The sequence below is a fragment of the Musca autumnalis genome, unplaced genomic scaffold (genome assembly GCF_047663935.1).
Source record: "Musca autumnalis isolate F117 unplaced genomic scaffold, ASM4766393v1 scaffold_1, whole genome shotgun sequence".
NCBI lineage: Eukaryota > Metazoa > Arthropoda > Insecta > Diptera > Muscidae > Musca > Musca autumnalis.
In genome coordinates, this window is record NW_027411644.1 from 274,624,436 (window position 1) to 274,768,614 (window position 144,179).

General features: G+C 37.9%; 1 long non-coding RNA gene across 1 annotated transcript; it reads left to right on the forward strand.

Annotated features, from left to right (window-relative positions):
• The first annotated feature begins 4,354 nt into the window (after positions 1-4,354).
• Positions 4,355-111,541, forward strand: LOC141391509 (uncharacterized). The gene is made up of 3 exons (XR_012409666.1): positions 4,355-4,469; positions 111,289-111,448; positions 111,517-111,541. It is a non-coding gene; the product is annotated as an uncharacterized lncRNA (long non-coding RNA).
• Positions 111,542-144,179: the final 32,638 nt, after the last annotated feature.

Below are 144,179 nucleotides of genomic sequence, written 5' to 3' on the forward strand. Positions count from 1 at the left end.
AAAACCTTCTGCGCCAAAAATTGTGGTCTTAGGTCCAGGTCTCGGTATAGCCCTCAAATTACGGTACCTCCCTATTTCTGTTATTTTGAGGTTTTTATCTACATTTGCGGTTCGAATTGGTTGTAATTTGCTATTTGGAGTCCTTAGTGGTCAAAAAACATCTCCGACTGGTATCGTGGACAGGAAAGCAAACAAATTATTCCATTTGAGGTCAGAATATTTCTAGGTAGGGGATATAATAAAGTTCGATGCGGCCGAACTTTACATTCCTACTTTTTTTCATATTATATGTAGCATCATACATATATCAAAAAAAAAAATATATTATAATATAATGTAAAAAACACACTCATAGGTAGATTCCGAAACAAAAATGTATAAATCTTTAAAGAAAAAAAAAAACAAACGATTAACACACAAAACAAAGAAGAAACTGAGAGTACAGTAATACGGCATATTCACTGAAACGACCAGAGGTACCATCAGTATTTTTGATGTCACGCACGGAAGCGCAAATATATGCAGCTGGAATCAATTTTGTTGTAAACTTGACACTATTTCGAACATTCTCCAAAAAAAATTGAGAGTGGCGAAGGATGGCGAAGTTAGTAAAACTCAACTTCAATTTTTAAGACTTGGAAAAAAATGCACAAAAAAAGTATTATAAAAAATATAATTTCCAGCACGTTTTATTCGAGCAATAAGAAAAAATTTTTATGTAAAAGTAATTAGAATACCTTGAACTAAAACTTCCATTTCAAACACAAAATTTTTATCTTTTCAATTTTGAGTTATTTGCCTTGTAAAAAGTCACAACCTTACTGATGATTTTAAAGTTTTTGAATGATCATACGTAAATGTCATCTTCTTCTGCTTTGCTTTGTTAAATACCGTTATAAAGTACAAAATCAACAACTATGATATGTTTAGAGATAATTTGCTGAATTGGCGCTAACATTTGATGATATCGATTTTTCGATTTTTGTCGCAGGTTGCGACCAGTGTGCATTGGTCTACGTGTTGATATTGTATTAGGATTTTGTCTACATTTTCAGACCAAATAACCTGAATTTTGGGATGGGAGGTTCTCGTTGGTTATACATCTTATCCACCAAAAATTGCGAACATAGGTCTATATCGTACCGAAAGATTTTGGGTATTTTGAGGATTAAAGCTATTTTTCAAGACCATTTATCAGCAAGATTTGCAGCTATTTGCAGCTAAATTGTGGTTATTCGGAATCTAGGAAGTAAAAATTTATTAGTAACAAAAAAATTGGACTGGACCTTAGAGAAACTTGCACTAAAAACATAAAAAAGTATAATTTTTAAAAATTTATTGTTATATAACTATGTAACTTCAGGCTCCAAAATTTTTTTTAAATTTAACTTACACGCTCCCCTATCAACAAAAAATAAACTTTGTTTAGTTTTATTACGAATTTATTTAACAATTAAACAAATATGAAATCAGGTTTTTAGCAACAATTTTGTTAAAATCTGATGCATCAAAATTTCTTGCACTTGACAGTGAATAACTGAGAAAATATTTACAACAAAAAAAAAGTAAAAAAAAATTTAGTCAGCAGAGTGTCTGTAATCGGAACAATGGAAACATTTCGCAATTTTATAGCATTGGTTTCAGAGATATAGCCCCGAATTCCTTAAAAAAGTCAATATTTAACTGAGGCCAAAAAATCCAAGCTGGATCAGACACAACAAAACCAAGTTTGGGTTTTTGTCGTTTGGGTCTGTACACCTGTACAAGATCACCTTTAAAATGTTGCACAGTGTTTATCTCGCCAAGATATGAGTTTTTCTATACCATTTTCGGGAAAACAAACTCATAATACCCTTTCCACATTGTGGCGTAGGATATAATAATAATGGAAAGTTTGAATTGATAAAGACTTTTGCGATATCTTCGTTGTTTGACCACGTGCACCAACCACGTACTTTATATCATCGCAAAGGTCAGATTTTCTACTTTCATTACAGTCTTTGCGTTTGCAATACCCCCATGGAAGCGGAGATATTCACATAAGAATATTATCTGATCAATAGGTAGCCAAAACAAACTTATAATACCTTCCCCACATGTAGGGTATAAATATTACGATGTTCAAAACTCGAACCAAATCGGTTAAACCCTTCAGGTGTTATCGTGTTGAACAGCCTCTCAGACAGACGCACTTTGGGGCAAGATTGACAAAAACGGGTCTTAATTGAAAAATTAAAACACACATTTTTGATAACACTGTGCAACAAAATGGAGCTCGAGGTCTGGGGGTGGAAAACTCCATTTGGGGGTGATAGCCCTTGATGGGTATATACAGAACCCCAAAGGGCAGATCCGCCGTGAGTCGAACTTTTGAGTTATGGCGTGATGAATTTTTCACTGGAGACCCTATAAGCCATCAGAAATTAGCGTTCTATCTTTGTTCGCTGTTGCTTTGCCTTATTTTTGATATGACATGTCTTCAGTCAAATCTAAGGGGGAACTTTTTCGTAGAACATTTCGACTTTCTAACTCGCTTCCTTCCATGTCCTTTTCGTCCTTTCTTTCAAGAACCGCAATAAAAGTACCAGAAGATGACATTTTTCAGCTTCGACATATTCTGCAAAAATGTTGCTCAGAAAATTTAAGGTACGGCTCTCATTGATAACTAATCGATATTGTCGCGTTTTCATGGTCCTTTTTGCATTTACCCTGTTTTTGTTCAGAAAAAAACTATATTTTGTTTTTCTGTTGGTTGTTGGAATATGTATACAGAATAAACAAAAACACAAATCATAGTTTTTTCTGAACAAAAACAAGGTAAATGCAAAACGGACCATGAAAACGCGACAATATTGATTAGTTGTCAATGAGAGCTGTACCTAAAATTTTCTAAGCGACATTTTTGCAGAATATGTCGAAGCTGAAAAATGTCATCTTCTGGTATTTTTATTGCGGTTCTTGAAATAAAGGATGAAAAGGACATGGAAGGAAGCTAGTTAGAAAGTCGAAATGTTCTACGAAAAAGTTCCTCATTAGATTTGACTGAAGACATGTCATATCAAAAATAAGGCAAAGCAACAGCGAACAAAGATAGAACGCTAATTTCTGTTGGCTTATAGGGTCTCCAGTGAAAAATTCATCACGCCATAACTCAAAAGTTCGACTCACGGCGGATCTGCCCTTTGGGGTTCTGTATATACTCACCAAGGGCTTTCACCCCCAAAAGAAATTTTCCACCCCCCAAAATTTCGGTTCACAGTGTAATCTGTCTTGACAGGGTTATCGAGTACAAAATTTTACCTCACTAGCCAAAATAGCAAGGTCGTATGTTGTTTACTTTTCGTGTAGCACAGTGTTAAAGTTGAACATATTTTTAAAATTTAAGAAACAGGCGAAAAGTATTAATTTTTGCTGCTTAAATCCCCATAACGTAGTTTTTGCTAAATAAACTTGGCATTTTCAAAATGGATATTTCAAACAGAAATAATTCATAATATTTTAGGAAAAATTTGATCTGAAAAAGTCTTGTAGAAATGTGTTTAAAAATTTCGTCAAAATGGAGTATAACAAAAAAGAGTGTCGTGAGAATTTTTTTTATTTTTCTTTTGATTGTTGTCTTTGATATTGCGCAAACAAAACTTGCGTCTTTCTTCTGCATTTTGAGTTATGTCAAAAATGGTGGAAATAGCCTTGGGTCAAAATTTAGCATTTTGGGGTTTTTCTCTTCATTTTCCCTGTTATTGTTGAACAGTATGTCGTGTTTTGGTTTAATGTACATAAGACAATGAGTGCAGGTCTACCATTATGCTATAGTTACTACGAGGGCAGTTCGGAAACTTCTTAGCCTAGCACAAAAAGCGCGGTATAAACAGAAAAAAGTTAAGTGTTTTGAAAACTTCCGTCTCTGTTTTGAACAAATGTTAAATTCTGTTTCGATCTGGCAACTCCTTCATATAGAAACAGGTGTTCAAAAAAGACGCATCCGCAATTTTTTTACAATGGAAAAATTAGAAATGCTTGCTGTCATTAAATCTATATATATAAAAAAGGATGATGTTAGTTACTACGCTTATAACTTAAGAACGGCTGAACAGATTTTGACAATTCGCGCCAATTCGGAATCGTCTCATGGCAGAAAAGGATAAAACCTAAAAAAATCGCGAAACATATATTTTTTTAAGAAAATTAATTGTCTCCACACATTTCTTTGGATCTTTTATTGTTGATATGTATGTGTTTTTGTATTTCTTTTACACACAAATATTTTATGCTTCAGTTTTGTCAATATTTGAAAGTTAAAAAAATATTTTATTTACAAAAATCAATTTAAGTTGCATTGAAATAATTTAAAAGAAATTGAATATATACAAATTTCGAAAGAATATTAGTGGTTTAGGCTAATGCAACGATTTTTGTTGGTTTATTGGGAAACTAAAATCATGTTGGTGTTAATTTCATATGTTGTAACCGTAAGTAATGACAAAATTGTCTTTTATGTTGTTCCATATTCCAGTCCAGTCTGAATAAAAGGTTTGCGAAGAACAAATACAAAATTTTTGGCATCTTTATCCATACAACTACAGAATATCGGACAATGTCCTTTTATTTATCCAAGCGAGGAGCTTTGGCCAAAAATGTATGCAAGAAAGGTTTTTACCTCCACAAAAGAATAAGTAGCATCAACATCCCAAAATATTTCCGTGTCGTTCTAAAGGCTATTTTAAAACATGGATATAATCCATCTTCTCTAGGAGTTACATAGTTATTAAGTCCTAAGAGTTATATAATGTTCTTTGAAAGCTTCATCTCAAATGTTGTGAGCTTTATATTTATTTCAACAGACGGACGAACTGATGGACGTCGTTATGTTATTAATTGAACTAATCGAGCTAACATGACCTAAGGAGTTTTGTATTGAAAAATTGAATTCTAGCAAAGTCCCACACACCCAACCAATGTGCTACCATCGTTTCGCTGGTGGTTTTATTCAGCTCATCATGCATATCGGATGTGAATGGCTAGAAGACAAAGGCTGATTTTGATAACTTCTATTTGTAAAAATATTATTGCAAATTTGTACAAATCGATGGGGATTTCCTTCATGAATTCGAATGCCTTCCATTTCGAAAGTTTGATATGATAGATTGACAGTGGCTTAGAACGCTAAGACCTCGACAACATTGTCGGTCTGTTGGAGAGGACCCAGGTTCAAACCTCAGGCGGGCAGCCGGGCTCTGCTGTGAATTTTTACTAGGACGAAGGTCATTATTTCTGAAAGTTTTTAATTTATAGAATTAATCGAACTCACATGACCTAAAGAGTTTTGTATTGAAAAAGTGAATTCGAGCAAATTCCTACCAATATGATAAGATCGTTTCGCTGGTGGTTTAGTTCAGCTCATGAGGCATATCGGATGTGAATGGCTAGAAGACAAAGGCTGATTTTGATAACTTCTATTTGTACAAACATTATGTAATGTCGATTTAGCATTTTATGCTGATTATGAATATGTAGGGTCATGGTATTTTGTGCAAACATAAAAATACCACCACATAGAGCATGGAAAATTATTAAGAAATTTGGTTTCACTTTTCCCTGTGTTAAAAAAGTTCCCGCACCTATTGCATGGAAATTTTCCATAGCAGTTAATTAACCCTATTTTGTATAGAACCATAATTCGCTTATTCGCCATTGAAATTCAAATATTCGGTATTCGTATTCAATTGTTTGACTGAAATATCACGTTCAGTGGTGAAAACTAGGATTTCAGGAAACCATGAATTATGAAACGAATATGGACATTATGATATTACTTTGCTTCAACGGTGTCACGGAATATTCTTATTTACATCGCGAAATGTGTTATTTGCTTAAAAATATATTTTAGTACCGATTTACCGTTTCCCAATTTTCTCGCGGCGATTGTCATTTTATAGGAGAGAGAGTGGAGGAATATAGAAACACTTTGCCTTTTAGTACGCTCTCCCTTCGACAAACTGACAATTGTCGAAAATACAATTGTCTAATGTGCATCTGCTTCAAAGATCGTCCTAAACAGTTCAAAACAAAGAAATATTTGCAATTGAGGTGATAGCAATAATAGTATTATAGGTTTGAACCAAAGCCATCAAGTTCACATACCCAACAGACTGCGAGACGAAGTTCGCCGGGCCCACTAGTATTTACATAAAAAATGTTTATCGGGACAAGAAATTCATAATGATATGGTGAATGTGTTAGGTGAAAGTGCTCCTTCATATGCAACAGTAAAAAATTGGGTTGCTGAATTTAAACGTGATTGTACAAGCATTGAAGATGAACCACGTAGTGGACGTCCAAAAACAGCAACAACAACAGAAATTGTAGCCAAAGTGCATGATATGCTATTAAATGATCGACGAATAAAAGTGCGTGAAATTGCTAATATCATGGGCATCTCAAATGATCGAGTCCATTTAATATTGCATGAAGAACTACACATGAAAAAGCTTTCTGCAAGATGGGTGCCGCATTTGTTAACAGTCGATCAAAAACGCATAAGAATGAACATTTCTCAAGCTTGTTTGGATCGTTTTAAGCGAAATAAAATGGATTTTAAGCGTCGTTTCATAACTGTTGATGAGACATGGATCCACCACTATACTCCAGAGACAAAAGAACAATCCAAACTATGGACTGAAGCTGGAGGAAGTGCCCCAAAGAAGGCAAAAACAATTCAATCGGCTGGTAAGGTTATGGCAACGGGTTTTTGGGACTTCAAAGGTATTTTATTGATTGACTATCTGCAAAAGGGTAAAACAATAAATTCAGAGTACTATTGCAACCTTTTGGATCAATTAAATGTACAAATTCGAGAAAAACGTCCTGGCTTACAACACAAAAAAATAATTTTTCATCAAGACAACGCACCAGCACACAAGAGTGTTTTAACAATGGCTAAAATCAACGAATTAAAGTACGAGTTGCTTGACCACCCACCTTATTCTCCTGGTTTAGCTCCCAGTGACTTTTACTTGTTCCCAAATCTAAAAAAATTCCTTGCTGGCAAGCGTTTTACCTCAAATTAAGATGCAATTACAGTTGTAAACCACTATTTTGAAGATCTTGAGGAAAACTTTTTTAATCAAGGGATAGAATTGCTAGAAAAGCGTTGGACTAAGTGTATTGAAGTTTCAGGAGATTATATTGAAAAATAAAAATATTTTTGAAAAACTAACTATTCTCTTTCATTGATAGGCTAAGAAGTTTCCGAACCGCCCTCGTATATATAATGATTTTTGTGAAATGATGGCGATGCACAAGGGGCAAAATCGCAAAAATGGAGATTAATTAAAAAAAATAAATTCGGTTTTTGGTATAACTGTCGTTACATGGTAATATGGTACAACATTCTAAGTCTTTAACCAAAATGTCAAGATCATATATTGTTTACTTCTACAGTTGCACTGTGATAAAGCTAAAGAATTTTTAATAATTTGAAGAGCACCATAAAAAATTAAATTTTTTGGTGTATAACATTTTTTACGCATCAAAAGTGGCCATTTTAGAATGGAATCCTCAACTTCAGGTAGATATCTGAAAATTAGAAAAATATATTTATGGCAAAAGAAGTTTAGAAACTCCAGACTCTTAAACAATCAGTTTAGAAACATATTAAAAATTAATTTAAAATGTACCCATTTTCCCTATTTTTAAAAAGTATTTAGAGTTAAAAAAAGTAGCGTAATATTTAATATGGAGGTTATTCCAAAACGAGAATATATAGAGATAATGTTTGATAGAAATATTTTCAATCGCTTCAAAATGTACAATTCACAATTTGAGCCAGTTTAGTTCCAATATGTGCATAAAATATTCGAAAACCTCTAAATTTGACTAAATCTCTATATGGGGGCTATACCAAAACATTGACCTATATTGACAAATTTTCACAGTATGAATCCTAATTTACAGATAAATGTACTAAAAAATTTGATTGCTTGAGTTGGAGTATTCCCCCAATGGCTCAACTTCATTTATTACCCTCTATTACAGAGAGTAATGTTTTTCAAAACGAACTGATAGTGTTGCAAAATTTTACTGATCGCTACCAATATCAAGATTTCATCCCGGCGAAGGGAATTATCAATTGGCTTCTCAGTTTTTGAAATAATGCCTTTTTAGCGAAAACCCGAACTCTTTAACTGTCTAGTATTCCCATATGAATGAGAATCACACGCACTTTTCGGCTTTTCCAAAGAAACACCAAAATCAAAATATTCTGCAACATGTCAGCACTTATCAACTAAGAATCCATCGAATTCTGTGAGTTGAAAAGAACATCAACACAGTTGCCTGTGAGGTTGTTGTTGGAATTTTGTTTTTTTAACAAAGTACTAAAAAAGTACGAAAAAAATGTGGTCAAGTCCCTCGAAATACATAAAATCGGGAGATACCCTTGTATGGGAGCTACACTAAAATATTGACCTAACTTAATAATTTTTTGCCAAATATTAGCTTATCCAATAATTTATCATATTAGAAGATTTTAGATTCATTAAATAAGAAATGTAGGCAAAACCGTAAAAACACTTCATAGTTTTTATGGTACCAATTAATGAGGGCTTCGAATATACCTCTCCAATCCCTCAGTTTGCACCAAAACTGTGTTCCGTTATATTCATTGAAGTGTAAACATTCGGAAAATATTAACATTAGATCACTCAAATGCTTCCCTTAATTAATCTCCGTTTTTTTGAATCTTGCCCAAATGTGAGACGGATGGACGGATTGTCTGAAACGGATGGATTTCGTCTTAAATAATGGTTTGTAACCAGTTATTCAATGAGTCAGATTTCCGATAGTAACAAAGTGAATATACTCTCTGTACTCGTAGGTATAAAGATGTGGGTATAAACAAGAAGCTGACATAGGTTTAATCACAAAAATTTGATTTGAGACCTTTGTGTGATACCAAGCTTTCGTTTTATTTCAGATCGCACTTTTTGCTCTACGTTAAATTTGCCACCAACTTTTTACTGCAACAACTACTACAAATAATAGCTCTGTTCCTTTACGTTCAAGAATCTTCAAGTTTTACCACTTTTTACTCGAAAAGCGTTCCTTTACTTCAGACACAATACAATTCATATTGGAGCATTTTACTAGTTTTGCTATTTTTGCCGTTTTACCATTTTTAAAAGTAAAGGAACAAACCAAATGTTGTAGAAAACATTATTTACTTTAGTGCCATGTGGTAGGTCTCCTGGCTAATAAATGAATCATTAATCTCAAAAATATATTAAAATATATTAATTTATTGTCATCTCTCGTGGTGAGTGTTGTTGTTTTTGTTATTATTTGATTAAAATGTAAATGTTGTTAATAATTACAAGACTGAACGAACGACATAATTTATTCTTCAAAGAAGTTTCAATAACAAGTGCTGGCGTGGTCGCGGCAAACAAACAAACAGCATAAAACATAACCGCGGATAAAGGAAGGAACTGCTGAATGGCAAAACAACTTTAACCTTAGCAGCAAACAAACGAAACAAACAATAAATTAATGAAATAAAAACGCTGCAAGGCAAGTTGTTGGCTAATCTAATTCCAGTTATTTTCTTTTTTGTTTCTTCGTGGAAGTTTTTCCTTCCTCTTTTATGTGAAGGGTATGCTACAGTTGGCATTATTAGATGAGGAGTATGTAAAGAAAGCCATTCGAATAATGGGAAAAAGGAAACGTCTACTTTGCTGAGGTAAAATAGACTTTCAATTGAAGAGCTATACGAAATCCTTTTAACCAAAGGAAGCGATACTGCTTCTTATTCGGTGGGTCTGAACGTTACTAAAATTCAACGTGTCTAACATCCAAGCAGGCAGGGTTAAACCATTGTTGAAAGATGTAATGTTGTTTTGATTGAGACTAGAGCTCAAGACTATGTACACAAAAAAACTATTTCCTGAAAATAATCCTTTAAACATTTTCAATTATGATTTTGAATTCCAACAATGCACTTCCAGATTATTTATTGTGGCGCTTTATGCTGAGGGGCTTTTGTGAAGGGCATTTAAAATTCGACTTTTTTCCATATATAACACAATTTTCACTTGTTTTCTTTCTTTTGGAATGAACGAATGAAAATTAAAACGACAATTTCAGCAATGGGTACAAATGAATGTATCACCTGAAGCCAGACAAGGAGGTAGGCTGGCAGGCAGCCAGCCAGCCAACTCCCAGGGCCCCCTCAACAATTTGGAAATGAGAAAAGCAAGTATGAACTAAAATTCATAAAATGGAAAAAACCCAACGTACAAGTTCGTTATTTTCCAAATGAGAAAATGTGTCAAATTGTTGTGTGGAATTCAATCCTCGCCATTCAAATCAGCATCTAAAAGAATGAACAATTGGTTTTTCCTTTGTTGAAAACGGGGCAAACTACCACTACAAATGCATAAATACTAACCATGATTTGCTTGTTGCTGCTGCTGATAGACAGACGTTTGGTCGTAAACAATTTTCATTTCACTGTTTTCCCTTACAATAGTCCACAGTTTGCTTGGGGGGACTTGTTGTTACTCAGAAGGGAAACAGTGAGTTAAACATCTCAATGGACGTGGTTCATAGCTTGAAGCGTTTATTTTTGTGTTTTTCGTGTAATTTGCATATAACGACAATAAACAACAATTCTCATCGGTAGCCGTTTCAATATTTTTAAATAAACATAATTTAAAATAATAACACTATAACAACAACATTAACAACAATTGTTAGATCTTATAAACAAAAATTGTAATAAGGTAGACCACATATCAAGTCATGGATTCTTTCACTAATTAGGTTATATATCGCCTGAAATGCCGAAAGACGTTACTAAAAAAACGATAAGTTTACTCGAGAACGAAAAACGTTCTAAAATGAAAACTGTTCTATAAATAACACTCTTATGAGGACGAGCATTTTGGGTATTAACAATCATGTACAAATGGGAGTAAGGAATGAAACCAAAACCGCAGAAACGCTTGGCTTTGATATCCTTCATTACAACAACATCTGTAACGTTAATACATTTTCCGAAATGCCATTTCTTGAATAGGATCGTTAGTTTTAAATTAAGAAGCGTGAAATTTTCCAAAAGCATGTATTTTAGCTTTATAAACGAGATAAAAAAAAAAACGAATTACTATACTTTTGAGCTACATCTTTGGGCATTTCAGGTGACTATATGTATTTTTTATACCCTCAGCCTTTTGGATAACGAGGTTGTATAGATCAAATAACTCTCCAACGGATAAAGCGATATAGTCTAAACTTTGCAACTTCTAATATTTTATCCAAAATTGGACAAAGGCATTAGTCCACTCCTTCGCGTACCTTCCCCACAAAAGTCATTGACGACCTACTCCTATGGGTACCACATACACAATGGTTGTTGCAAAAGCGCAACATTTGTCTCGAATCATTTTGACATGCGTCCCCCGTACGACGGTACAGCTTAATCGGGGGCAAGTTCATATTTCCAGAAATAATAACCGAAAAGCGGTAACTACTCCATCATGTACATAAAATGCCAATAAGGTTTAAATAGGACAACAACTTCGTGTACCTCGTTCATAAAAGTTCAGTAATTTCACCCATGCGCAGTTTAAGAGCTGTTCGAAGATCATTTTGAAAATACCGAGGGCGCCGCTACATGTGGTCCTGTTTACGGAGATATAAAGTTTTTCTTTGCCAAATCCATGCTTCTGCATATAACTTGTTTTTGTACAGGAACGTCTTGTTCCATAAGCTGAACTAAGAATAGAATTCTAAACGCACCAATCTACTGCTTTACTTCTTCAAATTTGGATGTCATGTTTAGAGACATCATCTTCAACTTTGGTCTTTCCACAGGAGTTTTGGCATCCCTTGGGGCGTATACCGTCAAATTACTGGTATTCAAATGCCTTCTAGTGGGGGCATCTTTATCCAGCCTGCTGACATGCCCCAGCCAACGCAATCGTTGTAGCTCGATACGTTTTAATATATCGAGGTGGGCCGGCTGGCACAGCTCGTGGTTCATACAACGCACAGTGTTGCCGCTTCCGTACAAAAGTCGACAAGAATAGAAAGAGTTGGCTTAGGTCGATGACTTTTAGCACAAGTATAAGAATGAAAAATTTAATTTTGGTCCATATCGGTTCGGATTTGGATATAGCCCCCATATACATATATCATTCTACGATTTTACTATAACTCTCTCAAATTTTTAATTAATTTCTCGTTGGAATCGAGCTTAATGACCAATTATGCAATTGAAAAAGGAAAGCCGAAGATTCGAACCCACACAACCACCACTATGTGCATTCATGTTTCGCCTTTGGCAGAGGCTCTTCAGACATATCGGCTGTGGAGCGGTTTCTCTGTCATTGAACTTTTCTTCTTTCAAATCCATTTTTTTTCGTTTTTTACAACAACAATCGGTATTTGTCCCTTTTTGTTGTGCTTTCATGACAAACGCTTAGCGCTGCCTTTGAAAGTAATGAGTTTGGCTCTGAACGCTAACACTCCGTGACAACACCTTTTTTAATGTACATACATATTTCTATGGGTCCCGATATATATGAATTTACGATTGGTCATTACATACTCTGCAATCTTCATAAAATTCCATCAGTTCATAATATGCATGGCAGCGGATTTATTCGCTTCCTTTTGCTTACCACATAAGTATTTCGATTTTCGACACCAGAGTTCGTGAAGTGTTAGAGTTAGACCGAGGATACTCGAAGTTGACGTGTGGAAGTGTCCGCAGTCCACCTGGTACCCAACATTGCCGAAACCTCCTGTGATTCGTTCGCTTCTCGTGTATACACTACGATTCGTTCGCTTCCGCGATTTGTTCGCTCCCGCTACTCGTTCGCTTCCCCGCTCATACGATCGTCTTCTTGTTTCAGGCTGAATAAACAAAAGGGCATCAACGAGAATCACAAACCCGACAACTACACCCAAATATATAACGGCCGACGTTCGCAACACGTACAAGCCTACGACACCTAGCCGAGTGTCATCAACCCAAGCCGAGGGTGACAGCACGAACACACCAAGCCGAGTATATTCTACCCGAATACAACAAGCCGAGTCGCTTCAACACAACTACACCACGCCGAGTACTATCACCACGAATACGACAAGGCGAGTCGCTTTAAGACGATTACACCAAGTCGAGTACTATCAACACGAATACTACAAACCGAGTCGCTTCAATACGACTACACTAAGCCGAGTATCATCAACACGAATACAACAAGCCGAGTCGCTTCAACACGACTACACCAAGCCGCGTATCATCAACCCGAATACAACCAGACATGTCGCTTCGTACGAGTACTACAGCCGAGTACCAACACATCAACCACTACCACAGTGTACGAGCATCGCCGAACCACTACCACAACTTTATCAACATCCCTCTTTCTCCTGTCACCCGAAGACAATTGACTGCGAGCCCACAATAAGATTCCACCCAACTGAGACGGACAATCAACATATCGTCGGTGTCATGCTTAAGTGGTCCATACGCCATTTTTGACATTTTGAGATAAAGGTACCTTACAAGGTTTTGAACCATGCTCTTTCAGATCTTTTGGTCAGTTTTTCTCTATCTCTTATAGTTTCTGAGATATTCAGATGCCAGTATGTTCCATATCCGCTTTGTGACGAAAAAATCTTGTCGTTTTGTTCCATATCCATAAAGCCTGGCGTATGGAACAAAACAACTTTGAACTTTTTAGTTCCATATCCATGTCGTTTGGCGTATGGAACAAAAAGAGACAAAAACGAATTGTTCCGCACCAAAAATGATGGCGTTTGGAACAAAAAATTGCCCATTTTTGCCAAGTTACGGAAAAGTGTGGCGTATGGAACAAATTATTTTAAAGGACTTGGTTTAAAAACTGAAGAATAATAGTTTCTAAATCCAAATATTGTTGAATATTGTATTGTTAAATGAAAACGAGAATGTATGAATCGTTTAAACAAAAAATCCATAGTTTAAAGACAAAATTTTGATGTAAGTCCACAAAAATATACGCAAAAACGTCCATTCGACTTAAAGCTAACCGACTACAAAAATGGTATTATAAGAAAATCGCGTTTAAATGTTTTATGTTACCTTAGAAATGCAAAATATATATCCGTTTAGTCCGATCGAAATTTTTACCACAAAAAATAGTGATAAGTGGGGGAAATTCCTTAAATAAATGTTTTAATAAACCTGTAATAATGGACCTTATTGTATTTATATGAGAAAAATAAATGTTTCATTTAAAGTCCTGATTTTTAAACTCCACAGTAGCACTTCATATAAGGGAGGTGGAACACGATTGATAAAAAGTGTTTTGGTTGAAATTTGACAAAACGTGTTCCATGTGACACAAACTGCCAAAAACATGAAAAAAGATTCCATGGAACAATTCAGCAACTTTTTGCAATTATAAAAACTTGCCATAACTTCTAGACTATCACAGATATCTGACTAAAATAAACTACTGAAATATTCTATGAGTTTAGTTAAGTAGAACTGAGCTCTTAAAGTATTGGATTATTGCACCATTTTTATCCTGTATGGCCTTAAACATTAACTTGAGTTTTTCTCGAATCAGGCAAATGGCGTATGGAACACTTAAGCATGACACCGACGATATTTAAATGTTGTTAAGCACCAAGAGTTGATAATAAAGAATTGAATTGTCATCACTCTTGTTGACCCTGGCTGCGATTGAACTTAGATCGTTATAGGATTTTTACAAAAACCGGATTGGATTTGGATATAGCTCTCATATATATATTCGAACGATTTTAACACGCAATGTATGTGAAATATTTATGAAATGTTGGATTTTCACAAAATCGGTACAACTGGTCAGAAATATATCGCGTTTTAAATTTAAAGGCTATTAAAATAAAATTGAACGAGTTATAGCAAAATCGGTGAAAGATATATATGGGGGCTATACTGAACTGATGTGGCCAACATTTGCATTTTTCATTTCTATATTCATCACCATGACCAAATTCCTTCTATTTTAAAATGAAGATGCAATACCGTCATTAAATAAAAGAAACAGTATAGTTTTTCATTAATATCAAATTGACCATTCACTAACATATTGATATATCTCAGATGGTTGCAGGGATGGGCAGACAGTATTTGCGCATTTCGCTTCGCAAAACATGTCCAATTAACGGAAACCAAGAGCCAAGGTGGCAATAGGTGGCAATTAAAAGATTTACTCTACGAAATATTAAGAATTTATATTTTTTATCAAATTTAAATTGTTAATTCTTGATAACGGTACTTTGCCCGTGCCCAGTTTATTTCAACTTTTTGTACTAAAATTTTATATTTATAGCCCATCCATCAAATTCCCATCCAAAAATTATAATATTATCAACAAAATTTTCGGAAATAGTTACATAAAAAGTCGCTTAATTTTCATATGATTATCGCTTTAGAGTACTTGGGAAATATTTTTCATATTTCAAGAGATAAAACTTCATTATGGATGCCAATATCTACAAAATTCTTTCAGATTTGACGTTTCTGATTTGTTTACTGCAAGAAAGAAACGGAAACATATATACAAGTTAACATCACATTTTTTAATTTTTGCCCAATGCGGTAACCCTGTTCGACGTCGGTATTCGCCGTCAACGCATATCGGTCAATAAATCTTTTAAATAATGTTTCTCCCAAACACACCAAGTTCTGCCTCATCGGCTTGCGCAATTACCCATGCTCTGATTACAAAACTTTATGGCGGTGCCGAGGTAAGTAATACTACCTCAAAATTGTAATTATCAACAGCCACAGTTGCTTCTGGATATCTTGCGTGTTGATAGCATAAACTTCGTCTTATCACCGTTGACTGCTCACCTCTTTGGCAGACTCTGTTTCAATTTTTGCAAAGGTGGCTTTAGGGTTAGCTTTGATCGACCTTTTATGTCAATATCATCAGCGTAGGCCAGTAACATTATATCTTTATTGCATATATTCGCATCTCATATGACCTTTTCCAATAGAATGTTAAATAGGTCACACGATAGACTGTCACATTGTCGGACACCTCGTTTTGTTTTAAAAGGCTCGGAGAAGATCTTGTGTCAACCAATGTCAAGCATGTATAATCGTATTAGTTTTGCAGCGATGCCAAACTCGGATCTAATTAGGTTGTCGAAGACAGACTTATATTCAACGAACTGGTGGTATGTATCGATCTGTCTTTCGTGGGTCTTCTCCATTATTTGGCGCAATGTGAAGATTTGGTCAATTGTTGATTTATTTATGACCCGATTATTTTATTGACCATAGGTTTTAGACGTTGCTCGATAGCACTTTGTATGCGATGGGTATGCCTCTGTAATTTGCACAAACCGCCTTGTATTCTTTATTGTGTACGGGACATAGTAGGCTGAAGTTCCAATTGTTGGGTATTCTTTCTTCCTGCCAAATTTCGCTAATTAACTGATGCATATTCCTTATCAGCATTTCGCCACCGGTCTTGAACAGTTCAACGGGTAGCCCATCAGCTCCAGCAGCTTTATTGTTTTTCAGCCAATTAATTGCTATCATGACCTCGCTTTGGCTAGGTGGTGGAAGTACAACGTCGTCGTTTGCGATTGGTTCATTGAAGCCCATATTTCAAAATACTAACCATGATTTGCTTGTTGCTGCTGTTGTTGCTGTCGGAAAGACGTTTGGTCGTAAACAATTTTTTATTTCACTGTTTTCTCTTACATAGTCCACACATTCCTTGGGGGGGTTTGTTGTTACTCAGAAAGGGAACAGTGAGGTAAACATCTCAATGGACGTGGTTCACAGCCTGAAGCGTTTATTTCTGTGTTTTTCGTGTAATTTGCATACAACGACTATAAACAACAATTCTCATCGGTCGCAGTTTCAATATTTTTAAATAAACATAATTTAAAATAATAACACAATAACAACAATTGTTAGATCTTTCAAATAAAAATTGTAATAAGGTGGGCCACATATCAAATTATGGATTATTTCTCAAATTAGGTTATATATGTGTGTTTTATATCCACAGAATTTTGGCTAACGAGGTTGTATACACTTTGTTAGACCAACAAGTACAAAAACATTTAGGAGATTGTCAGATTTTGTTGGCCCTTTTTGGACGTACGAACTTGCCGACAAAAATTATATTTGGATTCTAGCGCACAGACCAACATTGTAATAATTTTCATATTAATCCGATGCTACTCCTTTTCCAAAGGATCTGATGCTACTCCTTTTCCAAAGGACCTTCGCACTTAAACAAACATGAATACCGAAATGGACCATTTGCGAACATAAACTAAGTTTGGAATCCAATCGGCTTATCCATTCGATAGTTATAGTGCATTCTTTCCAGCCACTGTATGTGGTGCCATGGCATTTTTATAGGTTTCGGGACATTTTCTCAGGAAGTACCCCAGGAAAAACTTTTAGCGTCTTAATGTGGGCAGCGAATAGAAGTTGTTGCAAAAAACTTTAAACATCGTCATATTTCTTCCAGACTTATTAGGTTCGAATATACATTATATTTAGAGTTGGGTAGTTTAGTTCCTAGTTCACTATACTAGTTCCAAAACGTCATCAAATCTGACGTGTGATATTACGTATACACAATTTGTATATGATGTGGGCCATTGGAACTGCGTAGTGAACTTGATAGTTCCATATAGTTCATTTGGCACAAGTCTAATTATATTGGGCCACTCCTTCGGGTACCTCCTACACAAAATTGTATTTTTTCACAAACTCATTTTGGGTTCGTTGCCCATATTATATCGGCCCCAACTATTGGCACATACGCACCAACACCACGACAACGGATTCTCTCGTACCGGATTGACCCCACACAACATCAGCGTTTCGGCCAGCGGTTGCCATCTCATTGTACAAATGTTTGTATTTGTTTCGTTCTTTTGTGTTGGGATCAGCATATCCTAATTCTCCAGATTCTTTTGGTCAGTGCCGGGACGGAGGAAAACCCAGGACCAATATATTTGCGCTCGGTTAGCCACATCCGCATCTTCACCCATATACAGCCTTCGGTGAGATGCAATAGATGTTAGGAGTGGGTGTGCCTGAGGGGTTGCTCTGGACTTGTCCACGTGAGGGACTACGACAAGACAGTCCCCAGTGAGTGGTCATCAGATTACGAAACTCCCTCCTCGTCAGATTACGAAACTCCCCCGCAGTCCCCTCGACATCATCGGCACACACAGCATATAACACCAGTCGTTCTTGTCCCAATCCCAGAAAATCATCCTTTTTGCAATTTAATTGCAATGGACTCTGAGGTAAGATCGAGGAAATAGTGGACTTCATGAGTCGAAAGAATATCAAGGTCGCGTCGATGCAAGAAACCAAGCTCAACAACAACTGTAGGTTACTGCGTTGTGATGTTTACAAGGAGCTAAGGAACGATCGCAGCAGAAGTGGAGGTGAGGGATTAGCTTTCCTATTGCATTTGTCTGTTCATTACAGACTTATCTCGCTTGAGCCTAACTCTAATGACAAGTACATGGAATATATAGGGGTAGCAGTCAGGTGTGGAACTGCCGAGATAGAGTTGCTGAACGTATATGTACATCCTGCCGAGAAATAGCTACATCTCAGATTAGGAGCCTGACATTAGCCTGCTTTTGGAAGGTCATAATCGTCTGGTCCTTGTGGACTTTAATGCGCATCACGAGATGTGGCATTCGGGCCTCGAAACGACCGGAGGGTACAGCGCTGGGTGAGCAGATTGATAGCTCTACGTTTTGCACGGTCAATGAGGACGCCACTACCAGAAGTAGAGTGTCACAGTTCACCAGAAATAACCATCGTGTCAATTGGTCTGACAAATGACGTTACCTGGCAATCTGTCATTTCCCTTAGATCAGAGCATCTCCCCATAATTGCCTGCATTAGCAGAACACCCCATTTTGTCACATCTGAGCGGCGCACATTCGTCAATCATGGGAAAGCTGATCAGCCGAATTTCAGAGATTTCACCAATCACCGCTTCAGAGACATCAACACTGCTGCAGCCGCTCGGCTAATACCTACTGGTCGAATACCCGAAGTAGGACCAAACTTCCCAACAGAGGCGACGGGATTAGCAGAATAGGAGAGCTGACACTGGAAGTTAACAGGCTGCTCAGCAAGTATAAGCGGAACAAATGGTTAAATCATCTGGAGAGTTGCAACATTGGAGCCTGTATAAGTTAATTGTGGGCAACGTTTATGTCACTCTCGAACCCTGGAAGGAGGGAAGATAGGAACTCAGTCACGTTCGGCGACGTTACGTTGACTGACCCGAAGAGGTGCGTAAGTTATTTCAATCGACAGTTTGTCGAGCACCCCGAGAGTGACAGGGCAAAGAGAAGAGTAGTATGTCGCATCAGATCTCTTCCTGCGGAGGATGAACCACCACAGTTTACAATGGATGATGTTGCGAATGCCATCGGGAACGCTAAATCATCCAAAGTGTTGGGACCTGATGAAATCTCCATGTTAATGATGAAGCGGCTGAATGATCGTAACATATGCGGATGATTGCACGATCCTATCCGTTCGTCAGGTACCTTCCCTGTTGACATCTGTGAGAGACTGAACTTATATTTAACCGACCTTACCACCTTTTTGCACGCGAGTAATATGCAGACTTCCGCCACAAAATCTACAGCCACTCTGTTCACTACATGGACAACTCAGTTTGGAAGAGAGTTGAATGTTGTGGTCGATGGTAGACGAATTCCGACCACAAACTGCCCCAAAATTCTAGGGGTCACATTCGACACCACTTTCACGTCGTCCGCGCATGCCACAGCTATCTGCGATAAACTGAAATGTAGGAACAAGGTCCTCAAGTCCCTAGCCGGCAGCACTTGGGGGGCAGATGAAGAAACCTTGTTGACCACGTGTAAAGCGATAGGTCGGTCTGTGGTAAGCTATGCGGCGCCAGTTTGGTACCCGAATTTATGTGACACGCAGTGGACTTGTCAAACTTGTCAGATTGCCGCCCTAAAAACAGTAACAGGGTGCCTTCTCATGTCTTCAGTAGACCATCAACATGAGGAGGCAAAGATTCTTCCAGTACAGCAACACGGCGTTCAGAGGTGATGAAATTAGACGGTCTGCTAATGGAGACAATTATGGGGTGATGGTCTGATCCAAGGGAAATGACGGGTTGCCAGGTGATGTCTTTTGTCAGACTAGGTGACACGATGTTTATGTCTGGCAAACTGTGACCCTCTCCTCTAATTTTGGTAGGGGCGTCCTCATAGACCGAGCAAAACGTAGAGCTATCAATCTTCTCAGCCAGCGCTGTACCCCTCTGGTTGTTTCCAAGGACCGAATGCCACAGTTCATGATGCGTATTAAAATCCCCCAAGACCAGACGTTTAATACATTTCAAAAGCTGGCTAATATCAAGCTAGTACCCTGAGATAAAGTTATTTTCTGGCGGAATGTATACGTTCAGCAACTCTATCTCGGCAGTTCCACACCTGACTGTTACCCCCATACATTTCATCTACGGGACATTAGAGTTAGGCTCAATCGAGATGGGTCTGCAAAAAGAAAGCGATCTTTCCTCACTACGTTGTAACCACCACAACGCTGTAATCTACATTTTTTGTTGAGCTTGGTTTCCTGCACTGTCGCGACCTTGATAGTCTTCCTATTCATGAAGTCCACTATTTCCTCAATCTTACCTCGGAGTCTATTGCAATTAAATTGCAAAAAGGATGTACTTTCTGGGATTGGAACAACAACGGCTGGTGTTAATTGTTGCGTGTGCGGTTGATGTTTGGGGGACTGCGGAGGAAATTCGTATTCTGACGACGACTCACGGGGGGCTGTGTTCACGCATCATAGCAGCATGCAGCGACATAGTCCCTGTCGTAGTCCCTCACGTGGACAAATCCAGAGCAACCCCTTAGACGCATCCACTCCTTACATCTATTGCATCTCACCGAAGGTGGGATGTGGATGAAGATGGTGATGTGACCAACCGAAAACAAATATGTTGGTCCTGGATTTTCCTCTGTTCCGGCATAGACCAAAAAAAAAATCCGGACCAGGCATTCTGGGATATGCTGCTCCCAACACTGAAGAACGAAACAAACACAAACATATGTACACTGAGATGCCCGGAACAGGGATGTTGTGTGTTTCCGGGTCGAACCGGCACGAGAGAACCCGCTCCCGTGAGAGGGTTCTCTCGTGCCGGTTCGGAATGCCTGCTCCGGATTATTTTGGTCCGTGCCGGAACAGAGGAAAACCCAATACAATCCTTCACCTTTATGTATTGTGACGTTTTTCCAAATCTGTCGTATTTGTTTTATGGTAGTAATATCGCACTGTTACTTTGCTAGAACATCTGTCAATGCGCAAACTGCACCTTCCTTACAAAAGAGTTTGAACATTAAAAGGTTAGCGGGGATCGTCATTCTTAGAGGTGTTAGTTTCTTCTTATTTTTTTGTAGGGATGGGTTACTAATCCGACGCCCAACCCACCAAGTTTTTATGTTAACTTTTTAACGTGTGACAGTTCCCAGGTGACACCAGGAGTAAGTAAGTGTCTTTTTGAGATGAAAGAGGGTCCAAGATAAGTTGTGGGAATTGTCATGTTAAAGCTGGGAAGACGGCTTCTTCACATCTTTTAAATATTTAACATTTCACTTTGGTGATTGGCATCTTCTTTGAACATTTTTACATATTGCGAACCTACACCTCATAAATTTAAAACCTGAAGGACTTTTAACTTACCAATGAGTTAAACTACTCGCACAACTAAATTTGACATCAAATTTCCTACATCTTCTCTTCATTATTAAAATAGATAATTCCATATTTAATTATTACGAAAGACAATACCATCAACCATTAGCTCACACATTCGTTGTTCAATATCTCATATTTCAAACTTTTAATTAATGGTGGGTGATGTGCACAACATACGAATATATGGATGATGAAGCTGACGACAGCGTGGCTTGCGATGGCGAACTCCAATAATAAACTTCTCGGAATAGTTAGATAAGTTTTGCGTGTGTGTGGCTGTACACACATGAGTGTGGGCCCAGGCAAATACACTATTAGATGTACATTATCCTACAAATTGTACCTGCACTTAGGCAAATCAAACATTAAGAAGATCGAAGATATTATGGTCGAATTTTCATCTTGAAACCAACAAGTACCTTAATGGACTTTGTGGCTTTAAGGCGACCACAAATTTGTTTGCTTGCCCAGCTAATAGGGTGTCCAAAACGGAGGACGACATTAGGGATCATTTAGGTATTTACATGCAAACCGGAGTGTGTGTGTTTGTGGCGTGTGTTTGAATACATATAAAGTCGGGAAAAGCATATCCGTAACCAATTCATCTAGGCATAATAACTATAGATGTACTATTTTGGATAATTACAACAATTTCCAAAGATTGTAAGTTGATTTTGATGGACGCGGCAGAAGTCATTTAGTAATGATGCACATTCATTATGTGTAAATAAACTGAATGATGGATTTCAAAATTATGTAGTGTAGTAATGTTGTTGGCAACTGAAGACATTATAATTTGTTATTTGTATAATTAATATGTATGTTTGCATATATAAGAAAATAAAATGCTTGTAATAGCTTGATTGCAGATTCATATGTACATCAGCAGAGTGCAGAGGGGTGCCAACCCAAAATCGAAAAAATCAATATATTGTTAGTTACATCAATAAGTCCCCGGTTGCATGGATAACACGATAGACGATTGAGCTTGCTTAGGAGTAGTCAATGTGATGTCCGTACGTTCGTCCGTCTGGCTAACCTGTTACCACGATAACTTTTGAAACAATTTGGAAAAAAACCTTTAGGCGTGGATTTTTAAAGAACATTTTAAAGCAACATCGTACATTTAGGCTTGTATTTCTTAAGAATACTATTTTAAGCAACATCGTAGCTTTAGATATGGTGTTGTGGTGTTTTAAAGAATATTTTGTAAGCAACATCAGACCTTCAGGCGTGGATTTTTAAAGAATACTTTTTTAAGCAACATCGGAGCTTTAGATGCAGTGTTTTAAAGGGTATTATTTAAGTAACATCGAACCTTCAGGCGTGGATTTTTAAAGAATACTTTTTTAAGCAACATCGGAGCTTTAGATGCAGTGTTTTAAAAGGTATTATTTAAGTAACATCGAACCTTCAGGCGTGGATTTAAGGAATACTTTCTTAAACAACATTGGACCTTTAGGCATTGGTTTTTAAGAATATTTTTAAGCAACTTCGGACTTTTAGTCGTTCGCTTTGAAAGAATATTTTTTAAGCAACATTGGACCTTCGGGCTTGGGTTTTTAAGAGTATTTGTTAAGCAACATCGGAACTTTAGGTGTGGGTTTTTAAGAATATTTTTTAAGCAACATCGGACCTTTGGTCGTGGCTTTTTAGGAATATTTTTTAAGCTACATCGGAACTTTGGGCTTGGATTTTTAGGAATATTTTTTTAAGCAACATCGGACTTTTAGGCGTTGGTTTTGAAAGAATATTTTTTTAAGAGACATCAAACCTTTAAGCGTTGATTTTTAACAAATATTTTTTAAGCGACATCGTACCTTTAGGCTTTGGTTTTTAACGAACATTTTTTAAGCGACAGCGGATCTTTCGGATTGGAATTTTAAAGGATATTTTCAGGCAGTATTGGACCTTCAGGTTTTTGAAGAATATTTTTAAGCACCTTCGGACCTTTAAGAGTGGATTTTGATAGAATATATTTTTTTGGATTGGAGTTTTAATGGATATTTAAAGAATATCGTTAATGCAACATCGGATCTTTAGACGTGGGTTTTTAAGAATATTTTTTTAAGCAACATCAGACCTTTGGGCGTTGATTTTTATGAATATTTTTTTAAGCAACATCGGACTTTTAGGCATTGGTTTTGAATAAAGCAACATCGGAGTTTTAGGCGTTGGTTTTGAAAGAACATTTTTTAAGTGACATCGGAACTTTACGATTGGACTTTAAAGGATATTTTCAGGCAGTATTGGACCTTTAGGTTTTTTAAGAATATTTTTAAGCAGCTTCGGATCTTTAAGAGTGGATTTTGAAAGAATATATGTTTTATTTAAAGAATATCGTTTATGCAACATCGGACCTTAAGGCGTGGGTTTTAATGAACATTTCTTAAGCAACATCGGACTTTTCGGCGTTGGTTTTTAACGCCTATTTTTTTAGGCAACGTCGGATCTTTTGGTGTGGGCTTTTAAGAATATTTTTTAAGCAACATCGGACCTTTGGGCATGGATTTTTAAGAAAATTTTTTTTAAGCAATATCGGCCCTTTGGGCGTGGATTTTTAAGAATATTTTTTTAAGCAACATCGGACTTTTAGGCTTTGGTTTTGAAAGAACATTTTTTAAGAGACATCAGACCTTTAGGCGTTGATTTTTAACAAATATTTTTTAGGCTTTGGTTTTTAACGAATATTTTTTTAAGCGACATCGGATCATTAATAATAATAATGTTCCACAAACATCCCATGCGGGACAAGGGAGACTTCTCTCATATCAATAAGTGCACCCCGATTCATATTAGCTCAATGATATGGGATCTACTGTTTATCGCCGAGTCCGAACGGCGTATCTTACGACACCACTTGTAGAGAAGTTTTACATGGCTGAAATACTCAGGAAATGTCGCCAACATTACTGAGGGGTATTTTGCCACCTTTGGAAATTTTATGTTGCCTGGTCTGGGAATCGAACCGCAGACCTTCTGAGTGCAAGGCGGGTGTGCCTGCCGTTGCACCACGGTGGCACCCACATCGGATCATTAGGATTGGAAATTTAAGGGATATTTTCAGGCAGCATTGGACCTTTAGGTTTTTTAAGAATATTTTTAAGCAGCTTCGGACCTTCAAGAGCGGATTTTGAAAGAATATATTTTTTTTTGGGATTGGAGTTTTAAAGAATATCGTTTGTGCAACATCGGACCTTAAGGCGTGGGTTTTTAATGAACATTTTTTAGGCAACATCGGACCTTGGGCTTGGGGTCTTAAATCATATTTTTTTAAGCAACATCGGACCTCTGGATTTTGATTTTTAAAAATATTTTTTAGCGGCATCGGACAACATCGGAAAAATTGTCATAGATAATGGTACAATGGATCTAAAACCTTTACTTTTAAGTGAGTCCGATTTTGCCGAAACTTATCTTTATTGCTACTTAAGACAGTTTAAGAATTGTTCGGAATTAGTTATGAAAAGAACCCTAATTATTGCGATATATGTAGTTCATGAGAAAGTTCACGCGTCACGACATAATAGCCCGAAAGCTTCAATCCTACGGTGACCAACTAAAATGGTGTCACAGGGAATGAATATACCAAGGAAGAGTCCTGACCGACAAAGCCTAGGTGTTCCCTAGAAAATTGTAATTAACAACCGTTACAGGTTGTGAGTTAACTTGTGTGCGGCACCCCTAAGAACAATAAAAACTTGCCTTGGACGTCGGGTTAATAACCAACCACTATAAAAAACATTGTACAATGCAAAAAAGAACAAGCAAAAAGTCCCTCTTTGTTGACCCCATAACGTTTTAACGACTGTGATCTACTAATCTGCACATGGAATGATCGCACTCTTTATACAGTAGGTGCAGTTTACGCATTGACAAATGTACTTGAAAAATACAAGGCCGATATTACTGCCATACAGGAAATACGGGAATATTGAGAAGAGGGGAATATTGACTCACTGTATTATAGCTACCATGACATAAAGCACGAGTTTGGCTGCCGAATTGGTCTCCAGATTCACCCCAGTGAATGAAATACTTGCTGCAATACGAATAAAAGCCAAATTCTTCAACATCAGCTTAATTTGCGCTCATGCTCCCACTGAAGACAAGGACGAACAGACCAAAGATATATTTTACGAGCGCTTAGAAGAAAAATATGACCGTTGTCCTGTCCATTAAAATTACTGTAGGCGATTTTAATGCCAAAATTGGCCCAACAGTGGAGACATTTGGTAATGGAATGAGACTAGTAGACTTCGCAGCGGCAAAAAACATGGTAGTTTAAAGCAGCAAATTTAAGCATCTCGACATTCATAAGGGCATCTGACTGTCTTCAGACCAAACAACAAGAAATCAAATTGATCACTTTGTGATAGATAAAAGACATTTATCGAGTGTGATGGATGTACGCTTGATCCCAGGAGCAAAGATCGATTGGGATCATTAAACGTAGCAAATAAATAACATACGTACATACACAACGCGCAAGGTGGACATTTGGAAAGCTGCAATCACAACAAATAGCCACAGTATATTCCACTCAACTTGCCCAATTGCTTATTGAATGCACTCATCGTTCTGATATCAGTACAAAGTATTTCCCACTCCATGCAAACATCAGCAAAGTCCATACTTGGATACCAGAGGCTTCTACCAAGGAACCCACGTTATGACCAAGAGTGCTGTGCTGCTACCAAGAAGAATCTTGTATATAGGACTACTCTGCAATCAGTAGAAACGCTCGAGATAACATCTTTTCAATTTGTTGGTATACAATACTTACGAAGACGACAAAGATACCAATGCACAGTGGATCCACTTGTATGGAGAAAGTGGCCAAAAATATTTAGAGTGTAAAAATTAAGCAAATGCGCCGGTTACAGCTTTGTGCTGCTGCGAAGAGTATTTTAAGAAACCACGACCGTAACATTCTCCCCCCTTTCCCCTCTGGAGGGGGTATATGGTAAGAATTGTTTTATGCTCTTAATACAAAATGACATAAACAAAGGTCCCGATTATCTTATGATGCAAAATAGGCTTGGGGAAACAAAACAATCTCCAAAACAACGTAAAATCCAACCAATTTAGCGAATTAAAAAAATTAACATTTTTGTCTGAAAATTGGTAAAATTTTTAATATAGATTTTATAGCGTTCTTCCTGGAAGGCACGTACGGCCAACGTAAGACAAATTTGGAAGAAGATTTCATCATCGTGCCACTGATACCTATTATGTTAATGTACGTGGTCAGATAACAGGGTTATACGCTAATATATCCATAGAAACCCTATTCTAGGGCAGCTTTAGTCAGCGGCCCACCATTTTAATACTGAATAATCTTATACCCATGAACTACTTCGGAAAATTATTCACGAGGTGGGCACTGGTGGGCATCATGACTAAAACCTTAGGTCAAATTTAAATATATAATCGAATTGGCATTACAAAACACACTAAGAAAATATGCAGCTAACTAGAATTCCACAACACGCTAAAACACAATTTTTGTAAAGAAAATTAAGCTATTACCTTCAAAATCCACTATAATATTTTGCTATACGTATTAGTTTCGCGATATTTTGAATATATTTACTTGCACTTAAAATATAGGTTGTACTCACAACAAAATAAATTAGTCAAATGTTCCGCTTTTGAAGCTATTCTTAAGAAGATCGCGTTCGAATGAAACAAAAACTATTATGTTTTTGAAAAGCTCCATGTCATAGCTGTCAGATTTGCCAGATGTTGTACCAAAATTTTGACACTAATTTTTTTATTTTTGGCCAATGGGTGGATCCACTGTGCATAGTTCCTTTCGGGGATATACATATAATCACTTTCTGAGTCGATTTATGCATGTCCGTCCGTCTGTCCATGTATTTTCGTTCGCAACGTACAGGTCGCAATTTTTGTCCGATTCAGCTGAAAATTGAGGAATATATTTTTTTAGCCATAGGAAGAACGCTATTGCTTTTGGTGAAAATAGGTTCAAATTTGGATATAGCTCTTATATATATTTTCGGCTGATTTGGCGTATTTGCTGCACCAAACGCGCTATATACGTCCGATTTTGATGAAATTTGGAATATGTGACTGAATTTGGTCTGAAAATAAATGTGCAAAATACATCAAAATCGGTTCAGATTTGGATATAGCTCCCTTATATATTTTCGGCCGATTTGACGTATTTGCTGCACCAAACACGCTATATATGTTTGATTTCGATGAAATATGGAATGTGTGACTGAATTCGGTCTAAAAATAAATGTGCCGAATTACATCGAAATCGGTTCTGATATAACTCCCATTTATATTTCGCGGCCGACGTCCGCTATAGACGTCCGTTTTTGATGAAATTTGGAATGTGTGACTGAACTCCGTCTAGAAAAAAGTGTGTCAAATTATATCGAAATCGGTTCAGATTTGGATATAGCTCCCATATATATTTTCGCCCGATTTCACGTATTTGGTGCACCAAACACGCTATATATGTTTGATTTCGATTAAATATGGAATGTGTGACTGAGTGCGGTCTTAAAATAAATGCGCCAAATTACATCGAAATCGGTTCAGATTTAGATGTAGCTCCCATATATATTTTCGGCCGATTTGACGTATTTACTGCACCAAACACGCTGTATACGTCCAATTTTGATGAAATTTGGAATGTGTGACGGAATTTTGTCTAGTAATAAGTCATATTATATAGAAATCAGTTCAAATTGATATATATATATCCTGTATATATTTTACATATTCACAGTTTTGTAGGGCATCATATAGTCGGTCCCGCCCGACTATGATCCTTTCCTTACTGGTTTCAGCTATATCAGACCTTAAGCATGGAAAATGGCCGTAGATAATGGTCCGATGGATCTAAAAACTTTACTTGCAAGTGAGTTTCCGATTTAACCGAAGCTTATCTTTATTGCTACTTAAGTCAGTTTAAGAATTGTTTGGATTTTTTTAAGAAACACCGGACGTTAGGGAGTGGATTTTTAAAGAATATCTTTCTAAGCAACATCGGACCTTGGGTGTGTGTTTTTAAGAGTATTTTGTAAGCATCAACGGACCTTTGGTCGTGGATTTTTAAGAATTTTTTTTTGAGGAACATCGAACCATTTTGCGTTGATTTTGCAAGAAGAACAGGACGAACCTTTACCGAGCCCCCTAAAGGTATGTCTTCGACCAAGGCCGCTAAATAACAGCCTACCAAGAATACTAACCAAAGATGGTATCCAAATCCTCCGAGACGGTTTCGCGTGGCTCCTAATCGGCCTCAATTCCAAAACGCCGCAAACGGGTAATGGGGGTGAGTAAGTTGATGAACAGAGGTATACCATCCGGCTCAGGTGCACACTGGTTGCGCCCGTGGACAAAAATCGAAAAATTGATGGCGACAAATTTGATTGCGATTGAAATAAATATTGTCTAAACATATCAAATTTTTAACATCCAGCATTATTTTTGTAAATTTACAGCGGTTATATGCCAAGTTATGTCGAAGATTTTGTGATTTGTATGTGAGGCCTTAAAAACGAAAAATACATCCGCAAATCATTCCTAGGCTATGAGTAAAATTATAAAAAAATGGAGAAGTGAATGTGCAATTTTGAAAATGAAACTTATAGGTGGTGACATTGACAATGTTTTAAGGAAAAAACAAATTCATAATTCGTTTTCTAACTTCATTAAAAATAATTTCTTTATAAATGACTTTTCTGCTATTTTTAATATAATTACTATTAATTTATGTTGAGTTTTACTAATGTTGTGAGCATTTGTGAGTCTCGATTTTTTTTTTAAATACAGGGGATAGTCTCTAGTTTACGATTAAAAAAAAGTCCAGCTGCCCCCATCTGCCACCTGCTAAGTTATTCCTCTTATACCACGCCTGTGAAATCGTCAAAATTCCGAAAATCGGGAGGTACGTTTATATGGGAGCTATACCTAAACATGGACCTATACTGAACATTTTTGCAACTCAAAAATGCAAAATTACAGCCAAATCGGTTGGAAAATGTGGGTAAAATCGTCAACATTTCGAAAATCGGGAGGTACGTTTATATGGGGGCTATACCTAAACTTAGGCCGAAATTGACCATTTTTTGCATGGAGGTATTTGGTTCACTCAGAACTCAAAATTATACCAAATTACAGCGAAATCAGTTGGAAAATTTCGCTAAAATTGTCAAAATACCGAAAATTTGAGGGTACATTTATATAGGGGCTATACCTAAACGTGGACCTATATTGAATATTTTTTGCAAGGAGGTAGTTTATTCACTTAGAACTCAAATAACATCCAAATTGGTTGGTAAATTTGGCCAAAATCGTCAAAATACCAAAAATCGGGCGGTACCTTTCTATGGGTTCTATACCCAAATATGGACCTACATCCACTAAAAATAGTTTTCTACCTTTTTGGCTTGTTATAAACCTACCTCTAAAATTTGGAGGCGGTGGCTCGATTAGAACTATTTTTGGAACTCTTTTCCATACAAGTGGGACCACCGTGAGGTGGTGCAAACACGAGTAGACGGAACATTGATGGCTACACTTTAGTTGACCCATCCAAAATCACAATCAATGGTTATGAAGAGGATGAAATCATCTGGGGAACAGATTTTAGCGAAGGAAGTGGTAGATTTTAATGGGTATTAATGGTATGGGAAGGCGGTAGCTTGACGATTTTATCTGATATTCCGTGTGGGATGATGTCGTCATGGATACCTTCCTCCTTTAATGGAACTGGGCAGAATACTGAAGTTAGTCGAGAATAAATAAATAAATATATATATATATATATATATATATATATATATATATATATATATATATATATATAAATCTTCCGCAAACATCCCAGATGCGACAAGGGAGGGAGAGATAAATAAATAAAAGATTAATAAACAAATAAAATAAATAAAGCAACAAATGTATGGGGAAAATGTAATGTTCTTAAGGAAGACTTACTTACTTACTTAGTTGCCCCATTACAGAACATTTGTTCCATAGACCGACTTGACTTTTTGGAATACCGCGCCTTTTCATTTCTTCATCCACTTGTATGCTCCATCGAAGCTTAGGCCTGCCGATTCTGCGTGCACCGCCATGTGGCATGTATTCATACGCCTTTTTAGCGGGTTCATCATCGCTCATTCTCATGATATGCCCTAGCCAACGCAATCGTTGCATCTCGATACGTTTAACTATATGCATGTCTTTGTATAGCTTATATAGCTCGTGGTTCATACGACGTCGATATTCACCGTCAACGCAAATCGGCCCGTAGATCTTTCGAAGAATTTTCCTCTCAAACACACCAAGCACTGCCTTATCTGCTTGCACAAGTACCCATGCTTCGGAGCCATACATTAGCACTGGTAGTATCAGCGTTTTGTATAGTGTTATTTTTGTTTGAAGAGATGTGGCTTTGTTTTTAAATTGCTTACTTAGACCATAGTAGCATCTGTTGGCCAATACAATTCTTCTTCTTATTTCACAACTGATGTTGTTTGTTGTGTTTATGGCAGTGCCGAGGTAGACGAAGTCTTTAACTACCTCAAATTTGTAAGTACCAACTTCCACAGTTGGTCGAGCTCTATGGACGTTTTGCGCGTCGACACCATCAATTTGGTCTTTTCGCTGTTTACCGCCAGACCCACTTTCGCAAATTCTACTTCGACCTTCATAAAGGTATCAGTTACTTCCTTTACTGATCGCCCCATGATATCTATGTCATCAGCATAGGCAAGTAACATGTGGCTATTGGTGTAAATTGTGCCATTTCTTTTGACATTTGCATCTCGTATTACTTTTCCAGCAAAATGTTGAATAGGTCACACGAAAGGCTGTCTCCTTGTCTGAAACCTCTTTTGGTACAAAATTCTTCGAAGAGGTTCTTTCCAATTTTAACTGAGGACCTAGTATCAGTTAAAGTCATCTTACAAAGCCGGATGAGCTTTGCGGGGATACCAAATTCAGACATTGCATGGAATACCTTTGATCGGAGGGGACTGTCGAATGCTGCTTTATAATCGACAAAAATGTGAAATGTGTCGATCTGCATCTCTTGGGTCTTCTCTAGGATTTGCCGCAGGGTAAATATCTGGTCAATTGTGGACTTGCCAGGTCTAAAGCCACATTGGTAAGGTCCAATTATTTCGTTGACCATTGGCTTTAGACGGTTCGAACAATATCGCTGACAGCATCTTATATGCAATATGGAGAAGACTTATCCCCCTATAGTTGGAGCATACAGTCTTATCTCCTTTCTTGTGGACGGGACATAGGATGCTCAGGTTCCAATCGTCGGGTACGCGTTCTTCCTGCCAAATGGTGCTAACTAGCTGATGCTTATCAGCGCGTAGCCTCCGGTTTTAAACAGCTCGGCTGGTAAGCCATCGGCTCCTGCAGTTTTATTATTCTTCAGCCGGTTGATTGCTGTTTTTACCTCATCTTGGCCGGGTGGTATACATTCTATACCATCTTCTGGGATTGGATCTGTGGTATCATCGTCTTCGCTACTATTGGATACCAGCAGATTGGAGAAATGTTCCTTCCATATCCTGAGCACGCTATCTATATCTGTTACCAGATTACCTTGCTGGTCTCTACAGGAGGATGCGCCTGTACCAAAGCCATCTGTTTGATGTATCACTCTTTGGTAGAATTTTCGGACTTCATTCTGGCTCCTGTACATCTCGATTTTTTCACACTCCCGCTTTTCCATTTCTCTCTTTTTCTTGCGGAAAAGACGTTTCGCTTCTCTCCTTTTCTCCCGATATCTCTCTCGTGCGCTACGCGTTGCTACTGATTGTAAAGTAGCTCTATATGCCGCATTTTGCTCTTCGGTAGCAGCACGACACTCCTGGTCATACCATGAATTCCTTTGTGGAGGTTTCTGGAATCCAAGTATGGATTTTGCGGCTGTTTGCATGGAGTGGGCAATATTTTGCCATTGTGTTGTTATGTTATCGGGACAAGGAGTGCTCGCGTTAAGCAATTGGGCTAGTTGAGTGGAATATGCTGTGGCTATCTGTTGTGTTTGCAGACTATCGATGTCCAACTTCCGCGTTGTGTCTGTTCGTGCTTTATTTGCAACGTTTAGACGGGTACGTACCTTTGCTGCAACAAGGTAGTGGTCCGAATCAATGTTTGCGGCTCGGAACGATCGTACATTCAACACGCTGGATGAATGTGTTCCATCTATCACAACATGATCAATTTGATTACTTGTTCTTTGATCTGGAGACAGCCAGGTGCCCTTATAAATATCGAGATTATTAAATCTGGTACTGCTAACTACCATGTTTTTTGCAGCTGCAAAGTCTATCAGCCTCATACCATTGTCAGATGTTTCACTGTGAAGACTGAATTTCCCGACTGTTGGGCCAATGATATTCTCCTTTCCAATTTTGGCATTAAAATCGCCTAGAATGATTTTAATGTCATGGGCAGGGCAACGGTCATATGTTTCTTCTAAGCGCTCGTAAAATATATCTTTGGTCTGTTCGTCCTTTTCTTCAGTGGGAGCATGAGCGCAAATAAAGCTGATGTTGAAGAATTTAGCTTTTATTCGAATTGCAGCAAGTCTTTCATTCACTGGGGTGAAGCTGGATACCAGATGTTTTAGTCTCCGACTAACTACGAATCCGCAACCAAACTCATGCTTTACATCATGACAGCTATAATACAGTGCGTCACCTTTAGGTGTTGTTGTGACGCCTTTCCCAATCCATCGTATTTCCTGTATAGCAGTAATATCGGCCTTGTACTTTTCAAGTACGTCTGCCAATGCGAAGACTGCACCTTCTCTGTAAAGAGTGCGAATATTCCAGGTGCAAATTCGCAGATCATGGTCCTTAAAACGTTTGCGGGGTTCGTCAACTTTAGAGGGGTTTGTTTTTCTTTTCTTTCTTTTTTTTTTTGGTAGGCTGCTTTTTCTAGGGGAGGGTTACTAGCCCGACGCCCAAACCCAAGTTTTTAACGTTCTTATGGGTGAATGCGCGGCATATGTTAGCTCACTACCTTTAACGGGTGTTAAAGGCAGTTCCCCAGGTGACACCACGGGGAGGTCAGTGTCCACTTGAGATGAAAGAGGGACCAAGATAAATCCTGGGCTTTGCCATGTTAAAACCTGTCAGGACCGTTCCTTGGTATCTTCCATCCCCTACATCACCCAGGGAAGACTAAGTACGAAATTTCGGTACGATAATGAGTCTACAACCTAGAAAATACCGAAAATTAGGATGTACTGTTTATGACGGCTATGCCAGAAAGTGGACCGATATCAAACAATTTCTGGGGGAATGTTTAATGCTCTCAACGAAGTTTAAATAGGAAATTTCAGCCACTTTGTTGTTTAATGTGGCTAAAAGCTTGATTCGGGAGGTATAGTTTTATGTAGCTATCTAAAAACGTCGACCCATAACAGCGAATTTCTGGGGAAAGTTTAAGGTTCCCAACGAAGACTAAATACGAAATATTGGTGTAATAATAAAGCTAAAACTTCGAGCTGTATCTTGATTCCAACAGACATACAGACGGACAGTCGGACATCGTTATTTTGACTTCGAATTTTAATGCTTATGAAGAATGACAAATATAATTCTACCCTCCACCTTATGGTGGAGGATATAATAACCAGTAAGACTCTCTCATCATCTTCAAATCTATTCAGGATGAGCATCATGAACCAATGGTCTCCGATTGCAGCAGCCACTACACTGTTAGCCACTACATTATTAGATGGCTGCGCATCTGTAAACTTAACCTTACCTATATCGATTACATACGCGATGATGAACCACCTAAAAAGGCCTATAAACTACGGCCGCATGGCGGTACCCGCATGGGAAGGCCGAGGATGATGGCGATATCTTGTGGAAGCCCTTTGCTCCCAAAGAAGAGTAGCAGGAAAAAATTATTTTTTGTCCCCAAAGAGGAGTAGCACGAAAAAAACTATTCTTTGTTCGGCTTAAAAGACAAATGTTCTGCAGTAGGTACCCAAGTAAGTAATTACAATTACAAGTGGAATTCTCGAATTAAATTGAAAATGTGTTTCAATTACATCAGTCTTTAACCCAGATAAAGCCACTGGCCGTTTAAACGCCACAAAAAATGGTTGCAAAAATTGACGTAAAACTCTGTTTTTTTTTTGAATATTTTTGTGGGGTTTTTTTGCATTTTGTTATAGTATTGTCTGTTATCTGTCATTTCACGCTCATAACGCTTCATTTGACCTACCCATTTCCACGCAATTGACCTAAAACCCAAGCTATTCAAAAAAATCGACTTTTTTGTAATTTTCGACTTTTGATGAAAAATTTAAATATGCGATAAAAATTTAATCATAAATGTTAGAATCATATAGGGTCAGGGATTTGTTAGGAATATAGTAAGAGTATTTTCTCAATCAAAAACCAAGGGATTGGCATGTAAGGATACACCAATATTACCCTCCAAAGTTTTTGGCACTTTTAAAAGAAGGCCCGATTGCAGGAAAACTATACGTTTTAGAGAAAAAACTTATTTTTTAAAAAATGCTTAAAAAGTCTCAAAAATAAAATATTCATAAACAATTTTAAGTTTTCTCGCAAAAAAAATCTCGGCGCTAAGTGGGTTAAATACAACAAATCGCCTTAGGACGGATATAAAACTAAATGAGACATATTTTAGTTTTTTTTATTTTCTTTCTTCATTTCATTTCCTTAATTAGCAATTCCTCCATTTTTGGACTCATAAAACATTTATAAATATTGTTTTAATATGAATTTCAATTTGACAGTGTAAACACTTGGTATTACCCTCTTTACGCCTTGAGTGCAGTCGGTACGTCTTCCTTGGAAGATGACATAACCATTTTTGTGCTAATCATTGCTCTGTGTCATGAGAATGCGAAACAAAATTGGCTATCATCCACTTGAAGTTTTGCTTAAAGGTGTCACATTTAATTAAAATGTCAAAAAGAGAAAGACAGAAAAAGGGTCACTGAGGAGGAAGGGAGAAAACTTAAAATAATGGCAAATGCTGTGACATATCCCCCGCGTGTTGTCATTAACGCTAAAGTTAAGTGCTTTTTATAAATCAAATTCGCACAAAAAGGAAACATTTTTGCAAGTGTCGCAAGCTGACGTCAAGAAAAATAAACACACGGAACTAAGGCAAACATCAATGAATGAACGAAAGAGAAAAAGCAAGCAAATTACCGAAATGAATGAATGAATTAGAATTTTGCATTAGTCTCTTAAAACGCTAACACGCAGCATGTGAAGACTTTGTCTTAGTTTTAAAACAAACAAACAAAAAATCTAAATCAAAATAAAACATTTCATTCAATAAATACTCCACGAGGATTTGCCGGATGTCTGTAGAATTTACTTGAGATACAAGTCAACATCTACACATTCACACACTCCACCACCACCACCACTACTTCTTAAATGGAAGTGACATTCTACAAACTTTACAGGTAATGACAAAGTTCTAAAAACATTACATTATGCAGCCACTTTAGGTGAGTGGTTGTTGCCGCGCGGGGCTTAATCGAGGGGTAGGTGGCATTTTGGGTGTTTGTTTTTTAATGAGCCACATTAGCATAAAACCTTTTAATCGCAAATTGAAGTTGTCAAAATTTATTAGAGACATTTGCATTTTTTTTTTTTTGGTTCGTACAGGTGCAAATTGATTGAAAGACATCATCTCAGTTGAGAAAGGAAAATCACATCAAAAAGTTACAAATGAAAAAGTCACAGATTTTTTTTGAATTGGAATGAGCGAAAAAAAAAATAGCTGTGACACTTTTTAGGTCCAATCTCATTTGTTTGCCTCTTTTTTGATGGTTATATTTTATTTGAAACATCATGTATATTTATGAACAATTAATTTAATAGGTTTTTTATTTCTAACAAGCTTTTGTTAAAAAAGGACAATCATATAATCACCCATTAGTACACAACCTTATGCCAAATGCTAATTGCACGGTGGTGTAGTATCTGCGATAATCTTTTTAAAAAAATCAAATGTCGTTCTGTGGTAATTGTACCGTCGCAATGGGAGCCGCAAGGACAACTTACTGAAAAAAAATCAGAACGATCCGAGAGGAGCTCTAAAACTTCACTTTATCCGAATTTTGTGTGGGAGGTACCCGAAGGAGTAGACCGATATAGTCCATATTCGAACTCGATATATATCTGGAAGGAATAATATGATGTGCGAAGATTGGACCAAATCAATTGCTCCCTCCGAGAGTTTTCGGTCACACCATTTTACAGGAAATTTTGAACTTTTGTGGGGGAGGTACCGGAAGGAGTGGACCGATATGGACCATCTTCGAACTTAAACTTACTTTGGAATATTTCCATACACAAAATTTGGCTCAAATCAGTTCATCCGTTCTTGAGTTATCGTGCACACAAGCCAGACAGACGAACGGACGTGGCTATATCGACTCCAAATTGTCTGAAACGAATTTCGTCCAAACATACTTGGGGTCTAAAACCGTTATTTCGAACCTTTCTAGCCTAAAGGCTGAGGGTACAATTAACCACGCCCACTTTTCAAAATATATTATATCTACAAAAAATCGGTTCAGTAGATTTTCCTGAAATTTTTAGGAAATGTACAGGGATGACACCCCGTGATATCTCCCCTCCCCGGCGGGGTATCTCCCCTATGCCATATTAAAAAACGATATATTTGCAATAATAACGTATGTATCGGATTGAAAATGTTTGAGACAATGGTTGACCGCGACCACTTTTTTAAATATGATGGAGTCAGATGAGGGATCGGTCGGTGCAGCGAACCAGTGGCATTAGCAATTGCGCGAGTTCGAGTGGGGTTTTGTCTAAGACTTTAGCAGCCACTCGCGCTTTACCCTCTGAGGCGCCCGTAGCCTTTGGATCCCCCACCTAGATTTCCACTACTTGCGCTTTACCTTCTGAGGCGTCCGTAGCCCTTGGGTCCTCCACCTAGAACTCCGGCCTTCGCACTTTACCCTCTGAGGCGTCCATAGCCCTTGGGCCCCCTAACACTTCGTCCCTCGTCCTTTACCCTTGGGTCCTCGGCTTAAAGTTGCGACACGTGTTAAACCCTCTGAGGTGTCCGTAATTCTTAGAAAGCGAACCAGTGGCATAGACAAGTGTGCGAAGTAAACCCGTATCCCATCATGTGAAGAACTAAGTACCCCAAGTGAGTTCGAGTGGGGTTTTGTCTAAGACTTTAGTAGTCCCTCGCGCTTTACCCTCTGAGGCGTCCGTAGCCTGTGGGTCGCCCACCTACATTTCCGCTCCTCGCACTTTACATTCTGGGGCGTCCGTAGCCCTTGGGTCCTCCACCTAGAACTCCGCCCCTCGAGCTTTACCCTCCGAGGCGTCCGTAGCCCTTGGGTCCTCCACCTAGAACTCCGCCCCTCGCGCATTACCCTCTGAGCGTCCGAAACCCTAGTGTCCCCCACCTAGAACTCCCCCCCTAGCGCTTTACTCTCTGAGGCGTTCGTCCCTAGAACTCCGCCGCTCGCGCTTTACCCTCTGAGGCTTTCGTAGCCCTTGGGTCATCCACCTAGAACTCCGCTTCTCGCGCTTTACCCTCTGAGGCGTCCTCCACCTAGAACTCCGGCCCTCCCGCTTTACCCTCTGAGGCGTCCGTAGCCCTTGGGCCCCCTACCTAAAACTTCGCCCTCTTGCTTTACTCTCTGATGTGTTCGTAACCCTTGGGTCTTCGGCTTAAAATTGAGTTTCGTGTTTAACCCTCTGAGGTGTCCGTAAACCTTGAGCCCTCGGCTTAAAACTGTGTCTTGCGTTTAACCCTCTGAGGTGTTCGTAGCCTGTGGGTCCTCGGCGTAAGGTTGTGTCACGTGTTAATCCCTCTGAGGTGTCCGTAACCCTTGGGTCCTCGGCTTAGAATTGCGTTTCTTGTTAAGCTCTCTGAGGTGTCAATAGCCGTCGGGTCCCCAGATTAAATCTGCTTCTCGCGGTTAACCCTCTGAGGTGTCCGCAGCCCTTGGGTCCCCAGCGTAGTATTGCCTCTCGCGTTTAAGCCTCTGAGGTGTCCGTAGCCCTTGGGTCCCCAGCATAGCCTCTTCGACAACGTTATGCAGAGTATTTTAGATGTCCGTACTTAACTATATAATATAGTTAGAGGTGTAACAAATAATACATGTAAAACGTTTGGGCCAAATTTCTCCCTTGGAGGGTTCGTAAAAGGGTCAGCAGGAAGAACTTTTCGAAAAAAAAAATCAAAACGAGCCGAGACGAGCTGTTAAACAGCAGTTTTCCCAAATTTTGTGTGGGAGGTAAACGAAGGACGGGGCAAATATAGTCCTTATTCCAACCTGACACTAAAAAAAACCTTTATGTCAAAAACCCAGAAGTATTGTGTTTAATTATTTTCTTTAGGTCAGAGGCTGAGGGTATACTTATACTTTCTTACTTGTTGATTCATCGGTTGGTAGATCTGTCGACTAAGAGCCATCTTTAAGGTAACTATAAGCGTAACATTGATTTTCTCCAAATACCCACTGTGCCACAGCATTAAAAAATGGGTTTGCAAGTATTGAACTGGAGCTAACATTTGAATGCGATGAAAAGTTATGATTTGATTAAGCCGCGAGCTGAGCCCTTTTTTGTTAACAAAAAAGACAATTTTCCAAATGCCAACTACACACACACACATTCTCAGGCGTCCATGAAAAGCATATGTAGGATCTCTGAATTGTTTGGTGATAAACCCACTTTTCCATACAAAAAAGGAAAACGTATGAATGACCATGTGTGTGTGATTATGTGTTAGTGACGACTAAAGGAGTTTGGGGGTTGTTACAAAGCGATTTGTAAAACCCTTATCAAAATATTTGAATGCGATTTTTTAATACGAACTCACACAAAAGATCAACAACAAGCGAAACAAACCTGAATTTTTAATGTTACTTTAGCTGGAAAATGGGGTTTGAGCAAGTATGTGTGAGAGTGTGTGGCACACACACACACACACACTCATCCATCCACATATTAAAAAGTATAAAAGGTAATGGGTCGTAATCAGCTTAACTTTTTTGGTCTTCACTGCTGCCATTATTATTATTTTCCTCACGCCCAAAAAAAGAATTGAAAGATTTAATACCGGATGGCAAAAGGGTATTGCGGTGGAGCATTAGGCATTTCCAGTTGGCCAGCCGACCGACAAAAAAAAAAAAAACAACTGACAAGCGACCAGGCATATGTTGTTACTCTTGTCAACGACATAAGCCCTCCCTGCGGAAATAATGTGGCTAAGGAAAGAGGTAAGCTTTCGTTGTACCGACTGACCTCTTCTACTTAAAATTGTGTCCGTCCGTATGTATGGTGGTCATATGCTGGAACATATGTCCATTGTGAATATGTAGGTTATTGTGTATGTTATCGGTTTTATTAATTTCCTCCGAAAAACTGAAAAAACTGGTAAAAGAAAAATTAATTTGCATGACTATGAAAATGTCAGAAAGCACCAAAGGCAATGTAAAAGAGGCATAAGTGGGGTTATGGCTATCAAACTCATATAAAAGCAAATTGTTGTTATTGTATCCTTAGTCAGTTTCAATTAGACCAAAGACCACAATTCTATTAAAGAAAATATGCCAACAAAAAATAATGCCACACAATGAAGGGATTGACCACCACAAGTGAAGAGGATATGCAAGAGTTGGAAAGCAGGCACTACCCCAAATCATAATATTTTAACAATTCAACATTAAGTGCCCATGGGAAAAAAAGAGTCTTACAAAACTGGTTGCATACTTTTTTTGTTACAATTAAAAAGAAAAATAGTTGAATCATTAGCATGAAAAATGAAAATACGCTTATACAGAAAATTGGATGTTGTAAGCCTTTTAAATTGGTGATTTTCAAAGGGAATAATGTGAAAAGAAAATCGTATTTTAGGTTTGCGTCCTTCAGAAATGTGTAGCTTAATGAAATTGGACGCGTCCACTGTTTATGTATTGTAGAATGGTGATGAGATACACCCGTTAACATGGAGAGCTAACATGTGTCGGTCATTCACCAATAAGAACGATAAAAAAACTCTTCTAATATGAAATGAAGGTCGAACTTTTAACATCCCCCACCATTAAATATTCTTAACTAAAATATAATAATTTGTTTTATTTCTGCTATGAAAGTATCGATGTCCATAATTTGTGGTGGGATATTCGAAAAAATATATAAAAACTTCAAAATAACTGAAAGCAGCTGGTACCGTTATTTAGGAGAATAACAAAACCTGGACCTATGTCCACAATTTTTGGTGTATAAGTTGTTTGACCACTGGGAAAATGAGATAAGAAGATAATAATTCAAAAATACCACATATCGCGTGTTTTCATTATATGGGGGCTTTTTCAAAATGTATTTGAGGTTCATTATAACACCGAAATGGCGGAAATTTGGTATTTAGTCTTCGTTGGGGGTATAAAGGTTTCTATTACTGCCAGGATGTTTTGATTCCCCCCCAGAATTTGGTTGGTATAGGTCTACGCCTTCATATAGCCTCTATAGAACGGTACCTCCCGATTTTTCGGTATTTTGAAGTTTGTTGCATCAATATTCCACCGATATTGTTGAAATTTGGTATTTGTTCTTCATTTGGGGTATTAAACTTTCCATATGATATTTGTCGGTATAGGTCCACACCTTCATATATCCCCCATAGAACAATTCTTCCTGATTTTCGGTATTTGGAAGGTTGAGGTCTCAATACTCCACCGAAATGGCTGAAATTTGGCATTTGGTCTTCATTTGGGGTATTAAACTTTCCATTTTGAAGGTTTTAGCCTCATTATCACACCGAAATGGCTGAAATTTGGTACTTAGTCTTCGTTGAAATTCGTCGGTATAGGTCCACGTTTCGATATATCCCCCATAGAACGGTAACTCCCGATTTTCGTAATTCTGAAGGTTGTGACGTTAATATCCCACTGAAATTAGTTATTTAGTCTTCCATGGAGTTATAAAATATTCCAGAAGAGAATTATCAGTATAGGTCCGCGGGTTCCTATATCCCCCATAGAAGCGTACCTCTTGATTTTCGGTATTTTGAAGGTTTTACCGAAATATCGGGAATTTGGTATTTAGTCTTCTTTGAGTCTAAAAACTTTCCGCCAGAAATTTGTATGTATTTATAGATCGTTTTGACCTCCCGAATTTCAGTATTTTGAAAGTTAGCCACATTGTTTTACCGAACTTGCTGAAAATTCGTACTTAGTCTTCTTCATAAACGAAAGGAAACTAATTGTTCCATTTTACGTCAGTACGTAGCTCTATAAACGTCAAAATACCCGAAATCGGATGGTACCGTCATATGGGGGCTGTAATAAACCGATGTGCATAATTTTTGGTGGGTAAGTTTCTTTACCACTGATAATATTATGCGCAGTTACGCACTGGCAGATGTACTTATAAAGTACAAATAAGATATTGGTGCACGTCACGAAATACAAGGGGTGGGGAAGGATTTAAATTCTTCAACATCAGCCTTATCTGCCCACTGACCGAACATAAGAACGAGCATACCCCAGTTGTTTTTAGGAGCGATTAGAAAACAAAAACATATGACTGTTGTCCCGCCAATGACATTAGCATTATTATAGGCGTTTTTAATGCCAAAATTGGAAAGGAGAATATCATTCTCCCAACAGTGGGGAAATTCGGGCTCCACAATGAAACATCCTTCAACGGAATTGGGATGATAGACTTTGGACAAAACACAAGACTGCTTTCAATCCCACGCCAGCGGATTATTTCGTACCGAATTGATCCGAAACCACAGTTTTTTGGGCAGCGGATGGCAACACAGCATCAAATCTATGCTTCTACGTCACAGCCGACCAAGAAGAGGGCACACAAAATTCTCAATATTTGCAGCTTTTGACAGTGTGTTAGTAACGTTGTATGCACGCATGCTGTAAAACAAAAACAAATCAGAACATTTGTGTGCTCTTTCGTTGCGTTCGGGTCGTGTGTGTGTGAATTGCCGAAAAACTTCGTGACTTTAACAATATCAAAGCACGACATTGTTCTACGTATGTTTCATGCTGCTACAACAACAACAACAGCTTTCATAACTACTGCGATAGGAGTTATGTTTTGTTTATGTTTTCGGAATACGAAACTCACCCGCAGTCTCCATTAACAGCAACCGACTCAGCCACTTACATCCCATGTTGTTGTTCAGCGACCCGTAGCAAAGTCAGCATAATTATAGTCGGAGAAACATCATGGTCGCAGCGATCCAAGAAACAAAGTTCATCGTAATTTGTAGCTAGCAACGTTTCGATGGTTACAACGTTTTGCGGAAGGATCGTCCAAAGGCGGAGGAGGATAACTTGACTTTCTTATACACCAGTCTGTCCAGTACATACTGTGGAATGTAAAGTGTGGAACTACCGAGGTAGAGCTGCTTAATGTGTACAACCGTCCATGATTAGTTGTGCCCTGCGTTATATGCCTGATAGTTTATAAGAGCTTAGAGAATTTACCAATCACTGTTTTGGAGAACGGCCCATTCTCTCAGATATTCGGGTAGCTGAGAGAAATTTCAGGGACATCATCATCACCTCATTTAAAATAGGATAGACTCTTTCCGAACAGTTTAGTACCAACAGAGGTTTATATATGGAGACTACCTTTCGCGTGATCGTGGTATGGTGTTTGGGAAGTGAGGCAGCTGAAGAGGTCACCCCACAGGTGGCAGCCTTTTTGAAAGACTGGTGTCAAAGGCTTACATTTTGTACAGAGAGGGGGTCTTGTGGACTCAATTTCATTCGGTTGCGACTATATCGTCACCTAAAGATTCGCTTTGAAAGTAACGGAGGTTACCGATGGTCTTGAACAAGAGGTTTCCATAGTCGTCACCTCCATAGAGTTCTTGTCGGGAGTCATACATGCACTTGATGTGTGAATTGCGTATATTGGAAGATCCCTTCTGTCTAACACGTTGCTTCATAACACGTTGCTATGCTAACACGTTGTTTCATATTTTCCGACGATTTGAGGTGAAGTATTATAACTGGAGGTGAAAACATGGATCACTGTTATGTATGTCTATATTTATCTTTATCCTCCTATCGTCAGTGATAAATTTCCCCAAATGTCGTCTGTGTGCTCTCTACCCTGAAACTTTGTGGAGTTTCATCTACATGAGGTTGAAGACAGGTCATCGAGTTCGGGTTAACGTTCCGTTCCAAACTCCTGTCCGTTTTTTGATGCACTGGAGTTTTAGCTGATGGCGGCAGTAATGAGGGAATCGCTGGATGTAACAGTTAATTCGTGCGGCTATGGTAAAAGATGTTTTGGCTGCGGCTTAGCTCGCCGGATGGCTAGGTTCTTTATCCGCATCGACTGTATACATAAAAACTGCACAACAGCAACTATAATAAGGACCATTTAAAAGGTAAACAAACACTTTTTTTCGTTTTTAAGGTTATGTACAATTAACAACACAAAGCATAGCTTATTATATTAACTATAATAAATATTAATGAAAACTACAATAGATATATTAAAACTTTTTAAATTTTAATATTTGAAGAGTAGTTTTTGAAGAAAGGACAACAAGAATAACTCACAAGGAACAACCATGAAAAAGACTTGCAACAAATGCTGGGAGGGAATCAAATTTGAAACTTGGTTATAAACAGAAATCAACCGCGGAATTTCAAATTGATTGCCCATGACCCAAACATACACTAACCAAGGAGGGTTTTAAAGAGGTTTTAAAAGATGGGAAGAATAATTCAAAGTAATAAATTTTGCTATGGAAGAATATATCAAAATAAATGTATTGACTTTTACATATCTGTGCACTAATACACAAAAGAATACTTTATTTTGATTAGAGGACGAAGGACAACCAATAATGATGTTTATTTCGTACATCCATGGGATATTATTTTATGGCAGGGACTACCGTGGCAGGAATTTTGCAACTAAGCATGTCAGTCATGGAGGCGTACTGGTATTAACGAGACTCCGTTAAATTGCAGTTCGTAACTTACATCAAGGCTTGAAAACACCGGTAGGCACGTGGTCGCTTTACACCGCAGTGCTAGGGAATCCCTTTTAATATCCTCAACATTTAATCTAACTAAGGTACATATATATTTGATACGATAAAAGTATGCCTCATCATACTGGCACAAGTGTGTTACACGATTTTGCTATGTCCGTACGTCTGTCATGGTGGTTGGAGGGCACGATATGTCTCAAAAGGATCAACCGATTTGGTCCAAAAATTGTTTCCCGTAATATTTCATTCAGACATACATAGATCAGGTTTAAATATCGGTGCACCCCTTCAGGTACCTCCCACATAAAAATTTTCGGAAAAGTGCAGCTAAAGTACATGTCTCTAATCGTTTTGGGGCAAGTCCCTGCTTCCTGAGATAGTGGATCAAGTCGATGCTTTTGTTTATAATGTCTCAGAAGCTTAAAAACATCCTATAGTGATCAACTAAAACCACGATAACTATCGAAAAAACTTATTCTAGTTATAGTCCGCCATACTCCATACTATGGTAGTATATTAAATTTGTTTTCCCGTTTTTAACGCATTGAAAAAATCATTTGTATAAGTATATATTCCTGATCGGGATAAAATTCTGAGTAGTTCTAGCAATCTCCGTCCGTTGTAATCACTCTATCGTCCACAAAAATTTAGGTAGATAGCTTTATTTTTGCTCCCGACTATCCTTTTTTCATAGGCAGGTTAAGTTCGAATGTTTTGGTATAGCTCCCGAATTTGACATTTGAGGTTCATAGGGCCTATGTCTAGGTATAGCCCCCATATAACGGTACCTACCGATTTTCCGTATTTTGAAGGTTTTTCCACATTTTTACTGAACTACCCGTAATTTGACATTTGATGTTCCCTGCAGTCACGAAACTTCTCCACCAAAAATTGTCAACATAGGTCATTGTTTTGATGTGGTCCTATAAAACAGTAGCACCGATTTCAGGTTGTTTAGATTTTAGATTGGATGTCCTTTGGCCTTTATGGTACCAGTGCTTCATAATTCCTCTATCAAAAATTGTGGATATTGGCCCACGTGGTGGAGTGGCCCCCGTATAACGGTAGCACCCATTTTTAGGTTACCGAATTAGATAAAATATGGTAAAGTGGGGTTCCTAGTGCTCAAAAAAAATCCAGATAAAATTGTGAAAATTAATTATTTCATATAAGTTCATAATATTTCTAACAATTTTCGGCCCGGTCGAACTTCATGTTTTTACTTGTTCACTTGTTAGGCCGTCCAAGATAGCCCATGATATAAAAGTTATACAAAGTCATTGCTGGTTTCGTCCGTCATGTATTCTTTTGGTTATGTAACAGTTCTGTGTAAGAGGTGCCGTACAATATTCGATACTCAGACTTGGCGAAAAAAAGCATTAGCTCAATATTGAAGCAGACTGCATTTATTGCTCAGAGATGGTAAGTTTATACAGATTATAATGTCGTTCAAAATGTAGTTCAAACTTGTTTTTAAAGAACTCCATAGCATTTGGCTAGTAATGAATGAATTTACGTTCTTTTCTTCGAATTTTCATAGGATTTCTTTTATTTTAAATAAATCTTAAGTTTATAATTTTCACATAGGAATTTCTTCTCTCTTTCTTGTTCATCTCACTAACAATCTGACAATGCATGTTATGGAAATATTTTAATTTTTTTTTGCTTTGTTTTCAATTCCTTCTTTCATTCAGTCAGTCATTTGCTGTAGTTAATGTAAAAATAACTTTTTTCTGTTATTTCTAACTCAATTATGAAAACGACTACGACTGTTACAGCCTTCGGTTATTTGTGCCAAGTTTAATGGAATTTTCAGTAGTTGAATTGTATGTTGAAGGGAAAAAACAATAAGCAGAAACAGAATGTACGTAGAGAAAAAAATTCAACTACATAACGAAGAATACAAATGTTTTCAAACTTGTTGTTTTGTTTCAATTTTTTCGTAAATATGTTCATATCTACATACATATACGCAACATCCGGACAGATATAGCATTTTGACGATATCAGGACAATGTGTTGGGAAATGTTAGGTTTTGTAGAGGATTTCTATAGGTTAATAATTGTAATCATTTGCTTTGTAAGTATTTTGGATACCAAATATTAATTAAGCTTGTCATTCCGTTTGTAATTCCTCGAAATAATCATTTCAGAACCCACATAATATGTACGTATATACTTGATCAGCGTGCAATTCTACATCGATATAGCCATGTCCGTCTGTCTGTGGTAATCACTGTAGCTAGCGTCCGAACGGATTGAAGTAGGTGGATAAATATCTATTGTAGATCAGTAGAACATATGATATTGAAAATCGGCTATATAGGTCCACTTTTTGGTATAGCCCCCATACAAAGTGACGTGTCAAGGCATCAATCTCATTTGGCCACAGAATTCGTTGTAATTTGGTATTTTGTGTTTCCAGAGATTAAAACACATTTCTACCAAAAATTGTTTATACATGTATAGGTTCACGTTTTAATATAACACCATGGAACGGCACCTCCCGATTTTCGGCATTTTTAAGTTTTACCTACATTATCTATTTTGTATAGATGCATAGGTTAAGTTAGGTTTAAGGATGCGCAGCCATCTGGAAGAATAGGTGACTGCATCACTCGGAGACCGTTGGTCCATTGTGTTCATCCAGTGTGGGTTATAGTTGCAGATTAAAAGATGTGAGGATGTTGATGTGGTACAGTAAGATGAGGAGGTAGAGATGATAAGATGATGGTGAAGTTCAGTTGAGATGAAGATGTAGAGATGAGAACTTTAATGCCGAGGTATAGATGATATTGTACTGGAAAATAGAAGATGTTTGATTATTATTTAATAGTTAAGGACCCTTACCAAGCAATGATAGATGTTTGGCAAAGTTGAGTAGAACAATGAGATCTATGTTAGACAGGAAGGTCAGAGTGTCTTTATCATACCTAACCAGTGGCCGGTATCTCCTTGTTTGCAACAAGGGGCACCTACAAAGCAGATGTTCGACAGTCTCTATCTCCTCCGCATCTTCGCATAGTCTGCCGTAGTCAATGCCACTGTCATCCCATTTTGAGGTTAGAGATCTCACTCTGCAGTTACCTGTTATAAGTCCCACTGCGATTTTCATCCCTAACTTATCGAGTGAGAGGAGAGACGCCGTTCTTCGACGAGAGAACACAGGCCATATCGCCTTGGATACCCTACAGTCAGGTTCCAATAGCCATCTTTGATGTGCCCTCTCATTGAAGATCTCCCGAAGATTGCAGATGTAGTAGCACATCGGTGGCCGGACGGTTTCATCAACTGATAAGTCGATAGACTTAGAGCCACCTCGAGCTAGTTCATATGCTACCTCGGTTTCCATAATGTTGTTGTGACCCGGAACCCAACATAGCTTTACGATATCGTGTATATCCAGCAGAGCTTTCCTGCAATCAAGAATAGTTCTTCAATTTATGGTGCGTGCCTTGAGATTATCGCAGTAGACGCCAGCGCCAGTACCTTCTCCCATCTTGGACCCGTCTGTGTATATTGCCAAACCGTCCAGAGGAGATATGCACTCAGCCCATGCGTTTCTGATTGGGAAGACGACGGTTAAGGAGTCAAACTTGAAGGAGGTAGGGATACAATCGCTTACGCAACCACTGTCACCTAACTCAAGTCGACTATCACTTAGTTTTAGGACATTCCAGTGTCCAAAGTGTGAACCACGCTAAAATCCTGACTCCCGGAGTCTACAATCAGTTCTCGCCGCCTGAAACTGGATTAGGACATCCAAAGGTTGGAAATCAAAAATGACGTTTAAAGCAGCTTGAGGAGTGCTTTTAATCGATCCTGTAATCAGTAGCCAGCGGAATCCTATGCAAATGCATATATGGTTAGGATGGTGGTAGAGAAAATCTGATCAGACAGAAAATCGTTTTATCAAAAAATAAAACGAATTAGGCCCAGAAATTTTTTTCATATTTTGCATATTTTTACATATTTTTACATATTTGCATAAAATGAGCTTATGCAAAACCATATGCAAAAATATATACAAGGATTTGTGGCCTAAAAATCCCACCGAAATGGCTGAAATGTGAAATTTGTCCGCATGGGTCCACGTCTCCATATAGCCTCCATAGAAGGGTACCTCCCGGTTTCCGATATTTTGAAGGTTGTGGCCTCAACATCATACTAAATGACTGAAATTTGGTATTTAGTTTTCGTTGGGGGTAGAAAACTTTCCACCTGAAGTTTCTCGGTATAGGTTCACGTCCTCATATATTCCCCACATGTGGCCACAAAACGGTACCATCGGATTTCTGCTATTTTGAAAGTTGTGGCCTCAATACCTTTCCGAAATGGTTGACATTTGGTAATCGGAATAGGTCCACGTTTCGATATAGCCCCCATTGAACGGTGCCTCCCGATTTTCGTAATTCTGAAGGTTGTGACGTTAATATTCCACCGACAGACTGAAATTTGTTATTTAGTCTTCCATGGAATTTATAAAATATTCCAGAAGAGATGGCCCCGATGGAACGGTACCTCCCGAATTTCGGTATTTTGAAGGTTAGCAATAATTGTTTTACCGAACTTGCTGAAATTTGGTATTTAGTCTTCTTCATAAACGAAAGGAAACTATTTGTTCCATTTTACTTCAATACAATTCATGGTGGAGGGTATATCAAGTTCGGCTTGGCCGAATTTAACGCCGTTATTACTTGTTGTTTTTTTTTATTTTTCTCATCTATGAACATTGAAGTTTCAGAATCCGCGAAAACTTCGTAGGTGTAAGCTCCTTTCATTTAAAGTTTGTTCAAGAGCAAAGTGCTATCTTTCCCAAAATATTGGGTGTAACGTTCGATTGCATGTTTAAGTAGTCCGCGCAAGCCACAGCTTTTTGCTATAAGATCAGATGTAGGAACAAGGTCCTCAAGTCGCTGTCCGGCAGCATTTAGGCTGTTGACAAAGAAATCTTTTTCAGCACTTACAAAACAATAGGTCGTCTGTGGTAAGGTATGCAGCTCCAGCGTGGTATGCAAATGTAGCAGTACGCAGTGGAAGAATATTCAAACCTACCAGAATGCCGCACTGAGGACTACAACAGGTTGGAGGATGTTGTCGATGCATTACCTGCTTGGGTGTTATCGCAGTGAGCTTTTCTGTAATGATTTTAATAGACAGGCTTCACCCATCAAGGTACGGCAGGAGAGATCTTCTAGATGTAGAGAAAGAGAGAGGTCCAAATGAATAAACGATAACCTCTAGACCAGCGAGCCTATCAGGCAGGCTTACATAGCATTCACATTGATATGTTCGCCCAGGCGGTACAGAGACACCGTGTGAATACCGTGCATGGGGACCAGACCCCTTCCATCGCAGCAGAAGAACGCCAGCTACTAATGCATACACGAGTGGTTTTAACCCAGTTGAGATAAGGACGATGTATCCAATTCGTAATTGGCCCGAATTGATACCACGCTGCATTTGTTTAGCTGCTCAGTTAATCCCACTCACCTGTCTCCTAAATCTTTATGGACATAACCAGTCCAAGTTGCAGCATTTTTGAGTCTGGATACGGAGGAACCAGTACCTCTTAACTGAAACAATACACGAACGAACATATTTGCGTTGCTACAACAACAACTACTTAATTTTATTTCAACAAAATTAAAAAGTTCACAAAATTTTCTTTTCATTTCAGTGTTCCAGTGGCTGTATGCCATGGAATGCACAAACACCCTCCGACTGGACTGTCTTTAGTTTCGCTTTTTAACGAGGGAGTTTTTCTACGCACTTGCTCAAATCTGCGCTATGAAATCGACTTTTAACTAAGTTTTTTTTTTGGTAAATCTGTGCATGTATTGGGTTTGCTGTTACCAGAAAAAGAACATATTCTGCATAGTCATGTACATGACGTTTTCCTTGTTAGTGTGGGCGGAAGGTTGTTTGACGGTTAATTCATATAAAGATGCATGTTGGCTGTTGTTTTTTGTGCTGACTTTTTCTTGTCCGTCTCTAGAATTACTTCTGCTTTTCTGGGGAAATTGAAAACAAATGTAGTTACAAGTGTAATTTTTTTCGAAAATTTGAAAATGACAGCATGATTTGTTCGCATGTGATACCTACGCATATAAGAAGAGGGAAGGTAACATGTTTAATGATTTGTGCATAGTTTTTCTCCACACAGGTTTTGATAATACCACGAATGTTTGTTGTAGGTACGTAGTATACGATGTTTTTAAACAGGTCTGAATTATTTTTAAGGTGTTAGGAGGTCCCGACTTGGATTAAATGACCAAAAAGATCATCCCTGTTACAGATGCTGCAATGACAATGTGGTCATTTATCTTCTCTCTCAATACCAAGGCCGCGGGTTCTTCGATACCGGATTGACCCGGAATCGCACAACACCAGTTTGCCGGCAGGCAGGTGCTACCTCAGTGAACACATGTTTGTGTTTGTATCGTTTTTCTGTGTTGGAGCAGCATATCCCGGAATGTCTGCACCGGATTCTTTTGGTCCATGCCGGGACGGAAGAAAACACAGGACCAATTTACTATACCCTCCACCATAATACGGAGGGTATAATTAAATTAGTTATTCCGTTTGCAACACAATGAAATATTTATCGGAGACCCCATAAAGTATTCATATATTTGAGTATACATATATTTGATCTAAGTCGATATAACTATGTCCGTCTGCCGTCCATCCGTCCGTCTGTTGAAATTAAGATACAACTCGCAATTTTTACGATAGAAGTTTCTATTTCGCCTAGGATGTTTGGTATTGCAAATGGGCTATATCGGTCCACGTCTTGATATGGCCCCTATAGAACGGTTTCAAAAACTTTCCCCCAGCAACTTGTCGGTACAGGTCGACGCCTTATTGTAGCCCCCATAGAACGATACCTCCGCATTTCCAGTATTATGAAGGTTGTGGTCTCAATATTCCACCAAAATGGCTGAAATTTGGTCTTCATTTGTGGTATTAAACGTTCCATATGAAATTTGTCGGTATAGGTCCACGCCTCCATATAACCCCCATAGAACGGTTCCACCCGATTTTCAGTATTTTGAAGGTTGTGGCCACATCAACCCACCGAAATGACTGAAATTTGGAATTTAGTCTTTCTTGGACTGAAATTCGTTGATATAGGTCCACGTGTCGATATAGCCCCCATAAGAAGGTACCTTCCGATTTTCGTAGTTGTGATGGTTGTGACGTAAATATCCCACCGAAAGACTAAAATTTGTTTTTAAGTCTTCCATGGGGTTATACAATATTCCAGAAGTGAATTATCAGTATAGGTCCGTGGGTTCCTATATCCCCCATAGAAGCGTACTTCTTGATTTTAGGTAGTTTGAAGGTTTTACCGAAATATCGGAAATTTGGAATTTAGTCTTCTTTGAGTCTAAGACCTTTCCGCCAGAAATTTTTAGGTATAGATCGACGTTTTGATATAGCCCCCATGGAACGGTACCTCTCGAATTTCGGTATTTTGAAGGTAACCCAATTTGTTTTACCGAACTTGCTGAAATGTGGTATTTAGTTTTCTTTATAAACGAAAGGAAACTAATTGTTCCATTTTACTTCAATACAGCTATAACAAATTCGGCCTGGCCGAACTTAACGGCGTTCTTACTTGTTTGTGCTCAGTTTGGCACATTCGCATCCACTACACTTCGGTGAGATGCAGTAGATTTCGGGAGTGGGCGCATCTTAGTGGTTGTTATGGATTCGTCCTTGAGGTGGATGCATGCTACGTGAACACAGCCCCCAGTTTGACGTCGTCGTCATTCTAATTCGCGACTCCGCCGCAGTCCACCAACAGCAGCCGCACCCGCAACTCTTAACCCCAGCTGTTGTTGAAGAAGAAGAAGTGGAGGTGGCGGAAAAGCTTTCCTATTGCACCAATCTATTCAATACAGACCTATTTCGCTTCAGTCTGGCTCTAATGACCCGTACGCAGAATGTATGGGGTCATCGGTCAGGTCTGGAACCACCGAGGTAAAATTACTAAAGGCTTTGGACGGTCTTAACAGTCTAGTCTTCGGGGACTTTAATGCTCATCATGAGTTTTGACATTCGGTCCTCGAAAACGACCAGAGTATATAGCGGGTGTAGCGGTGGCTGGGCAGATTAATAGCTCTACGTTTTGCACGGTCAATGAGGACGCCCTTACCAGAATTAGGGTAGAGTGTCACAGTTCGCCAGACATTACCTTCGTGTCACCTGGTCTGACAAATGACGTTACCTGGCAACTTGTCGATTCTCTTGGATCAGACCATATCGCCATAATTTTCTCCATTAGCCCTTTCGGTGCTTCTTTTTTGTTTTTGGTCTGAAAAATATATTTTTACAATTTTATATATACTTAAGCCCACTATATGAATAATCAAAACTAATTTTTTAACATTTTGTTTGGAAAAGTGGTTTTTGGACACTATGCCATATGGCATAGAATGTATTTGAAGGAAAAAAACCAGAACTAAAATTAAATGTCATCTTATAGAAGACCAGGAGGCCTTATAGAAGAGGAAGAGGTCTTCTTATAGAAGAGCAGGACGTCTTCTCATAAAAGAGCAGAAGGTCCTCTCATAGAAGGGCAGGATGTCTTCTCCTGGAAGAGCAAAAGGTCGTCTCATAGAAGGACAGGATGTTTTCACATAGAAGAGCAGGACGTTTGCATATAGAAGGGCAGGTGGTCTTCTTATAGAAGAGCAGGAGGTCTTCTTATAGTAGAGCTAGAGGTCTTCTTATAGAAGAGCAGGAGGTCCTCTCCTTGAAGAGCAGGAGGTCCTCTTCTTGAAGAGCAGGACGTCATTTCATAGAAGAGCAGGACGTTTGCATATAGAAGGATAGGACGTCTTCTGATAGAAGAGCAGGACGTCTTTTCATATAAGAGCAGGACGTTTGCATATACAGTCTGTCGCAAAAGTTAGTATACACCGTTGAAACCAAAATGTATTAGGAATAAATATAACTATAACTTATTGAAAACAACAAACAATTAGTTTTATTTGATAGACAAGAAGGTTGTCTTCCGTAATAACAATTAAAAGTGCGCAATATTTGCATACATTAGCAAATGTACGGTTCGAATCCCAAAAAGACCAAAATTTATGTCGCAAAAGTTAGTATACAATGGAGAATCCTCGTGGAACTGTATAAAAAATTCTTGATATTTTTGAACAAAATGAAACTAAATTTGTACCTAAGATCATAAAGAGTATATTAATTGGTTTTAATGGCAGTTATAGTACTTTTAGTGACAAGTCCAACGTACACAGGATCGTAAAATCCACAAAAATTGGTCATCTACAAATACAACAACTTTAGCGGCAAAATTCCGAGTGTTATGTCCTGTTTATGAATTCTAAAGCCATGAAATGCTCAGAAAAGCTCTAAAGTTTCAATTTGGGGTGATCTTGATCGAGTTTCGACTTGTCCTGTTTGAAAAAACGGAAATTTCTTGAAGGAAATCCATACTTTTGAGGCCATTGTCCTTTTGAAACATGTAATAATCCTTAATCCTTACTCAAAAGGACTTTCCTTTTCAGTTAATTTTCTCACAAATTATGTCCCTTTTCACATTCCCACCAAAAATAAATAATAGGAGAACCTCAAGTTCTGGTGTAAGCTCTACAGTGATACTCCACCACCAAAGAAGGATATGATAGCTAATTTAAAATTTTAATACAGAGCTTTCTCTGCTGTTGTAATGCATGGATTGTGCAAAAACGTTCTGAAAAGCTGTGTTCGCTTCACTTAGGACCAAAATACAACTAAATGGATCAGTTAGAAGTAGTTCATTAGACATTAGTAGTAAATTATTCACTAAGGATACGAGAAGCATGTCCGATACTGCTGAAAGGCCGGTAGGACAGTATAACTGTAGGGCTTACAACGGACCTTGAGGTTCTCCTACTATTTACTTTTGGTGGGAATATGAAAAGGGGCGACATTTGTGAGAAAATTGACTCAAAAGGAAAATCCTTATGTGTAAGGATTAAGGATTATTACATGTTTCAAAAGGACAATGGCCTCAAAAGTATGGATTTCCTTCAAGAAATTTCCGTTTTTTCAAACAGGACAAGTCGAAACTCGATCAAGATCACTCCATATTGAAACTTTAGAGCTTTTCTGAGAATTTCATGGCTTTAGAATTCATGAACAGGACATAACACTCGAAATTTTGCCGCTAAAGTTGTTGGATTTGTAGATGACCAATTTTTGTGGATTTTACGATCCTGTGTACGTTGGACTTGTCATTATAAGTACTATAACTGCCATTAAAACCAATAAATATACTCTTTATGATCTTAAGTACTGATTTAGTTTCATTTTGTTCAAAAATATCAAGAATTTTTTACACAGTTCCACGAGGATTCTCCGTTGTATACTAACTTTTGCGACATAAATTTTGATCTTTTTGGGATTCGAACCGTACATTTGCTAATGTATGCAAATATTGCGCACTTTTAATTGTTATGACGGAAGACAACCTTCTTGTCTATCAAATAAAACTAATTGTTTGTTGTTTTCAATAAGTTATAGTGATATTTATCCCTAATACATTTTGGTTTCAACGGTGTATACTAATTTTTGCGACAGACTGTATAAGGGCAGGAGGTCTTCTTATAGAAGAGAAGGAGGACTTCTTATGCAAGAGCAGGTGGTCTGCTCATAGAAGAGCAGGGCGTCTTCTCGTAGAAGAGAAGGACGTTTGCGTATAAAAGGGCAGGAGGTATTCTTATATAAGAGCAAGAGATCTGCTCATAGAAGATCAGGACGTCTTCTCATAGAAGAGCAGGAGACCTTCTTATAAAAAACCAGATGGTCTTCTCATAGAAGAGCAGGGGCCCTTCTTATAGAAAAGCATTGAAGACCAGGAGGTCTACTTATAGAAGACATGAAGGTTTTTCATAGAATATCTGGAGGTCTACTATTAGAAGATTTGGGGGTCTTCACATAGAAGGTCTTCTTATAGAATATCTGGAGGTCTTCTTTTAGAACATTTAAAGCCTCTTATAGAAGACCTAGGGCCTTCATATAGAAGACCTAGGGCCTTCTTATAGAAGACCTAGGGCCTTCTTATAGAAGACCTAGGGCCTTCTTATAGAAAACCTTGGGTCTTCTTATAGAAAACCTAGGGTCTTCTAATGGAAGATTTGAGTCCTTCTTATAGAAAAACTGGAGGACTTCTGATAGAAGACCTGAATGTCTTCATATAGCAGATCTGAAGGACTTCTAATAGAACACCTGAATGTCATCCTATAGAAGTGCTGGAGGTCAGCTTGTAGAAAACGTGGGGCCATCTTATATAATATCTGGAGGAGTTATTTTAGAAAATCTGCAAGAATTGTTATACATCATCTGGAGGTTTTCCTATGGTGGATCTGGAGGTTTCCTTATAGAAGACCTGGAAGTCTTCGTATAGAAGACATGGAGGTCTACTTATACAAGATCTGGACGTCTTCTTATAGAAGACCTGGAGGTCTTCTTATAAAAGACCTGGAGGTCTATTTATACAAGATCTGGAGGTCTTCTTATAGAAGATCTAGGGGTTTTACAATAGAAGATCTGGGAGTCAAACAAAGTGAAACATTTCCGTTGGGAAAAATCTATGCCATATGGCATGGTATGAAATATAAAAAATCTGGCAGCTCCATAGAACTATATTTCGGATTTTTTTCTTTTTAATTATTAAGGCAATGATTATCTACTAAATTAAATACAAAAAGTTAACAAAAAAATATGTTTGTTAATAAAATATATAAAATTATAAGATGGTATTTTCATGCAAATTTTAAATCGAAAGAGGAGCGTTTGCTCTTTGAGACATAACAATGTATGGGGTACACCAATCAAAAATTTTTGTCGAATTATTTTTAGATAACACTTCAGGGAAAAATACAAAATTATTAAAAAAAAATAGTGCCCATAAGCATTTTGCCTTAAAACGGGCTTCAAAAACTGGTTATGCCATATGGCATAGAATCACCGAAAGGGTTAGCAGACCATCCGATTTCATCGCCTCTGAACGCCGCACATTCGTCAATCGTGGGAAAGCTTATTGGTCGAGTTTCAGAGTGTTCACTGATCACCGCTTCAGAGATTATACTGTCAAACACTCCACGCTGTTTGAGGACATCGACATACGGTCATGTTTAAAACTTTGTCAATTATATGTTTGAATGCCAGTCTTATGTGGAATTCAGCAACAAGAAGTCCGAGCCCCATAAAGTGAAACAGGGAGTTCCCCAAAGTGGGGTGATGTCTCTCCTGTATACGGCAGTGGGATCGTTACGTATTTGAATGATTATACGATCATGGCCTCAGGTACCTTCCTCGATGTCATTTGTGAAAGACTGAACTCTGTCCACCACATGGACGGCAGAGGTTAGAACAGAGTTGAATGTCATGGTCGTTGGTATCTGAATTCCGACTACAAACTACCCCAAAATTCTTGGGGTCACATTCGACAGTAGTCCGCGCAAGCCTGACCTATCTGCGACAATCTGAGATGTAGGAACAAGGACCTAAAACCCTGGCCGCTGGTACAGGGTGTGCAGATAAAGAAACCTTGTTGACCTCATACAACGCGATAGGTATGTCTGTGGTATGCTATGCGGTGCAGGATGGTCCGCGAATATAACTGCAACGCAGCCCACATTTTGGACCGATTCGGTAGATCCGTTCGAGAGTTATTTGCGCTCCAGACAATACACACGGTGTCATAGGGGTTTTTTTTGCACCTTTTTCTCAGGAAGTATGGATTTGCGCCTGATGGAACTTGTACCGTCGTATGGGGGGCAGTGAACACAAGTTGCTACAACAAAAATCAAAGAGATTCGAGAACAGGTCCTATACTGAACTTCTCCGAAATTATGTGTGGGAGGTACCCGAAGGAGTGGACCGATTGAGTCCATACTTGAACCTCATCTAAGTGTGGCAGAAATTTCACGATGTGCAAAGTATGGACCAAATCGGTTACTCTCTTCAAGAGTTATAGTGCGCACAAATTTTCCGAACATTTAGTTGGGGAGGTACCGGAAGGAGTGGACCAATATAACCCATCTTCGATATTAAACTATGTTTGGACAAAATATTACGAAAGCCAAATTTTGGACCAAATCGGTTCATCCGTTCGAAAGTTATCGTGCGCACCAGCAAGCCAGACAGACAGACGGACGGACATTGCTAAATCGACTCCAATTGTCTGAAACGGAATTCGTCCAAACATACTTGGGGTCTAAAACCAAGTGTGAATGCGGTCCTCGGAGAACATCTATCGCAGCTGTAGAACGTCTGCTGCTACGACAAAGAACGTCGGTCCCAATTTACACCAGGAGACAAGAATTTGGGTAGCCAATTATGATAGCTTTCCCATTCAGTACACTTCCTCTTAGCCGTTTATATGTACGATAATCTTTCGTCAGTGCGTTAAGTGTTAATTTTTTCTGTAAAAAGTACGGACAATCCAGATTCAGATTCCCTGATTATGGTGTTTGAAGGGTTCGAGGGGGTTATCCTCCGTCTTTTCGTTCTTTATAGAAATAAAACGATTATTAAAAAGGATGACTTACCAGGCGAAAGTTAAACGTTAGATGAAAGAGGATTTTTACATATAAACGGCCATAGTAAACTTTCCTTGGTATCTTTAATTGTTTACGTCAACCTTATACAACTGAACGTTGAAGCAAAAAAGTCAAATGTTAAAGTAAATCTAACTGCAGGCACATTATGTGGTATTCAATTGAATTTGTTAACCATTGTCGATTGTATATTGTTGTGGTAAACCAGCATTGTGTTTTTCATTATTTCAGTTGAAATAAAACAAACGGGACTATAACAGAATGCATTTTCTTACCTCCTCGTTTCACCTGTTGTTTTTGTCAAAAAAAAAAAAAAAAACATATTCATATTCCTTCTATACTTGAATATAAAACTGATGTTTGTTGTCTGTAAAAATTAATTTGACTTCCAACCGAGTCAAAAGAAGGGAACAAATCGCATCATGTATGCATCAAAGAGGGCGGGCGGGATACCAAACCAAAATACTGCAGCCTTTCACCAGATATGTGTACGTAGAGAGGTTTTTAACTCGAAAACAATACAGGCATGGACTATTGTTTGATTGCCGAATATTTACAGAGTTTCCATTGTGGTAAGTGAGAGTGATGTAATGCAAAGGTCCAGGGTCAATTTTTCGTAAAACAAAGAAGTGATGTCCAATGAATATGCTATTAGTGAATGGACGTTTTGCTACGAACAATACTACTTGAAATTATAGCTGTTGATTGGTTTAATGGATATTGTGAAAACAGCTTCGATCATGTTGGAGGACATTTTCAGTGGAATGGGTTGATTAAGCGTCAACCTCGATTTAAGTTTGAAAGAAGACATATGTGCGCATCAGTCTTTTTAGTTGGTGATTGTAGAGTTTTATAAATCTCACGGGTCAAAGTGTCTTGAAGTAGATCATTTCCTGAAGAAAGACAAGTAAATAACTGTTACGTTCGGGCCGAACTTTTTTATAACGTCCACCATAAAATATTCCTAACTAAATGAAATAATTAGTTGCCGTTTAAGGTGGAGAAGTCTTTCGACCACACAAATCCATACATTAGGGCAGAAAATATATGTAAAAATGTCTTCAATCTGGCGGTACTTGTATACGGAGGCTATACCAAAGTGTGGACCTATATTGACAAATTTTGGTTGATAAGTTTTGTGACCACTGGGAACCTCAAGTGTCAATAACATGTAGTTCGGTCAAAAAAAATCAGCTAAAATCCTACCTAAAATTGGGAGGTATCGTTATATGGGTGCTACACCAAAACATGGACATGTGTAGACAATTTCTGATAGAGAAGTTTGTGACCACAAATGTCAATTAAAAGGTAGCTCGGTCAAAAAATGTAGCTGCAATCTCAAAAACCTATATTCTAGAGGTAATTTTATATGGGGACTATACCAAAATGCGGATCCAAGTTGAAAATTGTTGGTCGAAAAATAGTGTGGCCACTGTCAAATAACAGGTAATTTGGTCAAACAATGTAGCTAAAATACCTTAAATCGAGGGTACCTTTAATGTGTGCTATACCAAAACGTGGACCTTTTTTGGTAGAGAAGTTTTGTGACCACTAGGAACATCAAAAAATATAGCCAAAAAGCCTGAAATTAGGAGGTATCTTCATCTTCTTCCATCTTCGAACTTAACCTGAAAAGACTTGACTTGAAAAGTCACTCGGGTGAAAAAATATAGAGTTCTAGCTTAATTATTATAGGCGCTAGATTGATTGCAACAGACGGACGGACAAGATAGACTCAAAATTTTATCCTGATCAAGAATATACATATAAAGAAAAAATATTGTGAACACCTATAATCCATCCAACTTTATATACAAGGTCAAAATCGCCAAGGTCAAATTTCTTTTAAATTTTTTTCTCGGGTTTTGGTCTACAGATGTCAAATCGAACAACATGTAGACAAACAACCAACAACGAAAATGTACCTTAGATCTCAGTAAAGAACTTTCGGGAAGATACGAACTCTTTAGAAAAGTTTTTTAAATGTCAAAATAGCAGAAAAAATCGATTTTCATCCTGCTTTCTATGGTTTTAGCCCACAGGTACTAAACCGTTCAATATTCAAGAAAACAATCGACAACAATAATGCAGCAATGATATCAGTTAACAACTTTCTCTAATATACGAAATATCATTGAAGTGTTCTTAAAGGTCAAAATAGCAAAACTCTTTAGAAAATATTAAATTTTGTTCGGATTCTGGTCCATAGGATTCCGGATTCCGTCCAACATTTAAGTATGCCGTCAACTACAAAAATGTACCTAAGATATCAATTAACAACTTTCTAGAACATATGAACATTCTCGGGATGATGCTTTAGCTGAAATTCACAAAAAAATCAATTATTGTCGACGTTTTCCTTACCCAGGTCTGTAAAAAGCAAACTGTTCCAAATTCAAGGAAATTTGAAAGGATTTCTACATATGTACGGACCGGAACAAAAAAGAGTAGGCAAATACATATAATCGAATTTTGACCTTGAACAACCGTTCGCCGAAAGTTGTTTGCCAGGGACGTACACAGGATTTCATTTCGGGTGGGGGCTCAACTTGACCAAAAATCATGAAATTTTAAACTGTTGTGAAAGGTTACGTAAAGCTATTTTAAAGGTTGTTAGTTGATTTGTTATTAATTATTGAGGCCCTAAATTGGCATTTTGGTTTATAATTGCAGTTACATTACATTTCTAAGAATATCGGCTGTAATACGCATTTTGGGATTTTGTTTGGTTGGAGAACCTCCAAGCTGAAGTTGTTAAAATAGATCAACGTTTTAATGCATATTGATATAAAGCCCACTAATTTCAGTTCCATTTTTAAAAAAGTTTTTAGTTGGACAAATCTTTGACGCCCATACATTACATATTAACATCTTATAAACCTTTTAATGGTATTTGGTATACTGTAATACGTCAAGGTATTTTATTTTTATACCCTCAGCATTTATGCTAACGAGGGTATATACACTTTCATACGGGCAAAATGTGCCTCATCGAAATAGTGGTTTTAGACCCCAAGTATGTTTGGACGAAATGTGTTTCAGACAATTTGGAGTTGATTTAGCCATGCCCGTCCGTCTGACTGTCTGGCTGGCTGGAGCGCACGATAACTCTCGAATGGATCGGATCGATTCGGTCCAAAATTTGGCTTTCGTAATAGTTTGTCCAAACTTAGTTTAAGTTCGAAGATGGATTATATCGGTCCACTCCTTCCGATACCTCCCCCACAAAAGTTCGGAAATTTTTGGGCGCACGATAACTGTTGACGGGACCTATTTCTATTTTCTCAGGAAGTATGGACTTGCCCCTGATGAAACTTGTACCGCCGCATGGGGGCCGTGAATACAAGATGCTACAACAAAAATCAAAACGATTCGAGAGCAAGTCCTAAACTGAACTTTTCCGAAATTTTGTGTGGGAGGTACCCGAAGACGTGGACCGATTGAGTCCATATGGGAACCTCATATAAGTTTGGTAGAAGTTTAACGATGTGCAAACATTGGACCAAATCGGTTACTCCCTTCAAGAGTTATAGTGCGCACAAAATTTCCGAGCTACCGGAAGGAGTGGACCTATATAACCCATCTTCGAACTTATACTAAGTTTGGACAAAATATTGCGAGAGTTATCGTGCGCACCAGCCAGACAGACAGACGGACATTGCTAAATCGACTTCAAATTGTCTGAAACACATTTCGTCCAAACATACTTGGGGTCTAAAACCGTTATTTCGATGAGGCACATTTTGCCCGTATGAAAGTGTATATACCCTCTTTAGCATAAATGCTGAGGGTATAAAAATAATCAAATATCTCTAATCTGTCCACACCGATTACTCAATTACCTGTGCCCAAAGTCGTAACTTGTAAACGGTTGGAAGTAAACTCATGAAAACTTGTTAATTATATTTCGGAAAGCAAGTAAAATCGTATCAGTCGGCTTTGACTTTTATCTATCGACAGATCGAAAATCGAATGGGATAAATGATAGCAGATTGTCTGACCTGGATTTCTTCCAAATATTTGTGGAGTCTAAACTATTATTTCTATTAGGGACATTTGTATTGTATCAAAGTGTATATATGTATAATCTCGTTGGCCTAATGGCTGAGGGTAAAATTATACACATAAAATAGAAAAAAAAATTCAAGCAGATTTTAGAAGTTTTTAAAACACAACAATTAATTGTTCTTTATTATTTTCTCCTACTTTTTATTTATTTTCAAACTTAGCCTGGGTGGGTTATATGTTTCTAGGTATACAATAAATAGTTACAGAAGTTGCTAATAATAAAGTCTGTTGAGAAACTGAAAACGTTTTTATATTAGGAGGCAGCGAGTTCCACAATCTAGCAATTCGGTTAGAAAAAGATTTCTAGACACTACTTGACGTAAAGAGATATTTTTGTATCTGTAAGTTTTTAGAAATAGACAGAAACTGGAAATAAGGCAGCAGATATGAAGGTTGTCCACGTTTAATCAAATTAAAAAAGAAACAGAGGCAGAGGATTTCAAGAAACCAATCAAATAAAAGGTCTAAAAACCGAAGAGAAAGCTGTGAATAATTATTTCTACCACAAACAAATTTTAATATTTTACGAAAGCATGACATAAGTTGGCTTATATTATTCTCGGCAGTACCCAGTATTACCACAATACCACAAAGAATGTGAGCCCCATCGTACATTTTTTGGCGTTTGTCGGATAGGCATCTTAAACAGGTGTCGTAATTATTTCAAGAATCAAACTATATCATTGTAACAATGACTAGTAAGAATTTTAGTGCGAGAGATGTATGGAGCAGTGGCCCTAAATATTGTATCATTTCCTCACTCCAAAATGTTGAACTTTTGTGTTGGTGGTACCCAAGAGAGAACAGATATGATCCATATTCGAACCTGATCTATTTCTGAAAAAATATTTGAGGAAAGAATTTGGACCAAATCGATGAATTCTTTCGAGGGTTATAGTGCGAACCATTTTATATTTTGATTTTTTTGGGGGAGGTACCCAAGAAATGGTAATGATATTGCCCATCTTCAACCTTTACCTTAGTTTCGAAGTAATATTACGAGTATCAAATGTTGGTCCAAATGGATGCTTTCAATAGTTATAGTGCGCTCTGACAAGCCACACAGATAGACGAAAGGACATGGACATAAATCGACTCCAAATTTTCTGAAACGGATTTCGTCCAAACATACTAGGGGTCTAATGCTATAATTTCTATGACACATTTTTTCAATTACGAATTCCCTGCTTTTTTGCGGTAGATATTTCAGTATTCTCTAAGTATTTCGCCTACTTAACTATAGCTTTGCCTTTATGTAGCCTCCGGAAACGCCTGCTGCCATCGTTAACTGCATGGTAAAAATTCAGAATATTTTGGAAATATTGACGCTATATGAAGGCTCTTTTAAACCTTAGGCGTTCTGAAAAAAATCCTTTAATGTCCGCGATATTTTTCCAGCGTCTCCTTGCAGTGCTACTTTTACTCTATCTAAAATAGTTTGTTTTCAGTGACTTTGTACCTACCAAAAATTCCTATTATTTTACGGGTTCAGCTTCAGTTTTCGCCGTTGTGACCCATATAGCTGCACCTCCACATACACAAGATAACGTGGATATCCCCAGATGGAGAAAACAGGGGCCAAATCGATCATATTGTGCTAGATGGAAGGCAACCAAGGTACGCACTCACCTTAATGCTGCTGTGAAAGGCGATCTAGGCGGAAGGTTGATGTCATGAAGCTACAAACACAACAGCTTACTCCACCCAACTTACTGACATGCCTTCTCCTTATCCCGATAATGTGGAAGCGTATTGGCAAAGACTAGCCCACTCTTTTAAGCCACCACCTACAAATCCATGGTACGATGTCTTACAGCCTGTTTCTGTATGTCGAACCAAAAAAGTTTGCGAATGAAGCATACCCAAACTTTAGTTTTCGAAATATTATTACCTTTGCTTTTGCCTCAAAACAAAAACAAATTTTAAAACACACACACGAGTTTGGTAGTATTTCGTTCCCATTCAGTTTCATATCGACATACAGAGACAGTGTTAGACTACCGAAGAGAAAAATACGGCATACGGCCTGCAGTCAGTAGCAACGCGAAGCGCCAAGGGAAAATATCGGGAGAAGAGAGAAGAAATGTATTTTCATAATAAAAAAGAAAGAACACGAAAAACAGAAATAGAAAGCAGCTCTGAAAGGAGCATTTTATGAAGCTTTTAATAATACCCCAGAACCAAACCCAAACGACGGTATTGAGTGCTTGCCACCTAGCCAAAGTGAGGTCATGACAGAAAATATCTTAACTATTGCGAGCTGTATCTTGATTTCAACAGAATTTTAACCTGGTCAATAAACAAGTAAAAAATTTAAGTTCGGCCGGGCCGAACTTTTCATACCCTCCACCATAACATATTCTGATACTAAATATGGAATATTATTTTCTTTCCTGTCCACAATTTTAGTTGGAAATATTTTGTGACCACGGATACCTAAAATCCATCTAAAAATGTCTTCAATGGTGCGGCACCTTTATATGGAGCTATATCAAAGTATTGACCTATGTTGAAAATATTTGTGACCACTGAGAACCTTAAATATCCAATCACAGATAGTTCGGTTAACAAATGTAGCTGTACTCCTCCAAAAACCCTAAAATCGGGTAGTACAAAATGCATCTAAAAATGTCTTGAATCGGGCGACAAATTTATATGGAGCTATATCAAAACATGGACCATAATAATTTTAGGGAATAATTTTAGAAACTCGAAAGTCAAATTACGGACAGCTCGGTGAAAACATATAGTGGAAATTGTCAAAATACCTAAAATCGGAAGGTGCTGTTATATAGAGCTAAATGGCTAAATGTGGATGGAATCCCCAAAACACCTAATATCGGGAGGTATCTTTATATGGGGGCTTATACCAAAAACATAGACCTGTATTGTCAATTTTCAGTGCGCCAAAAAATTTTCAAAATGCCAAAAATTGGCTTGTAGCAAAACAGGGACCTATAGTGACCATTTTTGGTGTGAAGGTCTTGTCATCACTGGGAACCTCAAATGTTTAATTATTGATAGTTTGGTCAAAATTTTAGCTAAAATCATCATAATACCGAAAATCGGGAGGTACCGTTATCTGGGGGTTAACCAAAATTTGGACTTACATATGTTGACAATTTTTGGTGGAGTTGTTTTTTGACCAGGGGGATATAAAATGTTAAATTACAGGTAATTCCTTTAAAAAATTTAGCTAAAATATTCTAAATACCGAAAATCGAGAGGTTCCGTTATATGGGCGATATATGTACGTGAACTTGGAACTATGTTGACAATGTTTGGGGATGATGTTTTGTGGTCATTGCGAATATCAAATGTTAAATTACAGGTAATTCCTTTAAAAATGTAGTGCTATACCAAAAGTTATACATACCTACGTTGACAATTTTTGGTGGAGATGTTTTGAGACCATTGCGAATATCAAATGTAAAATAACAGGTAATGCAGCCAAAGTACCGAAAACCGGGAGGTACCGTTATATGGGGGCTATATAAAAATTTGCACCTATGTATGTTAACAATTGTTGGTGTCGAGGTTTTGTGGCCATTGGGAACATCAAATGTGATTTGCTCAAAAAATGTAGCTAAAATCCTCAAAATACAGAAAATCGGGAGGTACCGTTATATGGGGCTATACCAAACTTGGGCATATGCTGACAGTTTTTGGTTTATATGTTTTGTGATTACTAGGAAACTCAACTGTCAAAATTACAGGTAGTTCGGTCAAAAATTGTAGCTAAAATCCTCCAAATACCGAAAATCGGGAGGTACCGTCACGTGGGGGCTATACTCAAACATGGACCTATGCTGACGGTTTTTGATGGAGATGTTTTGTGACCACTGGGAACCTCAAATGTAAAATTACAGGAAGTTCCGTCAAATAATGTAGCTAAAATACCCAAAATACCGAAAATCGGGAGGTACCGTTATATGGGGGATGTACAAAAACATGGACTATGTTCACGGTTTTTGGTGGAGATATTTTGTGACCACTGGGAACCTCAAATGTAAAATTGCAGGTAGTTCGGTCAAATAATGTAGCTAAAATTCTCAAACTACTGAAAATCGGGAGGTACCGTTTATATGGGGCCTATACTAAAACATGGACCTATGTTGACGGTTTTCGGTGGAGATGTTTTGTGACCACTGAGAACCTCAAATGTAAAATTGCAGGTAGTTCGGTCAAATATGGTAGCTAAAATTCTCAAACTACTGAAAATCGGGGAGCTACAGTTATATGGGGGCTATACCAAAACATGGACCTATGCCCACATCTCGGTCCTATGGGGGTATTTGAGGACGTCGACCTATTCCCGCACATTTCGGCTGGAATGTTTCATACCTCCATCAAAAACTTAATACCAAATATCAGGTATATTGGTGAAGAACGAGCTATATGTAGAAAATGGGGAGATACCGTTCTATGGGTGCTATATGAAGACATGGACCTATACCGACAAACTTCAGGTGAAAAGTTTTATACCCTCAACGAAGACTAAGTACCATCTTGCAGCCAGTTCCGTGTTATAATGAGGCTAAAACCTTCAATATACCGAAAATTGGGATATACCGTTCCCTCAAAACATGCAAGTATACCGACAAATTTCTGAGGGAAATTTTTGTAGCCTGGAAAAGACTAAATACCAAATTTCAGCCCCTTCGGTGGAATAATGAGGCTAAAACCTTCTAAATACCGAAAATATGGGAGCTATGTGAAGACGTTGACCTATACCGACTAATTTCAAGTGGAAAGTTTTATACCCACAACGAAGACTATGTACCAAATTTTAGCCATTTCGGTGTTATAATGAGGCTAAAACCTTTAAAATACCGAAAATCGGGTGATATCGTCCTATGGGGACTATATGAGGGCGTGTGACCTATACCGACAAATTTCATATGGAATGTTTTATAACCCAAGTGAAGACTAACCACCAAATATCAACATTTCGGTGGAATATTGAGGCCACAGCCTTCAAAATACCGAAAATCGGGAGGTACCGTCCTATGGGGGCTATATGAAGGCGTGGACCTATACCTACAAGTTTCCGGGGGAAAGTTTTATATACCCAACGAAGACTAAATACCAAATTTCAGCCATTTCGCTGCGATAATGAGGCTAAAACCTTTAAAATACCGAAAATCGGGTTGATATCGTCCTATGGGGTCTATATCAAAACCTTGACCTATATAAACATTTTATGGTAGAAATATTTCTTCGCCTGCGGAAACACAAAATACAAACTTACAACCGATTCTGTGGTAAAATGGGACTAATACATTGAAATATCTTAAAGTGACGCGTACTATATATGGGGACTCTACCCAAAAAGTGGACCTATATAAACAAACTTTGGTAGAAATGTGTTTAGCCTTTGAAGACACAAAATACCAAATTGCCACCAATTCGGTGCTCAAATGGGACTAATTCATTCAAAGTATCTTAAAACAAGTAAAAAAGTATCAGTCGGCTTTGCCGACAGAGATATACCCTCAGCATGTGTATATTGAAACCAATTTTTCCCAAAATACGTATGCATTTAGGGGGTTTTAAAAATTTTGGGCATTTGAACCGACAAAAATGTTGATTAGGAATAAAAGATCAAAAGTTTTGCGGAGGAGATACTAAAAGGAATGGATCGACATTGACCGTTATGGAAGTGGATCTCCAGCCACAACATATGGTGGCATAGGGGGTTTTTACACAAGTATGGACTTGCCCCTTAAAAACTTTTACCATCGTAATAGAGGCAGCGAATGCAAGTTGCTTCAACAAAAATCAAAGTGATTCGATGTCAGGTCTTAAAGTGAACTTATCCGAAATTTTGTGTGGGAGTTACCGGATGGAGTGGACAAATATAGTCCATATTTGAACCTAATCTATATCTGGTAGATATATTAGGATTTGTAAAGTATAGACCAATTCGGCCACTCCCTTCAAAAGTTACCGTACGAACAATTTTTCCGAACATTTTTGAACTTTTGTGGGGGAGGTACCTGAAACAGTTGACCGATATAGCTTATCTTCGAACTTAAATTATGTTTGGACAAAATATTACTAAGGCCAAATTTTGAACCGAATCGGCAGATCCGTTCAAGAGTTATCTTGCAATCCAACTCTACACACGGTGTCATAGGGGTTTTGTGAAACTTTCAGGCTATTTTCTCAGGAAGTATGGCAAGTCCCTGATGAAACGTGTACCGTCGTATGGGGGGCAGTGAATACAAGTTGCTAAAACAAAAATCAAAGCGATTCGAGAGCAGGTCCTAAACTAAACTTATCCGAAATTTTGTGTGGGAGGTACCCGAAGGAGTGGAACGATTGAAGCCATATTGGAACCTCAGTCTGGTAAGCATTTCACGAGTTGCAAATTATGGACGAAATCAGTTTCTTCCTTCAGGAGTTATCGTATGTACAAATTTTCCGAACATTTTCGAACTTTTGTGGGGGAGGTACCGGAAGGATTGGACCGATATAACCCATCTCCGAACTTATACTAAGTTTGGACAAAATATTACGAAAGCCAAATTTTGGACCGAATCGGTTGATCCGTTCGAGAGTTATCGTGCGCTCCAGCCAGCCAGACAGACGGACGGACATTGCTCAATCGACTCCAAATTGTCTGAAACACATTTCGTCCAAACATACTTGGCGTCTAAAACCATTATTACGTTGAGGCACATTTTGCCTGTATGAAAGTGTAAGCATAAATGCTGAGGGTATAAAAATCCTAGTGTGTCAGGGTATAAAAATCCTAGCCCAGGGAAACTAACAGTCTTTATGATCAATGTGCTCTATTTATGAACATCAGTGCTCTAAGTAATATTAAATAAGTTCAAGTCTTTTTGCTTTCCAAGTATAGCACAATGGGAACTTTATTTGAATGTAATGTTTCCCTAACAAAGGGGAGAAAAAAATAATACAACCTTGTATGGCCTTAAGCTAAGTTATTGTTTCCACATTTGGTTTACAAAGCTTTTACAATGGCATGGTTTCGTAAACGGAATGGAATGCAGTACTTCTGCTGCATCCACACAATTTATAATGAACATTTATGCAACAGATGTGAAGTAAATTGTCCAAAAAGAGAGAAGGGGTTATGCAATCATACACGGCAGCATTTATGGAAAAAGGAGGAAAAATTTGTCATGACACCCATCACCGCAAGTATTTTCGACCATGTCATATTGCGATCAATCAAATCTTCCTTCCATCACCTTTAGAGTGAATGGTGATGGAATGAATTCCTCCATCTTTTTTTCAACAGTTCAATACAATTTGTCTCCTCCTTTTTTATTGCAGTTATTTTGCCAACAACAAAGGACATGCTGGCATTTAATTAAAAAAGACAACAAAAAATACTAAAGGTTAAGAAAAATTCCAATATGTGTATGTAAGCAAGTATATTACCTAGAGTGTGTGTGTGTGGGAGTATATTGATTGTAATTAAAGTTTCTTTGCTGCAACTAAAGGTAAAATGGGAGAAAAAAACAATAACTGAATGCAATAACGATACTGATGATTACCGGATCACAAGGAATAAAAATTGCAATGCATCAACTAGAAATCACAATATTAAATATTAATGCAAATGTTACACAAGGACATGCCAACAAGTAGTACGAAGGAAGATACCTTGCAAATATCCAATCAGATTACCATGGACACAGTATAAATGTTGTTTTTATTTTCTTTTATACATTTTCTCACACTTTGTTTCCTTTGCTTTTTGTACTTTTATTGTTGCTGTTGTTATTCTTGTTTATAAATGCAATGTTTGCAAATGGTCACACAATAAAGCCGTTAAGTCAAGGATATCTTAGTCCTGTTTTGTGTGTTTGTTAGAATTCTTGACAAGCTGGCAAATATATGCATGAATGCTAAAGAGGATTCTTTGTTATTCTATTTACACATGTCTATTCTCTTCTACGATAACACAGAGTCATGTACATACGCAGTACACGTACCCACATACATGCTCTGATATTTACATTTACTCAATAAGAAGATATTGTTATGGGTGATATTTTAGAGTGGGTGACGTAGGGGATGGAAGATACCAAGGAACGGTCCTGACCGGCTTTAACATGGCAAAGCCCAGGATTTATTTTGGTCCCTCTTTCATCTCAAGTGGACGCTGACCTTGCCGTGGTGTCACCTGGGGAACTGCCTTTAACACCCGTTAAAGGTAGTGAGCTAATATGTGCCGCGCGTTCACCCATAAGAACGTTAAAATCTTGGGTTTGGGCGTCGGGTTAGTAACCCTCCCCTAGAAAAAAACAGCCTACTATGAAACAAGTAAAAAAGTATCAGTCGGCTTTGCCGACAGAGATATACCCTCAGCCTGTGCAAATTGAAACACTTTTTAAAAAAACTTATGTATTTAGGGGGTTTCAAAATTTTGGTAGTATGAACCGACAAAAATTTTGAATAGGATTAAAGTTCAAAAATTTTGCGGAAAACGTACTTAAAGAATGTACCGACATAAACAATGGGGTGCCATAGGGGGTTTTTGCACCCTTCGGGCTGTTTTCTCAAGAAGTATGGACTTGCCCCTGAAACAACTTTTACCACCGTAATTGAGGCAGCGAATGTAAGTTACTTCAACAAAAATCAAAGTGATTCAATAGCAGGTCTTAAAGTGAACTTATCCAAAATTGTGTGTGGGAGGTACGGGATGGAGTGGACAAATATAGTCCATATTCGAACTTGATCTATATCTGGTAGATATTATGAGAATGTGTAAAGTATGGACCAAATCGGTCACTCCCATCAAGAGTTATCGTGCGCACAATTTTTCCGAATATTGTTGAACTTTTGTGGGGTAGGTACCTGAAGGAGTGGACCGATATGCCTTATCTACGAACTTAAAGTACGTTTGGAAACAATATTACGAAGGCCAAATTTTGGCCGGAATCGGCATTTCCGTTCAAGAATTATCTTGCGCTTCCACCCATAAACATGGTGTCATAGGGTTTGTTTTTCAACTTTCAGGCTATTTTTGCAGGAAGTATGGACTTGCCCTTGAGGAAACTTGTACCTTCGTATAAGGGACAGTGAATACAAGATGATATAACAAAAACCAAGGCGATTCGAGAGCAGGTCCTAAACTGAACTTTCCGAAATTTTGTGTGGGAGGTACTCGAAGGAGTTTACCGATTGAGTCCATATTGGAACCTCATCGAAGTCTGGTAGAAATTTCATAATGTGCAAAGTATGGACCAAATCGGTTACTCCCTTCAAGAGTTATCGTACGCACAGATTTTCCGAACATTTTCGAACTTTTGTGAGGGAGGTACCGGAAGGAGTGGACCATCTTTGAACTTGAACTAAGTTTGGACAAAATATTACGAAAGCCAAATTTTAGACCAAATCGGCAGATCCATTCGAGAGTTATCTTGCCTCCAACCACTACACACCGTGTCATAGAGTTTTTTGTAACTTTCAGGCTATTTTCTCAGGAAGTATGGACTTGCCCCTAATGAAACTTACAGCGTCGTAAAGAGGGCAGCGAATACAACTTGCGTAAACAAAAATCAAAGCGATTCGAGACCAGGTCCTAAACTGAACTTTTCCGAAATTTTGTGTGGGAGGTACCCGAAGGAGTGGACCGATTGGGTCCATATTGGAAACTCATCTAAGTTTGGTAGAAATTACACGATGTGCAAAGTATGGACCAAATCGGTTTTTCCCTACAAGAGTTATCGTGCGCACAAGTTTTGCGACAATTTTTGAACATTTGTGGGGGAGGTACCTGAAGGAGTGGACCTATATGACCCATCTTAGAACTTAAATCGAATCTGGACAAAATATTTCGATACCCAAAATTTGAACCTAATTGAATTGATCCGTTCGAGAGTTATCGTGCGCACCAGCCTGCCAGACAGACGGACGGACAGACGGACAGACAGACGGACGGACATTGCTAGATCTACTCAAAATTGTCTGAAACGGATATCGTACAAACATACTTGGGGTCTAAAACCATTATTTCGATGAGGCACATTTTTGGTCGTATCAAAGTGTAAATACCCTCTTTAGCCTAAAGGCTGAGGGTATAAAAACGAAAGAATAAAAACGAACCCCTCTAAAGTTGACGAACCCCGCAAACGTTTTAAGGACCATGATCTGCGAATCTGCACCTGGAATGTTCGCACTCTTTATAGAGAGGGTGCAGTCTTCGCATTGGCAGACGTACTTGAAAAGTACAAGGCCGATATTACTGCAATACAGGAAATACGATGGATTGGGAAAGGCGTCACAACAACACCTAAAGGTGACGCACTGTATTATAGCTGCCATGACGTAAAGCATGAGTTTGGTTGCGGATTCGTAGTTAGTCGGAAGCTAAAACATCTGGTATCAAGATTCACCCCAGTGAATGAAAGACTTGCTGCAATTCAAATAAAAGCTAAATTCTTCAACATCAGCTTTATTTGCGCTCATGCTCCACTGAAGAAAAGGACGAACAGAACAAAGATATATTTTACGAGCGCTTAGATGAAACATATGACCCTGCCCATGACATTAAAATCATTCTAGGCGATTTTAATGCCAAAATTGGAAAGGAGAATATCTTTGGCCCAACAGTCGGGAAAATCAGTCTCCACAGTGAAACATCTGACAATGGTATGAGGCTGATAGACTTTGCAGCTGCAAGAAACATGGTATTTAGCAGTACCAGATTTAAGCATCTCTGCTGGCTGTCGCCAGATCAAAGAACAAGAAATCAAGTTGATCACGTTGTGATAGATGGAAGACATGCATCAAGCGTGTTGATGTACGATCGTTCCGAGGTGCAAACATAGACTCGGACCACTACCTTGTTGCAGATTAAACGTAGCAAACAAAGTGCGAACAGATACAACACGGAAGTTGGATATCGGTAGGCTGCCATCACAATAGATAGCCACAGCATATTCCACTCAATTGGCCCAACTGCTTAAGTAAAAAGCTCTCCTCGTCCCGATAACATATCAGGACAATGCCAACACATTGCCCACTCCATGCAAACAGCCGCAAAATCAGTACTTGGATACCAGAGACCTCCACCAAGGAATCAATGGTATGACCAGGAGTGTCGTGCTGCTACCGAAGAGAAAAATGTGGCATATAGGCTACTTTACAATCAGTAGCAACGCGTAGCGCACGAGAGAGGTATCGGAAGAAAAGGAGAGAGGAGAAACGTCTTTTCCACAGGAAAAAGAGAGAGATGGAAAAGCGGGAGTGTGAAAAAATCGAGATGTGCAGGAGTCAGAATGAAGTCCAAAAATTCTACCAAGAGTGAAATATCAAACTGATGGCTTTGGAACTGGCACATTCCCTGTAGACCCAGCAAGGTAATCTGGTAACTGATACAGATAGTGTGCTAAGGATATGGAAAGAGCATTTTTTTAAACTGTTGGTATCCAATAGTAGCGAAGTCGACGAAGATAGCACAGATCCAATCCCAGAAGATGGTATTGAATGTATACCACCCGCCCATGATGAGGTAAAGACAGCAATAAACCGGCTGAAGAATAATATGGCAGCAGGAGCTGATGGCCTACCAGCCGAGCTGTTTAAAATCGGAGGCGGAACGCTGATAAGGTGTATGCCATCAGCTAGTTAGCTACATCTAGCAGGAAAAACGCGTACCCGACGATCTGAACCTGAGCACCCTGTGTCCCGTCCATAAGAAAGGAGATAAGACTTTATGTTTCAACTATAGGGGCATAAGTCTTCTCCCTATCGCCTACAAGATAGTGTCAGGGATATTGTGCGAACGACTAAAGCCAATGGTCAACGAGATAATTAGACCATACCAATGCGGCTTTAGAACTGGCAAGTCCACCATTGACCAGATATTTACCCTGCGGTAAATCCTGGAGAAGACCCAAGAGATGCAGGTCGACACCTACCACCTTTTTGCCGATTATAAAGCAACCTTTTACAGCCCGCTACGTTCCAAGGTATTCCAAGCCATGTCTGAATTTGGTATCCCCGCAAAGCTCATTCGACTTTGTAAAATGACTCTAACTGACACTAGATCTTCAGTTAAAATAGGAAAGAACCTCTCCGAAGAGTTTTATACCAAAAGAGGTTATGGGCAAGGAGACAGCTTTCGTGATTTCAACATCCTGTTAGAAAAGGTTATACGAGAGGAAAACGTCAAAAGAAGTGGCACAATCTACACCAATAGTCATATGTTACTTGATATGCTAATGATATAGACATCATGGGACGATCAGTAAAAGAAGTAACCGATAACTTAATGAAGGTCGAATGAGAATCTGCTAAAGTGGGTCTGGCGGTAAACGGCGAGAAGACCAAGTTGATAGTGTCGACGCGCAATGCGTCCATTGAGATCGGACCAACTGTTAAAGTTGGTTCCTATACTTTTGAGGTAGTAAAAGACTTCGTATAGCTCGGCACCGCGGTGCCGAAATACGAAGTGGCGGTGCACCGCCGTAAACACAACAAACGACATCAGTTGTGAAATAAAAAGAAGAATTGTATTGGCCAACAGATGCTACTTTGGCTTAAGTAAGCGGTTTAAAAACAAAGCTAAAACTCGTCAAACAAAAATAACGCTTTACAAAACACTGATACTACCCGTGCTGATGTATGGCTCCGAAGTCTGGGTACTTGCGCAAGCAGACATGGCAGTGCTTGGTGTGTTTGAGAGAAAAATTCTTCGAAAGATCTACAGACCAATCTGCGTTGACGGTGAATATCGACGTCGCATGAACCACGAGTTGTTTCTGCTATACAACGACATCAATATTGTTAAACGTATCGAGATGCAGGGATTGCGTTGGCTAGGCCATATCATAAGAATGAGCGATGATGAAACCGCTAAAAAGGCGTATAAATCCGGACCGCTTGGCGGTGCACGCAGAATTGGCAGGCCAAAGAATAGATGGCGCAAACAAGTGGATGAAGAGACAAGGCGCAGTATTCCAAAAAGCGAAGCACTAAACAGAGAAAATTGGAGATTTTTTCTTAGTTCGGCCTATGGAACAAATGTTCAGTAATGGGCCAGCTAAGTAAGTAAGTAAGATATTTTAGAGTATTTAAGCAAGTATTCAAAACATTTTTACATGGGTCTAATCCAGAGATGGGTGAAGTAGGGGATGAAAGACACTAAGCAATGGCCCTGACCGGCTTTAACATGGCAAAGCCCAGGACCTATCTTGGTCCCTCTTTCATCTCAAGTGGACACTGACCTCCCCATGGTGTCACTTGAAGAGCGGTCTATAACACCCGTTAAAGATAGTGAGCTAATGTGTGCCGCTCGTTCACTCATAATAATATATTAATTGTTCCACAAACATCCAAGAAGTGATAAGGAAGACTTCTCTCATTACACTGAGTGCACCCCGATTCAAACTAGCTCAATGATATGGGACCTACTGCTTATCGCTACACAATAAAATATTAGTTAGTTTTCTTTCCTCTCCACAATTTTCGGTTGAGAAATTTTGGGACCACGGATACTCAAATGCCTAAATAGGGTCAGAAAATTTATCAAATATGCCGTCAATCGGGCGGCAATATAAAAATGTAAACCTATATTGACAATTTTTGTGCGAGAAGTTTTGTGGGAAGCTCAGATGTCAAATTACCGACGTTTCGGTCAACAAATGTAGATAAACTCCTCAAAACACCTTATATGGGGGCTATACCAAAACAGCGAACTATGTTGTCAATTTTTGATGGACATATTTTGTGATTACTGGGAACCTCAAATGTTGAATTACCGGTATTTTGGTCCAAAAATTAAGCGAAAACCCTCAAAATACCGAAAATCGGGTGGTACCCTCCCAGCAAAATTTGAAGGAAGGGGTTCCATGCGATGACGTGATTTCATGGCATCTTTTGAATTGGTTCAATCGAAGTCGTGAAAGATCCGATCATTTCATTATCATTTGAACCAATGCAAAGGAAGTCGTGAAAGATCCGATCTTTTCATCAGCATTTGAACCCATTCCATCGATCCAATGGAGATGAATTTTATGGTTTTATTTATAAAATTTTTTCTTAATATATAAGATTAATTATTTACAATAAGCTTGATGTCAGAGACTCGAAATCACAACCAACGTTGTTAAAACTCTCGTCGTAATGATAATGTTATTGCAAAGGGTTGGTGAAAATGACATGCCAAAGCATTGGTGTAAATGACATGCTCTGGATCCAAAAATGAATAGCATCTTTTGGGGTCCACGCTCATATAAAATTCATCGATGAAGATGCTAAAAAGATGACATGCCAGATCACTTGCACCCATGATTGAATGGCATCTTTGGCATCGAACATTTTGCTGGGCTTATATGAGGGCAATACCAAAACATGAACCTGAGTTGAACCTTTTCAATGTAAAAAGATGGAAACCGTACGATTGCTGAAATGTAACATCGGCTATGCTTTGCCGAGTTGTTTCATTCACCACCGAAACAAAAAGTATTTTTGGGAAACGTTTGCCGTGCGTTTTGTCAATGACACACTCAGACACACACACACATGTGATTGCTTAACAACCCTATAACACAGCCGACCAAGAAGAGGGCACACAAAATTCTCAATATTTGCAACTTTTGACAGAGTGTTAGTAACGTTGTATGCACGCATGCTGCAAAACAAAAACAAATCAAAACATTTGTGTGCTCTTTCGTTGCGTTCGGGTCGTGTGTGTGTGAATTGCCGAAAAACTTCGTAACTTTAACAATATCAAAGCACGACCTTGCCCTATAAGTTAGCATCAGCATACCACAGTGAATTGTATCAACCACCAAACGTTTTTGATTTATTCACATGTGTTTAGTACTATTCCATTTTCTATCTGCTCTTGTGGAGTTGAGTACTTTTCGCTTTTCGTTTTCTTCGCTGTCACGAATGTAAACAAAACAAAACTAAACAGCGAGCTCGGCTAACGTGGGTTATGTTTCGTTTTGTATTGTTCCTATGGAAAATACGAAACAAAACGATTGGAAATGTTATTTAAAGTATTTTTACGTTCGCTTCTAAAAACACTTAAAATCGAGAGGTTCCATTATATCGACACCTCCAAATAATAGTATGCTAAGTCTAAAAAGTTAGTTTTGCAGGAGAAGCTCTCAAAGTTTGGAAATTTTTTTGAACTTCAGTACTATGCTAAGTCAATATTTGTTTATAACTTCTGTTCGGATTGACCGATCATTTCCAAACTTAGACAGAATTTAAGTTAAAGGACGTTCGACACCTCCAAATAATAGTTTGCTAATTCTGAAAAGCGAGTTTTGCAGGACAAGCTCTAAAAGTTTGGAAATTTCTTTGACCTTCAGTACTATGCTAAGGAAATATTTGTTTATAACTTCTGTTCGGATTGTCCGATCATTACCAAAATTTGACAAAATTTAAGTTAAAGGACGTTAAATATAAAAATGTAAAGAACTTGAAAACATGCTAAGTCGACTTAGCATACTATTGTTTGGAGGCGTCGATACGAAAACATGGGCTTATGTTGACAATTTTTTATGGAGATATTTTGTGACCACTAGAAAGCTCATATGTGGAATTACAGGTAGTTCGGTAAAAAATGAAGCTAAAATCCTCAAAATATCAAAAATCTGGTGGTAACGTTATTTGGGGGCTATACAAATACATGGGCCGATATAGCCCATCTTCGAACTTGACCTGTCTATGGAAAAAAGACACTCGGATGCAAAAGTATAGCAATCTAGCTCAATTATTGTGAATGCTATATCGACTCAGTATTTTATTCTGATCAAGAATATATACTTTATAGGGTCGCAAATGATTATTTGAATGCGTTACCAACGGAAAAACAATCTTAGTATACACTCCATATTGTGGTGGAGGATATAAGAACAAACCCCTATAAAAATATAAAACGCATGATATGCGAATCTACACCTGGAATGTTCGCACTCTATAAAGAGAAGGTGCAGTTTACGCATAGGCAGAGTAGCAAAGTGCCCGCTTCGTATGCAGAAAGGGAATAAAAAGGCAATATTTAATATGGAAATTGTGAGCACTGAAAATTTAGTTGTATTAATACCTATTTTAATTGATATTTAATTTAATTGAGTACTTTAGTTCGAATTTCCAAACAAACAAAATAAAAACGGCCTTATAGGACCTCAACATATCAAAAGAAGCCAACATTTTTTGAGGTATTTCAATGTAGGGATTTCTGTTTTCAGGGGATAAAATTAATGACGTCGTATATATGTATGTGTGTTCTCTGGTATGTTATCATGTATATCAACTTATGTATGTATGACCGGACGGCTAAAATATGTGGCAATTATATAAAAGAAATTCCTCGAAAAATAGTGTCCAGGTGTAGTGGAATAGGAGATCACATGGTCGGCCCTGTCCGACTATAACCCTCTCTTACTTGTTTACTCTTGTAGTTCGTTTTTCCAAAACCAATGACCCAATGACCCTTATACCAAATTTTAAATTGGCGAAGCCATTTTCCTTAGTAATTATTTATTTGGGGGCTTCGGATTTTGTGGCCCTTTTTGGACGTATAAGCTTATTGACAAAAATATATTTGGATTAAAGCTCAAAAGTGTTGCAGAGGTAATGCATCGGCATAGTCAACTTTGGAAGTGGATAATATTTTGTGAGTCATTTGTTTTCGATAGATAGGGTGCACTCCATTAACTTCAGTTGGTCACTGTATAGTGTAGAGTATTTGGATCACTATGTCAGGAAGCATGGAATTGCCCCCAAAAAACATAATATACCATTCAAAATGATCATCGAACATACCCTAAACTGCACTTAAACAAAAATGTTCAACTTTTGTGGGTCAGATTCCCTAATGAGTGGACGGATATACTAAGTATTCGAACTTTATTCAAGATTAAACCTTGCCTTGAAAAAACCAGGTATCGTCGTAATGGGGGCATTGAATACAAGTTGTTAAAACAAAAGTCTAAGCGATGTGGGAAGTACCACCCGAAGGTGGACCGATATAGTCCATTTTCGGACCTGTAGTGGGATTCTCTAAGATTTTTTTTTATTTACCGACAAAAGCGTTAAAACTAAAATACTTATAATTTCGGCAATTAATGAAATTTGTCGGTAAGTTAGCAACAGAAGTAAAGTTGTCGCTCGATAGCAACAGTGTTGCCAATTTTATTTATTTTTTTCATTCATATTTTATGTTTTAATTTGGCCGATTTTTGTCGGTAATTAAAAAAGCCTTAGCGAATCCCACTATATATCTATGTTTTGCAGAATTGTTACGATCTGCAAAGTATGGACCAAATCGGTTACTGCTTTCAAGAGTTATCGTGCACATTTCATTTTAATGAAAAGTTTTGAACTTTTGTGGTGGAAGTACCCGATGGACCCAATTTCGAAATGAATCTAAGTTTGGACAAAATATTACGAAGGCCAAATTTTTGGACCGAATCCGCTGACATATTTGAGAGTTATCGCACGCTCCTGCCAGCCAAACAGACCGACAGGCTGGCGGACTTACATTCCTAAATCGAAATTGGAAAAATATGTAAATGGTTTTAGGACAAATGTTCTGTAGAGGGCCAACTAAGTAAGCAGATAAGTAATCCAGAGATGGAGCGATATAGTCCGATTATCCGAGCTTGATCAAAGTTTGGAAGAAATATTACTGTGAAACAAGGAATAAATCGTCTACACCCCTTGCGAGTTATCTTTTTGACAAGCCAGGCAGACGGATTTAAATATTATTCACCTTCGCCACCCATCAAGATAAATAAATAACAAAAATACTAACATTTATTCTCTTGATATATTCTTAAAAAATGACATGTTGAAATGTAAAATGATACAATAACGGACGGTATAAATAACATACTTAAGATGTACAGTGGTGCATATACAAACACATAAAGCATCGCAACAACTATTTACAACGTAGCTTTAGTCAAGGATTTTCTACATTACCAGTGATCCGTAAAGCTCTGCTGGATGCAACAAGTAAAACAAAGTGCATTTCAACTCATGAAATATTTACGACTACTGCCATCATTTTATAGAGATATGCAAGGAAGACGTAGAGAAAAGTAGGAGAAGAAGAATTCGCATTGGGAATGGAAAGCTAAGTTGTGCCAGTCAGTACCCATATGTGCGACAATAGGGGATAACATAAAACAACAGCAACAACATAAATTACCAACAACGAACAGATGAAACAAATGAAGTGGGTGTATGCGAGAATAAGTTTTACTATCGTTTATCCTTTGATGACAGCATTGAATTGAAATGCTCTTTTCTTCTTTTTATATGCAACTACGAGTACCTGCCCATTTATTTCAAGCAGTAGGGGACAAATACAGTTTTGTAACAATTTTATGGTACAGGGAATAAATCACAAAAGTCCGACCTTGTAGTACCCTACAACATGAGGCAAACTACAAACTCTTAAATTGTTTAAAATTTAACGGCCACGTTAAATGCAAAGGCGTAATGCTATTAAAGAGAAAACGCGGCGTATATGGCAACACTGCAGTCAGTAGCAATACGAAACACAAAATAAAAATATCGGCTGAAAATGAGTGTAACGACAAGTTCCCTCTCTATAACTTGGATAGCTTGCGGGGAGAGCCTGTCACAGAAATTCATCTTATAGTGACCGAGAGAGTAACAACACACGATTATTTGGGCTTTAATCAAAAGTTCGAGTTTTGTTAGGGTTTTGTTTGTAGTTTATCTTTGACAGGGATCGGATATTAAATAGTTATTCGGCGTCGGCCACGCCCCTTGGACTAACAGCGGTGTTCCAATCGGGTAACCCGGCTGGTTTGCGTTATTCGAGGTGGCGAAGCACTCCCTATTGTCCGGTTGTTGGCAGGGAGCTGGGTTAATACCCCTACTGACGTTCGAAGGAGACCTGGATAAGTACTCCTTATTGTCCTGCTGCTCGGGGAGACCTGGATAAGTACTCCTAGCGACGTACGGGGAAGGCTTGGCTAAATCCTTTTTATTGTCCGGCTGCATAGTGTTAAGCGCGGGACACAATTCTATGCCGAGGACCCAAGGGTCCAAGGGTTACGGTCACCTCAGAGGGTTATACACGGAACGCAATTCTAAGTCGAGGACCCAAGGGTTACGGACACCTCAGAGGGTTAGACACGGGACTCAATTCTAAGTCGAGGACTCAAGGGTTACGGACACCTCAGAGGGTTAAACGCAAGGCCAGAGTTGTAGGTAGGGGACTCAAGGGCTACGGACGCCACAGAAGGTAAGGCGCGAGGGCGGAGTTCTAGGTGGGAAACCCAAGGGCTACGGACGCCACAGAGGGTAAGGCGCGAGGGCAGAGTTCTAGGTGGGAAGCTCAAGGGCTACGGACGCCTCATAGGGTAAGGAGCGATGGCAGAGTTCTGGGTGGGGGACCCAAGGGCTACGGACGCCACAGAGGGTAAGGCGCGAGGGCAGACTTCTACGAGTAGGTGGGAAGCCCAAGGGCTACCGACGCCACAGAGGGTAAGGCGCGAGGGCGTACTAAAGTCTAAGGGAAAACACCACTCTAACTCACCTGGGGTACTTTGTTTGCGTCACTGGTTCACTTCACGTCTGATTCCTCTTCAAATTCCTGCCGTCCTTTTATAGCAAAATCTGGTGATACCTATTACTCCTTAAATAATTTAGTAAAATTTGGATTCTGCTTTTTAGAGAACCTATCACCTTCTGGTAATAGGTACCACCTATTACTCCTTGGCGGCCTAGGTTTTGTCGGCCAGTGACCCTAACGTTCGACAGGGGTAGGCAATCAAATAATTTAATCTATGTTTATTTATAATCCAATCATTTAATAATAATAATAATAACAATTCAACAGTATAACAAAATAATGTGTGGGCGAAAGCGAAAGTAGTGACTTTCGCCATTCCCGCGGGAAGCATATTAACAGAAGAAAATAGAAAGAGCAAGAAAAAAACATCAAATTAACATCAAATATTGTCGGCGATGAAGATACCCCAGCACCAATGCCAAATTATGTCATTGAATGTTTACTACCTCGCCAAATTGAGGTAATGACAGCAATTACTCATCGGCTGAATAACAACAAGGCAGTATGAGTTGTTAAAGCATGTTAAACTGTTCAAGATCGTTGGCTGATGATGTGTCAATGAGCAATTGGAACCTTAGTCTGCTATATCCCGTGCACAAGAAAGGAGACAAGACGGTTTGTGTCTGTTACGCATTTCTATGAAACCTAGATCACGTTCGAATATGCACTATATATGTAGGTTAACTACTTCACAAAATTTCAGAAAAGTGCAGTTTAAGAGCTGCAACTTGTATTCGACGGTAAAATTTTTTAGGTAAATATGTAGTAGCGGAATCATATGTAGTGGCTGGAGCGCACGATAACGAAATGATTAGCCGATTTGGTCCAAAATTTGGCCTTCGTAATATTTTGTCCAATGAGCCATATCGGTACACTCCTTCGGTACCTCCTCTCCTTCGGTACCTCCTCTCCTTCGGTATCTCTCCCAAAACTTTTCGCTAAAATGGTACACGTCATATTTGTTGAACGGAGTAATAGAATTTGGTCTAAACTGTGGATCTAATATTTTGTCCAAATTTAGTTTACTTTCGAAAATGTACCATATCGGTCTACTCCTTTAAGTGCAGTTTAGGGCCTGTTCGAAGATCCTTTGCAAATTTATACGGCTAATTTGTGTGGTATTGTTTAAACCGACTTGTGGTCCAAAACCTCTAAGTTATACGGTGACCAGCTGAAACGACTGAAGGGTGTGCTATATATCGATAAGAAATTACTCTTAAAATAAGATCCACTATGGACTATGCCGATGCATTCCTGCAGGTACTTCATCCGACCTTTAATCCAAATATACATCTTTGTCGGCAAGTTCAAACGTCCAAAAAGGCCACAAAATCTGTAAACCTCCTAAATACATAATCATTGGGGAAAAGGATTTAGGATGTCTAGCCGATATTCGAATCTATATTGAATGTTTCTATATTGAATTCTTTATTGAATGTTTCAATTCACACAGGCTTATGGTATATCTCTGAGAGCAAAGCCGACTGATACTATTTTACTTGTTAATTAATCATGTCAAGAAGATGAATAAGGATGCCCTTTAGAAGGGCATACAAATACGAGGCCGCCTCAAGGGAAGGCCAAACTCCTTCTTTCATAAGGAAGATATCACGAAACATGACATCCAAAATTGGAGAAGTAAATTAGAATATCGATGAGGTTGTAAATCTATTTTTAACTAGCAGACCCCGGCCCGCGTTGCAGGCCCGTCGTAATGAGTTTTAATGACAACTTTTTATCAACTTTATGCTTGACAATTCAAAAATAGGTATTTTCTACCTCACTTCTTCGCTCCATTGTCAAACCGAGAAGGATTTTTTGTCTGTAGCCTTTCTTTTCTCTTACGGACTTTGTCGGATTTTTTAGCCAATTTATGCTTTTTAGGATTTATTATCGTCCATGTCCCTGTCTTTATCCTAAAGCGATCTAATTACTAAGATGGATCCTCACCATTCAAGTAAATTTGTAAATATATAGTTTTTCTTGATCGGGGGCGCAACCACCGTTGTCTCGAAAACTAATTTGCAACCCGATGCACTCATAAGTTTAGCAAATATAGCGATTATAAAATAATAGGCCCCGAAATTCGTCTACAAATATATAGCATTATGGACCACGGGACATTCCTGAACATTTTCTGAATATTAGGTTCAGTAGTTTTGGAAAAATAATGTTTGGCTTATATGTATAGCGTTTAACAGAAAGGCATGGGGAAGGTACCCCACTTCTTCCGAAATTCATAAAATATACATAACAACGGCAAACATTGAGCTTTTGTCGCAAATTTTGTGGAAATCCCTTCAGTTATGACATATTACAAAATAACAGGCGTGGTCGGGCCTATAGGCCCTAAAGAAGTACCTAGATTGTAGATTAATCCGTAAATTTTTAATACGATACATGCATAATTTTTGCAAATATAACGTTTTTTAAAAATATCGCATAGGGGAGGTACCCCGCTCCCTCTGGAATTCAATAAAATATGTAACCTGTTTTCGGTAGGCGTGGTAAACTTTTCTTTCCAAAAAACCTAAGTTGGGTTATGACAGCATTTGATTTTTATTCATAAGGGTAAGGCGTTTTTTTAAATATGCCCCCTTCAAAATTCAAGAAAATATGCCCGTACATTCCCTGACATTTTCAGGAAAATCGGTTCAGTAGTTTTGTAGATGTAACATATTTTAAAAAGTGGGTGTGGTCAAGTCATTAGGTTCTAAAAAAGTGGGTAAGGTCTTCCGAAATAGATACATTCGTAATTATTGTAAATATAACATTTTAAAAAAGTAGGGTATAGGGGAAGTAATTCAACTGAAATTGTAGCCTATTTTAAGCGCGGGCCATCCTTGTACATTTCGTGGCAATTTCAGGAAAATCGGTTCAGTAGTTCTTGTAGAAATGATAAAAATTGAAAAAGTGGTCGTAAATTTTCCTTGCATAAAAACCCAAATCGGGTTATGGCGCACATTTTACAGAAAAAATTATCGAAATCGGTCCAGCCTTTCTCAACTGATGCCATGACCAACGAACGACATTTGATTTTTATTTTTAAAGATTTAAAAGTTTAGACAAATCGCGATTTCCTTGAAAATCCCTACAGTAGTTTTGTAGATATTACCTAATTAGAAAGTTTGCGTGATCGGATCTTAAGTCCCAAACTAAGTACGTAAGGTTGGAGACACAATCGCCATTGACTCGCAAATAAATTCCGAAACCGATACATTCGTATTTGTTGCAAATATTTCATTTTTACAAAAATAGGGCATAGGGGAGGTACCCGCCCGATCCGAAAGTCCAAAAATGTGTAGCCTATTTTTATCGGGGACCAACCCTGTACATTCGCTGAAAGTTTCAGGAAAATCGATTCAGTAGTTTCGTAGATATAACATATTTAAAAAAGTGGGCGTTGTCCAGTCTTAATGCCTCAAATAAGCACGTAAGGTCTGATACACAATCGCCATTGACTCGGAAATTAATTTTCAAAGCGATACATTTATAATTGTTGCAAATATTGCATTTTTACAAAAATAGGGCATGGGGGAGATACCCCGCCCGATCCGAAATTCAACCAAATATGTAGCCTATTTCAACCGGGGGCCATCACTCTACGTTCCCTGAAAATGTCAGGAAAATCTGTTGAGTAGTTTCGTAGATATAACATATTTATAAAAGTGGGCGGAAAAGTGGGTGTGGCCAATTTTTCTTTGCATAAAAACCTAAACTGGACTATGACTAACATTTCCACAAAAAATTATCCAAATCGCTCCAGCCGTTTTCAACTGATTCAATTACCAACAAACGACAATTGAGTTTTATATATAAAGATTTTGGCTTATGTTCAGTTTGAATAAAAGTCATCTAAGTAATATGTGTGCATACTTTGTATTTCATTATCAATACCCACTTCTCATACCATTGATATGCTATCCTAACATGGAGTAGCGTATCTAAATACTGTGTACCTAAAGAATTGTTAAAATGCATGAAGTGCATATATCTAAAGGTTAAATCCTCCTCGTCCTCTGGGTTTGATTGATATGCAGGCACCGAAGACAATATACAGCTGCTTTTTGTTCCATGCGTCCAGGAAGTATAATGTTGTGTAAAGTGATATGAGAATATTTTTTTCCAAAGTTTATTTAACAGTTACCGGAAATGTTACAATGGGTGGGAGTTAAAACTAAAGAGATGACAGACATCAAATGGGTCAATGGATAAAAACCATTGCAATGCAAATCGGTTATGAACAGGAGTTGGGTTAGATATTCGAACTATTGTTGGTAAGATTTCCAGTGAAAAATTAACAAAATTAGTCGCTGAAAAAAAATATATATGTATATATTTTTTTGTTAAGCCCTCCATCTTGTGATGATCACATTAATTCTATAAAGTATATACACATATTCTTCATCAGCATATAATCATGAATACACATTTCGATCTAATGGTATTGCAGATACTGCAATCATGCAGATGGTCCACTGACAACACAAGTGCTGCAGGTTAGAGATGGAGGATCTTGTTCCTACATCTAAGCTTGCTGCAGGTGTTTCACACATATTACGAAAGTGACCTCTAGAATCTAGGAGTAGTTAGTGCTCTGTTACCATCGACCAGGACATTCAGCTCACTGATAATCTCCGCAGTTCATGGGGTGAATAGTTTGCACGTAGATTTAGTGCCCAATATTTGCATATTTCTGCCGCGGAGCAAGGTTGTAAGATTGATCAACTAGGGGTTCAGCCTTTCAGAAATGACATTAGGGAAGGCACCCAACGCCTAAATAGTGCAATCATCGGCATAAATAACGATCTCAATGCCGTATGGAGGGGATGGTATACAGGACAGGTAGAGGCAAAGGAGGTTTCTTCTCAACAAAAATAAATATAATGCGACTAGTACTATTCTCTTCGCCCTGTCGAATCAGTCAGCGTTACGGATCCATGCCTATGATTGGAAATTGGATAGCTATTTCTGATGCTGGGCAGGAGGAGTAAATTCTCAATAATCCCCCCGTCTCTAAACTGCAGCACTTGCATTGTCAGTGGACCAACTGCAAGAGTACACATCGGTAATACAATGGCTTGCTCTCGTGCAGTAGGGGCGACAAAAGCGAAATCACTTTTGCTGGCATCCTTTCCTGGCCTCAGTAGTGGGACCACCATTTTGCAGACTTCGGGTAAGATGTGGGTGGTTAGCGACATGTTGAGAACTGATGTGTGGCACAGAATTCCTGGCTAATTCCGTTGTTTCAGCATTTCCATGAAGATACAGTTAGTACCCAACGCCTTAGCGTTGCTAACGACATTTGCAACATCATCCATTGTAAATTGCGGCGGTTCATCCTCGGCAGGAAGAGATCTAATGCGATGTAATACTTTTCTCTTTGCCGTATCACTTCTGCTGTGCTTGACAAATTGTAGATTAAAATAACTTGCATGAGCAGAGGAGCGGCTTACACGGCGTAACGTCGTCTAACTTAACTGAGGTCTTATCTGCTCTTTTCCCAGGGTCCAGCCAATAGTTCCGAGTATTCTCACCTATTAACCAGTGGTAACTCCCTGATTCTGGGGTCAGTGGTGTTGGTTCGCAGAAGCACATCATGCTCATTTGCTAGTCCCACCGCCTCTGCTGGGAAATTTGGTCTCAATTCGGGTATTCGACCAGCAGGTTTATGTGCTACTCGAACACCAAAATGGTTGGCTAGTTCTTTCTCTAGGCAAAGTAGTCCAGTCAAAAAAGACATTGAAATAGCAAAAATTCCCACAATGCTGAATTTTGGTGGAGAGCTACAGTTTGCCATTAGAAGCAATGTCCTAAAAGTCCCTATCAATTCCAAGTGTGCAATAACAGTTATTTGGGGTGAAAAGTCAAAATTTAGGAATATTTTATGTTTTCGGATTTTTTCTTGAAAAAAAAATCAAAAAGTAAAAGTAAATTCTGTACAAGTTTGGTCTTTATATTTTTTTTCTAGAGGGAACCATTCTTGAGATCAAAAACACATCAGTGATATGCACTTATAAGAGAAATAAGGGCATATTCAAGTGAAAAGTCTAAACTAACCAAAGTAACAAGAACGGTCTCCCTAAAAGCTATATGTTTTCTTAAAGAGCGAAATTATACCTATCTTTGGTCAAAATATTACGAAGGTCAAAGTTTGGACCGAATCTGCAGATCCGTTCAAGAGATATCGTGCTCTCCAGCCAATACATATGGTGTCATAGGGGTTTTTTGCACCTTTCCGGTTTTTTTTTCTCAGGAAGTATGGGCTTGCCCACAAATTTTCCGAACATTTACGAAATTTTTTTTGGTATCGGAAGGAAGTCCACTCCTAACCCATGTTCGAACATAAACTAAGTTTGGACACAATGTTACGAAAGCCAAATTTTCGACCGAATCGGTTGATCCGTTCGAGAGTTATTGTGCGTTCCAGCCAGACAGACGGACGGACATGGCTAAATCAATTCCAACTTGTGTGAAACGGATTTCCTCCATACATACTTGGGGTCTAATACCATTATTTCGATGAGGTACATTTTGCCCTATACAAGTGTATATACTAGGGTTATAACTTTTTGCAATTTTTGCAAATATCAAAAATACCACCGCATAGCCGTGTAAAGCATGAAAAACTGCAATGAAATACAGTGTCATTTTTTCTCCGTCGCAGAATAGTTTCCGCACCAAATGCATTGAAGTTCAGCAATGCATTATTTAATTTTATTTATTATAATGACATATACGCTTTTCGTTAAAACTTATTAATTGTTTTAATCTAATTTAAAATTAATATCAAACAATTCTGAACCAATATGTTATGAAATCGCACATTTAATGTACCTATGACAATATTGCATTTTTATTGATTTTCTTGCGAATTTTATGTTTATATTTATTGTACCTATCTGACAAAAGAATATGTGGCCATTTGCAACGAATTCGCGAAAGTTACAGACTGATTTTCATGACTTTGCCTGTGAGAATCGTATTTGCTTTCTATAAATATTTACATATTCAATCAAAGCCAATTTAAATTTTTAAATAGAAAAAATATCAAAAGGGCTTTAGTAATCGTTGTCGGTGCGGGAACTTGTTCACCGAATCGAACTAAAACATGCGTTTTCGTTATCAGGACAATATTGTTTGGTTATAGCCCTAGTATATACTACCCTCGCTAGCATAAATGCTGAAGGTATAAATAGTCCATTTAGCCCACATGTGTAATCGAATGCCCAACGGGAACGACCTCAACGAAATACTGAAATGTATAATTTTCATGGGCGTCGGAACCGGTTCGCCGGTTATTTGACCCGAAAGGCCAGATTTAAAACCGGGTTAGGCCCGGTTCTATTGTGCCGGTTTAAGGTACCAGATACAATACGTTCTCTGTAGGAATTGAGTTGTGCCAGAATGGAACCTTTTTTCCTGGGAAGTTGCCGAAATTGCAGGTTGATGTTGATTTAGCTATCGACTGTCTAGTCAGAGAAACATGATGTTGGCGGACTGACAGCTTCCTGGTCTCCTCGTGAGGTGATCCATACTGGGCATTTGGACACAAATCCCTTGCAACTCGAATGCTTACAAATTTCTCCATTGTGTATAACTGAGGAAGGAAGTTCAGGAATGAACGTCGGTGCATATGATTCTTTATCGCAGCCCTAGGCTTTCACTTTCTGGCGAGTGACGAGAAGTGGAGGTGATTATCGAACATTACCCCCTTGATGATTGACTGTGGTTTACACGAAAGAAATTATCGACGGTGGCTAGATACTCAGAAATCAGCCATTAATATACACGGCGTATGCAATAATGGAACAGTCGACAGTGTTCGACATCATCGTAATGGGTCATTCGCTCTTGGTCGTTATCTCCCGCAAACCTGTTGCGCCATGGGCTAAAATAAAACCATGTTGGTGGGTAGCAAGATGGGTGTGCTCTTTCTGGGATGGGAGCAACAGGGATTGTAAAACTTTTGCTACATGTGAAAGAAGAGAAATCCCAAAGAGTTTCATCAACATGACCATTGAGATGCCATCTGGGCCAAGGGCTTTGGATGGATTTATGGATGGATGTGAAACAGATTGGTTACAGATCTCTTTACTCCGAAGGTGGACGTTCTAAATTAAAGGCAAAACTGCGTAGCAATTTTCTTACACTGGGAAACTGGATATTATTGAAGGCGATAGCAGGCAGATTTTTATTTGTTTTGGAACCAGATAAGATCTAGCTGCAGTTGGTGTTGAGCTTGGTTTCCTGCACAGCAGCGACCATGATGTTCTTCCTCCGCCATAATATGTAGAGTATATTAAGTTTGTCATTCCCTATATACAACGTGGCGCAAAGGTAATACTCCTATCAGAAAATGCTATAAATTTTGCGATTGGCCCCTAATGTCAGTTCTGTTTTGACATTTGTGTAGTAAATACATGCGAAATACACGTTAATAAACAATATTACGCTACACTGCTCCAGAACGCGGAATATTGGTGACTATTGACAATAAACTGTGGCGGCGGCCATTTATCTGACATCGACTTGATGTAAAAAAATTAAAAGACCAAATTAAAATAGTCCACAAGAAGAACAAAGTTTTTAATTTTTTTTTAAATTACCGCCAAAAAACTGTAGCGACACGTTTTCCGCCTATAGCGTGGATATGCTCAGGGGCGGAGTTCGTCACAGAAATTTATATTTGCAGTGACCGAGAGGGAAAAGACGTTTCGTTTTATTTTAATTCAAATTCACAAGTTCAATCTTTATTTCCAATATATTAAATTCCTATAATCTATAACCTTAAACCTAGTTTTACCACAATCGGCTTCGTCGTGAACACCTCCGGTAGCCTCGATCACCCTCCGTTGGATGGTCAGGTCCTTTCACGGCAATCCGCTCAGACACCACTTTCGAGCCCTTCAGATATGTCGGCACCCGAATACGCTGGTTAAGCGTCAATACAGCTAGGAATATTGGAGACCGTTCGGCCCTCCTTGAAGTCCAACACACGTGATATTATTTGAGACCGTTCGGCGCTCTCTAAAGTTCAACGCGAGTGATAATATCGGAGACCGTTCGGCCCTCCCTAAAGTTCGACGTGAGGAATGATATTGGAGACCATTCAGCCCTCCCTGAGGTCTTACACTTTTGATTCTGTATGAGACTGCTCGGCCCTTCGTAAAGTTCACCGCAATTAAGATGCGAAGAGGTCGTCCGGTCCTCTGTAACGTTCAACGCCGGCTCAGATATTGGAGACCGTTCAGCCCTCCTTGAAGTTCAACGCACGTGATGATATTGGTGACCGTTCGGCCCACCCTAAGTTTCGACGCGAGCAATAGTATTGGAGACTGGAGTTTTACACTATTGATTCTATAGGAGACCGTTCGGCCCTCCCTAGAGTTCGACGCGAGTAGTGATATTGGAGACCGTTCGGCCCTCCATAAAGTTAAACACGAGTAATAATGTTGGAGACCGTTCGGCCCTTCCTAAAATTTTTCACTATTGATTCTATAGGAGACCGTTCGGCCCTCCCTAGAGTTCGACGCGCGTAGTGATATTGGAGACCGTTCGGCCCTCCATAAAGTTAAACACGAGTAATAATGTTGGAGACCGTTCGGCCCTTCCTACAATTTTTCACTATTGATTCTATAGGAGACCGTTCGGCCCTCCCTAGAGTTCGAGGCGAGTAGTGATATTGGTTAAAAAACAAATCTCAATTGGAAACATACGCCGCAAATCTTCGAACACACGAATCTCCTTGTATGAGTTCTCTGTTCACACTAATTGTGGGGTTTCACTTGGGAGGGATATAGGGAGCACAATATCTATATATATATAAAATTCTTCGAGTCTGCCATGATGTTCGAAATTAAACTCCTCCGAAACGGCTGGACCGAATTCCACGAAATTTTGTATGTGGAGTTTTTAGGTCTGAGAATAGGTTTTTAGCTATTTTTTATACAGGTCAGTTGAGTGACCAGGGTACCTTCCCCACAAATTTTTTAAAGAAAACGTGAAATCAAAGTTATTTTTGAACGTATTGTTAAAAAATTGCTTTCAATACTATGGTAGTAATTGTCTTGATCCTGAATGGTCACCTCGAAGGTGGAATATCGCGGTCAGCCCAATTTTTCAAAATTGTATAATTATAGTAAGCGTGACCAGAAAAACGCTATAAACATCGGCTTCAATAAGTGGGAATGCGCAATCAATCCCACATTTTGGTATACAGTACAACCCCGATAATGTTAAATGTCGCTTGACCGAAGTTCCAAAAAAATCGATGAGAAATCAGGCCTAAAAAACCTAATTTTAAAGATGGTTAAATAACTATAGCGTCTAAAAAATTGGCATTGGTCACTAAAACGACGGTTCAACAACGCGGGGTATCTATAATCTATCTAAATGTATGTCAAGTTCTTTAAGACTGATATGATGTTCTAAATTATACTTCCGAATCGGCTGGAGATCACGTTTTTATACAGCAAAGTCTAGATAAATTCAACTAGCATATTGAATTAATTTTTCATGAATCACTGACGTTTTCATGTTTAGGAGCTTAAAATAATAACGTATTCAGTGAATCAGCACTTTTTTAACAAGAAGTAAAAACGGCGTTAACACAATTTATATTGAAACCTCCAAGGGCGACTAAATACCAAGTATAGCCATATAGGTTTAATAATGCGGCTAAAACCTGAAAATCGGGAGGTACCGTTCTATGTAGTCTATATAAAAACCTAAACATGTACCGAACAGTCTATGTGGGAATGTCTTCTACCCACAACGAAGACTAAATACCAAATTGCAGCCATGACGGTGGGAAACCTCCAAACTGTTCTACGGTACCTATATCAGAATATTATACCGACAAGTCTCTTCAGGTATGTTTACGACCCCCGACGGAGACCAACAACAACCATTTCGGTGGGAAAATTAGGCAAAATCTCTTTACTATAGAAAATCATGAGGTACCGTTCTATGGGAGCTTTATCAAAAAGTGTACCTATAGCGACAATACTCTGCAAGAGTATTTACGACCCCCAACGGACACCAACAAACCAAATTATAGCCATTTCAGTTTAATAATTTGTCTAAAATCTTGAAAATACCCAACATTAGGTGCTTTATCAAAAAGTGGACACAGAATGGAAATGCTTATACCCCAAGGAAGACTAAATCCCATTTAATGGCGAATACCGAAAATCGGGTGGTACAGTTCCATGGGTTGTATATCAAAACGCGGACCGGTATAACCCATTTCCAATACCAAACATCCTAGGAGAAATTCATTGCAAAGTTCAATGTTAAATATTGCGGGCTATATCTTGATTTCAGCTGAAGAACATCACTACATTACCTCATTTTTATTCTTCGAAGTCTTACAAACGGAAACAAAAAGTTAGTTATATCCTTCATCTTATGGTGGAGGGTATAATTAAAAGAATTTTCTAATTGAAATCTGGAGATACAATTACATGAGAATTTTGCTAAAAATTTTATTTTATGAAGTTTCAAGCAGAATGCATAGTTACGTCAATTCGGTTCGAAAATCGCAACATTTCATTCGTAATTCGATTATTCTATTTGTAATTCAAATTATTCCATTTGTAATTCGACTATTCTATTTGTAATTCGAATTATTCCATTTATAAAAAGGAAAGGAACAAATGGAATATTTCGGATTGCAAATAAAATAGTTCGAATTACAAGTAAAATATGTCGAACTACAAATGGAATAATTCGAATTACAATTGAAATGTTTCGAATTACAAATGCCATTCTCGAATTACATATAAAATGTTACAAATTAAAAATGGTATTCTCGAATTACAACTAAAATGATTCGAATTGTATCTGAAAAGGTGTAGATATATAAATATGTAGATGAGTTATAAATGTTTACACGGAAAACTAAAAACCGGCCAGCAACGCGGACCGGGTCAGCTAGTAAAATTATATAATTCTTAGTACTCACGTTTATAATCGCACAGGAACAACCAAAAAAAAAAAAACACTAGTCCTATTTCGCGCTGCCACCAAATGTACGACCGCGTATCACTCTCGGTTACTAAAATTTTCCCGATCCGCACTCGATCAGCACTCGACATAGACTGACTCCTTTCCCATGCGCAAGTCTTCTTTAAGCCTCTGTTGTCGCTGCGAATTGGCCGCTTCTCACTATCGACCACCCTCTCAGCTACTCAATTCGCCGCCGCTGACTGACTCTCTCCGACCAACGTCATCGCCGCAACGGTATCTTGTTTACTTCTGTTTATTCCCTATGAGAGTATTTTGATCCCAACGGTACCCCCGCTATGCAACAAAACCATTATAAGTAATTTCTACATTTATTATTGGGAACAAAACACACAATCCTTCGTTCATAGGCAAAACAGACTAACTCAAAATAACAAAAAAATAACAACTTAAACAGCCTTTCTGGGGTTTTGTCATAAATTTCTAGGTTTGTGTGGGGAAAACGAGTTTTACGACTTTCCCCCTCACAAAACATCGGAAGTTTACTTTTGTGCCACCTTATAGTGTATATCGCTCATTTACTCAAAGAGTGACGCATCTCAAAAAATCCAGTATAGAAAAAAATGCGCTATAAGTTGGCGATTGAAATTGGACTTCCCAACCAACATAACTAGATACACCTTAGTTTGCAAACAGCTAGCCACGTGTCAGTGCCAAATTTCTGTGCAAGATCAAGCATGATTCGAAGTGTTTTAGTGCTTCATAATCTCAAAAAACTTTTGTGTTGAATTATGCGAAATTCGTAGTAAATGAGCTGTAACTCGCCAAGTTGTTGAGATATCAGCATGGAAATTTGACACAAGATAAATTAGAAGAAGTAGAAGAAATAGAATAACCAGAACACACATTTTTTGAGTTATACTACTCTTTGGGTAAATGAGCGATATATTCTTGATCAGCGTAAAATTCTAAATCGAATTAGCCATGTCCGTCCGTCTGTTGTATCTTCCGAATGACTTGAGCTACACGGCTGAAATTTCGTAAACATGTGTTTTTAGTCTGAAAATGGTATATCCATTTTTAAGTTCCGCGTTTTGGTATAGCCCCCATATAGCGGTACCGTCCGATTTCACATATTTTGACGTTTTTAGCCACATTTTCTGACCGGATTAGATATAATTTGGCATTTAGCGTTCCCACTGACAAAGAAACTTCTCCATAAGAAATTATGGACATAGGTCCACGTTTTCTTATAGCCCGATTTCAGGTATTTTGACGGTTTTAGCTACATTTTCTGACCAAATTAGCTATAATTTGGCATTTAGGGTTGCTAGTGGTCAAGTAACTTCTCTATCTAAAATTGTGGACATAGATACTTTCGCCACAGAAATAAATTTAACAATTCCATATTATCTCAGAGCATCACTATGCGTATTAACTAATTTTAAATGAAAGAGGCTTACAGCTGGGAAGTTTTTGTGGATTCTGAAACTACAATGTTCATAGATCAGACAAATCCAAAAACAAGAAAAGCTCGCTGGAGTGTTTTTAAATAAATCGCGGTCAAATTTCATATTTTTAGTTTTATCTTAGGGTTTGAGGAATTTCTTGAAGCAAGTCCTATCGAAATAAGACTAAAGAAAGTGTAGTAGAGGAATTTCACTGCTACAACATTTTCTTTAGTCTCATTTCGATAGGACTTGGCGCTTCCTAGCAAAATCCTGAAAACCTAAGATAAACTTAATTGTGAACTTTGACCGCGGTTTATTTAAAAATCCCTTCAACGATTTTTTTCTTGTTTTTGGATTTTGTTCTGTGAACATTGCTGTTTCAGAATCCGCAAACATTTCCTGGATGTAAGCAGTTTTCATTGAAAGTTAGTTAAGGGGCACCGTGGTATTTCATGGTGGAGGATATAAAATGTTCGGCCCGGCCGAACTTAACGCTTTTTAACTTGTTTCGAACTTACCTCGGAGTCCATTGCAATTATATTGCAAAAATTATGCATTTTCAGAAATTGGAATAGCAATTCCTGTTGTTAAGGACACACACATGGACGAGTCCAAAGCAACACCTAAGATGCACCGATGCACCCCGACATCTTTTGTATCTCCCCTAAGCTTGAATGCGGATTTTCCTCCATCCCGGCACTGACCAAATGAATCCGAAGCAGGCATTTCGGGATATGCTGCTAAGAAAACGATACAAATACATACAAACATATCTATACTGAGCTGGCAGTCGCTGGACGGAACAGGATGTCATGTGGTTCCGAATTAATCTAGTATCGAAGAAACCACCACTGTGGAACTGTAGATTCAATGGGATTGTTAGACTTGGTAGTATTCTGTGTAAATCACATTAGTTTTCTTTGCACAATGTGCCGAGTACATCGCCGTGATATCCTTCTGGCATATTCGAACGGTTTAGCATTTCAAATCCTAATTTTCTCAGTTTTTGACTCTGTATCCATAAAAGGAGCAATTGGACAAATTATAATAAAAATAAAATAAAAAAATAGAAACAGTACACAGCTGTTGAGTGCACAGCATTGAATATGAGCTGAAACTATAGTTCACGATGCAATTCATGCGTAGCACACTCAACAATGACAACCCAATAGACACATATTCAATATACATACATAAATCTCCTTAGACCATCATATCCATCCACTTCTGTCGAGCAGTGCCATTGTTTTGTAAAATCCTTTTAAATTCACTCCGTCCATGCCCTTCTCCTCCTCCGCAGAGGCCGAGTGCCTCTCACAATTGGATTCATGGAAAAGCTGACTTCCATTTGCATGCTATTCAAAAATTTATGATGTTTGTGTATTTCAAACTGCGAAAGTGCAATAAATTGGGATCTGATGTGGAAGTGTATCGTGTCGTAGTTGAACATGGATTTGCTTCTTTTAGATGTTGTTACTATGTAGTTAGCGTCGTAGCTTAGGGTTTTATTCTCTGGAAAGGAGGTACTCGTCTCTTATGCTTCAATAAAACAGATTATATGGGAAAATGTCAAGAACGTGTTCGTGTGGGAGTGTTTGATTGACATTAACAAAGGTACCAAGAAACAAATTCTTTAACCATCAACCTAAAAGGATTCTCTGCTTATGTAGCGCGCGTGAACATTAAATTTAATTACATTATATTAATAAAAAAGAGAACAGCAAAAGGACCAACTAAACAAACACACAAAAAGACATCATCAACAATAACAACAACATTTTGCCATTTTCCTTTCGATATTAAATTGATAAGTAAAAGAAAAACATTAACCCATTACATTGATCAAAATGCTCTTAAGGACACGGCCGATAGCGGGAACCACCCACACACACGGACTCTGGCTTGCATGCGTGTGTAACGAAAGAAAAAAGACCTGCGGTGTATGTTCTTTTAATACCATTAAATAGAAGCGCTTTTATGAACGGCCTTTTTGTATGGCTCATAAGATGACACACACCAACAACGAAGAAAAAAAAAACAACTATTCAAAATAACAGCTGGAAACGTAAGGATTCATAAAGGCCAAAAATACAACATCATACATGTGTTCCGAAAGCCGTTTCTTAGTATGAGTATGTTATTCTGTGAAGAAGGACATTTTTGAAAAGCAATAGCACAAAGGACGCTTTTTGACAATGGCCTTAAAACCGCAGGGGATCTATTGAAATAACAAGTGTGAACATGTGAAAAAGAAAGGTGAATGAAATTACGAGAACTCTAGCGGATCTAGCTTCAGGCATAACCATCAAAGAAGTATGTTAATTATTTTATACCATTTGCAACGTGGATGAGGTAGGTGATGCTAGATTCCAAGCAAAAACCTCGATTGGCTTCTTCACATTTTTATACCCTACACCACTATGTGGGGAGGGTATTATAAGTTGGTTTTGGCCAAAAAGTTTGTAACGCATCGAAATAATGGTCGCAGACCCATACTTATATATACCAAAATGAATGTCTCGACGAGCTGAGTCGATCTGGCTATGTGTGTCCGTCCGTCAGTCCGTCCGTCCGTCCGTCTGTCCGTCTGTCCATCTATACCTAGTAATCACGCTACAGGTCGCAATTTGATCGGATCGTCACGAAATTTTGCATGTTGATAGGGGTCCCGGAGGGGAAGAAGCCTATTGATTTTGGTGATGGTCGGATAATATTTAGGGGTCGGAAAGGGCAAACTACTTAGGTGGATAAAATGACAACGTTTTTTCCAAAGTGAATATCTCAGCTTGTATATGGGGTATACCAAAAGCAAAACCTGACAATGAAAGTAGAAAATATCACCTTTCTAATGATGTAAAGCAGGTGCTCGTAGGTGATTCAAACAACGAAGATATCACAATAGAATCAAATAAAACCCCAATTTTCATTTTTGCGATTTTAATTATATTGACGAATATCACAGCTTTTGTTGAAAACTTTCCAAAAGCAAAGTCTGACTCTGAAAGTAGAAGATCCCCTCTTTACAATGATGCAAACTAGGTCGGCGTTGGTAACCAAATAGCAGAGATATGGCAATAGTCGATAATGCATCCCATTTTCCGATTTTTTTGTAATCACGCTACAGGTCGCAATTTTGATCGGATCGTCACGAAATTTTGGGGGTTAATGGGGGTCCCAAAGAGAAAGAAGCCTATTGATTTTGATGATGGTCGCATAATATTCAGGGGTCGGAATGGGCAAACACTTATTTGGAGGAAGGTCAACGTTTTATTTCAAAGCCAATATCTCTGTTTCTTTAAGAGGTATATCTAAAGCAAAACCTGGCAAGGAAAGTAGAAAATGTCACCTTTACAAGGATGTAAAGCAAGTTGTCGTAGGTGGTCAAACAACAGAGATATCGCAATAGTAGATAATGCATCCCATTTTCCGATTTTTTTGTAACCACGCTACAGGTCGCAATTTTGATTGGATTGTCACGAATTTTTTGGGAGTTGATGCGGGTCCCACAGAGGAAGAAGCCTATTTAGTTTGGTGATGGTCGGATAATATTCAGGAGTCGGACTAAGCGAAAAGCTTATGTGGAGAAAAGTCAAGGTTTTTTATGCGAATATCTCCGCTTCTGGTTGGAGTATTCCAAAAGGAATACCCGTCAATGAAGAAGAAAAGATCTCGTTTATATTGATGCAAAGTATGTTGGCGTAAGTGAGCAAACCGAGATATTGCAAAATTCAGTAATATACCCAATATTTCCATTTTTTGTAATCACGCTACAAGTTGGAATTTTTACCGGATAGGGCCCCACAGAGGAAGAAGCCTATTGATTTTGGTGATAGTCGGATAATATTTAGGGGTCGGAATGGGGAAAAAACTCATTTGGAGACAAATTCAAAGTTTTATTCTTTGTGAATATATCGCCTTCTAGTAGGCGTATTCCAACGGCAAAGCCTGTCAATGGAAGAAGAAAATATTACCTTTACATTGGTGTAAAGCAGGTTGGCGAAGGTGGTCAAACAAGGGAGATACCACAATAGTCGGTAATGCATCCAATTCTTCCATTTTTTGCAATCAAGCTACAGGTCGTAATTTTGATCGGATGGTCACGAAATTTTGGTTGCTTATGGGGGTCCCAGAGAGAAAGAGGCATATTATTTTTGGTGGTAGTCGGATTATATTCCCTAAAAGAAATGTTTACCAGTGAAAAGTTTATGCACAGGGGTAGTGGTGTAGGGTATCACATGGTCGGCCCCGTCCCGACTATAGCCTTTGCTCACTTGTTATTTCATGTATATAGTGATCTAATTTAATCTTGAAAGCCAATAGAACGTCATGTCCGGTGAAAAGCAAGGTTTTTAAAAATAATTTCATTTTATTATTATTACTTTATTCCTTTAACTCCCCTGGATCATAGGGTGCTAGCAATAGCCGTTTTCCATCTCACTCGGTTTATAGTTATTATATGTATTTTAAGTTGATCCCAAGTCAATCCGATAGACCTCATTTCGGCTTCTGTGGAACGTATCCAGGATTGCTTTGGTCTTCCAACCTTTCTTCCTTCTCGGCTAAAAGGATTCCCGCGTAGGTAGAGCTTGTTTTGCGATATTCTTGTCATCGTGGCGTAGAACATGTTCAATCTATTGTTATTCAATATTCAAAGCCCACACATATCTGGTTTGCTTGGCGAAAAAACTCTGCGTTTGTTATTACACGTGGCCAAAATATATGTCGAATCCGTCGAAGGAAGCGATAAAAAAAAGCGGTGGGGCCGGGCCAATGGCAGGTTTTCGAGGCAAAAAGTCAATTTTTGAAGTGTACCATTTTAAAAAAGTAATAACGGATTTCTATTGCCTACTCTCTGAATCACTAAAAATAAAAGATAAATCAATCTGGTTACGTCACATAACGATATACCTGGCAATGATGACATACTTTCTTATGCATCATTTTCTGAGAGTCATCACAAATAAAAACGAAAGCATTTTAGGCGTCAAACAGAACATTTCAACATTTATATATCTTTTAAAATGGAAAACTCTTCTATGTTTATGTAAAATAAGATAGCATTAACAAATAATAAAAATGTTACGTGTGGTAAATGTATTTATACCCTATACCACAATGTGGAAAAGGGTATAATAAGTTTGTTTTCCCAAAAATTCATGTAACGCCGCGAAATATTCGTCGTAGACCCCTCATGTGGTATACCAAACTTCATATCTCGACGAGATAAAGCGATTTAGCGATGTGTGTCCGTCCGTCCGTCCGTCCGTCTGTCCGTCCATTAAAAATTGTAATCAAGCTAGAGGCCGCAATTATGGACCGATTGTCACGAAATTTAGTATGGAGGTCGGGTTTGGACCAGAATAGAACTGATTAGTTTTTGGCGATGATCGTGAAATGTTAAAGGGATGAAATGGACCAAAAACAAAATTTTTGCTCGATTTTGTAGCCGCTCTGTAGGTCGCAATAATAGTCCGATCGGCGCGAAATTTTAAACGTAGTTTTGGTTTGAGATGAAGATGTAGCGTGCAAGTCAACGGTATGATCGGATAATATTTAGCGGGTTAAATTGATCAAAACTTTTGTGTGAAATTGGTAAAATTTCTAATGCACATCTTATAACTTTATCCCAAGAAGACGCGTTTAGTGGTATAGGGTATCACATGGTCGGCCCCGACCGACTATAGTCTGTTCTTACTTGTTTTGAGTTAATATGTGATGTTTTTTTGGAGTATTTAGCTTTGTCGTCCATGTGTTCTCTGTATTATAACTTTCGGTATCGGGTGTATCCGTGATATTATATACAGTACCGTGCAAAATAATAGCAGTGCGGAACTATTATGTACGAAAATTGCAATAATACTGCTATAGATCCTTAAAGGAATTTAATTATCTGCATCTGGCGAATGCTTATAAGATTCCAGACCTCACGGGCTAAAATATTTTACATAAATATGCAACAATTAAGAAACACCATTGAAGTCCCTCGTACAACCCTGACTGGGGATCCAATGACTTTATTTGATTTCAACATATTAAGAAAACAAGTAAAAAAGTGTCAGTCGGCTTTGCCGACAGAGGTATACCCTCAGCCAATGTGAATTGAAACTATCATCTACGGAAAGATAGAATGTATTTAGCGTCTCTTCAGAATTTTGTGACCCTTTTTCAACATTTGAACTTGCCGACAAAAATGTAGATTAGCAATTAACACAAATGTTGAACTTTTGTGGGGGAGGTACTCTTAGGGAGGACCGATATGGGCCATTTTAGAAGTTAAACTAAATTTTCACAAAATATTAGGAGATACAACGTTTGGACCAAATTGGTTGCACCATTCGTCCTAACATTTTAGTGACATTTTTTAAATATTGGGGAGCAGTAGCGGAAGTTGGAGACCGGTATTGCCGCATGAAACTAAGTTTGGATAAAATATGACGAAGACCAAAGGTTGCACCAAATCGGTAGAACAGTTCGAGATCCACATATGGTGGCATACGGCTTTTTTACACCTTTCAGGATGTTTTCCCAAGAAATATGGACCTGCTCCAGAAAAAACTTTTACCGTCGTAATGGAGGTAGCGAATGCAAATCGCTTCAACAAAAATCAAAGTGATTCGAGAGCAGGTCTTAAAGTGAACTTATCCGAAATTTTGTGTGGGAGGTACCCAAAGGAGTGCACAAATATAGTCCATATTCGAACCTGATCTATATCTGGTAGATATATTAGGATGTGCAGGGTATGGATTACATCAATCACAATTCAAGAGTTATCGTGCGCATATTTTTTCCGAAGATTATTGAATTTTTGTGAGGGAGGTACCTGAAGGAGTGGACCGACATGGTTTATTGTCAAACTTAAACTATGTTTGGACAAAATATTACGAAGGCCAAATTTTGGATCGAATCGGCAGATCCGTTCGAGAGTTATCTTGCGCTCCAACCACTACACACGGTGTCATAGGGCTTTTTTGTACCTTTTAGGCTATTTTCTCAGGAAGTATGGGACTTGCCCCTGATGAAGCTTATACCGCTATATGGGGGGCAGTGAATGCAAGTTGCTACAACAAAAATCAAAGCGATTCGAGAGCAGGTCCTAAACTGTGTGGGAGGTGGGAGGTACCCCGAAGGAGTGGACCGATTGAGTCCATATTTAAACTTCATCTAAGTCTGGTAGAACTTTCACGATGTACAAAGTGTGGGCCAAATCGGTTACTCCCTTCAAGAGTTATCGTGCGCACAAATTTTCCGAACATTTTCGAACTTTTGTGGGCAAGGTACCGGAAGTAGTGGACCGATATAACCCATCTTCGTCTAAACATACTTGGGGTCTAAAACCATTATTTCGATGAGGCACATTTTGCCCGTATGAAAGTGTATATACCCTCGTTAGCTTAAATGCTGAGGGTATAAAAAATCGTGTTCAACAATTTTCGTAGCCAGAAGATGCTGTAAAAGCGTCCAAAAACTTTGATTTGGTGGTGTCTAAATCGGAGTGGAAAAAAGGATTCAACAATTGAATAAATTATGCTGGAGGCTACTTAAGAAAACAATAAAACTATTTTTGATGGTAAATATTTGCGTTTTCATTGTTAGGCCAGATTGTTATCGTTCAGCCCTCGTATATCTGCTCTCTATTTGTAACAGAAGCTATTGGTCACCGTGGGAGTGGTTTTATATAGTCGACCTCGATTGTTTTTTTTTATCGTTTTTGTTTATTGGCTGTCAAGGATAAATGTCAATTTAGGTAGAAATGATCATTTAAATTGTGATATGAATACACAGCTATCTAAACATTAATCAACAATGTGAACTAAAGCCATTTACTTATGACGAACATTATTGAATTTTACTTCCCTCTTCGCCCTTCAAAATATTAAAGTAAACCTGTGTTCATAGACATAAAAATCCTACTGCAGAGAATAAAATTCTCAAGCGAACACCAATATAAATTTGTTATTCCAACAAAAAATGGGAAAATCAATTTTTCATGCTCTAAATAGATGAAGTCATGCCTATCGCAAATAGTGTTACAAAGTTTTTCAGCTTCTTCCGTTCGCCACAGTATTTTGTGGTGGTTTTAATGTTCCCAACTAACCCATAATGTGAACGAACACAAGTTCGACAAATTATTTTATTACACAAAAGTTGGGGTTGAAGTTTTCTTTAAAATGTTATAGCATTCATTGGAATTTATCCGTTTGCTTGTTCTACAAGAACAAAAACAACAACAGGTGCTGGATTTTCATTATGAGTGTTATTATTTTTTATGCGAATGTATGGATTAAAAAAATACATTTTTATTACATTCCGTGAATTCTTTTTTCTTGCTACAATGGAAGGACAACAAATAACTTTAAGTTATGAAAATATTTCTTTGTCATACTTCTCGTCCTTCATTCGATTCCCTTAAATCAATATTGCATTTAATTATGTTCTTAACAGCAAGGAAAACGACAAAAGAATTGTTTGAAAAAGGTGTTGGATAGATGAATATTGCAAATAGCTAGTGGGGGGTAGTCAAGCTTTCTTCGTTCAGTATTTTGGGAAAACTATTGTCATGACAACATATTGCTAATAATAAAGCAAGGATGGATGGTACTGCTGCTGTGAGTAGGTGTGTTTGTTTGCTCTTTTCTCAGGTCAAAAGTGAAGAATGAATTAATAGACAATAGCTATCATGCTGTTCAAAGGCTAGCTATAGTGAATGTAGGAGCTTTAAATGAATTTCAAATATTTAAAGACTGAATCACAGTGAAATCAAAAATAATTCGTGTTGCGGTTTGTAAACTTGAGTGATTTACTTTTGTAGGTGGATAAAGCTTGTAATGGTGATTTTCTCAGATGTGTACTTCGGTATGGAAAGCCTCTGATCGCCACTCACTTGGTAGTTGTCAATTCTAAATCAAGTATTACCTGGTAATATCGCATAGAAAACCGTCAGTCTATAGCTGAAGTGAAAGGGCTACCCGGTCTAGAGGGTTTGATGGCAGCCTCAACGCTAAGATTGGATGCTGTGGCCCAATCAGCCGCCCATATTAAACAAAATGATTACAGAAACGACAAAGGTGGATAATCCGGAACGTTAATACGTGATTGTAGCTTTAGCTCAAAAATATGAGGCTTTCTTTTTATTAACGAAAATCAGAAGTCGAACTTCTGTGTGTCATGCGGACATTATGGTAGCATCATATGTACTAGGCAGTACCGATAGATAAACCGATTACAGTTGTGCCAAATGAACTATATGGAACTATCTAGTTCACTACGCACACTGTCGCAAGTTCAAATTAACTGTGGCCAAAAATAGAAGGAGTTATTGTAGGTGCATCAATTTTGGTACACGTACCTATTATTGACTTACAATTTGCAGGACAAACAAGTGAGCAAAGGCTATAGTCGGGACGGGGCCGACCATGTGATACCCTACACCACTACCCCTGTGCATAAACTTTTCACTGGTAAACATTTCTTTTAGGGAATATAATCCGACTACCACCAAAAATAATATGCCTCTTTCTCTCTGGGACCCCCATAAGCAACCAAAATTTCGTGACCATCCGATCAAAATTACGACCTGTAGCTTGATTGCAAAAAATGGAAGAATTGGATGCATTACCGACTATTGTGGTATCTCCCTTGTTTGACCACCTTCGCCAACCTGCTTTACACCAATGTAAAGGTAATATTTTCTTCTTCCATTGACAGGCTTTGCCGTTGGAATACGCCTACTAGAAGGCGATATATTCACAAAGAATAAAACTTTGAATTTGTCTCCAAATGAGTTTTTCCCCATTCCGACCCCTAAATATTATCCGACTATCACCAAAATCAATAGGCTTCTTCCTCTGTGGGGCCCTATCCGGTAAAAATTCCAACTTGTAGCGTGATTACAAAAAATGGAAATATTGGGTATATTACTGAATTTTGCAATATCTCGGTTTGCTCACTTACGCCAACATACTTTGCATCAATATAAACGAGATCTTTTCTTCTTCCATTGACGGGTATTCCTTTTGGAATACTCCAACCAGAAGCGGAGATATTCGCATAAAAAACGTTGACTTTTCTCCACATAAGCTTTTCGCTTAGTCCGACTCCTGAATATTATCCGACCATCACCAAACTAAATAGGCTTCTTCCTCTGTGGGACCCGCATCAACTCCCAAAAAATTCGTGACAATCCAATCAAAATTGCGACCTGTAGCGTGGTTACAAAAAAATCGGAAAATGGGATGCATTATCTACTATTGCGATATCTCTGTTGTTTGACCACCTACGACAACTTGCTTTACATCCTTGTAAAGGTGACATTTTCTACTTTCCTTGCCAGGTTTTGCTTTAGATATACCTCTTAAAGAAACAGAGATATTGGCTTTGAAATAAAACGTTGACCTTCCTCCAAATAAGTGTTTGCCCATTCCGACCCCTGAATATTATGCGACCATCATCAAAATAAATAGGCTTCTTTCTCTTTGGGACCCCCATTAACCCCCAAAATTTCGTGACGATCCGATCAAAATTGCGACCTGTAGCGTGATTACAAAAAAATCGGAAAATGGGATGCATTATCGACTATTGCCATATCTCTGCTATTTGGTTACCAACGCCGACCTAGTTTGCATCATTGTAAAGAGGGGATCTTCTACTTTCAGAGTCAGACTTTGCTTTTGGAAAGTTTTCAACAAAAGCTGTGATATTCGTCAATATAATTAAAATCGCAAAAATGAAAATTGGGGTTTTATTTGATTCTATTGTGATATCTTCGTTGTTTGATCACCTACGAGCACCTGCTTTACATCATTAGAAAGGTGATATTTTCTACTTTCATTGTCAGGTTTTGCTTTTGGTATACCCCATATACAAGCTGAGATATTCACTTTGGAAAAAAACGTTGTCATTTTATCCACCTAAGTAGTTTGCCCTTTCCGACCCCTAAATATTATCCGACCATCACCAAAATCAATAGGCTTCTTCCCCTCCGGGACCCCTATCAACATGCAAAATTTCGTGACGATCCGATCAAAATTGCGACCTGTAGCGTGATTACTAGGTATAGATGGACAGACGGACAGACGGACGGACGGACGGACTGACGGACGGACACACATAGCCAGATCGACTCAGCTCGTCGAGACATTCATTTTGGTATATATAAGTATGGGTCTGCGACCATTATTTCGATGCGTTACAAACTTTTTGGCCAAAACCAACTTATAATACCCTCCCCACATAGTGGTGTAGGGTATAAAAATTGGGATGATCGGTCCACGTTTTGATATAGCCCTCATAGAACCGTACCTCCCGATTTTCGGTATTTTGAAAGTTTTAGGCACAATGACCGACCGACATTACTGAAATTTGGTGGTTAGTCTTCGGCAGGGGTATAAAACATTCCAACAGAGAATTGTGGGATTAGGTCCACGTTTTGATATAGGCCCTATAGAATGGTACCTCCCGATTATCGATATTTTAAAGATTTTAGCGTCATTATTACACAGAAATTGCTAAAATTTGGTATTTGGTCTTCGTTGGGGGTATAATACTTTCAGCTTGAAATTTGTCTGCGTAGGTCCACGCCTTCATATAGCCCCGATTTTAGGTATTTTTGAGGTTTTAGTCTGATTATCACACTGACATTGCTGAAAATTGGTATTAATTCTTCGTTTGGGGCTTATAACGTTCCACCAGAAATCTGTCGGTATAGGTCCTCCTCTTCCTATAGCCCCCATAGAACCATGTTTCCTAATTTTCGGTATTTTGAATGTTGTGGCCTCAATATCCACCCGAAATGACTGAAATTTGGTGTTTAGACTTCATATTTTTTGTGAGCTTATTGAATACATCAAAATCTTGTCTATATATATATATGATAAATTTCTTTTAAAAACATTTTTTGACAGATTAATGGTCAAAAACGGTCCATTTGTTGTAAAAAATCGAATTTTGAATTTCGCTGTTCACCATTTTTTTTTTAAATTTATATTTGTATAAGTCTCTCTTTTTAAAGCAAGATTATTAAGTACTTAATAAGCCCACAAACATATATGATTATTGGTTCATTCGTTTACGCGCTATAGCCAACACCGCAAAAGGCTTTGCTAAAAAAGGGGGTAACCCCTGAGTGAGGTGGTCGCTGAAAAAGAGAAATAACATGTTCGTCTGCAAACCTCTGCAGCTGGAATCTTTATAGGTTTGAAGTACTTACTTTTCACGACTCAAACAGCAAATAATATCGATATACACTTTTATACAATTTTTCACCACTCCACTAATTTTAAAACTTGGTTCACAAATCGATTTGCTAAGTACCACAGACTTGGGTAGCTGCAAACATCATATGATCACTATTTACTCCCAAACAAAATTAAATCTATGTTTATTACATCCAAAGCAATCTTACGAATTTATTTTGGAAAGATAAATTACTTAAAATATTAAAATTTTGGAGCAGAATACAAGTTATTAATTTGAGGACTAAAATACATATTTCCAACAATTATCGGATTTGAACCTTCACATCGACCAAATCAATACCATAGTTCAAATTCTTTTAAATTGAAATGTTTACTATAAATTCTCATCAAATAACACTGTGCAATAAAATTAAATTTTTTTAAAATGATGGTAAAAATCGAGTAGATTATAAAAGTAGAGCTAAAAATATGAGACACGTGTATCGGCTTTTTAAAAGTTTACGTCGGAAAGTAACCGAAATAGGCTGGGCAAGTTCCGCCCATTTTTAATTTTTTTGAAATATTCGAGTTAAGATATCTTAGAATCCTTGCATTTTAGGTATATAGTGTCTTTGGCAACTTTACAGAGGAGTATGTGGACAATATTTCTGTTAAAAATTTTAACCCTCATGCGGTTCATCAAAGGGGTCTTTTTTGTCCTTTTTTCAAAAATCGTTCAAAAACTCCTTAAAAATGTGATTGTATCAAATCCAAATATTCTACAAAATTGTTCGCCATAAAATTTTACTATAGGTCTCGGAATACACCAAATCTGTACCTCTTGTCTAATCGCCAGGAATCTCTAAAATGAAAAACACGTTTTAGGGTTAAAGTCGGACTTCATCTGAGTTTATTCAAAATTGTCCCACAAAACATAATTTTAGACAAATGATGTCAGAGACACAAATATTCTTCGTCAAATTTCACTATGGGTCACCAAAGAAATGAAATGTCTATTTAAATTTTATAGCATGAAAATATCAGTATCAATTTTGCTAAAAAAAAAAACATGAAAATATTTCCCAATTTTTTTAATGAAAAATTTTTCCTTCTTTTTTCGAGTTGGTACATGGAAGTAATATGAAACTTGGTTTTAGGTGAAAAGTGTCAAAAAAAGACAAATTCTACACAACATTCCACTATGAGTTTCGGAATAAACCATATATCTAAGTAAACTATTTCCATAAAAAATTAGATTAAAATTGTGTATATTTTAGGATGAAATTATTTGTTTTAATTTTGTACTCTTAATTTTACATAATTCCATTCTGGATCAAAATCTCACAAAATCCTTAACTTTGTTAAACAAGAAATGTTCCAAATCAAATTCCACTATGAGTCTCTGAGTAAAAGAAATCTGTAACCATAACATATAACATTCTTATCAGCCCTTATTTTTGACATATTTTACAATTTTTATTCAGATTGTCGTTGTTTGGTTTTTCGTTATGAATTCATACAGAAGATGTGGTGGGTGGTGTGGTTGCGTATTTTAGTACTTTTAACTTAAAAGTACGTTAGTTAAGATAAGCCATTGGTTGCTTATATTGTATGTAAGAGGTCTACGGCTATGGTCCAGTGAAAATATAGGTGTCACACACACGATTTGGCGTGGTCCAAAATAATACAATGATGGGAGTAACTGCTGCTTTGGTGACATTTACGGAATTAACCCGTGTATGTGACATAAGTAGCTGTATGTAGCTACATCAAACGATGATCAAGAAATTTGTTATAGTTGGCGCTATACCACAATCAAGTGTGGATGAAAAAAGTTATTTTGCGTCTGGTGTTTTCAACTTTAAAAAGAGTGATGCGTTTAATATGAAAAGAAAACACTGTGCAACACGAAAATTATTAACCATATTCTGACACCGCAGTGTAATAGAACACCAAAAATGAGAAGACACGTGTCTCGCCGTTTTTCCCTATCTCATCAACTTTCGCGGTTATATATGCAAAAGCTTGAGGCTTTGATGTAGAAAGTGTCATTTAGTCAGGACTATATCTTCCAACCCGTTAGGAAATTTGAATTTATCTCGGAGGCAAAGTTGTAGCTCTTGTCTTAAAGAACAAAAATTGTGACCACATATAATCCATCAAGCTTCATCTGCAAGGTCAAAATCGCCATGGTCAAATTTCTTTTAAAATTGTTTCTCAAGCTTTCAAACCTATCAAATTTAAAGCAAACAACCAACTACAAAAATGTACCTCAGATCTCAATAAACATCTTTCTAGAATATACGAACTCTGTAGAAACGGATCTTAATGGTCAAATAGCAAAACAATTGCGATTTTTATCCTCTTTTCTAAGATTCTGCTCCATAGATATTAAACCGTTCAAAATTCAAGAAAACAATCAACCACAATAATCTAGCAAAGGCATCAATAAACAACTTTCTGGAATATGCGAAATGTCTACGAACGGTTCTTAATGATAAAAATAGCAAAAATCTTTTGAAACTGGTCCAAAGATACGCAACCGCCCAAAAATTAAGGATACCGTCAACCACAAAAATGTACCTAAGATTTCAATAAACAACTTTTTAGAACATATGAAGATTCTGGGAATGATTCTTAGGGCCGAAATTCACGAACAATTAATTTTTTTTAATATTTCCCCTGCTCAGGTTTGAAAAAAAAAACAAACTGTTGAAAACTCAAGAAAATTTTGTTATTTACGGACCTGAACAGGAAAGAATGATCTCAAATAATAGAATCTTGAGCTTGAAGAATCATTCCTAGAATCTTCATGTGTTCTAGAAACTTGTTTGTTGAAATCTAAGGTACATTTTTGTGGTTGACTGTATCCTTAATTTTTGGGCGGTTGCGTATCTTTGGACCAGAGTCGGAGAAAAAAGTATAAAAATTGGATATTTTCAAAAGATTTTTGATATTTTTACCATTAAGAACAGTTCATAGATATTTCGCATATTCCAGAAAGTTTTTTACTGAAGCCTTTGCTATACTATTGTGGTTGATTGTTTTCTTGAATTTTGAACGGTTTAATATCTATGGAGCACAAGCCGAGAAAAGAGGATAAAAATCTGTTCCTTCAGGGTTCGTATATTCTAGAAAGATGTTTATTGAGATCTGAAGTACATTTTTGTAGTTGGTTGTTTGCTTCAAATTTGATCGGTTTGATAGCTGTATAACAAAACTTGAGAAAAATTTTAAAAGAAATTTGACCACGGCGATTTTGACCTTGCAGATGAAGTTTGGTGGGTTATATGTGTTCACAATTTTTGTTCTTTAAGACAAGAGCTACAACTTTGCCTCTGAAATAAATTCAAATTTTCTAATGGTTTGGAAGATATAGTCCTGACTAAATGACCCTTTTTACATCAAAGCCTCAAACCTATGGAGGCATATAACCGCGAAAGTTGATGAGATAGGAAAAAAACGGCGAGACACGTGTCTTCTCATTTTTGGTGTTCTATCACACTGTGGAGTCAGAATATGGTTAATAAAACATGACTCAAAAAATTACACACAGTGAAATGTAAATATTGTTTTTTATGTGTTCAGTTGTTCTTTTAAGTGAATTTTCATTTATATTTTTTCTTTGTAATGGAAGCATTCAATAGAAAATCTAAAGATGAGTGGAATGGCGAAGAAACTGTTATCATTGGCCAACGAAGCACCTCAAATTTAGAAAAAGGAAATCTCCTATCCTCGCAGCGTGGAAGTACTCAATGAATTACACATAGTTTGCTGTAGAACGGCAAAAATTAAAGGTAAGTTAATGTTTAGAAAACCAGATAAATTACTAAAAATTGTTTATGTTTTTCACATTTGTTTACAGATGACAACGCCCAAAAGGATAATTAACTTCGCTGAAAGTAAGTATGAAGTGTTTAATGTGAAATGAAAATTAAAATATTGGTTAAACTATTTTTTATAGTTTTTATGTCTTCGTTTTTTTGTTAATTTTTATTTATATTTGCAATTGAGATAAAAAATAGGAAATTGAATTATCAGTGGAATTACGGAGACTTTCCGTGCACTACTCCCTTAAGAAACCAAATGCTGTATCCCAACATCATCGACGTACACAGGGGGTGACACAGCGACAAAGTTGAAGGTAAGTTATTGTTTAGAAATTGACTGGTAATTTGTTAACAATTTGTTTATTATTTCAATTTTACTTACAGATGACAACACCCAATACTATTATTAATGTGGTTAATACCTGAGGAATTAAAAATAAATTGTTGTATTCATGGTCAACACTATTTGCAATGAAACGAAATAAACATATTTAGCATTAGGCCGGGGAGATTTGAAAACCCTAATGGGCCCTTCGCGTTTCTTATTATCTGGGATTGTGAACGCAGATAACGAAAATCAAAATAAAAACGGTAAAAAACGTAAGCTTCTGGAGATGTTAAAAATTATAGCTACAAATTTCTTTTGTTTAATGAAATTTGATGTGGAACATTTCTTCCAAAAAGTGAAGTATTTTAGGAGATTTTGACTCAGTATTGAATAAATTTTAATTAAGAGTCTAAAAGTTTAACAAATAATTTCTACCAATAATATCTAATTTTGTAACGTAATTTTCTTAACAAAGTATTTTTCTTAGATATCTAGTTGTTTTTGGGACATACAGTGAAATTTTGTGTAGAATATTTCAATTTTAACACCTTTCGTCTAAAACTAAATTTCATGTTACTTTCATGCATCAACTCGAAAAAAGGACAAAACAAATTTATTCAACAACAAGTAAGAAAAGTCTATAGTCGGACGGAGCCGACCATGGGATACCCTATACCTTGGACAATCGCTCTCCACGGAACTTCTTTTCAATGATTGTGAAAATTTAATTATCAAATATCAGAGATGTAATGTATAATACTTATGACCAAAACCAACAAGTTATCTAGCATGACAAAGACATTTTTGTAGCAGGAAAGGAAAATTTAGTTCACACTAACTAAAATGTAATGAAACCCACTTATGTAGTACTACTACTTCCGTTGTTTAACCGCTGCGTTATTGAAATTTTTACCTTTTACTTCACACAAAAGTTTCAGTCCATTTAACCCGCTAAGTATTATCTGATCTTCACGTTGGTTTGTACGCTTCTTCTTCATCATAAACTCAAACTTTGTTTAAAATTTTGCGGGTTATTATTTTGACCTACAGAGCCGCTACAAAATTGGTTAAAATTTTGTTTTTGGTCCATTTCATCCCCTGAACATTTCACAATCATCACCAAAAACTAATCATTTCTTTTTTGGCCCGAACCCAATCTCCTTAAAAAATTTGTTACAATCGGTCCATAATTGCGGCCTTAAGCTTGTTTACAATTTTTAATGGACGGACACACATCGCTAAATCGCTTTATCTCGTCGAGATATGAATTTTGGCATACCAAATAAGGGGTCTAGGACGAATATTTCGTGGTGTTACATAAACTTTTGGAGAGACAATATGAAGCATGGGATAAAAATGTGGTTCTCTACCCAGAACCCATTATATATTAGACAGTAGGCCCGTTATCTATCAAACACTTTATTGCAATTTACATCAGAGGAAATGTCAGTAGTTTTTTTCCATATGTAGGCTACTTTGCGAAATATATATGTCCTCAAGAAATTAAAATATCGACCAAAAATAAAATTTTTATATTTTCATACAAAAGTAATGGTCCATTTCACCCGCTAAATAATTTCAGATCATCATTCAAAATTGTAGGCATCTTTTTCGGCCTATACTCTTACCCGGTGCAAAATTTCGTGACTATTGATGTATAATTGCGACTTCTAGCGAGTTTATTATTACATCACAAACAAATAACGGAATATATTAGGCTGTAACTCTGTTATCTGATCATGCACACCAACATAATTGGCATCAAGTGAAAGGTCAAGCGTTCCACTTTCAAGTATATCTCACTTGTCCGGAATGTCACTTCCAGGAATTAAGATATAAGCTGTGTATTAAAATTTTTCACAAACAGCTAATAAGGGCTAATATGAATCGAGGTACACTTATTGATATGAGAGAAGTCTCCCATGTCCCTTCTGGGATGTTTGTGGAATTTTTATATAATGTGTTTATGTAATGTCAATAAATTTATATTATTAACCTACTTACTTACTTACTTAGCTGGCCTTTTACAGAACATGTGTTCCATAAGCCGAACTAAGAAAAAATCTCCAATCCTCTCTGTTTGCTGCTGTATTTTCCCAATCTGGGATATGTAGCTTTGTGATATCTCGTTTTACTTGTTCGCTCCAACGAAGCTTTGGCCTTCCAGATCTGCGAGAACCTCCATGCGGCCCGTATTTATACGCCTTTTTAGCGGGTTCATCATCACTCATTCTTATAACATGGCCTAGCCATCGCAATCGTTGTATCTCGATTCGTTCAACTATATTGATGTCATTGTATAGTTGATACAGCTCGATGTTCATACGACGCCGATATTCGCCGTCAACACAGATTGGCCCGTAGATCTTTCGAAGAATTTTTCTCTCAAACACACAAAGCACTGCCTTATCTGCTTGAGCAAGTACCCATGCTTCGGAACCATACATTAGCACGGGTAGTATCAGTGTTTTGTACAGTGTTATTTTTGTTTGACGAGAGGTGGCTTTATTCCTAAACTGCTTACTCAGCCCAAAGTAGCATCTGTTAGCCAACACTATTCTTCTTCGTATTTCACAACTGATGTTATTTGTTGTGTTTATGGCGGTGCCGAGGTAGACGAAGTCCTTTACTACCTCAAAATTATAGGTACCAACATTCATAGATGGTGCGGTGTTTATGGACATATTACGCGTCGATACCATCAACTTGGTTTTTACGCCGTTTACTGCCAGACCAACTTTAGCAGATTCTCTTTCGACTTTTGCAAAGGTGTCAGTTACTTCCTTTACCGATCGACCCATGATGTCAATGTCGTCGGCATAAGCCAGTAACATGTGGCTGTTCGTGTATATCGTTCCATTTCTTTTGACCTTCGCGTCTCGTATGACCTTTTCCAGCAGGATGTTGAATAGATCACACGACAGGCCGTCTCCTTGTCTGAAACCTCTTTTGGTAGTAAACTCTTCGGAGAGGTTCTTTCCAATTTTAACTGAGGATCTCGTCTCAGTTAATGTCATTCTACAAAGTCGAATGAGCTTTGCAGGAATACCAAAATCAGACATGGCTTGGAACACCTTTGAACGTATAGGGCTGTCGAATGCTGCTTTATAATCGACGAAAAGATGGAAGGTGTCGATCTGCATTTCTTGGGTCTTTTCCAGGATTTGTCTCAAGGTAAATATCTGGTCAATGGTGGATTTGCCAGGTCTAAAGCCGCACTGATAGGGTCCAATAATTTCATTGACCATAGGCTTTAGTCTCTCACACAATATGCCAGATACTATCTTATATGCAATAGGGAGCAGACTTATGCCCCTATAATTGGAGCACACAGTCTTATCACCCTTCTTGTGGACTGGACATAGGATGCTCACGTTCCAATCGTCGGGTACGCGTTCTTCCTGCCAGATGGTGCTAACTAGCTGATGCATACACCTTATCAGCGTGTCGCCTCCGGTTTTGAACAGCTCGGCTGGTAGGCCATCTGCTCCTGCCGCCTTATTATTCTTCAGCCGGTTTATTGCTGTCCTTACCTCATCTTGGCTGGGCGGTATACATTCAATACCATCATCTGAGATTGGATCTGTGGTATCTTCGCCGTCTTCACTGCTATCGGATACCAACAGTTTGGAAAAATGTTCTTTCCATATCCTGAGCACACTATCTGTATCAGTTACCAAATTACCTTGTTGATCTCTACAGGAGGATATTCCCGTACCAAAGCCATCAGTTTGATGCTTCACTCTTTGGTAGAATTTTCGGACTTCGTTCTGTCTCCTGTACATCTCCATTTGTTCGCACTCCCTCTTTTCCATTTCTCTCTTTTTCCTGCGGAAAAGACGTTTCTCCTCTCTCCTTTTCTCCCGATACCTCTCTCGTGCGCTACGCGTTGCTACTGATTGTAAAGTAGCCCTATATGCCGCATTTTTTTCTTCGGTAGCAGCACGGCACTCCTGGTCATACCACGGATTCTTTGGTGGAGGTCTCTGGTATCCAAGTACTGATTTTGCGGCTGTTTGCATGGAGTGGGCAATATTTTGCCATTGTGCTGATATGTTATCGGGACGAGAAGCGCTATCATTAAGCAATTGGGTCAGTTGAGTGGAATATGCTGTGGCTATCTGTTGTGTTTGCAGCTTTGCGATGTCCAACTTTCGTGTTGTGTCTGTCCGTGCTTTATTTGCAACGTTTAGACGGGTACGTACCTTTGCTGCAACGAGGTAATGGTCCGAATCTATGTTTGCTCCTCGGAACGATCGTACATCCAACACGCTCGATGAATGTCGTCCATCTATCACAACGTGATCAATTTGATTTATTGTTCTTTCGTCTGGAGACAGCCAAGTGCCCTTATGAATATCGAGATGCTTAAATCTGGTACTGCTAACTACCATGTTTTTTGCCGCTGCGAAGTCTATCAGCCTCATTCCATTGTCTGATGTTTCACTATGTAGACTGAATTTCCCAACTGTTTGTCCAAAGATATTCTCCTTTCCAATTTTGGCATTAAAATCGCCTAGAACAATTTTAATGTCATGGGCAGGACAACGGTCATATGTTTCTTCTAAGCTCTCGTAGAATATATCTTTGGTCTGTTCGTCCTTGTCTTCGGTTGGGGCATGGGCGCAGATAAAGCTGATGTTGAAGAATTTTGCTTTAAACCGAATTGTAGCAAGTCTTTCATTCACTGGGGTGAAGCTGGAGACCAGATGTTTTAACCTCCGACCAACTACAAAACCGCAACCAAACTCATGCTTTGTGTCATGGCAGCTATAATACAGTGCGTCACCTTTAGGTGTTGTTGTGACATCTTTCCCAGTCCATCGTATTTCCTGTATGGCAGTAATATCGGCTTTGTACTTTCCAAGTACGTCTGCCAATGCGAAGACTGCACCTTCTCTATAAAGAGTGCGAACATTCCAGGTGCAGATTCGCAGATCATGGTCCTTAAAACGTTTGCGGGGTTCGTCAACTTTAGAGGGGTTTGTTTTTCTTTTCTTTCGTTTTTTCATAGTAGGCTGTTTTTTTCTAGGGGAGGGTTACTAACCCGACGCCCAAACCCAAGTTTTTAACGTTCTTATGGGTGAACGCGCGGCACATGTTAGCTCACTACCTTTAACGGGTGTTAAAAGCAGTTCCCCAGGTGACACCACGGGGAGGTCAGTGTCCACTTGAGATGAAAGAGGGACCAAGATAAATCCTGGGCTTTGCCATGTTAAAACCGGTCAGGACCGTTCCTTGGTATCTTCCATCCCCTACGTCACCCATTATTAACCACACTGAAGTAATTCCCATTAGAACACTGTGCCCTGCAATGCCATTGTATTGAAATTCCTGTTTACCTTTCAATGTCCTAAATAAAATGTGTAATAATAATTCGTCTTGTTTGCTTGTAATTGAAAAATAAGTTTTTCTTTTGTGAAGAAGAATAAGAAAAAACAAACTGGACATCATGCTAATTTCAATTGTTCATCTTGGCCTCTTGGGTGTTCTTCTTTTCGTACAAATACGTGAGTGCTACTTTCTGTTTCTACTTGTGTGAATGTGAATGAGTTTAGCCTGTCATCACTCTGCGTTGTGTTGTTGTGCATGTAATGAAAAATTAATTAATTTTCTTCTTTTGTATTTATGAAATCTTAATAAGACCTTAATTGAAATTTACATTTCTTAAGCTGATAAGAATTTCGTCACGATGTCCAATGTCACAGTGGATTTCAACAGCCTTATTACACAAGACAAATTGTTGTTGTTGTTGTTGTCTTTTTAGTGAGCTCGTGTGTGTGTCGGATGTTGTGCGTTGGATTCAATACTATTGTAGTCGATTTCGAAGTTATGCATTTATATGCATAAGGCGGAAATTGCATTGTTACGCTAAGTGTTTGCATTGCATTTAGGCATAAAATGACCGGATAATAGTGATGGACAAAAGTAAGAACATACACGGCGCTCTTGAACCAAATTTAAATGAAAATTTAAGTGAAAGCCCCACTTGGGAAGTTTTAGCGGATTCTGAAACTACAATGTTCATAGATGAGAAGAATCAAAAACAAAAAAATGCCGCAGCGCTTTTTAAATAAATCGCGGTCAAAGTTCACATTTTTAGGAGTTTCAAGAATCCGCAAGTTTCAGAATCCGCAAAAACTTCCCAACTTCCCCTTTCATTCAAAGTTGGTTCAAGAGCACCGTGCATAAGTATAAACGATCCTTTTTAAATGAAGGTCGATGAATTTCTATTTTTTTTTTTAATTTGGCATCCTATGAGGATTAGTCCGTCAGAAAATTATTTTTAAAGCCATCTGGACCGATAAATTGTCGTTTTATAGAATTTCCTTTACATGCAAATTTTATGGAAAGTTAAGTTCGAAGTCAACTCTATTGTATCATGTGCCTGATTGGTATTGATATGTAAATATATCTTCGTCAAATCCCTAAAACATATTTTGTGTTCATTAAGTGAGGTTTAGTATGTCATAAGTCTCGCCTGTCCAACCCTTCTAATTTTGTGAACAGTTTTCATCACCATTGTAAATATTGATTTCTATGGCATCACGTAGAAATCATCCCCTTGTTAATTTTCAATGCAACATACACAAATTTTGCCTCTGTGAACGAATGTCTGTGTGCGCGTGTGTGTATGTGCCTGGGACCCGTGTGCATATTAAGCTCTTAAGTACAATATTATTTGTCATTTGCCAATTTCTAATTTTAATTGAACAAAAATAATTAATTGCATTATGAATTCAAGCTTAACCCGATGACGATGTTTCTTCCATTTGATTCCCCACACAACAACAGACCTAATGGAATAATGAAATGATAATTGACAACGTATTTGCAAAATGGCAAATGATTTGGCCACTGATGCTCCACATTTGGTCTTATGAACTAATGAACAAGATATTGGTACAATTGTTGGACTTTCAATTGAGGGTAATGATTTCGACGACGGTGGAAAATATTAAAAGTTAAGAATATGCAATTTGAGACCCTAATAATTGAACTTATAGAAATCATTTCTATTCAGCAATGGGAAAAGCCGTTTTCTTAATATTAAAGAATTGTTTTCAAAAATATTTTCAAGTTCAATAAACAACTTTCTAGAACATATAGATTCTAGGAACGGTCCTTCAAGCTGAAATTCACAAAAAAGTTAAATTATTTTTTATTAAATTATTATTTCCCCCAGCTCAGGTCTGGGAATAACATATTGTTCAAAACACAAGGAAATTTGAAAGGTTTGTTATTTACGGACCTGAACAGGAAAGAATGATATAAAATAATCGAACCTTGTGCTTGAAGAACCGTTCCTTGAATCTTTGTATGTTTTAGAAAGTTGTTTATTGAAATCTTAAGTACACTTTCGTAGTTGAATACTTACTTACTTAGCTAGCCCATTAGAGAACATTTGTTCCATAGGCCGAACAAAGAAAAGATCTCCATTTCTCTCTATTTGTTGCTTCGCACTCTGGAATACCACGCTTTTTCATCCCATCATCCACTTGTTTGCGCCATCTATTCCTTGGCCTGGCAATTCTGCGTGCACCGCCAAGCGGTTCGTATTTATACGCCTTTTTAGCTAGTTCATCATCGCTCATTGTTATGATATGGCCTAGCCAACGCAATCGCTGCATCTCGATACGTTTAACAATATTGAAGTCGTTGCATAGCAGATACAGCTCGTGGTTCATGCGACGTCGATATTCACCGTCAACGCAGATTGGTCCGTAGATCTTTCGAAGAGTTTTTCTCTCAAACACACCAAGCACTGCCATGTCTGCTTGCGCAAGTACCCAGGCTTCGGAGCCATACATCAGCACGGGTAGTATCAGTGTTTTGTAGAGCGTTATTTTTGTTCGACGAGATGTGGCTTTGTTTTTAAACTGCTTACTTAAACCAAAGTAGCATCTGTTGGCCAATACAATTCTTCTTTTTATTTCACATCTGATATCGTTTGTTGTGTTTACGGAGGTGCCGAGGTAGACAAAAACAAGTAAGAACGGTTTTAAGTTCGGCCGGGCCGAACTTGTTATACCCTCCACCACGAGTTGTATTGAAGTAAAATGGAATAATTAGTTTCCTTTCGTGTATGAAGAAGACTTAATACTAAATTTCAGCAATTTCGGTTAAACAATGTGAGGCACCATTCTATGGGGGCTAGTTCAAAACGTCGATCTATACCGGCAGATTTCTGACGGAATGTTTTTAGGCTCAAAGAAGACTAAATACCAAATTTCCTATATTTCGTTAACAGAATGTGGCTAACACTTAAAAAATACCGAAAATCAAGAAGTACGCTTCTATGGGGATATAGGAAGACGTGGACCTATACTGATAATACTCTTCTGGAATATTTTATAACTCTTGGAAGGCGAAATAACGAATTTCAGCCATTTCGGTCGGATATTGACGTCACAATCTTCAGTATTACGAAAATCGGGAGGTACCGTTCTATGGGGGCTATATGAAGGCATGGACCAATACCGACAAAGTTCTCGGGAAAAGTTGTATACCACCAACGTTGACTAAGTACCAAATTTCAGCCATTTCGGTGTGATAATGAAGCTAAAACCTTTAAAATACCGAAAATCGGGAGGTACCGTTCTATGGGGGCTATATGAAGGTGTGGACAGATACCAACAAAATTCTGGGGGAAAGTTGTATACCCCTAAAGAAGACTACGTACACTCTAAATTATTTGTTGAAAATTAAAATGAATATCACTTTGATTTTTTGTTGATTTTTTAGGAGGTGCGTAATAATTAACAAAATATAGTGTAATTTATGGAAATGCGTAATTTCAAACACAAATTATTGCAAAAACAGTAGTTTCAACATAATATGCTTGAAATTAAACACAAACTGCTTAATTTCAAACATAAAGTGTTGGAAAAACTGTAATTGCAACAGAAAATGCTTGAAATTAAACACAAATGTGTGTTAATCAAGCAGAAGAACAACAAAACTCAAAAACACGTGTTAGTTTCTCGCAGTTCTTTGTTCGAAGCGGACGAAAGATTGTTAATTTTTTTAATACATCACAATAAAGATAAGAGGTAAATAAAAAAAGTCAACAAAATTTAAACAAAGTGCTTAAAAGACGAACAAGTTGTGTAAAATATTTTCTAGTTTCATAAATAATTTTAATTAAAGTTTAGAAGTCTACAACCAGATTTTATATATACATTAATGAATTAAGTTATGTTTTTATATAAATAAAACAATTTTTTTCTCCTTATTCAATATGTGATTTTATTAAACAAATTCAGAAATTGTTTGGGTACTTTTGCATACATTTACATAAAAAAGTGCGTAAAATTATAATAAACTAGGGGACCCGGCGAACTTCGTCTCGCAGTTTGTTAGGTACAGAACTTGATGGCTTTAGTTCAAACCTATAATACTATTATTGCTATCACCTTGTTCAATGGCAAATATTTCTTTGTTTTGAACTGTTTAGGACGATCTTTGAAGCAGATGCACATTAGATAATCGTAATTTCGATAATTGTACTTTCTACAACTGTCAGTTTAACGAAGAGAGAGGGTACTGAGATGCAAAGTGTTTCTATTTTCCTCGACGCTCTCTCTTATAAACCGAAAAAAGTAGGCAACTCTAAATCGGGACTAAGATATATTTTTAAGCAAATAACACGTTTTGCAATGTAAATAAAAATACTTGGTAGCACAGTTGAAGCAAAATAATATCATAACTTCCCTATTCGTTTTATAATCGATGGTTTCTGCAATTCTTGTTTTCACCACTGAACACGATATTTCACTCAAGCAATTGAATACGAAGGAAGGAATGCGAACGTAGGAATTTTAATTTAATGCTGAATATAGAAGCACTATATTAAATTTTTTTTATTAAATTTGCGTTTTAATCAATTAACCTATCGCTATCAGGCAACCACCTTCGTCTGCTTTTTTTTCTGACTTCTCTGTTTAACGTGATCTCGGAAGTTCAACTTGCATTCCAAGTTCGGAATTAGATGCAATGGCTCTGGTAACACGGACAAATGCGGTAATTGAAGTTTGACTGAGACTGTACAATCCAGTACTTGGTACATTGATCCTTGTTAACAGATCTATTCTATTAGTTGCCGTTCTTTGAGTGTTTCGGATGCTTGGAGTGTTGTCACACTAACCCTGTTGTCACCCTATATTTAATTTCGTAAATAACATAGTCAAATTAATATCACAAACTTATTAACGTTTAATAAGTATTTACCTACTTATGTCGCCTGATAAAGAATATTTGTCAGATAATTCGACCAAGAAATCTCCAGTACCTCCGATTTCTTGTTTTTTTCTTTCCAATTTTGAATATCATCCTTTTTCGATGTACATACATACAGTGTGCCAACAGTACCAGTGTACATTAGGGCTATAACCAAATATACATACAGTGTACCAGCAGTACCAGTGTACATTAGGCCATAACCAAAAAATACCACTCTAGTACCATTCCGCACATGGTCCTGATAACGAAAATGCGTGTTTCAGTTCGATTCGGTGAAAATAGTTTCCGCACCGACTGCGATTACTAAAGCCTCTTTGGTATTTTTTAAAAATTTAAATTTGCTTTGTTTAAATAAATATTTATAGAAAACAAATACGATTCTCACAGGCAAAGTCATTAAAAACAGTCTGTAACTTTCGCGATTTCGTTGCTAATGACCACATATTCTCTTGTCCGATAGGTACAATAAATATAAACATAAAATTCGCGAGGCTATAAAGAAAAACAAAAAATTTCAATATTGTCAAAGGTGCATTAAATGCTCTGAAATATCGCGATTTGATAACAAATTGGTCCAGAATGGTTTGATATTGATTTTAAATATGATCAAAACTATTTATAAGTTATTACGAAAAGCGTAAATGTCATTATAACAACTAAAATTAAATAATGCGTTACTGAACTTCAATGCATTTGGTGCAGAAACTTTTTTCGCGATAGAAAAAGAATGACACCATATTTCATAGTAGTTTTTTATGCTCTACACGGCTATGCGGTGGTATTTTTGATATTTGCAAAAATTGCAAAAAAGGTTATAACCCTAGTTTACATATGTACACGCAAAAAAAACGGCCTCTCTAACATATGTCCCAAACATATTTTGCAGCAAACATATATATGTTTGCAACAGTCCCAAACATAATATATGTTTGGGTCTGCAAACAAATATATGTTTGGGTGGAAACAAATATATGTTTGGGTGCAAACATGTATATGTTTGGGTGCAAAGATATTTATGTTTGGGTGCAAAGGTATATATGTTTGGGTGCAAACAATTTTATGTTTGGGTGCAAACATTTTATATGTTTGGGTGCAAACATTTTATATGTTTGTTTGCAAAAAAATACAAACCCAAAAAGGCACAAAAAGAAAACAAACACATGCACCAGTGGACGCTTACTGAGAGCAAGGGAGCGTAAAATTCAATGTAAAACACTTTAAAATGTGTGCTCACTTGCTCTCAGTAAGAACTCACTGGCTATCCAGGGACGAGCTTCTTTGCTTAGATCGTATAGTGAGGGCGCCCACTGAGTTGTTTTTGCATTTGCTTCTCTCTCTCACGTACAGTGTAAATGAATGAAAACAAACAAAAACATAATGTGGTTGTTGCTTTTTTCACTCATACGTTCATACATGCCTTCGCTTTGGTTGTAGTTCTGCGGTCGTCGCTGCTCTATAGTATACACACAAATGTTGTGGTTTTTTATTGAAAGGCAAAAGAACAACAAACACATAGGTACAAAAAAAATTCCAAAGAAATACATAACACACTTTAATAATAGAAACGTAGTTGAACGCTTCTCCTTAGTTGTGAAATAAAACAAATTGTCCTCATAGTTGAAATCATCAGCGGGGAATCGGCATCTAGAATCAAATGATTATGTAATGTAATAAATAAATATGGATATGCCATATTTCAAATATACATAAGTATGTATGTAATTACCAATATTAAATGCGATTTCTTCCTTGTCCAATAAAATAATTCCATTCAACATTCCGATTCAATTATAAAATGTATTGGGCATTTAATTTACTAAAAAGCACAATTTCTTTAAGAAAACACAAAACACTGATTTATTCACTCACTTTACCGTCTTGACGCTACGCTGGCAACTAAAACACTGAAGAAAGAAAAAACAAAATAATTCATACCATTTCTTCTTATCCTCTTCGTCGCTACGTTAGTTAACAACAACAAAGCAAGAAACACCCGAGTGTGACGCATACACGCCATCAAAGCACCAAAGCCCCCTTCTTCGCTTCTACGTCTTCTATTATACAATACACACAACTCTTTATTATAAAACAGCATTCCACAGCCGCGAGAGCACTGTTATTACTCTCGTTGACAAACATCCTCTCTCCACCCATGAAAAAAATGTTCTAACATAAACAAGTAAGAAAAGCGTTAAGTTCGGCCGGGCCGAACTTTTTATACCCTCCACCACGAAGTGTATTGAAGTGAATAGGAACAATTAGTTTTATTTCGTTTATGAAAGTACTAAACTCATCCTTTTATTGCAGGAGTAATACATATATCTCAACTGATAATACTCCCTTCAAAACAGTTAATATGGGGCGACATTTTTTGTTCTTTCCAAAACATGGACCAATATTTATAATTTTCCGAATTCGTTCTATCGGGGCTATATGAAGGCGTAGACCTATACCAAAAATTTTCATATGGAATGTTTTATACCCCAAATGAAGACTAACCCCCAAATTTCAGCCATTTCGGTGGAATATTGAGGCCACAACCTTCAAAATATCGAAATTCGGAAGGTACCGTTCTATGGGGGCTATATGATGGAATGGACATATACCTACAAATTTCTGGGGGAAAGTTTTATACGCCTAAAGAAGACTAAATACCAAATTTCAGCCATCTCGGTGTGATAATGAGGCCAAAACCTTCAAAATACCGAAAATCGGGAGATATCGTCCTATAGGGGCTATATCAACACGTGGACCTATATAAACATTTTATGGTAGAAATGTTTCTTAGCCTCTGGAAACACAAAATACAAAGTTACAACCGATTCTTTGGTCAAATGGGTCTAATACATTCAAAATATATTAAAATGACGCGTACTTTATAAGGGGCCTTATGTGGGGGCTATACCAAAACGTGGACCTATATAACCCAACTTTGGTAGGAATGTTTTCTGGCCTCTGAAGACACAAAATACCAAATTACAACCAATTCTGTTGTCAAATGGGTCTAAGACATTCAAAATATATTAAAATGACGCGTACTTTATATGGGGCCTTATATGGGGGCTGTACCAAAACGTGGACCTATATAACCCAACTTTGGTAGGAATATTTTTTGGCCTCTGGAGACACAAAGTACCAAATTACAATCAATTCGGTGGTAAAATGGGCCAAATATCTTAAAAATGCCTTAAAACGACGACGCGTCACGCGTCATTTTGTATGGGGGCTATATGAAAGCGTGGACCTATATAGCCCGTTTTCAATACCAAAAGTCCTACGTAAATATAACACATTTTCCCAAAATTTCATCAACCTACGTCAATCCGTTCGGACGCTAGAGTGATTTCCACAGACGGACAGACGGACAGACGGACAGACGGACGGACATGGCTATATCGATGTAGAATTGCACGCTGATCAAGAATATATATACTTTGTGGGGTCTACAATGATTATTTCGAGTAGTTACAAACGTAGTGACAAACTTAATATACCCCCATCCTATGGTGGAGGGTATAAAAATATGTTTTACCCAAACATATCAAATTGAGATATGTTACAAAATGTTGCAAACATATATTTGTTTGGACCCAAACATATTATGTTTGGATCCAAACATATATTTGTTTGCAACCGGACCCAAACATATATTTGTTTGGATCCAAACATATTTCTAACATAAATTTTTCTGCGTGTATGTATTTGGCCATTTGTAATTGCCTTCCAGCTCTGCGGGAACTAAACTGATTGAGTTCATACTCGTTTTCAGGGGATATATCGTTTTTTAGTATCATGTTAGGATCTGAATAGTATCAATATATATCTGGTACAGCTTAAGTTTTATACCGCATAAATCGGAAGTTGATCTTTCGAAGATGTTTTTAATTACATTTTAATAGTATACATATATGCCACAACCTCACTCCCAATGAAATTACATCGGAGCTCTTGATTTTTCAAATAACAACCAATTTTGTGGATTTGTACCTTTTTCCTCAAAACTGTGGAAACCACGTTCGGCATTACCATCTTTATATTTGCAATCGGAATCTGGCCGAAACCACCACTAATCTTTACAAACTCAAAACTAAAATAAATGAAAATCGATTTGATTGTGAATAAAAAATTCTATACAACTTTCAAAAATTGACAAAACAGAGGCGTACAATGGACCTTCACACTTGGTGAAGGTATACTCCAAACGCGAAGCTCGTTAGAATTTTGTGGAAAAATTGACTTTCTTGAAAAAATATTTTTGCAAATTTTTCGCAAATTTTCGCGTTTTTTAGGTTTTATCCTTTTCTGCCATGAGACCATTCCGAATTGGTGCGAATTGTCAAAATCTGTTCAGTCGCTAAAACCTTAAAAATACCGAAAATCGGGAGGTACCGTTCTATGGGGGCTATATGAAGGTGTGGACCGATACCGACAAAATTCTGGTGGAAAGTTTTATACCCCTAAAGAAGACTACGTACCAAATTTCAGCCATTTTGGTAGGATAATGAAGCTAAAACCTTAAAAATACCGAAAATCGGGAGGTACCGTTCTATGGGGGCTATATGAAGGTGTGGAGCGATACCGACAAAATTCTGGGGGAAAGTTTTATACCACCAACGTAGACTAAGTACCAAATTTCAGCCATTTCGGTGTGATAATGAAGCTAAAACCTTTAAAATACCGAAAATCGGGAGGTACCGTTCTATGGGGGCTATATGAAGGTGTGGAGCGATACCGACAAAATTCTGGGGGAAAGTTTTATACCCCTAATGAAGACTATGTACCAAATTGCAGCCATTTTGGTAGGATAATGAAGCTAAAACCTTAAAAATACCGAAAATCGGGAGGTACCGTTCTATGGGGGCTATATCAAAACGTGGACCGATATATCCCATTTTCAATACCAACCATCCTGCAAGTAATAAAAACTTCTGTACCAAATTTTGACTCTCTATCTTTAAAATTGCGAGCTGTATCTTGATTTCAACAGACAGACAGACGGACGGACGGACAGACGGACATGGTCCAATCGACATAGAATTTTATGCTGATCAATAATATATATACTTTATAGGGTCTCCGACGAATATTTCGATGTGTTACAAACGGAATGACAAATTTAATTATACCCTCCATATGGTGGAGGGTATAACAAAGTTTTACTACCTCAATATTATAGGAACCAAATTCCACAGTCGGTCCGAGCTCAATGGACGACACCATCAACTTGGTGTTCTCACCGTTTACCGCCAGACCCATTTTAGCAGATTCTCCTTCGACCTTCATAAAGGTATCAGTTACTTCTTTTACTGATCGGCCCATGATGTCTATATCATCAGCATAAGCAAGTAACATGTGACAATTGGTGTAGATTGTGCCACTTCTTTCGACGTTTGCCTCTCGTATAACCTTTTCCAGCAGGATGTTGAAGAGATCACACGAAAGGCTGTCTCCTTGTCTGAAACCTCTTTTGGTACCAAACTCTTCGAAGAGGTTCTTTCCTATTTTAACTGAGGACTTCGTGTCAGTTAAAGTCATTTTACAAAGCCGGGTGAGCTTTGCCGGGATACCAAATTCAGACATGGCTTGGAATACCTTTGAACGCAGCGGGCTGTCGAAGGCTGCTTTATAATCGACAAAAAGGTGGTAGGTGTCGATCTGCATCTCTTGGGTCTTCTCCAGGATTTGCCGCAGGGTAAATATCTGGTCAATGGTGGACTTGCCAGGTCTAAAGCCGCATTGGTATGGTCCAATTATCTTGTTGACCATAGGCTTTAGTCGTTCGCACAATATCCCTGACACGATCTTGTAGGCAATAGGGAGTAGACTTATGTCCCTATAGTTAGAGCATACAGTCTTATCTCCCTTCTTGTGGACGGGGCACAGGATACTCAGGTTCCAATCGTCGGGTACTCGTTCTTCCTGCCAGATGGTGCTAACTAGCTGATGAATACACCTTATCAGCGTGTCGCCTCCGGTTTTGAACAGCTCGGCTGGTAAGCCATCGGCCCCTGCTGCCTTATTATTCTTCAGCCGATTTATTGCTGTCTTTACCTCATCTTGGCTGGGCGGTATACATTCAATACCATCTTCTGGGATTGGGACTGTGGTATCTTCGTCGTCATCGCTGCTATTGGATACCAACAGATTTGAAAAATGTTTTTTTCATATCCTGAGTACCACAAAATTACCTTGCTGGTCTCTACAGGAGGATGTGCCTGTACCAAAGCCATCAGTTTAATGCTTGACTCTTTGGTATAATTTTCGGACTTCATTCTGGCTCCTGTACATCTCGATTTTTTCACACTCCCGCTTCTCCATCTCTCTCTTTTTCCTGCGGAAAAGACGTTTCTCCTCTCTCCTTTTCTCCCTGTATCTCTCTCGTGCGCTACGCTTTGCTACGGATTGTAAAGTAGCCTTATATGCCGCATTTTTCTCTTCGGTGGCAGCACGACACTCCTCATCATACCATGGATTCCTTGGTGGAGGTCTCTGGTATCCAAGTATGGATTTTGCGGCTGTTTGCATGGAGTGGGCAATGCTTTGCCATTGCGCTGATATGTTATCGGGATGAGGAGTGCTTTGATTAAGCAATTGGGCTAGTTGAGTGGAATATGCTGTGTCTATCTGTTGTGATTGCAGCTTACCGATGTCTAACTTTCGTGTTGTGTCTGTTCGTACATTGTTTGCTACGTTTAAGCGGGTGCGTACCTTTGCTGCAACAAGGTAGTGGTCCGAATCAATGTTTGCGCCTCGGAACGATCGTACATCCAACACGTTCGATGAACGTCTTCCATCTATCACAACATGATCAATTTGGTTTCTTGTTTTCTGATCTGGAGACAGCCAGGTGACCTTATGAATATCGAGATGATTAAATCTGGTACTGCTAACTACCATGTTTTTTGCAGCTGCAAATTCTATCAGCCTCATACCATTGTCAGATGTTTCAGTGTGGAGACTGAATTTCCCGACTGTTTGGCCAAAGATATTCTACTTTCCAATTTTGGCATTGAAATCGCCTAGAATGATTTTAATGTCATGGGCAGGGCAACGGTCATATGTTTCTTCTAAGCGCTCGTAAAATTTATCTTTGATCTGTTCGTCCTTGTCTTCAGTGGGAGCATGAGCGCAAATAAAGCTGATGTTGAAGAATTTAGCTTTTATTCGAATTGCAGCAAGTCTTTCATTCACTGGGGTGAAGCTGGATACCAGATGTTTTAGTCTCCGACTAACTACGAATCCAAAACCAAACTCATGCTTTACGTCATGGCAGCTATAATACAGTGCGTCACCTTTAGGTGTTGTTGTGACGCCTTTCCCAATCCATCGTATTTCCTGTATGTACGTCTGCCAATGCGAAGACTGCACCTTCTCTATAAAGAGTGCGAACATTCCAGGTGCAGAATCGCAGATCATGGTCCTTAAAACGTTTGCGGGGTTCGTCAACTTTAGAGGGGTTTGTTTTTCAGTTTTCTTTTTGCAGTTTTTGCATAGTAGGCTGTTTTTTCTAGGGGAGGGTTACTAACCCGACGCCCAAACCCAAGTTTTTAACGTTCTTATGGGTGAACTCGCAGCACATGTTAGCTCACTACCTTTAACGGGTGTTAAAGGCAGTTCCCCAGGTGACACCACGGGGAGGTCAGTGTCCACTTGAGATGAAAGAGGGACAAAGATAAATCCTGGGCTTTGCCATGTTAAAACCGGTCAGGACCGTTCCTTGGTATCTTCCATCCCCTACGTCGTAGTTGACTATATCCTCAATTTTTGGGCGGCTCGGTATCTGTGGACCGGAATTGGAGAAAAAAGTATAAAAATCAAAGATTTTCAAAGTTTTTTTGCCATTTTCACATTTAAGAACCGGTCATAGACATTTCGTATGTTCCACAAAGTTGTTTTCTGATATATTTCCTAAATTTTGGTGGTCCATTGTTTTCTTGAATTTTGAACGGTTTAGTATCTATGGAGCAGGAACAGAGAAAACAGGATAAAAATCGCATTTAATTTGCTATTTTGACCATTAAGAACCGTTTCTACAGAGTTTCTAGAAAGTTGCTTAATAAGATAAGGTACATTTTTCTAGTTGGTTGTTTGCTTCAATTTTGATCGGTTTGATATCTGTAGACTAAAATCCGAGAAAAAATTAAAAGGGAAATTCGACCTTGAAGGTGAGGTTGAATGGATTTTATGTGTTCACAATTATTATTCTTTAAGACGAGAGCTACAACTTTTCCTATACGAGTGAACCCAAATTCTTAGCGTCTTAGAAGATATGTGCCTGACAAAATGATCCTTTTTGACATCAAGGTCTCAGGTTTTGGGGGCCCATAACCGTGAAAGTTGAAGTGATAGGGAAACACGCCGGGGCACGTATCTTCCTATTTTTGATCTTTTATCACGCTGCGGTGTCAGAGTATGGTTAAAAAAGCATGACTCAAAAAATTACACACAGTGTAATCGTCAATTTGTATACTGTACACTAAAATTTGTAAAGCTTGTTTTCCAAAAATTCATATGACACAGCTAAATATTATTCCACAAGCTTTTTATATTGCCATGCACTCAAACCACCTAAACCATCCATTGTTATTCCCCATCCGATATAAAGGACTTGTAATTTTTTTTTAATTAATATCACCCTAAGGCATATTCCAAACGATTCAAATGGCCTCCAATGTGATGAATTAATATTAATTGAATATGTTTCTAATTTTGCCACAATGCTGACACAATATTTGTGCCATTAACAACAAGTAAACTAAATAATGATAATAATATTTTATGCCATTCATTGTAGTCATGAAACCCAAGAAAGAAAAACAAAAATAAAATATCACTCAGCACCTGATGACCCTCCATCATTGAGTAGGCTGGGCATTTATTAATTAGTTGAAGGAAATATGCTTACCGAGGGGAATTGATTTGTTAATTTATTAATACATTTATTAATATATGCTTTTGCTGGAATTATACAAATAATATTCCTTCATTTTTTCCTTTTCGTAAGGTTATCAATTTCCTACCCCATCTCCTGTTTCCTAAAGGGGATTTCAATTCGAATAGAAAGTCTAAAGGAAATAAGAAATAATTTATGCACTTTTCCAACATCTTTAAGGTTAATCAGTCAAATGTTAAGTCATCTAATAAATAAAGTTAATGTGGCTTACATGCCTGTAACACCTTAGTTGGCATTACTTAAGTGGCCAAGTTATGCCCCAAAATCTTGCCATTTCAAAATATCGTTGCCATCGTCGTCGTCAAGTATTCATTGGTAATTTTGTGGCTGTGCGGTCGATTTACAATAATGGCCAAAGAATTTGTCCAATTAATGGCAATTACTACTTTAGGTGGTAATCTGATTAACCTGTATTATTCCTCCACATAATATTAGACGTATTAATAAATGTTCACATCTTGCGTTGCGGTGGCTCCTCATTAATTAATCATGAATTTGACCAACATTGTTGTCTTAATGGTGGTGGCAACAGGAATGTAACCATAACTTGTTTTCACTTCTATATCATAGGTATAGTTCTTGAAACAATGCCTCATTTCTTATGTAAATGATATGTAACACTACTGCTGCGAACCCTTATCACAACGTCTTGACCAATTAATTTCCATTTGTAACGTTCATGCTGCTCAATTGTACGCTTGAATTATTAAAGCATTTCAATGGATGCGGTTTTACGACAGAAACCATTCAAATGTAAAAGCTTATTAAAGAATTTGCCTAAGCTGTAGAGCCGATAAACCAAACCCCACCCGTTTGGTGAGGGATTATAATTTTCGAATTCATTGTATTTGAGTTTGCATTGAAATGATTCGTTTGTTTGATACTTTTAAACTGTCAGAATGAATAATATTTATGAAAAATGGTTTGATTTTGAATGAAATTTGCATTGAACACGAAAACATAATTCTCCTGAGAAAAATTGTACAGCTTCCTACTTCAAATGCTGTCATAATACTACGAGGCGTGTTTCTTTTCAATCCGACTACTAACGAGTCGATTCGTTTTAGTGAGCGGTCGTGGAGTTTCAGCAGCACGGCCTGTCATCACATTTTTGTGAAAAATAAAAAAAAAAATTAAAAACAGCTACATCGTTTGCGATACTTCTTTAAATATGAAGTGGTATTTTAATCAGATGGCTTAACACACAGTCTAAAGCCCCTCGGTTTTTGTTTTCGTTGGTTCCGTGGAGAACTTCTTCTGCCGGACAATCCCGGTGTCCTTAGATTTGGACACAGTCGAGTCGATTGCGCTTTCTGGTACGCTCGAAATCATGGTCATCTGGATATTCGATTCTCGTTTTCGTTTGGGCTGTTGAATATATAATCACTGACCTGCCTGTTTAGACCTCGTCATACCCAGGGTTTGGACCCTATTGGCTTTGACCGACGATAGACTCCAATCCTGGACTAATGAGGTCAGAAGTCACGTCTTTGCTTTCCGACGATACAAGCTAATCTGATTGAGCCTGCATGGCAGTCACGTCCATCTTTAGATGAGGATGCACAGTCGATATTTTTGGAGTTAGAGCTGATTGAGTCGCAAATCCAGAGTCTTATCAATAGGGGCTAGCAGTTGCTTACTTTGCATCGTCTGGTTGTGGTAAATTGTATTCAGATCAATAACCTCTATGTCGGCCTCTCCCGAACTGCAGTCATTATAACCGTAGACCAGCAATGGTCATCGACTACGCTCATGAGTATAGGGAAGACGAACAGAAGCATATGTACACTAGGTTTACGATTTTTGTTCAAAAAAATGATATCCTGTAGCACGGCTGAATGAACTTTTACCTATTAATCATTAAAATAACGTTTATTTCATTGAAATATAAAAAAGTTCACGCACAAATCGATTAAAAAAATTATTACCTGTTGCACGAATGAAAAAACTTAAGCCGGCAAATAACTAAAATAACGTTTATTCTATTTAAATATTGAAAAAGGTTATCTGCTAACCACTTTTAAATTTTTTTTAATTTTTATAATGTAATATCTCAGGGGAGCTGCCTTTAACACCCGTTAAAGGTAGTGAGCTAACATGTGCCGCGCGTTCATCCATTAGAACGTTTGTGCGCCGGGTTAGTAAGCCTCACCTAGAAAAAGCAGCCTACTATGAAAAAAAAACAAAATAAAAGAAAAACAAATCCCTCTAAAGTTGACGACCCCCGCAAACGTTATAAGGACCATGATCTGCGAATCTGCATCTGGAATGTTCGCACTCTTTATAGAGAAGTTGCAGTTTAGGCATTGGAAAATGTACTTGAAAAGTACAAGGCCGACATTACTGCCATACAGAAAATACGATGGAATGGGAAAGGCGTCACAACAACACCTAAAGGTGACGCACTGTATTATAGCTGCCATGACATAAAGCATGAGTTTGGTTGCGGATTTGTAGTTGGTCGGAGGTCTCCAGCTTCACACCCGTGAATGAAAAACTTGCTACAATTCGAATAAAAGCAAAATTATTGAACATCAGCTTTATTTGCGCTCATGCTCCCACTGAAGACAAGGACGAACAGACAAAAGATATATTTTATGAGCGCTTAGAAGAAACATATAACCGTTGTCCTGCCCATGACATTAAAATTATTCTAGGTGATTTTAATGCCAAAATTGGAAAGGAAAAATATTTCGGCCCAACAGTCGGAAAATTCAGTATCCACAATGAAACATCTGACAATGGCATGAGGCTGATAGACTTCGCAGCGGCAAAAAACATGGTAGTTAGCAGCACCAGATTTAAACATCTCGACATCCATAAGGGCACCTGGCTGTCTCCAGATCAGAAAACAAGAAATCAAATTGATCACGTTGTGATAGATGGAATACACTCATCGAGCGTGTTGGATGTGCGCTCGTTCCGAGGAACAAACATAGACTCGGACCACTACCTTGTTGCAGCAAAGGTACGCACTCGGTTAAACGTAGCAAACAAAGTACGAACAGACACAACACGAAAGTTAGACATCGGTAAGCTGCAATCACAACAGACAGCCACAGCGTATTCCACTCAACTAGCCCAATTGCTTAATCAAAGCACTCCTCATCCCGATAACATATCAGCGCAATGGCAAAGTATTGGCCACTCCATGCAAACAGCCGCAAAATCCATACTAGGTATGTCCAGGAGTGTCGTGCTGCTACCGAAGAAAAAAATGCGGCATATAGAGCTACTTTACAATCAGTACCAACGCTTAGCGCACGAGAGAGATATCGGGAGAAAAGGAGAGAAGAGAAACGTCTTTTCCGCAAGAGAAAGATAGAAATGGAAAAGCGGGAGTGTGAAAAAATCAAAAAACAAAGAGTGAAACATCAAACAGATGGCTTTGGTACGGGCACATCCTCCTGTAGAGACCGGCAAAGTAATTTGGTAACTGATACAGATAGTGTGCTCATGATATGGAAAGAACATTTTTCCAATCTGCTGGCATCCAATAGTAGCGAATACGATGATACCACAGATCCAATCCCAGAAGATGGTATAGAATATCAATCAACCGGCTGAAGAATAATAAAGCAGCAGGAGCCGACGGCTTATCAGCCGAGCTGTTTAAAACCGGAGGCGACGCGCTGATAAGGTGTATGCATCAGCTAGTTAGCACCATCTGGCAGGAAGAACGCGTACCCGACGATTGGAACCTGAGCATCCTGTGTCCCGTCCACAAGAAAGCAGATAATACCGTATGCTCCAACTATAGGGGCATAAGTCTTCTCCCTATTGCCTATAAGATAGTGTCAGGGATATTGTGCGAACGACTAAAGCCAATGGCCAACGAAATAATTGGACCATACAAATGTGGCTTTAGACCTGGCAAGTCCATCATTGACCAGATATTTACCCTGCGGCAAATCCTAGAGAAGACCCAAGAGATGCAGATCGACACATATCACCTTTTTTTCGATTATAAATCAGCTTTCGACAGCCCACTACGCTCAAAGGTATTTCAGGCCATGTCTGAATTTGGTATCCCCGCAAAGCTCTTTCGGCCTTGTTAAATGACTGTAACTGACACCAGATCCTCAGTTAAAATAGGAGAGAACCTCTCCGAAGACTGTTGTGCCAAAAGAGGTTTCAGGCAATTAGACAGCCTCTGGTGTGATCTCTTCAACATCCTGCTGTAAAAGGTTATTCGAGAGGCAAACGTCAAAAGAAGTGGCACAATCTACACCAATAGCCACATGTTACTTGCTTATGCTGATGATATAGTTATCATGGGACGATCAGTAAAAGAAGTAACCGATATATTTATGACGGTCGAAGGAGAATCTGCTAAAGTGGGTCTGGCGGTAAACGGCGGGAAGACTAAGTTGATGGTGTCGACGCGCAATGCGTCCATAGAGATCGTGACGTTGGCTCCTATAATTTTGAGGTAGTAAAAGACTTCGTCTACCTCGGCACCGCCGTAGACACAACTGACGACATCAGTTGTGAAATAAAAAGAAGAATTGTATTGGCTAACAGATGCTACTTTGGCTTAAGTAAGCAGTTTAAAAACAAAGCCACATCTCGTCAAACAAAAATAACGCTCTACAAAACACTGATACTACCCGTGCAGATGTATGGCTCCGAAGCCTGCGTACTTGTGCAAGCAGATAAGGCAGTGCTTGGTGTGTTTGAGAAAAAAATTCTTCGAAAGATCTACGGACCAATCTGCGTTGACGGTGAATATCGACGTCGCATGAACCACGAGCTGTATCGTTATACAACGACATCAATATAGTTAAACGTATCGAGATGCAACGATTGCGTTGGCTAGGCCATATCATAAGAATGAGCGATGATGAACCCGCAAAAAAGGCGTATAAATATGAGCCGCTTGGCGGTGCACGCAGAATTGGCAGGCCAAGGAATAGATGGCGCAAACAAGTGGACGAAGAGATGACAAGGCGCGGTATTCCAGAAAGAGAAGCAATAGACAGAGAGAAATGGAGATATTTTCATAGTTCGGCCTATAGAACAAATGTTCTGTAATGGGCCAGCTAAATAAGTAAGTAAGTATGAGCCATGCTGTGATTTGAATCTGGGACTCCGACAACCAAGTGACACGGTTGCCGTGACACTTGTCAAAGATTCCGATGACAAATATTGATGGTCAAAAATCTTCTGATACAGAAGGACAAATATAAAAAGCTGCCATAGTATTTGTAATAAAGCATTGAAAAATAGGATTACCAGCCAAGAAGGACTATAGGAAAGGTTTGGAATTATATAACTAACATTAAAGTAAATAAATAATTCGAATATACAATTTTCGAATGATTTATGGTATAAATGCTAGTTTCCAAGTTTAGCCTTCGTCCAACCACTAAAATAACATTCTAATATGCCTGATGATGTGTTGGGCTTCGGTGTATTCCTAATTTGTCAATGTACCTCTTAGTTCATAACAGCTCAACTCGAACGATAATTAGTTCGAAAAATGGTCAAATTTAAGCAGTTTTCGCAGGAGAACGTAAGGTACTAAAAACAAAGCGTAGCTACACCAGATGCCTTTAGTTGATAGACTATATACACTCCACGTCAGTAGAATAGAACACCTAAATTTTTGTTAATGATAGCTTATTTATTCCAAAACGAATGAATCTACGTTTTTAGTCTTGTAGGGATATAAAGTCTATGATGTTCCGTATCAAACACAGACAAAATTATGTTTCTAGCCCTTCGCGAAATGTTTTTTGATCAATTTTCTGAGAGTACTATGAAAAATAGGTATTTATTTTTGGTCATCAGGATAGAACAGTCATTTTATTTTCGCGAATTTTTGAGATATTAACGCCGAATTTTCTTTCAGTCGATAAAGCAAGGATTTCTAATTATTTTTCACAAAGAAAACCTATAAATAATTCCGCGAACACCGAAATAATAGCGTAAAAGGGTTTAAAGCGACAGATAGTTGAAAAATCCCGGAATATCAATATGAGCCGCGAAGCTATGTCCTATTTCTTCACAATAAGATAGAATATGACACAGACAACCTCGACGGATACAATCGAGTGCTTCGGATGCTGATAACATCGAACATTTTCAAAATAATTATGAAAACCGTCAAAATTTCTTATAAAAACCTAGATGTTTTGTACAATAAAATGATTTTTCCGCAAACAAGTGAGACGTTTAAAGGTTTGGAAATATGCTCCACATTTAGAGGAAGATAATCTGATTTTAAAACATACGCTATTTAATACACTGAAGGAAATTTCAGCACATTTTTCAAATTGAACACACCCTTTGGATTTTGAATTTTATATGCTTTCTTATTTCGGTGTTCGCGACTGTTCTCAACAGTGTTATGTTCCAAAATAAATCGATCAGGTTATGCCCTCCATGCCGGATTTTACGATTTAGTAGTCTTTTAACTGAACTCGCATATGTAATAGCCCCGTAATCGCGGGAAAACACAGTCATTGAAATTGAGGTTTTATGTTTCGTATGTTGCTTTTAAAAAGTACTAAAATTTCCCTCGGTGTATTAAAATAGCGGTTTTTTTCATATCAGATTATCTTCCTCTAAATGTGCAGCGTATTTCCAAACCTTTAAACGGCAGACTTGTTCGCGGAAAAATCATTTTGTTGAACAAAACATCTAGGTTTTCTAAAAAAAATTGACGTTTTTCATAATTATTTGGAAAATGTTCCATGTTATCAGCATCCGAAGCACTCGATTGTATCCGTCGAGGTTGTCTTTGTCATATTCTATCTTATTGTGAAGAAATATAACATAAATGCTCGACTCATATAGATATTCCGAGATGGTTCAATTATCTGTCAATTTATACTCTTTTACTCTCTTATTTCGGTGCCCGCGGAATAATTTATAGGCTTTCTTTGGTGAAAAATGATCAGAAAGCCTTGATTTATCGACTGGAAGAAAATTCGGCATTAATATCTCAAAAATTCGCGAAAATAAAGTAACTGTTCTATCCTGATGACCAAAAATAAATGCCTATTTTTCATAGTACTCTCAGAAAATTGATCATAAAAACATTTCGCGAAGGGCTAGAAACATAATTTTTTCTGTGTTTGATACGGAACATCATAGACTTTAAATCCCTACAAGACTAAAAACGTAGATTCAATCGTTTTGAGATAAATAAGCTATAATTAACAAAAATTTATGTGTTCTATTCTACTGACGTGGAGTGTATGTTATATATACCGAGGGTCTATGCGGCCCATATTTATCCACATACGACCCACAAATATAAGAAACATTTTTGGATTCACTTTGTCAGTTTTGTTGTGATGTGTGTTTACTTTTTATTTTTAAAGTAAGCCCGCTCAATCACATATTTGTTGTTTTCAAATTTTAAAAACAACAAGTTTTTAAAGTGGTTGTAATTAAAATTGATTTACTTTAGGGGAGGGCAGAGAATACTAGTTTCGTCCAACGCCACTTGGACTCATCAGTTCTCTTAGTTCTTTCCATTGAAGCATAGAACTCTTCCCCAATTTTATGACGACTCGAGCTCAAGAATAAATGTGACCGACGAATTCGTTTAAATGCGAATTCAACAGAAACATTCAAAAACTCTCGTAGCCGCATATGCAAATCAAACATTTTTGGAAAATTTTAGTAACATACGTCATTTAAATTAAAAGTTATGAGTAAAGTTCCACTAAAGTGCCCACATTTCGCACTGTGCATCGCACAGTGTTGCCGCTTGGACAAAAATCAACAAATGTGATGTTAACTTTTACATATGTTTATGTTTTTTTCTTACAGTAAACACATCCGATACAAGACATCTGAAAGAATTTTGGCGATATGTGCATCCATAATAAAGTTATAGCTCTGTAAATATGAAAAATATTTCCCAGGTGATCTAAGGCGATAATCATATGAAAATTAGACGACATTTAAAATAACAATTTCTGAAAAATTTGTTGATAATACTAAAAGTCTTGGATGGGGATTTGATGAATGGGCTATAAATATAACGTTTTAGTACAAAAAGTTTACATTAACTGCACATGGGCAATGTACCGTTATCAAGAAATCAAAATTTTAATTTGATAAAAAAGATTCAAAATTCATAATATTTAGTAGAGCAGATCTTTTGATTGCCACCTATTGCCACCTTGGCTACTGTTTTCCATTAATTGGACATCTCTTCCAAATCAAAATGTGTAAAAACATTCTGCCCATCCCTGCAACCTTCTGAGATATATCGGGTCAGATTTTATATAGCCCCCATATATATCTTTTCCCGATTTTGCTACAACTCGTTCAATTTTGATCGAATATCCTTATTTTCTTAGGCCCCTAAGTAGCTACACCGATTTTTACGACAATCGGTTCAGATTCAGATATAGCCCCTATATATATCTTTCCCCGATTTTGCTATAACTCGGTCAATTTTAATCGAATGACCTTCAAATTTAATATGTGATATTCTCTTAGGCTCCTAAGTAGTTTCACCGATTTTAGCAAAAATCGGTTCAGATTTGGATATAGCCCCTATATATATCATTTCCCGATTTTGCTACAATTCCCTCAATTTTTGATGAATAACCTTCAAATTTAACATGGGATTCCTCAGGCCCCTGTTCAGTTTTACCGTTGACCTAGGTTGATGAATGTTTGCACAAGTACTTATGAGGGCACAGGCCTAAGAAAACATTCCATGTTAAATTTGAAGTTTATTTTTCAAAAATTGCACGATTTATAGCAAAATCGGTGAAAGATATATTGGAGGCTATATCCAAATCTGTACCGATTTTTGCGAAATCAAATCAAAAATCGGTAAAACTGAACAGGGGCCTGGGGAAACGTCCCATGTTAAATTTGAAAACTATGCATCAAAAATTGAACGATTTATAGCAAAATCGGGGAAAGATATATAGGAGCTATATCCAAACCTGAACCGCTTTTTACGAAAATTGGTGAAACTACTCAGGAGCCTAAGAAAATATCACATATTAAATTTGAATCGGGAATAGATATATATGGGGGCTATATCCAAATCTGAACCGATATGGACCAAAGTTGATATTTTTCATTCCTGTGCCCTCATAAGTACGTGTGCAAAAATTCATCAACCTAGGTCAGCGCCTTCTATTTTTGTCCACATTTGTATGGAAGCGGCAACACTGTGCATCGGCCCAATCCTTGGCCACCTCCTCCACAAGATTTAAAATTGTTTTCGTTAAAACGATACCATTCGGTTCAAACTTTGCACATCGTAATTTTTCTTTCAGACATAGATCAGGTTCGAATATGGACTATTTGTCGAATGACATCGATTTTTTACAGCAGGTTGTATGTGCAGCCCTTCTATGACAGTACAAGTTTTTCGGGAGGCAAGTCTACTCTTCCTGTGTGCGAGCTCTAAAAAACACTGACTGATGAGCACTTTAACTTAATAATTGATTATCCTAAATGGGCGAAATTTTGCATATGGTAATCTGTATTCCAAAGCTATATTAACAAGTAAAAAAGTGTCAGTCGGCTTTGCCAACAGAGGTATACCCTCAGCCAATGTGAATTGAAACTTTCATCTACCGACAGATAGAATGTATTTAGCGTCTCTTCAGAATTTTGTGGCCCTTTTTAAACATGTGAACTTGCCGACAAAAATGTGGATTAGGAATTAACACAAATGTTGAACTTTTGTGGGGGAGGTACCTTAGGGAGTACCGATATGGGCCATTTTAAAAGTTAAACTAAATTTTGACAAAATATTAGGAGATCCAAAGTTTGGACCAAATTGGTTGCACTATTCAAGTGATATCGTCCTAATATTTTAGTAACATTTTTTAAATATTGGGGAGAAGTACCGCACGCAGAAGGTCGTGGGTTCGATTCCCCGGCCAGGCAACATCAAAATTTTCAACGGTGGCAAAATACCCCTCAGTAATGTTGGCGACATTTCCTGAGTATTTCAGCCATGTAAAACTTATCTATAAAAAGTGGTGTCGCAAGACACTCCGTTCGGATTCGGATATGAATCGGGGTGCACTCATTGATATGAGAGAAGTCTCCCCTGTCCCGTCTGGGGTGTTTGTGGAACAATTATTATTATAAGCACCGGAAGTTGGGGACCGGTATTGCCCCATGAAACTAAGTTTGGATAAAATATGACGAAGACCAAATGTTGCACCAAATCGGTAGAACAGTTCGAGAGCCACATATGGTGACGTAGGGCTTTTTACTCCTTTCGGGATGTTTTCCCAAGAAATATGGACCTTCTTCTGAAAAAACGTTTACCGTCGTAATGGAGGTAGCGAATGCAAATAGCTTCAACAAAAATCAAAGTGATTCGAGAGCAGGTCCTAAAGTGAACTTATCCGAAATTTTATGTGGGAGGTACCCAAAGGAGTGCACAAATATAGCCCATATTCGAATCTGATCTATATCTGGTAGATATATTAGGATGTGCAGAGTATGGATTACATCAGTCACTCCCTTCAAGAGTTATCGTGCGCATATTTTTCCGAAGATTTTTGAATTTTTGTGAGGGAGGTACCTGAAGGAGGGGACCGACATGGTTTATCCTCGAACTTAAACTATGTTTGGACAAAATATTACGAAGGCCAAATTTTCGACCGAAATGGCAGATCCGTTCGAGATTTATCTTGCGCTCCAACCACTACACACGGTGTCATAGGGGTTTTTTGCACCTTTCAGGCTATTTTCTCAGGAAATATGGACTTGCCCCTTATGAAACTTGTACCGTCGTATGGGGAAGAGCAGGTCCTAAACTGAACTTTTCAGAAATTTTGTGTGGGAGGTACCCGAAGGAGTGGACCGATTGTGTCCATATTTAAACTTCATCTAAGTCTGGTAGAACTTTCACGATGTACAAAGTGTGGGCCAAAAAGGGTTACTCCCTTCAAGAGTTATCGTGCGCACAAATTTTCCGAACATTTTCGAACTTTTGTGGGGTACGTACTTAAACTAAGTTTGGGCAAAATATTACGAAAGCCAAATTTTAAACCGAATCGGTTGCTCCGTTCGAGAGTTATCGTGCGCACCAGCCAGCCAGACAGACGGACAGACAGACAGACAGACGGACGGACATGGCTAAATCAACTCCAAATTGTCTGAAACACATTTCGTCCAAACATACTTGGGGTCTAAAACCATTATTTCGAGGCACATTTTGTCCTTCTGAAAGTGTATATGGTAATATTCAAAAATGTTTTACAATCGTTGAAGTTGAGGTTCACCATTTAATAAGTCGCGAACTGTCAATATATTTTATACAATATGAATATATTTATATTAATTGAAGTGTTTTAGCCGGAGTCGTATAAAATGAATCATAACAAATAATTTATGTGGAAGCTGTGTTGGTGGTAATATTAAAAAAATGGTAAAAATGTGTTGAAGTTTACAAGTTTTTTTGTGTTCTTTCCTGATTTCTGGTCAAACCACGGAAAATTCAGACCTGAGCTCAAAGAAAGAATTGAAGAATACCCCTTGGTCAACATGGTTTTAATGTATGACTTTTCGATATATACACTGCATCCCCCTAAAATCGATGCTGACATTTTGAAGTTTTGAAATCTGGGTTTTTTGAATTTTTCTTATAATTGGAGGGCGCAACTACATAATTACTTAAACTGTTTATTGGATTGTAGAACTCGTGATTCCACGTCGTTTGATGTATATCTCATGGGTGTGCTTCATACAGCTCCCTAGTAATAGGAGTCCAAAGTCGACATTTTGATGCGTAAATTTTCTTTAAAAACCTATTTTTTGGCTTTAAAAGTTACAACTGTGACTCAGGTACCCTTGAACCCCGCGTGATTTTAGTTTTTTTACGCGACGGATCTAATGAACCCTTCCGCTTTCAAATCCATCCACTAAAACGGCGGTTATATATACCTTGAAAGTAGGAAATTCTGCAAAATTATATGTTGATGATTCCGCGCATTGAACCGCTATTTTCTTTGGTTATTTTTACATAAATGGAATCCTTTATACGCGATTATATTATTTTCCAAAACCGTGTGGCATAAATTACCGAGATTCTGGAGTAATATTCGTATTTCGTATAAAATAGAATTTGGTAGCACATCCGCGGTTCTTGACGAATTTATTTAAAATTTGTTAAAATGACGTATTTTTTATAGGCGGTCACTGAAATCGGATGCGCCTTATAATCTTATGTACATCGCACAATCTTTACCCACATAAAGGTTTTTTGAACAGTAAGATGCAGCTGACGGCACACTTTGGCCGCTGAATGAAAAGTGGAAAAATCGCTACATATCGCTGTATCTGAAAAGCGCATGCGCCTTAACCGATTTTAACGAATTCGCGAATTATACGTTTTTTAACTTTTATGTTTTTTCTTTGGTTGTAATTTCAATATTACTTTTTATTTCATAATCCTATTGTTTATCAAAGTAAGCAAATACACTTTCGGGTTTGTCATCGCATTTTCCCTGAAGAAGTTTCAGCGAAGTCCGTCAGTCCTTGCATCGAAATTTAGCGAAATAGTAGAATAACTCCCAAAAATGTTTTTTCTATTTTTCGTATTAATCAAAAAAAATATATTTTTGAAAACATTTCCAACAATACGTTTTGGTCTTTTGTTGTTGCTGTAAATCCTATCGTTAAAATATTGGTCTCATATTTTTCTACGCATTGTCTAGAATCTGTATGTATTTTTAATTTTTTTTTTTTAGAATTTTATTTGGACTCTAAATTAGATTTTTTTCATTATGTCTTGATTTTCCTCGAAAATAGAAATACATTTAGTAAATATCTAGGATCTACGGATAGATATTAAATGCAGTTAACGCTTTATATATACATTTTCTTATTACAACAAACATTGAATTTTTAAATATTTGTTCTTTATAAGGGAATAAAACCCCCCATAACTTTGGAGCGCAGCATCCAATTTTGTGAACGCGAACAGATTTGAAACCACGACTTTTTTCTTAATCTATGTTCCAAAAATTGCGTATGTGCTCGCAAAAAATTTTTTAACATTTCTTTGAATGGAATTGCAAAAGAAATTTGAAATTTACCATATACCCTCGTTAGCATAAATGCTGAGGGTATGAAAAGGTCTGTATTGGTCAACAACTGCGGGCGCTTCTCTCACAAAGGTTTACAATAAAAAATACATACACAACCGTACAGGACTGTTTGAGAAT